Below are 144,179 nucleotides of genomic sequence, written 5' to 3' on the forward strand. Positions count from 1 at the left end.
AATTTTCTGTCATGCAGCTTGTGCCCATTGCCTTTGTGGCCCTTCTCTGGACTCTCTCGAGTATGCCCATGTCTCTCTTGTACCCAGGAGCCCAGGACTGGACACAGGACTCCAGGTGTGGCCTCATCAGTGCTGAGTAGAGGTGAAAGGGTCACCTCCCTTGACCTGCTTGCAACACTCATGCTAATACACCCCAGTAGGGAGTTGACCTTCCTTGTCACAAGGGTACACTGCTGCCTCATGGGCAACTTGTTGTCCATTAAGACCCCCAGATCCTTTTCATAATGTTCCTCTCTGCCCATTTCTCCTGAATGTTGAAGTCTCTCTGAATGGCAGCACACTCGTCTGGCGTATCAGCCACTCTTCCCAGTTTTGTAGCATCTACAAACTTGCTGAGGGTACACTCTGTCCTGTCATCTGGGTCATTAATGAAGATGTTAAACAGTATTGGAGCCAGTATCAACCTCTTCACCACACCGCTGTTAACCGGCCTCCAGATAGACTTTGTGATGCTGATCACAACCCTTTGAGCCTGTCCCTTCAGTTTCCAGTCCACCCAAATGTCCACTTGTCTAGTCAGTACTTCATCAGTTTGTCTATGAGGATGTTATGGGAGACGGTATCGAAAATCTTACTGAAGTCAAGATAAACAACAGTCACTGCTCTCCCCTCATCCACCCAAGCCAGTCACCTCATTGTAGAAGGCCATCACATTGGTCAGACGTGAGTTCCCCTTCATAAATGCACGCTGGCTACTCCCGATCACCTTCTTGTCCTTCATGGGCCTGGAAATGGTCTCCAGGATTAGTTGCTCCATCACCTTCCCAGAGATCAAGATGAGGCTGAACAGGCCTGTGGTTCCCTGGATCCTCGTTCTCGCTCTACTTGAAGATAGGAGTGACATTTGCTTTCCTCCAGTCCTCAGGAACCTCTCCCGATTGCCATGACCTTTCAAAGATAATCGAGAGTGGCCTTGCAATGACATCAGCCAGATCCCTTGGCACTCATGGGTGCATCCCATCAGGGCCCATGGACTTGTGTTTGTCCAGTTTGTTTAAATATTCCTTAACCTGATCCTCCTCCACCGATGGCAAGCCGGCCTTGCCCTGAACTTTCCCACTCGTTTCAGGGACATGGGATTCCTGAAGGCAAATCTTACCAGTAAAGACCAAGGCAAAGAAGGCATTGAGTACTTCAACCTTCTCAACGTCCTTTGTGACCAGGTCCCCATTCCCATTCAGCAGAGGGCCCACATTTTCCCTAGTCTTTCTTTTGCTGCTGACGTACCTCTAGAAACCTTTCTTGTTGCTTTTCATGTCCCTCACCAGATTCATCTCCTAATCCCATCTCTGCACACTTGGATAGTGTCTCTATATTCCTCCCAGGTCACTTTTCCCTGCTTCCACCACCTGTATGCTTCCTTTCTATGTTTGAGTTTAGTCAGGAGCTCTTTGTTCATCCATGCAGTCCTCCTGCTGCCTTTGCTTGAATTCCTGCTCTTTGGGATGGACTGTTCTTAAGCTTGGAGGAAGCGAACCTTGAAAATCAGCCAGTTCTCTTGGACCTCTCTTCTCCCCAGGACCATCTCCCATTGGATGCTTCCATGCATATTCCTGAACAGGCCAAAGTCTGCTCTTCTGAATTCCAGGGTTGTGATATTGCTTAATTCCTTGTTTCCCTTCTCTTGGGATCCTGAACTCTGCCATCTCATGGTCACTGCAGCCAAGGCTGCCCCCTGACCAGTTCTTCCTTGTTTGTAAGTATGAGGTCCAGCAGAGCACCTCTATGTCAGCTCCTCAATCACCGGTGTCAGGAAATTGTCGTCAATGCACACCAGAAACCTCCTTGATTGCTTGTGGCCTGCTTGTGTTGTCTCTCCAACAGATATTGGAGTGGTTCCATTCCCCTATGAGGACCAGAGCCTGTGAACATGAGGTTTCTTCCGTTTGTCTCTAGAAGGTCTCACCTACTTCTCCCTGATCAGGCAGTCTATAGCAGACACCCACCACAGTGTTGTCCACATTGGTCTGCCCCTTAATCATGACCCATAAGCTCTCAGCTGGCTCATCACCCATCCCTACTCTGGGCTCCATGCATTCCTGCTACTCTCTCACATAAAGGGCAACTCCCCCTCCTCCCCTTCCTGGCCTGTCCTTCCTAAAGAGCCTGTATCCATCCACTGCAGCACTCCAGTCATGTGAGCAATCCCACCATGTTTCCGTGATCCCAATGAGTTCATAACCCTGTAACTGCACACAGAACTCTAATTCCTCCTGTTTGTTCCCCATGCTGTGTGCATTAGTGTGCAGACACTTCAGGGAGGCATCCAGCTGTGCTGATTTCCCAGTTCTGCCTGGTGGGGGGGGAGAGGAGGTTACTAGCTTTACAAAAGGGATAGCCAGCCGAGCTGCATTCCTAGCTAATGGCCCATTCAAAGGCTGGAGTTTGAGATTGGGGGGAGCTGGCCGCCCGGACAAAGGACAGGACACGGACCGCAGAGTTCTTGCTCTAGGAGGGAGATGGGGGTCTGCGTGCGTGCATTTGGAGAGGGGGCCTGGAGGTCCGCCTTTCTGGCTTCTTGTCCTGGTCAGCTCAGACTACTGGCCTCAACTTGCCTGCGAGCTGTCTCGTCTCCAGCCCGGATCTGCTGTGTTTTTCATCGGAGAGTTGCGTGCCCACGGGGAGAGAAGGGAGGAGCTTTGAGACACCGTCATCTGAGACAACAGTGAGTCCCGTGGGAGTGAACTGCTTCGCTTCCCCTTTTCTTCCACTGAGGGAAGGGTCCCCCATTTTCTTCTCCGAGACCACCCTGCAGACCCCCTTCCCGTGTGGTGACCGCCAGAGCCCAACAGTGCCCCCTGCAGGCCATCACAGAGAACTGCAGGCCCTACACCTCCAGCGATCCAACAGCACCCCCTGCAGGCCACGATTAGGACTGCGCTAAAGGACAGAGAAGTATTCATTCAGACTTTTTTTTTGTTGGTTTTTTTCTAGGACTACGGTCTAGGGGTTTTTTTGTGTTCTGTTACTGTTTTTGCCAACATACATATATCTTTTAATAGAGGGTTGTTATTTCTTCTGTTTTTCCACACTTCCTCAATTAAAACCCCTTAATTTTGAATTTACTATTGCTGAGAGAGAGAAGTTTGGTCTATCTCATAATTCGTCCTCTTTAGCAAACATTCCAGTCTCCTCAGACTGTGACATTAATGTAAGAATATGACATCTTTCAGAGGGATGTTGTATCTTTATTTGCAGTCTCAAATGACTTCTCTTGCTTATCTTATCTCCCATTGATGGCATCTTATATAACCTCGTGTGTGGTTTTGTTTATTTTTGAAATGAAGCTTTTTTTCTGTCCTTTTTGTGAAAGCCTGGAAAGAGTAATCAGAAAGACCTTGTATGAGCTTGATGGCAATGTTATTGAGAGAAGAAAATTTTATTTTTCACTTGATTTACAGCTATAAAGGCAGAGATCTTATTAAAGACCAAATGTTTGCAAAGTAGTTAAATGAATCTATGAGATTTAAAAGCTTATTTTTCACTGAGGATCACTTAAACCCCATAACTTAAATGTTATGCAGTTCCATAGTTTCATAAGTAAACCTTCGTACACCCTTAGGATTTAATATTTTAAAGAAATGGGAAACATTTTTTTCTCTGCAAAATTAAAAAGTGAAATTAAATTGGAATTATTAGGGAAGGGACAACCAGAAAGGGATGTTTTTTGAAAAATGTAACTTTTCTAAGTGTAGATTATGTGGGATTTTGGGTTTTTTTGTGGGGGTTTGTCAGGTTTGGAAGCTCTTAATTCACTTGTCTACCATTGGTTTCTGTGTTGCCATAGTTATTATACTGTCTCCTTGCATTGGCTAGCCAAATGACCAATCGCTTCTTTGGCCCAGCAACCTTTATAAGCTGCGGGAAATTTTAATAAAGTCCTCTTCGCTGCTGGATTCCCTGCGTGCTGCGTGGTCTCTTGTCTCCTGGCTTGGGTACCTCTGCCGCCTGTCCCTGCCACGAGGGACGGGCGGCGGGGGAGGTGATTCCAGCCCTGAAAACCTACACAGAGCGGCCGGCAGTGACCCCCCAGAAACCCCACGAACTGCGACACATGGCGCCCAACGGCATGACCTTCGCCCACAAAATCGATACGGAATTTCAAACTACGCTTTAAACTGTAAAGCGTGGAAACGCTAGGGGCTCGCTCCCCCTCCACCATTGACTGGTCCTGTCTCTGTGTTGCTGGGGGAGTGAAACGTTTTGAACGGTGGTGCCGGCTCTGTGGAGCGCTGGTGATTGAACTGTGCCGTGTGACTCGGGGGGGGCCGAGGGCCGGGGGAGCTGCAGGCAGCCAGTGTGCCATCGACGCGGCAGCGGTGGCTGCGGGGCGCCGCCGGGGTGCTGAGACTGCAGCCTGGTGCGGCCTTGGGACGGTGGCGGAGACTGCACGCAAAGCACGTGTGTTCCAGCACGGAGGATCGGCATTTCCAAAGTGCCCGCCACGTCTCCGGAGTGGGCGGGCTCTGGCACTGCCCCGGGGGCCGCGCGCCGCCGCCGCCGGACGGGGAGAGCCTAGCGCAGAGAAGGAGGAACCAGCCGCCACGAATCCCTGTCCCTCTGCCTGCCTTCACCGAGCCTAGCCCCACTGCCGCCGCGGCTCCCCGCCCCACTGAGGCTCCGGCGCCGCAACTCGCCAGTAGAGAGCACGCCGATCTCGCCAGCCCCCCCTCTGCCCCGAGGCCACAACTTCTCTACCCCGCGCCGCCGCCCAGATCACGCGCCTGTGCTCCAAACACCAAGAGAGTGCCGAGAGATCAGCCTGACTCCAGCCACGCAGCCGACCTTCCCCCTGCCCCGGCCAGCCCAGCCCCCTGCCGCCCGTCCGCCCCCCGACCCCTCTTCCCTCAACTTTTTTTTTCTTTCCAGTTTGTCTTCTCCTTTGCTGTTCATATGTTAATTACCAGATTGCTTCACTTTTACATATCTCTAACAGGCACACTGTGACCAGCAAAACAAAGAAAACCCAACAACACCCCCATCCCAGCCCAACTCCGCTTCAAAAAAAGAAAAAAAGGGGGGGGTAGAAACAAGCAGCTAACCGCAGCGAAGCACAGATAACCTTGCAATTTTTAACAACTACTTCAAGTCTTTCTTTAAGTGTAAACCAATTTGAGAGTACTTGTAACAGTTTTTATAATTTGCAATTAGTCAAATTTTAATTATAAACATTAGGATTTACTTCTTTGTTGTTTAATAACAAATTTACATTTTTGTTCTTTATTATTAATTTAGAAATCTCCACACACAGAAGGCACTCAGAAGGCGAATATTCCTTGAGGAGGGTATTCGGGGCTGAACCCCCACACAGGTTCCCAAAGTTATCACAGCTGGAATAGATCACTTTGGGCCCCTACACAGGCTCCCAGAGTTATCACAACTGGAATAGATAACTTTAGGTCCCCAAGATGAAAGACTCTTGGGTCATCCACTCAATTCATATACCCCATAGCCTTAAGCTATATAAGGGGTATACGTGGTGGAACGGTCTCCTGAGACAACCAAGGACTAGCCTAGTTGATCAGGAGGCGTCAGTAGCCGGGGGTGAGGCCTCTCTAACAGGCTCGGGGTGAGCACCCACACATGCTCAGGGTGGAAGCCTCCTTAACAGGCTCGGGTAGAGTCACCCAAACAGACTCAAATAAAATCTAATTTGGAGATTTCTCTTTTTATAATAGGAACATAAATTTTAAAATTACCTGATTCCCAAATTCAATAAAAATCGTCTTACTCACTTTCTCATTTTGATATCAACTTTTACCCCTGGTTCAACTAAAAAAATCTTCATTCTTAAATCCCATTAAAATTATAAATGTTGTCTTTGTTATAATAGGAAAGGGTGAGATGTCAGGTTTGGAAGCTCTTAATTCACTTGTCTACCATTGGTTTCTGTGTTGCCATAGTTATTATACTGTCTCCTTGCATTGGCTAGCCAAATGGCCAATCGCTTCTTTGGCCCAGCAGCCTTTATAAGCTGTGGGAAATTTTAATAAAGTCCTCTTCGCTGCTGGATTCCCTGCGTGCTGCGTGGTCTCTTGTCTCCTGGCTTGGGTACCTCTGCCGCCTGTCCCTGCCACGAGGGACGGGTGGCGGGGGAGGTGATTCCAGCCCTGAAAACTTACACAGAGCGGCCGGCAGTGACTCCCCAGAAACCTCACGAACTGCGACAGGGTTTTTTTTTAACATGTTTAGGATTTAACAAGTGAAACTGTTTTACTTTGGAAACTTCCATTTTGAAAAAAGGAAAATGTTCAGGCCTTCATGTGGTCTATAACAATATTTTAAATAGTTTTTGTCTTTTTAATTTTTCTGAACTGTAGTGGTTGGTAATGGTGTCTGTCTCTTGTCTGCTTGAAATTGATCTTGTGTTATATGACTTCAAAATTTGGTCGTGTTTTTTGGGTGTTGTCTTAGCTTTGACTGTAGTAAATATTGTGGCATTTGATAGTGTGGTGGTTTGAAAAAGGCTTCTTCTCAGGAGGTATTGTTTCTCATATGGGACCTTATCAACAGCTTCGTACCCTCGAGCGGAAGTTACATACTCACAGCAATGGAAGAGAAGGAAGTTAAAAAAGTTGTGGCCATGTTGTGAAGCCATGAGGAGGGAGAGCAGCAGGCCCTCCCCTCCAACCCCTGGCTGGGGGGCCTGGAGCAACACAGTAGCTGAGTGAAACCCCCCTTGAGGCTGGTGATAGAGGGGGATTCTGAATGGATCAAAGAGACCCCTGGATCACACCTTCTTCCCCTCCTCTGGGGGGGGGAAGAAGACTGGCTTGTTTGCAGAGCTGAACAGAGACAGAGATGGCTGAAAACCAGAAAGATAGCCAGCAGCAGCGAGATGGCGTGGAGCCAGGTTCAAAGACACAGAGAGATGTTCCTGCAAGGAGGGACAGCTGGCAACAGAAAAGGGAAAACTCAATGAAGACGGTTTTGAGGGTAAGACTGAATTAAATCTCCCCAAAACCCCTTTTAGAGACCCTCCTGGAGAGGAGGGGTGGACTTCCAAACCCTTAGGGAGTCCTGAAATGCAGCAGCAACTAGGAAGAAGGAGAGAGGAGCTGAGAACTCTGAGACGTCCTGAGAGCTGGACCAGGATGGAATGCAGAGGAGGTGACCTTGCTCTCCCCCCTGCTGCTACCACACTGACAATTGAGACAGGGCAAAGGAGCTCTAGTAAGACGCTTGGGGCAAAGACTGAACTTAGACTTGCCCTAAATGTTCTAACACAGGATGAATGAAAATCTCCAAAGAAGTCCCCCGAAGGCTCGGGCTCGAGGGATATTGGAATTTTCACAAAGTAAGAACAGAAAATCCTGACTTCAATACTTAAATCTGCTGCCTTAAAAATGAAAGACACTAATATCACAGAAACTGAAATGAAGGAACTGTGACCTGAAAAGTGGCAAAAGGACTTTTCTTTTTTTCTTCTTGGACTCTTGTTGAAGAAAAAAGAGAAATTTAATCTAATGTAAATATATTATTTCATCATAGAAGTGATAGCTAAGTTGTTACCTATATATATATGTGATATGGTTTGAAGCTGGCTCCCTGCCAAGTCTCCAAACCCTACCACCAGAAGTCCGTCCCCCCCCCCCCCCAACCTCAGGGAGAAGAGGGAGAAAAAAACTAAGAAAACCCGAAACGAGAGAGAGACAACCAAAGTGATATATAAATATATTTATACTTATATATATAATTAAAATATACAATTTCAAAAGGGAAAGGGAAGGGGAAGGAAAAGGGAACAAAACTAAAATTATATATATATATATATATATGTATCCCGATTAGTGACACGATATCTAACAACTAAAAGAGTTAGCAAAGAAATATCTCACTACTCTCCTGGGACAACCGAGAGTCGCTCCGGAACGATCGCCAGCAACCTCTGTCTCCCAAGGCCGACAAGGCCTAACCAGGCCTCGCTCCCCAACACGGCAGACTCAACAGCAGGGAACCTGCACCTCCAAGCCGCCGGAAGGAAAGAGCACGAAGGCCTCTCCTCCTTTCTTCTTATAATCTGGTTTACGTAAAAATAGTAGGGAATACTGGGTAATCTGGACCCTTCCTTGGTTACAAACCGGTCACCAAGGAAGGCCTAGCCCAAACCACCACATTCTCCACCCCTTATTCCATACTATTTTTACGTAAGGCCCATGTCTCACGTTCGCCTACATCCCGCGCATCTATATACACATATACATATATATAGTTCTTGTTGGTCTCTCGGCGCAGTTGTCTCGTCGTTGGAAAATCAATACCGATGTCAGTTCAGTTCAGATCTTTGGTCTCCTCAGTCACAATTACAGTTCTGATTTATGACTGTTTCATCACTGGACTGTCTCATCACTGGATACCAGCATCAGCTTAGTTCAGGTCTCTCTCTCTCTTTCATCTGGTGACTGGCTTCCTGTAAAAACACAACTCAGGACATACAATTAGTTTTTCCCTAAGGCTAAATTTCCTTGAGGCACACATTGGATGACTCCATCCTTCCTCATTATCCACCACGTATATCCTGGCCCTTGAGCAAAGACAATCCCACGAATGGGTTTGTCTTGGCCTGAGGCAGGGGTAACCCAAACAGCTTTCCCTAGCATTCCCCTCAAATGGATTGCTGGAACTTTATCTCCATCAACAATATGAAGGGATTCTGCCTGTGCAGGGCCAGCTCGATTGACAGAACCCCTGGTGTTAACTAGTCAGGTAGCCTTGGCTAAGTTCTTGTCCCAGTTTTTATAAGTCCCCTCACCTAGTGACTTTAGAGTTGTCTTCAACAGTCCGTTATATCTCTCAACCTTCCCAGCAGCTGGTGCATGATAAGGAATGTGGTACACCCATTCGATACCATGTTCCCTCGCCCAAGTGGTGACTAATTCATTTTTGAAATGAGTCCCGTTGTCCGACTCAATACGTTCTGGGGTCCCATGTCGCCACAGGACTTGCTTTTCAAGGCCCAGAATGGTATTCCGGGCCGTTGCGTGGGGCACTGAAAAAGTCTCCAGCCATCCGGTGGTTGCTTCCACCATGGTAAGTACATAGCACTTACCTTGGCGAGTCTGTGGCAGTTTGATATAATCAACCTGCCATGCCTCTCCATACTTATACTTATCCCATCGTCCACCATACCACAGGGGCTTCAGTCTTTTCGCCTGCTTAATAGCGGCACAAGTCTCATAATCATGGATAACTTCAGAAATTACATCCATGCTTAAATCCACCCCTCGGTCTCATGCCCATCTGTGGGTGGCATCTCGACCCTGATGACCGGAAGCATCATGGGCCCATCGAGCTAGAAACAATTCTCCTTTCTGCTGCCAGTCTAGGTCTACTTGTGACACTCCTATCTGTGCAGCTCGGTCTGCTTCTCTGTTGTTATTGTGTTCTTCATTAGCTCGCTTCTTGGGCATGTGGGCATCTACATGGTGGACTCTCACATTCAGATTCTTCGCTCTGGCAGCGATGTCCTGCCACAAGTCAGCAGCCCAGATGGGTTTTCCTCCACGCCTCCAGTTCATCTTCTTCCATCGGTCTAACCATCCCCATAGGGCATTGGCTATCATCCACGAGTCTGTGTAGAGGTAGAGCCTTGGCCATCCTTCTCGTTCAGCGATGTCCAGGGCCAATTGGACGGCTTTGAGCTCTGCAAATTGACTCGACTCGCCTTGACCCTCAGCAGCTTCTGCCACTCGTCGGGTGGGACTCCAAACGGCTGCTTTCCACTTCCGGTTCCTTCCTACATACGGCAAGAACCATCAGTGAAAAGGGCATAACGCCGTTCTTCATCTGGCAGCTGATCAAATGGCGGAGCTTCTTCAGCTCGGCTCACTGGCTCTTCTTCTTCTTCTGCCAGGCTGAAGTTCCCACCTTCAGGCCAATTTGTGATAACCTCCAGAATTCCAGGGCGATTTGAGCTTCCCAATCGTACATGCTGCGTAATCAAGGCTATCCACTTACTCCACGTAGCATCGGTGGCATGATGCGTAGGGGGTACCTTCCCTTTGAACATCCAATTCAGGACTGGTAGTCGGGGTGCTAGGAGGAGCTGTGTTTCAGTGCCAACCACTTCTGAGGCTGCTTGTATGCCTTCGTAGGCTGCCAGAATTTCCTTTTCCACAGGGGTGTAGTTGGCTTCAGAACCCCTGTAGCTTCGGCTCCAGAAGCCAAGTGGTCGCCCTCGCATCTCACCAAGCACCTTTTGCCAGAGGCTCCAGGAGGGACCTTTATCTCCAGCTGTAGTGTAGAGCACGTTCTTTACATCTGGTCCCGTTCGAACTGGTCCAAGAGCCACGGCATGTGCAATCTCTTGTTTGATCTGTTTGAATGCCTGTTGCTGTTCAGGACCCCATTGAAAGGTATTCTTCTTACGGGTCACAAAGTGAAGAGGGCTCACAATCTGGCTATACCCAGGGATGTGCATTCTCCAGAAGCCTATGGCCCCCAGGAAAGCTTGCGTCTCCTTCTTGTTGGTGGGTGGAGCCATGGCTACAATCTTATTGATGACATCTGTTGGTATCTGGCGTCGTCCATCTTGCCATTTCTCCCCTAGGAACTGGATCTCTCTGGCAGGTCCCTTGACCTTATTTTTCTTAATGACGAAACCGGCATCAAGGAGAATCTGGATGATTTCCTCTCCTTTCTCGAAAACTTCTTCCGCTGTGTCCCCCCATACAATGATGTCATCTATGTACTGGATATGTTCTGGGGCCTTGCCCTTCTCCAGTGTGGCCTGTATCAGTCCATGGCATATTGTTGGACTGTGCTTCCACCCCTGGGGCAGTCGGTTCCACGTGTACTGCACACCTCTCCACATGAAAGCAAACTGCGTCCTGCACTCCGCTGCTAAGGGAATGGAGAAAAATGCATTGACGATGTCAATGGTAGCATACCACTTTGCTGTCTTGGACTCCAGCTCGTATTGGAGTTCTAACATGTCTGGTACAGCAGCACTCAATGGTGGCGTGACTTCATTCAAGCCACGATAGTCCACCGTCAGTCTCCATTCGCCATCAGACTTGCGTACAGGCCAAATGGGGCTATTGAAGGGTGAGTGTGTTCTACTAACCACCCCTTGGCTTTCCAGCTTACGGATCATCTTATGGATGGGAATCACAGCATCTCGATTCGTCCGGTACTGTCGCCTACTGTCTTAGTGGCTGTTGGCACTCGCTGGTCCTCGACTCGCAGTAATCCTACAACAGAAGGATCTTCTGAGAGGCCAGGCAGGGCAGATAATCGTTTGGATTCCTCTTCAGTCACCGCGGCTATACCAAAAGCCCAGCGGTACCCCTTCGGGTCTTTGAAGTATCCTCTCCTGAGGTAATCCATGCCAAGAATGCAAGGGGCTTCTGGCCCTGTCACAATGGAATGTTTCTCCCATTGGTCTCCTGTCAGGCTTATTTCAGCCTCTACCACTGACAGCTCTTGAGACCCTCCTGTCACCCCAGAAATTGAAACAGTCTCTGTGCTTACGTGTCCTGAGGGCATTAACGTACACTGTGCGCCGGTATCTATTAACACTTGGTATCTCTGAGGATCCGATGTGCCAGGCCATTGAACCCACACAGTCCAGTAAACCCTGTTATCTTTTTCGTCCCTCTCCTTCTCCTGGCAGAAGGCAGGGCCCCTCTATTGGCTCTGGTCGGAGCATTCATCGTCGGATCTTTGCTTTGGCTTGTCAGAGGCTTTCCTGTCGTCCTGGAAACGGACTCCAGACCCTCTGCGTTTGGCAGATCTCAATTCTTTTTCAAAAAAATCTGCATCTACTACGTAGACAACTTTCTTATCGGCTTCCTTGCGTTTTAGTTCTTTCACTCTGGCCTCAAGTCTGGAAGTAGGTTCACCATCCCACTTCGCATGTTTTCTCCATGGGCACGCAGATAGGAACACAGTTCATTGCGCTTAGATCTACGCTTAGGGTTCTCGCTCTTTCTGCGTGTGACGGAAGGAGATCGTGAGCGGGACCGGGACCAAGATCGAGATCGTGGTCGAGACCGGTCTGCTGATCTATCTCTGTAGCATCTGTCCCTGTGGTCTCCGTAGTCATCTTCATAATCAGAGCACCCATAAGGCTCATCTCTCTCAGGTCTTTGTCTGTAACTAGAATCAGAATAGTCTCTAGAAAACTCATTCCTAGATTCTATTGTTTCTTTTATATGTCGCAGAACCGTACACAACATGCTCACAGGCGTTTCTGGCATGTTTGGAAGCATCATTCCTGTCAAGGTATGGACTTATGATGCAGGAGCACCCTGGATTATCTTCTTCCACATGGGCATTGTGCAAATGGCAACCTCTGGGTCATCAGTGACGGGATCGTAATGAGGGTCCTCATACATAAGTTCCAGCAATGCCAATTCTCTTAGGTACTGGATGGCGTCTTCTATCTTGGTCCACTTCCTCACGGGGCACGGTAAATAGTCTTTAAATGGAAACCTTTGTCTCACACTTAAGACAAGTCGCGCCCAAAGACTGAGGTCGGGTTTCTCCTCTGCAATTAAGTGATCAAGTTCACGATCTCCGGAGATGGAAGCTAGTTGTTCTGCTTCAGCAGTTGACAGTATGTGACCTCTAGCCCCACGGTCTCGGCATCGGAGCAACCACGATAGAATTCGCTCACCAGGCCGACGAGTGTAATCTTTTTGTAAGTCCCGGAGTTCTGATGGGGTCATTGACCGCAACTCTGTAGTTTCCATTTTTCGGGGTGGTGCTGCTCATGGAGGTGGAGTTCTGGCACTGGCATCAGTATCAGTTCCCTCTCCGTCATCTCCTGACTTGTTTTGCTCTCCATCTGGTCGTAGGCTTAAAGTGTCGGGCGCTGATACCCACGACTTCCTTTTCACTACAGGGGCGAGTGGTATCTCAGGTGGTGTAGTCTGGGTTCTACTTTCAGTGCAGGTAGTAGAGATGGCATTGGTCTCAGGTGGCAGCGTTTGAGTTTCTGCCTCAGCCTTAGCCTTCCGAGCATAGTCCACAGCAGCTCGATAGGCACTCACCAGGCCCCAGTACAAAGCAAAAAACTGCATATTTGGGTCCTCGTAAGAAAAACACCCTTCTGCCAGACAACGTGCCACCTCATCAGGATCAAACACCTGCTCTGGTTTGAAATCCCAACTAATGGGAGGTGTCACGCGCCCTACCAATTTACCAAAGTTGACCCAGATTCCTTGCCATCCAGGGACTGGTTTTTTCAAGGCCCTTCCCAAAGTTCCAGCAAATCCCTTTGAGTTTTGACGTTTCCTGCAACAAGAAAAGCAGTACCACACCACCTTTCCAATGTTAAACACCACTTCCATGGCTTTTAGGAATAGTAGAACCGTTGCCAAACAATTTAGGTAAGGATTGGGGACAATTTTGATCCCAGGGACCTCAGTCATTAGGCCTTTGATGTCATAATTAAGGAAAGGCAGGTATTGGTAGATGCTTGTTGGGTTAGTTCTCACTGGATACCCAGCAGCATATATAAAAACGGCCAAAATAACCAAGAAAATGAATAAAAAGGCCATGTTTATATATTTTCCTCTCTTTGTTCCCAAACAAAGCTATATTTATATAAACAATAGGTTCTTGGCAACTCTCCCGGTAGTGTTCCCAAACAATGGGCAGTGTTTGCACCAACTTGGCTCCCTTCCCAGACTTGTTCCCAAACAACCGTGGCAAAACCAAAACAAACCGGAGATAACCAGAGATAACCGGGCGGAAACACCAAAATAAGGTGATATGGTTTGAAGCTGGCTCCCTGCCAAGTCTCCAAACCCTACCACCAGAAGTCCGTCCCCCCCCCCCCCCCCCCCCCAACCCTCAGGGAGAAGAGGGAGAAAAAAACTAAGAAAACCCGAAACGAGAGAGAGACAACCAAAGTGATATATAAATATATTTATACTTATATATATAATTAAAATATACAATTTCAAAAGGGAAAGGGAAGGGGAAGGAAAAGGGAACAAAACTAAAATTATATATATATATATATATGTATCCCGATTAGTGACACGATATCTAACAACTAAAAGAGTTAGCAAAGAAATATCTCACTACTCTCCTGGGACAACCGAGAGTCGCTCCGGAACGATCGCCAGCAACCTCTGTCTCCCAAGGCCGACAAGGCCTAACCAGGCCTCACTCCCCAACACGGCAGACTCAACAGCAGGGAACCTGCACCTCCAAGCCGCCGGAAGGAAAGAGCACGAAGGCCTCTCCTCCTTTCTTCTTATAATCTGGCTTACGTAAAAATAGTAGGGAATACTGGGTAATCTGGACCCTTCCTTGGTTACAAACCGGTCACCAAGGAAGGCCTAGCCCAAACCACCACAATATGTATGTAAATAAACCTTGTATTTTCCCCTTCCCCCAATGCTGAGTAGTTGTGTTTTGTCTGAAAACCCTCTCACACTAGGGCAAATTGTGGGAGGGGAGCTTGAACTTGGAAGTTGGATTTCTGAGGGTTTCAAACCACCACAGATAGTTTATTTGAATTGAGGCATAGTCTTCATGCAGTTGAATTTTTACTTCTTCTGATGCCAAAAAGACAAATAATAACTGCTCAGAGGCAGTTTTGAGTCTTCAAGCAGCAAAGGTATTTATTTCAAGCAATGTTGAGGGGCTAGCCAGCTCACACTGGACAAACTAACTCCAAAGTTCTCAGTGAAAAGTCAGGCAATTTATACAATTTTCATGAGTGATTACAACATCTCTACATACATATTCATTTAATTTCACAATCTAATTATCATATTCATAATAGACAGGGGTTAGGCAGAGCTGGAGGTGGAGTTGTTCTTTTGGGGAGTTCTCTGGAGGTCGTTCGGGTTCTTCAGCCTCATGGGGGGTCACTTTTCTTTTCTTCTTCGTCATGAACTTTTCAACTTTCCCTTGACTCAGCTCCTTTATCTTCCCCAGATGTCCATCCTATCTAATTTATGACTACTAAGCTGACCTTTCTGTTATCTTTTATTAGACCAGAACATACCAGACATAGGCAGAGCTCTCAGAGCAAGGTACCACTTTCTCTGTCTCTGCTACCCCTTAACATTAATGTTGCATTCCTCAGAGTGAGGGTCTGTAGCATCTTCCTCAGAGCAAGCATTTAAAATCCTTGCTCTGTTTCACTTCCCTGTATTGGGTTTACATGGCAAGGTGTATGTGTATGTGTGGGGAGGTGCTCTGAAGGAGAAATTCAAATTGTAACTGTTCAGCATTGGTAGTTTGTGACTGAGGAATGATCCAGCATGGAGAGCAAGAAGGTGTTAAACAGGTTGGAAGCAGGAATGCCAGAGACAATGACTCCTTGCTAGGGAGTGAAGTTTCCCTTTCTGATGAGATAAGAAACAGCCTCAGTATTGTCTTGTAACCATCCTGGAATGAGTGCTCAGGGACCACCTTTGGGCAACAGAACTGGGCTGGGGGATGGACCCAAGGCCATGCTGAGATGCCCCATGCAACCAATCAGGGGATTGGAGCTGGTGCAAGTGTATATATGGAATCAGCTCCTGATACATTTTTGCAGACTCCTTATAGAATTGGTTTTGGTGGTAGGATTCTGTCCAGTGTATTGCTCAGTAATATTTTTTAATCATGGCTTGGCTTCGCGAAGGAAGATTTAGGAAGGCTCTATCCACATTTGTTACAAGCACGCTGGTGGCTAATGAGGCCAATACGAGATAGACAAATCCGATTGCAAAAGGCACAGCAGAAGGACTCCTTAAGTGGTATATTCTGCATGACACGATTCTTTCTGCATTGTCTTTTCTCCTCGAGAGTGATCCTGCGTGTGTTCTCAAAAGTATCATCAGGTTTAAGATAGTGTGTCTCCAGGCCTCCCGATTTGAGGCCAGAGTAGACCAGTTATGTTGATCAATATGGCCAAGGTTGAGATGTTGTTTCAGGAAGTCCTTGTATCTTTTCTTTGGGGCTCCTCTCATGCAGCAGCCAGTGGCAAATTCACCATAAAGCAAGATCTTAGGGAGGCAGTAGTCCTTCATCCTTGAGATGTGCCCTGCCCAGCGCAGCTGTGTTCTCAGCAACATGGCCTCAATACTTGTGACTGCTGCTTGTTCTAGAACAGATGTATTAGTCACATAATCTGACCAGTGGATGTTTAGGATTGTACGAAGGCAGCGTTGATGGAAGTATTCTTGGAGTTGCAGGTGGTGGTGGTAGACGACCCATGATTCGGAACTATATAAGAGAGTAGACAGCACTATGGCTTTGTAAACACTGATCTTGGTACTTTTCTTCAAGTGTTTATTACGCCATACTCTTTTATGGAGTTTTCCAAAAGCACTATATGCCTTTGCTAACCTGTTGCCTATCTCTGCATCAATCTTACCATCCGAGGAGATGAGGCTACCTAGGTAATTAAACTGTTGGACTGATTTGAACTCTGATTGGCCAATGGTGATATGGGGATGATGGAAGACTTCCTGAGGTGCTGGTTGATGAACTTCTGTCTTCTTTAAGCTGACTTCCAGCCCAAAGAGCTCAACAGCGTCTGCAAAGCAGGATGTTAAACGCTGCAGAGCTGCTTCTGTGTGGGCAACAAGGGTCACATGTTTTTTAATATGTATTTAATTACAAACATGTTTAATTCACTTTAAGGGGTACAATAAAAATTCCCTAATACCTCTGTGAGAAGAGGCCAGAGGCTGCTGTGACAACCACAGCTGGTTTCCGCTGGTTTGACAATGGATCCACCATAGGCCAAAGCTGAGCCAATCAATGAAGCTGATGATACCTTTCTAAAAAGATATTTATAATAGGGCAAAATGTTGCACAGCAGAGTTAGGAAAAAAGTGTGAGAAACATCAAGGTCAGAGAAGAAGGAGGGGGAAGAGGTGCTTCAGGAGCTGGTTCCCCTGAATCCTGTGGAAGTTTTAGAAGTAGTGAAACAGGTATTTCCCTGCAGCCTGTAAAGGAGACCACTCCAGAGCAGATATCAACACTGCAGCCCATGGAAGACTCCACACTGGAGCAGATAGATATTTCCTGAAGGAACTGTAGCCCATGGAGAGGCCATGTTAGCGCAGGGGGAAAGCATGAGCAGGAAGGAACAGAGAGGAACTGTTATGGACTGACATAAATCCCCTGCTCCACGTTCCCTCTGTGTTGGGTGTGGGGAAATAGAGAAGTCAGGAACTGAGGAGTGAAGTTGAGGTTGGGAAAAAGGGGTGGGGAAAATGTGTTTTTTAAATTTGTTTCTCACCATCCAAATCTATTTTAGTTATCAATAAATTAAATAAATTTTCCTCAAGTCTGTTTTGCCCATGACAGTAATTGGTAAGTGATATTCCTGTCTTTATCTTGATGGCTTTTCCATTTTATTTTCTCCCCTTGTCCTCCTGAGGAAGGGAATTGAGAGAGTGGCTGAACCAGGGTCTGGCAGCCAACCAATGTAAACCCACCACAGTCCATAACTTGAGTTCAGTTAAAGATATGTGGCAGGATAGAAATAATAAAGATTTCAGAAAATTTGTAATTGTGTGGCTGTGTGTAACTTCATTTCTCTCTACTACTACCCTTTCTCTGTGAATGAGTCACTGGCTCTTACCTAGATGTCATTGGTGCTTTGAGTGCAACTAATTGATAGAAGGCAGGATTTTTAAATAACATTCTGTTTGGGCCTAATTCTTTGTAAATCAATGGGAATTTTACAACAAACTTCAATGCAAATAATGAATCCTTCTTGAAATGGATTTTTCTAAAAATATGCATTATTCTTTACACTTTTCTTTTTCTTTAATCCATCCTTAAGATTTGTAATTCTTCAATGGTGTTGTTCTTTATAGTGTTTCCTTAACTAATTTCCTTAAATAATATAGTTCTAGTCATCTGTTTTGTGTGCAGTTCTCATTATTTATATTGTAAGAAATCTTTAATTTCTCCTCAGTTCTTAGAAATCTTGGATGAAAAAGACATTACCCTGTAACTAGAGAGTTCTTTTTCACATACTTTCACTTTTTCAGTTAAAAGCCCCTCCCCCCAATTTTCTAATACTTCTTTTGATGCAAGTCTAAATCCATGAGCTACTCCTGTTTGCTTTTTGTTTATATGAAGTCCCAGAAAGCTCAGTCAGTTTTGCGTATGGTATTTTTATCTGTTCAATAATGTTTTTATGTGATTTCTTAATTAGTATTCTTTATCTATGTGTTGTGATTTAAGTCCTAGGTTTGTTTTGGTTTCATTTCTTTGTTTTTGAGGAAGATGGGAAAGGCATGTATTAGAGGCTAAGCATAGCATGTTAGATTTGTGCAAATTATGTATGTGTTTTTTCTGGAAGTGAAAAAAGTCTGTCTGGAGACCGAGCCAAGATTTCCTTTTCCTTTCTTTTAAATACTTTGTTTTAAAGACTGAAACAATAGGTATGGCACACACAAGGTGAAACACTGAAATGGGAGCTACACCTACTGGGGATTCCTATAGAACTGTAGCACAAATAACTCCTAGTTGCCCTCCTGTCCTAGTTAGGACAGCTGAGACCAGTTCATCATGGTATGGGTGTAACCCAAAACTGTGTATTCTATAACCTTCAATGCCATTTCCCAGAAATTGTTAGCAGTAGAGGTCTGCGAGATAGGAAGATGTTCCTGTCCTCATACCCTTTTATGGAATTCCCTGCTCTGAGGGAAGGACTGAGCATTCCTGCCTGAACAGGAGAATATATAAACTTGGAGTTTTGGAACCTTTTCACCACTCGTGGGATCCAGAGGAAGACTGCAGCTCACCGCTCTCAACCAGACTGAGACCACCACCCTCAACTGGACTGCAATCACCACTTTTGACCAGACTGCAATCACCACTCTTGACCAGACTGCAACAGCACTCTCACCAACAGGTTTTCCCCTCACTTTTTCCTTTGGACTCAGGGGGCCCAAAGAACACCACTCTGTTCATGCCCCAAGGTACTGGGTTATATATTTGGGTTTTGTGGGTTAAAACCAATTGTTTGTCTGTATAATTGTACTATTGTATTATTTTATTAAATTGTTATTCTGATTTATAATCTCTCTTTTGAGTTGAGTTCATTTCCCCTGCTGGTTTACCTTTAAACCAGCACACCTCCCCTGCCTGTCAGGAACTCTGATGGACAGCAGCTGAAATCACTATTGCTTTTTCTCTGCAGGAGTAAAAAAATCAACCAACCAACCAACAAAATTAGAAACTCAACCATTGTTTCTGTGGCTGCAGAGCTTGTTTACCCCAGCAGTATAATTTAGGACTCTCTGAGTTCACTAAATTTGGTCCAAGTTCTATTTTATTTTTTGAATTATTTTTATTTATTGGTACTGGTCATATAGCATCTTTTTATAGGATCATTTTATATATAAAAATATAAGTCTTCTGACAGGCATTTTTCTCCCCTTATATTTGACACTACATTTTAAAACACTGAACAAGGTTCGGAACAGCTGCAATTGGCAGGTAAAAACTATGCCCTCTGAGCTAGGTAAACTTGGTTGCTCTGGAAAACATCTAGAGGATAATCTGTATTCCTATAGGTTTTTCTTATTTCCATGTTCTATGTAATTATCATTCTTGGCAGACCTCTGCTGTAATTATGTCATCATTTGAGATTTTTTTACTCTGAGCAGAATGCATTTGGTAAAACTGAAATTTCTCACTAGTCTAAAAATGGCAATGGTCACAGTTATGAACATTTGTAATTTTTATTCCCTGTTTTAGGAAAGGCATTTTGGTCAAGTAATTTTGCATAATTTTATATGTATTTCATGAAGATGTCTATACTGGAGCTAGCTATCTTATGCTTCACTAGGGAAGAGAAATAGGCACTTTACATTGCACCCTAAAAGTTTCTTTTTCTCTCCGTTGAAGTTATATTGTCAATGTCTAGTCTGCAAAGGTATTATATATCTGACCAATTGCAGACTACTGCAATGGGATAAAATCTCTTTGTCATTTTACACTGCCACATCCTACCATAATATCTCTACCACAATTGAACCCCTGGTGAAAGTTAGTTTCTTTGATGTGCATCTTGTCTGCATTGTCTAGATGTGTGGCCAAGCCACAGGAACACCTCTTGGACTGGTCTGAGATAGTGGCTTCCTTGCCAGAGAATTTGACCATAAAACTGTAAACTGCAATTCTCAAAGGAATTGTGGTCCCATCTCTGAATGAACGGTGCTGATAGAAATCAATTTGCATTGGAAGGTCATGCTGTTGTGCTGGTTGTCCTCTGACTTCAGAGCTGATGAAGCCAAAACTTTGTCTGTTAGAGAAGCAAGGGTGCCTTTTGCTACTCTGGGGTTGTTTGTTGACTCCAAATTGGGGGGTTTTTTCTTTGACTGTTTGTTTTGTTTGTGGTTGTGGTCTTGGGGTTTTTTTTATTAATATCACTCTCTTAATTTCTTTCTAGTCCTGATAGACAAAATGTCTATAGAATAAGTGGCCTACACACCAGAACTTTCCATGAACTATTTGGTCGTACCATCTGAGGTGGAGGTGAATGAAGAACCAGCAAATGAAGATATGAATGAATCAGTGGAAGCTGACTTGAAGCACTCACAGGTAGAAGAGGAACGACAGTCTGTGATCTGCTATTCAAGGCACAGAGACGGCAACCAAGGGGTACAATCTAGACAGGAAGAGGCTCGATCAGCCAGCACTGAGAGTGATTTCCACAGTCACATGGACATGATGGAAGGGGATGTTATAGCCACAGCAGAGAATGGCTACAATGTTGATATAGTACAGGTGAATGAGGATGAGAGTACATATGAAGTGCAATACAGGCCTGAGTCTGAAGAGTACACAGAACATGCTGAAGCAGAGCATGCTGAGGCTGTTCATAATCAAATGCTGCCTGATCATGCCTGTTTCCACTTCACTGAACATGAGGAAACCACGAATGCAGTATACTCAGGTTATGTCTACGCTCACCAGCCCCTCCGCCAAGGAGAGGATGAGCAGTATGATGAGCCCTATGCTGACTACAGGAAGCAGGAGCATGTGTATGAGGAGATAGGGGATGTGCTGGACCTTGATGTTAGGGAGGGGCTTCAGATCTATGAGTGGGAAAGGGAGGAAACTGACAACTATCACAAGGAAGCTCTTGGTGCCCGCCTTCACTATTATGATGAACGATCTGATGGAGAGTCAGACAGCCCTGAGAAAGAGGCAGAGTTTGCTCCATATCCAAGAATGGACAGTTATGAACAAGAGGAAGATATTGATCAGATTGTGGCAGAGATGAAACAGAGTATGAGCTCTCAGAGCTTGGGCAAGGCTGCTGAAGACATGCTAGAGGCAGAGCAGACCTTGGAGCAGGCTCATGCTCTCTCTGGCAGAGGGCACCAAAGCAATGGTCAACTGTCAGCTGGCTCTAGGGCCTCAACCAACTCAGGAGTGTCAGTACAGCAGAGCAGAAAGGAAAAAAGGGATGCAATATCACTGGCCATCAAAGATATTAAAGAAGCTATTGAAGAAGTGAAGACACGGACTGTTCGTTCTCCTTATACCCCCGATGAACCAAAAGAACCTATCTGGGTGATGAGGCAGGACATTAGTCCAACCAGGAACTGTGATGATCAGAGGCCACTAGATGGATATGTAAGTATACAGATCTATAGACTCACATGTTACAATTAAAGGAACAGGGACAGTGTAATACACTTTACAGTGAAATGGAGAGGGTTATACTCTTCTGTGACTCATTTCTCAGGAAAGTATGCAATGCTGTATCTATTTAAAATTTTTACTCAAAAAGATGCATAAGGAGTATATATATGCTGTCAGTGCCCCAAATTTTCTTTTGTGAAACACTTCTGACTTTGAGTTGTACTAGAGATGAATTTGACACAGAAAGCTCCACTGACATTTTTTCTGAAACAAGTGCTACCACATTTCTTTTTTCCTAACATCCACTGGATAATTAGAATAACTACCAAATAATTTAACTTACGGTATAGAACCTTGTCTGTTCCTGTTAATTCTGGACTTGTCAGTTTTGTTTTCTGTCAGATAATAATGTTAACCATTTCTATGAAAAACTTGTTAATATTATTTACTATTTCTATAAAGGTAATATCAGAGATGAATATCTGAAAATATTCAAGCTCCTTATCTGCTTGCAGTCTCTAGAGATTGGCTATGAATCCTCATATATTCTCTTCCATTCCATTCTATTATTGGAAAATACCTATAATGATCATCTACTCCAACTCCACATGCTGGAACAGGGGAAGAGTGTGAGGACTCCTCCCTCTGAGGAGGAGGGAGTGGCAGAAACACTATGTGATGAACGCACTGTAATCCCATTCTCTGTCCAGGGGAGTAGGTAGAGAAATTTGAATATAGTCACCAAAGATGAAGAAAAGGCTGAGGTACTTAACACCTTCTTTGTCTCTAGTTATCCTCAGGGCAACCAGTCTCCTGAGCTTGTAGACAAGGATCAAGAGCAGAACAGACCCCCTGCAATCCAGGAGGAAGCCACTGTTGAGCCACTTAGACACTCACAAGTCTATGGGACCAGATGGGATCCATCCTAGGGTGGTGAGGGAGCTGGCGGAAGAGTTTACTAAGCAGCTCTCCATCATTTATCATCAGTCCTGGCCAACCGAGGAGGTCCCAGATGGCTGGAAGTTGGTCAATGTGATACCCATTGACAAGAAGGGCTGGAAGGAGGATCCAGGGAACTGCAGGCCTGTCAACCTGACCTCGGTGCCCAGCAAGGTTATGGAACAGATCATCTTGAGCGTGATCACAAGGCACCTACAGGATGGCCGGGGGATCAGGCCCAGCCAGCATGAGTTTAGGAAAGGCAGGTCCTGCCTGACCAACCTGATCTACTTTTATGACCAGGCGACCTGTCTAGTGGATGAGGGAAAGGCTGTGGATGTGTCTACCTGGACATCAGTAAATCTTTTGATGTCATCTTCCATAGCATACTCCTGGAAAAGCTGGCAGCCCATGGCTTGGACAGATACATCCTTTGCTGGGTTAAAAACTGGTTGGATGGCCAGGCCCAGAGAGTGGTGGAAATGGTGCTGCATCCAGTTGGCAGCTGGTCACTAGTGGGATTCTCCAGGGATCAGTTTTGGGGCCCAATCCTATTCAATATATTTATTGATGATCTGGATGAGGGGATAGAGTCTACCCTTAGTAAATTCACAGATGACACCAATTTGAGTTGGAGTGTTGATCTCCGTGAGGTAGGAAGGCTCTGCAGGGTGATCTGGACAGGCTGGATTGATGGGCAGAGGCCAACGGTATGCAGTTCAATTAGGCCAAGTGCCAGGTCCTGCACTTGGGTCACAACAACCCTTTGCAGCATTACAGGCTGGGGGCAGAGTGGCTGGAAAGTGGCCCAGAGGAAAAGGACCTGGGGGCACTGGTCGACAGCCAGCTGAACATGAGCCAGCAAGAAAGCCAATGGCATCCTGGCTTGTATCAGAAATAGTGTGGCCAGCAGGACTAGGGAAGTGATTGTCCCTCTGTACTTGGCACTGTTGAGATCACACCTCGAGTACTGTATTCAGTTCTGAGAGCCTCAATTCAGAAAAGATGTTGAGGTGGTGGGTGTTTAGCCTGGAGAAAAGGAGGCTCAGGGGAGACCTTATCTGTGTCTGCAACTACCTGAAAGGAGGTTGTCGTAAGGTGGGGGTCAGCCTCTTCTCCCAGGAGACTAGCAACAGGACAGGAGGAAATGGCCTCAAGTTGTGCCAGAGGAGGTTCAGGTTGGACATTAGGAAGAATTTCTTCACAGAAAGAGTGATTAGACATTGGAGTGGACTGCCCACAGAGATGGTGGTTTCCTAGTCACTGGAGGTGTTTAAGAAAAGACTGGATGTGGCACTTAGTGCCATGGTCTAGTTGACATGGTGGTGTTCTGTCAAAGGTTGGACTTGATGATCTCAGAGGTCTTTTCCAATCTAACTGATTCTATGATTCTGTGAAATCAGGAGTAAAGTTAAGCCCAGGAAGAAGTGAAGGGTGTGGGGAAGGTGTTTTAAGATTTGGTTTTATTTCTCATTATCCTACTCTGATTTGAGTGCTAATAAATTCAATTAATTTTTCCCCAAGTTGAGTCTGTTTTGCCCATGATGGTAATTAGTGATTGATCTATCCCTGTCCTTATCTTGACCCATGAACCTTTTGTTATATTTTCTCTCCTCTGTTCAGCTGAGGGAGGAAGAGAGAGAGTGGCTTTAGTGGGCACCTGGCATCCAGCCAGGGGCAACCCACCACAATTGGAAATGCTACTTGTGCACTATTAACACAGAACTGTAACATTTTTTGTCACATGGTATGTTAGGAAGTATATAACTGTCTCAGAGTACTTGTGAGAGTGCCAGGGATCTTATGGGTGATAGATGATTTATCATTGTCATAGTGCCGGTATATTCTCATATTCTAGGTGCCATTTCACAAAATCACCCTTTCTGTATATCTTTTTTTGCTCCACAGTTGTGAATAAAACAAAATAAAAAATAAAAGCTATGGCTACTGTTTACCTAGGATGTATCTGTATAAATAATAGCCTTCTAATTCTTTGGTCACCTCTATTAGTTGAATGTGATTCTGGAATTTCTTTTTAGTAAACATACAAGATAGACTTTTTCAAGAAGTGAGGAAAAAGAGGAGTGGGGTAGATTTTTTTGTTGTGTGTTTGTGAAGTAAAAGCAGTAGAAATTGGAATTCATAGCCTAATATTTGATATAGTACAAGATTTAAGCTGTGGTGGGAATGCAACCAAGAATTTACTTCTGGATTATTGATGCTGACATTTCAAAGTAGAAATATAGTCATATTACAGTGTTATAACACCAGCTGGCTTAGAGAAGGGGTGTAATAGTTGCTTGTGAAACTAGAAGGATAATATTTTACTGTTTTGCTATTAGTGACAAACTCTACTGATCTGGCAAAGCCAAGACCAAGATTCCTATGCTGAAGGAGACTTTGTAGAATTTCAGGACTGCTTCGCTAAAAAAACCCAACAGTGTGCATAGTTGAATACTAAGGCTTCCTCCTAGGGTTCACCTTGTGACATCTGCACTGCCACATCTCCTAAAGATCTGGTTTTGAAATACTTGTGGTGTCATAGTTTTACACTCTTTTACATGCTGTATTTTTGTATCATATTCGCACTAAAGTATTTACTACTCTTGACTTTAGATACCTAGTTATAGCTCCTAGTTATAACTTTAATATTAGCAGCATTCCATAGGAGTCTCCTATTAGTATGATAGCATTTCTTATAGCAGTTTACCAAGGTATTTCCTGGTGGATCACATAAAGATAGAAAATTCATGATACTGGTTTTCTGTGCTGTTCGCTTTATTTTTCTAATATGACTTTTGCAAGTATACAATATCTAATGGGGGTTTTATAGTTAGAACAGAGAAGAACATTCTTTATGATAGTGAATGATTGGGGGAAATAGTCTGAAAGATGGTTTCTCCGCCGAGTTAGTTAAGGTTTTGATAGTGGGGTGGTCTCTGTGGGAAGACATATAGGACTGTCCTGTGCCAAACACAGTCAATTCCAGCCAGCTTGTTGATGGACTCACAGCAGACTGAAGCTGGGCCAGTCATTGAAGTTGGTGGCATCTCTGTGAAAACATTTAAGAAAGGACAAAAATGCAGGATATAGAGAAGAGTAGTGAAGGAAAGAAAGAGAAGACATGAGAAACAGTAGCATGAACACCAAGGTCAGAGAAGATGGAGCAGGAGCAAGTTCTCCAGGCTCCAGAGCAGATATTCCCCTGCAGACTGTGGGAGAGACCATACCAGAGCAGATATCCACACTGGGGCCTGTGGAGGACCCCACACTGGAGCAGGTGGATATTTCCGGAAGGAATTAAGGCCTGTGGAAAACCCATGATAGAGCAGATTTCTCCTGACAGGAACTGCAGTTTGTGGAGATGACCTACGTTGGAGCAGGGGAAAAGTGTGAGGAGGAAGGAGCAGCAGAGAGGAACTGTTAAGGACTGACTGACCTATATCCCCCATTTCCTATCCCTTCTTTGTTGCTTGGGGTTTGGGGAAATAGAGGAGTAAAGTTGAGTTGAATCAAGGAGTGAATTTCAACCTGGGAAAAAGAGATTGTTTTAATTTGTCTTTGTTTCTCACTATCCAAATCTATTTTAATTGGCAAAAAGTAAAGGAATTTTCCTTAAGCCAAGTCTGTTTTGCCTGTGACAGTAATTGGTAAGTGGTATTCCTGTCTTTATCCATGAGCTTTTCTATCTTCTCCCCCTGTTGAGGAGGGGGAGTGAGAGATCATTTGGGTAAGTGTGTGGCAGCTGGCAAGGTCAAAACACCACAATTGTCTACCACTGAGGGTAGCTATGTGCTTAATTGAATAGATTATTGATGAAGAAAAAGTTTTCTGTGAAAATTTAGCTGCTTAGATAAGTCTCAACATCCCAATAGACTGTGTGTGATCATTGCAATGAAAACTAAGGGCTATAGCACTTCAGAAAGTGTTTGTCATGTTTTGGTGTTTTCCTCATTTCTTATTTCCACTGCCAAACCAGAGATATTTCTACATTGGTCACTCAAATTATGTAATTTTATTTTCTTACCATGTCTAGTCTCTATCTCCTGATTGCTCTTCACCCTGGGGTGCTGAACCAAGTAGGCAACATCATCAGGATGTCTGGAGTACAGCAGAGACCTCCACTAATAAAGAGGTAGTGCAATTTTTTTTAAAAGACACCATCTTGTCTGTATTGCTTATGCCTTTCTATTTAATTTATGTCTTTGTACATGTGTAATCTCCTCTCTTGTACCAAAACAGCAACAACAAAAAAAATCTGGTTTGACATTTTTCCTTTGTGCTTGCCTCCCTGTCTGACTGAATGCATAACATTTGTGATTGCATTCCTTACTGTGTTTGGCCACAACACTTATTTAACAGGCTAGATGGTATTGATTTACTGAGGAATAGCTGCCAATGTCACCTCTGTATTCAGGGCAAGAATTCCTTGTCACTGCAGAATGTCTTGATGTAAAATAATAACCTTTCTCAGTCAAGTGAATAGACCCTTCCAATGTAGTAATTTAATGCTGTCTACTATCTTATTGATGGACAAATAGACCCACAGAAACAAGTAAGTGATTTTTCAATAGTCTGCCAGTGATTCATAGGCAGAACTGTAACTAGAATCTAGTAGTCCTGACTCTGGGCTCCTTGAAAGCAAGCTATACACTAATTTTTTTTGTCAAGGCCTGTAGCTGGCAGGTTTCTACACTGCAGTAGTTCCACTGAGATGAGATGCAAAATGCTTCTTATCTCACTGATATGAGATGAGAATTTTTTTTTCAAACTTCAATGTTAGATTTGTTAACAGAGATATGTAAGCAAGTAGACGCAGTTGTTGACAGATAACTTGTGCTATCAGCTAACAGCATGATATATTCTACAAATGAATAAACCAATGTACTGTAACCAGAAATATTGGTTGAAATTTAAACAAGACTTAGTTCAGGGTTTTTTTTATCTTCTAGGGGGAAAAATAGCTTATAACCTGTGTATATATATTAATTTAAAACTATGCTTGCATTTAGAAGGTGATGGAAGCTTTCAGAAGACTTAGTTTTGCCCTTAATTTATCCTGCGCCAAAACCTTCAGCAATATTGGATTGTGTCATGATTTCATCTACAATATTCTTTAGCTCGCTAAAGCCTCTGACTTTATTCAGTTTACAGATGAAGTTGCTTGGTGATAACTCTAAAGGTTGAGAGTTGTTAGATATTAATATTATTCAAAGGAAAAAATTAGCAAGATGTTACCCATTTTAGTTTTCAATATGTGATCATATACACTGTTAAAAGTAATAAACTTTCAGAGTAATTTCAGTCAGATGTGTTGTGGGGTGCTGGGGTTTTTTCCATGTGTATAAGCAACATAAGGATGAAGCAGTCTTCAGCATCCTCATGAGGGGAAGCAGAGGGGCAGGCAGTGATCTCTTCACTCTCATGACCAGTGATAGGACTTGAGGAAACAGCACGAAGGTGAGTCAGGGGAGGTTTAAGTTGGATATCAGAAAAAGGTTTTTCACCCAGAGGGTGGTTGAGCACTGGAACAGGCTCCCCAGGGCAGTGGTCACAGCACCAAGCCTGACAGAGTTCATGAAGCATTTGAACAATACTCTCAGGCACATGGTGGGATTCTTGGGGTCTCCTGCGTAGGGCCAGGAGTTGGACTTGATGATCCTGATGGGTCCCTTCCAACTCAGCATATTCTATGATTCTGGGAACAATACATGGTTTAATACCTCCCTTACAAAAGAAATAATGACAAAGCTTCGTCATTTTTGGGAAACACTTTTATTTCTTAATAAAGCCTTTATTAAAATGTAAATTTTACAGTGTTTAGTGGGTGGGCAAAACTAGTAATTCAACATTAATTACCTATTTTTTTATTACTCATGGATATACAATCAAAAATTGATTCCGCTTTTTCAATATCGTAATCAGATACCTTGTTATTATTTTAGTTTTATCACTGTTTCTTCACATAGATAATGAATGAAAAAACATTGATTTGATGTTAGTTTTCACAGCTTCATCCTGAAATGAAGTTTTATTGGCTAGTCAGATTGCTGAATCTCAGTCAAAACTGCAATTATACACATAAAAATCAGTTGGGCCTTGGGTATTTTTAAAGGAATTATATAGAATCATCTACTCAGCGCAGATGGTCAAAAGCTTCTGACAGTCAAAACCTCCATTCTGAATCGTTGGTCTGAGCACTTTCACTATTTTCAGTACTAGCCATGTAGTTCAAGACTCAGCAATTCAGTCCATCACACAACAACCGGTGAAGAATGAATTGGATATTGCCCCCACTTTGGGAGAAACTCTTAAGGCCATACAGCAGGTGAAAATCTGCAAGGCAACTGGGGTTGATGGAATTCCACCGGAAGTCTGGAAACATGGGGGCCAAGCACTCCATGCTAAATTTCACGAGTTTGTGGTGCGCTGTTGGGAACTAGGCGAACTACCATCAGACCTTTGTGATGCAGTCATCATCACCTTATACAAGAAGAAAGGAGTTAAATCAGACTGTTCAAATTACCGTGGTATTACTCTGCTCTCCATTGCTGGCAAAATCCTGACAAGAATACTTTTGAACAGACTAATACCCGCTATAGCAGAAGGAATTCTACCTGAAAGCCAATGTGGTTTCAGAGCCAACAGGAGTACCACAGACATGGTATTTGTTCTCAGACAACTGCAAGAGAAGTGTAGGGAACAGAACAAAGGACTCTATGTAACCTTTGTTGATCTCACCAAGGCTTTCGGTACTGTGAGCAGAAAAGGTCTATGGCAGATTTTGGAACGTTTAGGATGTCCCCCCAAGTTCCTTAAAATGATCACCTCACTCCATGAGGATCATCACGGCCAAGTCAGGTATGGCGATGCACTTTCTGAGCCCTTTCTAATAACCAATGGTGTGAAACAAGGCTGCGTTCTTGCACCAACCCTATTCACAATCTTTTTCAGCATGATACTCCAAAGGGCCATGGTAGACCTCGATGATCAGGATGGTATCTACATCCGATACCGTACTGATGGAAGTCTATTCAACCTAAGGCGACTGGAGGCCCACACTAAGACCTTAAACCATCTTGTCCGGGAGCTGCTTTATGCTGATGATGCCGTCCTTGTTGCCCACACAGAAGCAGCTCTGCAGCGTTTAACATCCTGCTCTGCAGACGCTGCTGAGCTCTTTGGGCTGGAAGTCAGCTTAAAGAAGACAGAAGTTCTCCATCCACCTGCACCTCAGGAAGTCTTCCTTCATCCTCATATCACCATTGGCAAATCAGAGCTCAAATCAGTCCAGCAGTTTAATTACCTAGGTAACCTCATCTCCTCGGATGGTAAGATTGATGCAGAGATAGACAACAGGTTAACGAAGGCATATAGTGCCTTCGGAAAACTCCATAAAAGAGTTTGGTGAAATAAACGCTTGAAGAAAAGTACAAAGATCAGTGTTTACAGAGCCATTGTGCTGTCTACTCTCTTATATGGATCCGAATCATGGGTCATCTACCACCACCACTTGCGACTCCTAGAACGCTTCCATCAACACTGTCTCCGTACAGTCCTAAACATCCACTGGTCAGACTATGTGACTAATACATCTGTTCTAGAACAAGCAGCAGATACAAGTATTGAGGCCATGTTGCTGAGAACACAGCTGCGCTGGGCAGGACACGTCTCAAGGATGAAGGACCACCGCCTCCCTAAGATCATGCTTTATGGTGAACTTACCACCGGCTGCCACAAGAGAGGAGCCCCGAAGAGAAGATACAAGGACTCCCTGAAGCAACATCTCCGTCTTGGCCATATTGATCAACGTAACTGGTCTACTCTGGCCTCCAGTCGGGAGATCTAGAGACACACTATCTATAACGCTGCTGTTTCCTTTGAGAACATATGCAGGATCACTCTTGAGGAGAAAAGACAACACAGAAAGAATCGTGTCTTGCAGAATATACCACCTAAGGAGTCCTTCTGCTGTGCCTTTTGCAACTGGACTTGTCTATCTCGTATTGGCTTTTTTAGCCACCAGTGCATTTGTAGCAAATGTGGGTAGAACCCTTCCCAAATCTTCGTTCGCGAAGCCTAGCCATGATATAGAATCATAAAGCTTTGGAAAGACCTCCAAGATTATCCAGTCCAACCTTTGACGGAACACCACCATGTCAACTAGACCATGGCACTAAGTGCCACATCCAGTCTTTTCTTAAACACCTCCAGGGATTGGGAATCCACTATCTCTGTGGGCAGTCCACTCCAATGTCTAATCACTCTTTCTGTGAAGAAATTCTTCCTAATGTCCAACCTGAACGTCCTCTGGCACAGCTTGAGGCTGTTGCTAGTCTCCTGGGAGAAGAGGCCGACTCCCACCTTACGACAACCTCCTTTCAGGTAGTTGTAGACAGAGATAAGGTTTCCATTGAACCTCCTTTTCTCTGGGCTAAACACCCACAGCTCCCTCAGCCACTTTTCATATGACTTACTCTCTAGACTATTCACCTGCTTCGTTGCCCTTTCTGGACTCAGTCCATCACTTCGATGTTTTTCCTAAAGTGAGGGGCCCAAAACTGGACACAGTACTTGAGGTGCAGCCTCATGAGTGCCAAGTAGGGAGGGACAATCACTTCCCCGGTCCTTATTGTACTACATACCATTGGTCTCAGCCCATCGATCCAGCCTGTCCAGATCCCTCTGTAGAGCCTTCCTACCCTCCAGCAGATCAACACTCCCACCCAAATTGGTGTAGTCTGAAAACTTACTGGATCCCCTCATCCAGATCATCAGTAAAGATATTAAACAGGACTGACCCCAAAACTGATCCCTGGAGAATCCCACTAGTGACCAGCTGCCAACTGGATGCAGCACCATTCCCCACCACTCTCTGGGCCCGGTCATCCAGCCAGTTTTTAATCCAGCAAAGAGTGTACCTGTCCAAGCCATGGGCTACCAGCTTTTCCAGGAATATGCTATGGAAGACAGTGTCAAAGGATTTACTGACATCAAGGTAGACACATCCACAGCCTTTCCCTCATCCACTAGGCGGGTCATCTGGTCATAAAAGGAGATCAGGTTGGTCAGGCAGGACTTGCCTTTCCTAAACCCGTGCTGGCTGGGCCTGATCCCCTGGCCATCCTGTATGTGCCATGTGATGGCTCTCAGGATAATCTGTTCCCTAACCCTCACAGGCTCCAAGGTCAGGCTGACAGGTCTGTAGTTCCCTGGATCCTCTTTCTGGCCCTTCTTTATGGACATCACATTGACCAACCTCCAGTCATCTGGGACCTCCTTGGTTAGCCAGGACTGGTGACAAAGGATGGAGAGTGGCTTGGCGAGCTCTTCCGCCAGCTCCCTCATCACCCTAGGATGGATCCCTGTCTCAGTTTAATGAGACTGAAATGTTTTGCTAAGGAGGATGAGTTATGAGGAAGACCAAGCTCCTCCCTCTAAGCAATTGTAAATCCAAAATTAAGAGGCTCCAATTGAGGAAGTATAGAGAAAGAAAAAAAGTAACAGCCCTTTATTCAAGGATATATGTGTATTGGCAGAACAACAAAAGAACACAAAAACAACTAAACAATAATCCTGTACCCAAAAGTCCCCTTCAAAAAGGAAACAGTTCAGTACTTTCCACCTTTTGGAGCAATTCTAACCACCATCAGCAGGGGGTGCTGTTGGATCACTGGAGGAGCAGAGCCTGCAGTTGCTCTGTGTTGGCCAGCAGGGGACGCTGTTGGGCTCTGGCAGTGCCCTGGTGCGCTGGAGAAGCCGAAAATGGAGATCTCCCCCCCCACCGAGAAGGGGAAGGGGAAAAGGGGAAAAAGGGGTTCTTCCTGCGAACTCAGGCTGTCAGCGGATGGCTCCAGCCGGGACTCCCCCAGAGGTTCCTTTGCAGAAGGGCCAAGCCTCTTCCATGAAATCTGAACAAGTCTGGGCTAAGGGCAGAACAGGGTGCAGGAGAACGGAGGTGAACCGGCTGAAAACAAAGCAAATTCGAAGCCTTTCCACACACACACCCTCCCTGAATCAGGGCAAAAGCAAAGTGCCTGCCCTTTTTCTGAGGAGAGGAAGAAAAAAACTCATCACCTTCCCCCCCAGTCTTCTGAGAGCCATCAACCTGGAATGTGGATCTGCTAGCTAGTTCCTTTGTGTGTGTCAATCACCCTAGGCAAACACCCTCCCCCTCCCTCATTTAACATCTTTCTTTTACAGCAGAGGAAAGAAAAAAAATTCCCTCTTGTTTTTTTTTTTTTAGAACAAGTAAACCTATGACAATTCCATATGGCCCCATAGACTCGTGAGTGTCTAAGTGGTTCAGTAGGTCACTAACTGCTTCCTCCTGCATTGCAGGGGGTCTGTTCTGCTCCCCATTCCTGTCTACCAGCTAAGTGGGCTGGTTGCCCTGAGGATAACCAGTCTTTCTGTTAAAGGCTGAGGCAAAGAAGGCATTAAGTACCTCAGTCTTTTCCTCATCCTTGGTGACAATGTTTTCCCCTGCATCCGATAAAGGACAAAGATTTTCCTTGACCCTCATTTTGTTGTTGATGTATTTATAAAGACACTTTTTATTATCTTTCACAGCAGTTGGTAGATTAAGTTCTAGCTGAGCTTTCGCCTTTCAAATTTTCTTTCTGCGTGACCTAACGACATCCTTGTACCCTTCCTGAGTTGCCTGCCTCTTCTTCCAAAGGTCATAAATGCTCTTTTTTTCCCTGAGTTCCAGTGAAAGCTCCCTGTTCATCCAGGCAGGTCTTTCAGTACATAGGGATGGGCTGCTCCAGCATCTTTAAGATTTCCTTCCTAAAGTATGTCCAGCCTTCCTGGACCGCTTTGTTTTTAAGGACTCCTTCCCAGGAGACTGTCTGAACCCATGTCCTAAACAGGCCAAAATCCACCCTCCACAAGTCCAAGGTAGCAGTTTTGCTGACCTCTTTCCTTACTTCACCGAGAATTGAAAACTCTATCATTTCCTGTTTGCTGAGCCCAAGATGCCTCTGCCCACCATATCTCCCACCAGCCCTTCTCTGTTCATAAACAGCAGGTCTAGCAGGGCATCATCCCTGGTAAGCTCAGTCACCAGCTGTGTCAGGAAGTTCTCTTCCACACACTTCAGGAACCTCCTAGACTGTCTCCTCTCCGCTGTATTGAATTTCCAGCAATCTGACAGGTTAAAGTCTCCCACAAGAACAAGGGTTGGCAATCGTGAAATGTCTACCAGCCACTTATAGAATAATTCATCTGCCTCTTCATCCTGGTTGAGTGGTCTATAACAGACTCCCACCTGGATATCTGCCTTGTTGGCCTTCCCCCTGATTCTCACCCATAGGCACTCAACCTTATCATCACTATCCTTGAGTTCTATACAGTCAAAACACTCCCTAACATACAGAGCCACCCCACCGCCTCTCCCTCCTAACCTGTCTCTTCTGAAGAGCATGTAGCCATCCATTGCAGCACTCCAATCATGTGAGTCATCCCACCATGCTTCCGTGATGGCAACTATGTCGTAGCTTTCCTGCTGCACAATGGCCTTCAGTTCATTCTGTTTGTTGCCCATACTTGCGTGCATTGGTGTAGATGCACTTCCGTTGGGCTATCAATTTCACTCCCACCACTGGCCTGCCACCCCCAGGCTCATCTCTAGTGAGCCTGGTCTTATCCCCTTCCCCCTTCAAACCTAGTTTAAATCCCTCTCAGTCAGCCCTACCAACTCACAGTCTAGAATCCTTTTCCCCCTTTTAGACAGGTGAATCCCATCTGTCTCCATCAGGCCTGGTGCCATATCGACTGCCCCATGATCAAAAAAGTCAAAATTCCACTGATGGCACCAATCTTTAAGCCACTTGTTGATCAGGTGGGTTCTCTTGTTCCTTTCAGCATTTATCCCTGCTACCGAAGGGATTGAAGAAAACACCACCTGTGCTCCTGTCCCTTCCACCAGTTGTCCCAGTGCCCTGATGTCGTTTTTTCCTGCCCTAGGATTTCTCTCATCAACCTCATCACTGCTGACCTGGACAACCAGAAGTGGGTAATAATCAGAGGGCCGACTCAGTTCAGGGAGTCTTCTTGTAATATCTCTTACCTGAGCCCCAGGGAGGCAGCAGACTTCCCTGTGAGATGGGTCCAGTTGGCATATGGGGCCCTCAGTTCCCCTCAGAAGGGAGTGCCCTGCAACAGTTACCCTTCGTTCTTTCTTAACACCTGTAGTTGTAATGCGTGGGGTTGACTGACTTGCTCTGGGCAAGCCCATCTCCACTATCATTTCCCTGACTCTCAAGTTCCAGAGCCTCATACATATTCCGTAAGGGCACCTGGGAAGGTGTGGGAGGTGGTAGGGGATTCTCCTACCTTCCCGGACATGGACCTGTTTCCATTCCTGCCCATCTTTTAGGTCTTCTCCTTCTGCCTGATGGCAAGAGAGTCAGGGCTCCTCTGACTCTTGCTGAGCTTCCATCTGCTGCATTTCTCTCAGGGATGGAAGGGTGTGACTCCACCAGTCTATTTCTCTCTCATACTCCCTGATAGTCCTCAGCCTCTCCACTTCCTCTTAAAGCTCTGTCACCAGGCTGAGCGATCATCCATTTGGTCACACCACATGCAGGTATTGTCTCTGCTGCCCTCTGGTACTAATGCCAGGCTCAGACACTCCCTGCAGCCGGACACCTGGACAGCTGCGTGCTTCTGAGGGAGCTCCGTCTGGGTTGCCATGCTCCTTCTAGTGAGGACTTTGAACCGTGTGGAAACCATCGTTGAGTCTTTTCTACTTGGGCAGGTGAAAACCACCAGGTGAACTCACCTCAGGAGCCAGGAGGGTGGCTGTGCCCTCCTACACACCATGCCTATCCGAACTCCTGCACAAACTGCCACACCACATCCTTCTGATCTTTCTGATGCACCACATCCTCTTTGCCCTCCTATGTATGCTTTGGAAAGGGTACTTATATGGATAAGCTGCCTTTGATTTTTTGAAGTGTACAGTTTTTTTGTTCTCTAGGCCTGTCAGAATCCAGCTAATTCTAGCATCATGGTAGCAGCAATTGCATGCAATTATTGAAGTGGATATAAGTGGTACAGTAAAAATAAACTCATCACAACAGATTGCATAGCCAAAGAACAGCCAATCCTGATTTGAAAACAAATGCTTGTGTCCTCTCAGCACTCGATTTCCCTTAAGCATTTTGACAGCAGGTGGTCATTACTTAGTCACAAATTTCTCTCTGCTGATATTTTCTCTGAGAAAAATCATAGAATCATAGAATCATTTAGGTTGGAAAAAACCTTTAAGATCATTGAGTCCAATCATAAACTTAACACTGCAACAGGAGCTTTCCTGGTTTTTCTGGACAATTCAGCAACTCTCATGAGGAAAGACCAAGTATTTTAAGGTTCTCTAGGCTCTGTTTTCTGTTTCATGCACCTTTTGCTTTTCTGCCACCAATTATTTTACAGTGAGGACAGTGTAGTAGGATGAAAAATATTACTTATTCCTTGTGTCTTTGTAACAATAAATGGAAAAGACTCACTGGCTTATTCATTTACCGATCACATAAGTGTGCACTTCTGAAGTGATTGATTTGTCACAAGAGTACAGAACCCATTAAACTGCCTATCATAAAGGAAAACAACTTGGTATATATGTGAATATATAAATGCAACTGAATCTCTTCTGAGACATGGATCTTGTTTATATATATATATATAAGTTGCTCCAAATTTAATACATTGTAGAATGAGGTTCAGGTTTGTCAAGATCTTGCAATGCTTGGCTTATCCAAAACTTTTATTTCAAAAAGGTCTAATAGAAGCATATGCTTTAGTATACATATTACCATTTTTTAATACAAAATTGTATTTAGTAAGTTCTTTCATATCTATATATTGTTGAATATAACAAAATGGTGAGTCGTCCTCCCTGAAGTTATCATTTCTATATGGTTATATTGTTACCACGGAGTCTTTCATAGAAAATTACAATTGGAGATGAGGTATCATTTTAGTCTGTGTGTTTACAAATGTAGGAGGGATGTTTTGACTTTTTTTTCTATTAGTCCACTTTTCATGAAAGTGAGATTTTACTTGATTAAACAAACAAGGAATAAATGCCTTGCTTGCAGTTTTCGTTGTCTAAATCATGCATGTTTATATGTGCTTTTGTGCTTGTTAAAGCATAAACATAATCAGTGTAGGACTGTTATTAAATATATTCACTCCAGCGGATATAGGTGGCTATATAGCCTGTCAAGAACAATCCTAATAAGTAATTAAATTTGGTTCATAATTAACAGATCAGGTCAATGCTTTTTGTCACGATTAATAATAGTATTGGCACATTTAAAATATCTCCATATGTATTTATTTGGAAAATGCCTGTGAGAGATTATGTATTTTCCTGTATTTCTGTTTGTTAAAGAGAGCACAGCACTAATCAGTAGTCAGGAAGCATGTCGCAAACACCAAGAACTAATTTAAAATAATGTAGTGCATTACCTACTTGATGAACATGCTAACGGAACATACCATATTGAGGGATAATAACCCTCTAATAATTGGTCAGACTTTTAATTTGAAAGTAAATATTTTCCCAATAAACTCTCATGGTCTTTTGCTAATAACTATTACTGTGATTTCATTTTTATGGAGGAATTTTTAATGTATAATTAAGCATACTTTGTTATGTTTGAAATCCTATTTGTCTTGATTACAGTCCAGAAAAAGATTGGCTTCGTTCCCAACATATGTTGAAGGTAAGATATATTTAATAACTTAATGTTTTTTCATTATATGAAGAACTCAAATGTTTTTATGTATATTTTTATGTGCGAAACAGAAAACTTGCTAGGGTTGGACGAACTGCTTTAGATTAAACTGCGTCCAACCTGGAACTTGAATAAAACCCTAATAGGTTGTTTTGGAAGTTGAGTAAAATCTCTCTCTTATTTTGTAACATTTTATTGATGGCTCCTGACACCTTTCTACTGGTTCTATCGATATCATTTAAATCACTGATTAAAAAAACCACCATGGAATTAATAATGTATGTGAATGTGTGTGTAGAGAGTAATTTGCTGTCTGATAAGGAATAGAGGTTTGACAAAACAATAAAAACCTCCACAAAACTGAGACTTAATTGGCAGGCAAGTAGGAGGAAACTTGCACTGATTTTCAGGTACTTATCCTCTGATCAAATAACCCTTATGCTTTATAGAATGACAAAAAAAATAAAAGCTGAAGTCATATATAATTTGGAATTCCTTAATTGCTTTACAGTGTACTGTCTTTAAACTGTAAATTTTAGCATTGGTTTTAGTCTTTAAAAGTATATGTTGTATGTTTTAGAACCTGTGACCAGATGAACTGGGGTAAATTATATAGGTTGCTTTGAAACTAGCTGAGGGACCATCTTAGTGTGTCCCTGCCCCCCAGCAAATAAAAAATCTCAGCATTCTCTGAGATATCGGTCCAGTGGGCAGTTGCTTAAAACATTGAACATACTATTTTTATGCAGGTAATTGATAATCTGAGAAAATCTTTCACCTGTGCTACATTTCTATTCAAAACATAATTTCATACTCTAACACAGAGGGAGACTTGTGAAGAGCAATACTGTTGTTCTGCAAGTGTGTTCACATCTCATAAAAAAACCCAAGTTCCTCTTTCCTTTTGAATATGCTTCCTCTCTTTTCTGTACCTCTTTCATGCTATGTTAAGATTTTGTGTTTTGATCAAGAACTATGTTATAGTTTGGTAATGGAAGGGGTGACAAGGTCTTTATGCATACTGTATAGTTTCAAGGTTTGAGCAATAATATGCCAATATATAGCACTTCTAGATGCTATGTGGTTGATTGGATGTGGTTGGTAAGATGCTGATGCTGTCAGGCCTGGAACAAGCACCAACATAGTGATATCAGGATGCTTGTTCTGTCCCATCTGGGTGCTCCCCTCATAGTCAGGGAAAGCACCCCAACCCCCCCGGTTGTCCTGATCAAAGCAGATTTGACATGTGTGATATGGTCAGAACAAAGGGTTTTGTTCTTTGTCTGGATTTAGACTGCAGTGACTGATCAAGCACAGGATTGCACAATGGGGGCCCACAAACACTACAGAACACATGATTTACATACTAATAATAGAATAGTTTGGACTGGAAAGGACCTTTAAAGGTCATCTAGTCCAACCTCCTTGCAATGAGCAGGGGCATTTTCAACTAGATCGGGTTTTTCAGAGCCTTATCCAACCTGACCTTGAATGCTTCCAGGGATGGGACATCCACCACCTCTCTGGGCAACCTCTTCCAATGTTTCACCACCCTCATTGCACAAAAATTCTTCATTGTATCTAATATAAATCTACCCTCTTTTAGTTTAAAACCATTATCCCTTGTCCTATCACAACACGCCTGATAAAAAGTTTGTCCCCGTCTTTTTTATAGGCCCCCTTTAATTATTGAAAGACTGAAATAAGGTCTTCCTGGAGCTTTCTCTTCTTCAGGTTGAACAACCCCAGTTCTCTCAGCCTTTCCTCAAAGGAAAGGTGTTTTATGCCTCTAATCATCTTTGTGGCCCTCCTCTGGACCCAGTCCAACAGCTCTATGTTTATTCTATTATCCTTTTTCCTGCTGCTTGGCCCTCCTTTTTGTCATCCTTATATCTCCCTTTCTAATATCCATGCCTGGACTTGGGGCCTCTCACTGACACCTTGAGTGTTTCCAGATGTGGGTGTCCTACTTGCTAGCTGGTCCAGCTTGATGTTTGCTAGAAAATTACACACACACAACCAGAGTATTAAAAGTCAATAGGGAAATATAAAAACACCTGATTCCTCCAGTTGCTGGCACCTAGACCTATGGGCCCCGTGACTTGTGGCCTCTTCTCCAGTTGCTGGCACTTAGACCTTGTAGTGCTCACATAGGCTAGAGGGTGAGAAAACATAGAAAAATTAATTAAGAAAAAGGATTTCATAAGAAGACAGGACAGACTGCAGTGATCAGGTACAAGGCTCAGTCAAACAAGTATACTGACTGGCAGCCTGCTTACATGCAATCAGCCTCTTCTATCCCCCTTTTCTCCATTTTTCCATGCTTTTACTTTCCCCTCCCCCCCACCCCCTCATCTACCTTGATCCTCCCATTCTCTACCCTGGTCTCCTCACAAATAAACAACCCACCTCTAATTGCTTCTTCCCCCCTGTTCCATTTTTCTACATCTTGTGGTGGTTTGAGACCCTCAGAAAATCCAATTTCCAAGCCCCCCCCCCCCAATTTGCTTCAGTGTGAGAGAGTTTTCCAGACATAACACAACTCAGTATGGGGGGAAGGGAATTATATTACAATTTATTACTTACACAAATAAATACTATAATACATTATATACATGATTTTAACTATCTCTCCTATGGTAAAGCAATATATTTACATTAGATCAAATCCCTCCTTTCCCTCCAATAAAAGTTCAGAAGGAAAGAAGAGAATCACTTTCAAGGCAGCACAGTCTTTTCTCTTCCCAGCAGCAGGTTCACTCCATCGTAGTTGGAAAATATCTCTCTCTCTCTCTTTATTACCACAGGGGTTTCCTCTCACCCCTTGGCCCTTCGGCTCCAGCCGAAGGTCTCTCTCCCGTGGACTGCGATAGCAGGGACAGGCCCGCCTCACCACGTCATATCATGAAATGCGGGGCATCTTCGTGAAAGTCCCTTCCTCAGGGGATTCAAGTTCCTCCCGAGTCAAAACATTTAGGGCTTTCAATTCAGTTTTTGCCCCAAGCATTCTAACAGAGTTCCTTTGCTCCATCTCAGCTGCCAACGTGGCAGCAGGGGGGGTCAAGGCCACTTGCCCCACATTCCATCCTGGTCCAGCTCTCAGGACGACTCTGAATTCTCAGCTCTTCTCTTTCTCTCTAGCTGCTGCTACATTCAGAACTCCCTTCAAGTGGAAGTCCACCCCCTCCTTCCAAGAGAGGTCTCAAAGGTTTGGGGACATAAAGCCAAGTCTCACCCCAAACAGCCTCTGCTGAGCTTGGTCCTCTCTCTCTCTGTCGGACACCTCTGCGTCTCTCAGCTTGGTTCCGTGCCATCTCTGCTGCTTGTTATCTTTTTTGGTTTTCAACCACAACTGCTCTGCCGAACACTGTTCCGAGTTCCTGCAGCCCCCAGCCGGGGCTGGGAGGTCTTGTCCCCCAGCAGGGCTCCTGGCCCCTCTCCTCGTGACTTCACAACATGGCTACTTCTCTTCCAACTACGTCATCTCCCTTCTTTTCCGGCCTGTTGCAATATGTTGATTTTCACAGGAGCAAAAACGCAGCTCTGATCGGCTCCACACCAAGAACACCACCCCCCCTAGAGTTGACCACTTTCCAACTCCAGGGGAAAATTCTTTTTACCCACGACAACTCTGTACCCAAATTTGGCATTTCTGATACCAGTCCCTAGACACTCTCAGCCTTTTATGCCACAGTTACCCAGGCACAGCTTGCCTTGCAAGGTTCCACTCCTCCAAAGGCCTACAATGCTCCTTGTCAGGTGTCTGTGAAGCCTCACGTAGCTCCCCCTTAACCACCAGTGCAATCCAGCCATCCCTCATATTGCTGCCTGCAACTTTTGGCAGCTTCTCACTCTGTTACCTGTAACATCTGGCAATTTCTCGTGTCATGGCCAGTAGCATTCCACATCCTGTTCAATTAGCTGAACCTTAGGCCACAGACTAATCAGTGGCCCAATCATTTGCCTGCAGCCTTAACAATATAAATTCTATTCCTTTGTGTTTCATTCTTGAAAGTGACTAGTGACTTTCATTTTTTGGGTGTCCATTTATGTAGTATCTGAACAGACTGAGCATACTCATGGTACCTCTAAATCAGTAGTCATGAACTTTCATCTATAAAGAAGCCATAAATTGGGGAAGTTTTGTGTATGTACTCATATCTGTGTGTATATTATGAGGGTTAATAAGATTTACATGTAGCTACTAATTTTTTTTATTAACTTAATGATGATACATTCTTTTCAGGGTTAAAGTTCTTGTTAATGTCATCTTTGGTGAATTAGAAGGAAATTAGCATTTTTTGTGTTATGTTCAACTTCAGGATTTAGCACCTATTAAATCTCAGGCTAACTTGACTAGAAACTCTGTTCTAAAAGGATTGGGTTTTGTTCCCAGCAAAATAGAGAGCAAAACCAGTTTATACCTCTGGATAAAATATAGACAATTTTACCAATTCTCTCTAAATATGATTATCTGTACATTTTCACTGGCCTTAAACATAGATTTTTTTTCTTACTTGTAACAAAACAAAATGCTTCTTGGATAAACCTTCCTTTTTCTCAGATCATGAGAATTTTAACATATATAGAGAAAAGCCCTGTCTTCTGCAGATATAATCTCCAAACACCTGAAACCCTGTACATTATATATATTTCTCTGTACTGACTTGTGAGGTGATTTTTACTTTGGCTTTTAACTTTACACAGAAGCTGATGAGAGCTGAAGTCATTAAGCACCTTGCAAGACTAATAAGATAGTAACTTTTTCCAAAGGCAAGAGCCCTTGCTCTGTATATTTGCCATAAAAATATTTTTGTTTAACACCTTCCCCTTCCCCATACAATACCCTTGTTATCAATTGAGTGTGATTTTGATAACACTGATCTCCTATATTATGGAGGTGTGTGTGTGAGGTGTGTATCATAATCGTAAAGCACTCTTGCAGAGATTCCACTAGCTGTTCAAAGTGCTGAGAGAACAATTGAAGTATTCTTGTTTCTATGCAAGAACAAAACTAAAGATCTTAATTTGCTCTAGAGTGAATCCTGCCATATAGGAGAATGATCTATTGTGAGAAATTGAATTAGAAATTAATTTCTGATGGAGAAATGTTGAGAAGACATGCTCAGGGGTTTGTATGCCTTGATTAAAAATACTGAATGTCATGCCATCATGCTAAAATGCATTTACAGCTCTCAGGTACAGCTGTAAGTAATCAGAATATTTTTTTTACCATGATTTAATGTGATTTGCCCCCCCGTATTTGTAGTTCCTGGATCTTGTGATCCTGAAGACTTGATTGATGGAATAATTTTTGCTGCCAATTACCTCGGCTACACTCAAGTCCTTTCTGACAAAACTCCCTCCAAGAATGTGAGGATGATGCAGGCACAGGAGGCTGTCAGCAGAATCAAGGTGAGGATGACTCTTCCTGTTTCTCAAGTTGGTGTTTTAAAGCTGCAGATGTGAACATCTTCTACACTTAAGTCTTATCACGTTGAGTTATCTGTGGTTTCAGAAACATTAAGTAAACTAATCTTTCTTTTTGCAAGATAAACTGCTTATTTAATGCTGCTTTTGGAACAAGAGTGAAAGGAAAAAGTTCCAGATAATTCTAATTTGTGCAGTACAATTTCTGCTCTATTCTGTTAGCCAAAAATCTATAATTCTCAGGTGTCGTGGTTTGAGAGCCCCAAAATCCAATTCCCTAGTCCAAGCCTCCCCTACCACATCTCAACCCAGTGTGAGATGGGTTTTCCAGACACAGCACAAGACTCAATATGGGGGGGGAGGGAATTATATTACAAACACTGTACACATAAAGATTATAATACATTACACACATAATCTCAACTATCTCTACCATGATAAAACAGTATTTACAATGGATCAATCTCTTCCCCCTTCAATAAAAGTCCAGAAGGGAAAAGGAAAGATCCTTTCCACTTTCAGAGCAGCAGTCTCTCTAGGGCAGTAGTCTTTCTTCCTCCGTGCAGCAGCTGTAGCTGGACTGTTGTAGCTGGATCTCTTTTCATTACACACGAGGGGGGTCTCCAAGCCCTTTTCAGCCCTTCGACTCCAAGTGAGGGTCTTTCTCTTCCGTGGGCTGCATTCACCAAGACAAAGGTCGCTTCACCATGTCATATTCACGAAGTGCAGGAGTCTTTGTGACGGTCCCTATCCTCAGGGGATTCAAGCTCCCTTGCAGAGCTCCTGTGCTCTGTCATCAGGCTGCTAGCTTAGCAGCAGCAGCAGGGGGGCGAAGCCCTCCTCCGCATTCCTTCTGGCCGTCCCGGTCCAGCTTTCCAGGATGCCTGAGCTTCTTAGCTCTTCTCTGTCTCTCTGGTGCTGCATTTTAGGCCTCCTCTCAAGTGGGAGTCCACCACCCCTCCTCTCTAGGAGAGGTCTCCAAGGAGTTTGTGGAGTTTGTTTCAGTTCTTACCCAAACTCTCTCTCTCTGTAGAACTTAGTCTTGCTCTGTCTCCATCAGACATTTCTTTGTGTCTCTCTTCCTTGGCTGCAATGCCGGCTTTGCTGCTTCTTCAGTTCTTATCTCTTTTGGCTCTCAACCATAGCCTCCGTTCACTGCTGTTTCTGTCGCTGCTTCTGCTGTTGCTTACAGTGGGGAAACATCCCCCAGCTCTTAGCTACAGATACTTAGCCCAGTCTAACACTGTTCCAAGTCCCTGTAGCCCCCCAGATGGGGGCTGGGGGGGGCCCAGCCCCCAGTGGGGCTCCAGACCCCTTCTCCTCGTGGCCTCAGAACATGGCCACCTCTCCAACAACAACTACAACATCACCTTCTTTTCCAGTCTGCTTGTGATATGTTTATATTTTGCAGGAGCACTGATTGGGTCAACCTCAAGAGAGACACCACCCCCCTCGGGGATTACCACTTTTTATAACTCCAGGGGGAAAATGTTTTTCCCCCACCACAGTCAGGGCAGGCCCAAAACAAGAGACGAAGACATATGATTCAAAGACTCTAAACAAGTAATAGCTCAAAGAGGCTGAGCTCTGCCTGATAGTCAGTTTTATTAGCTCTCCTGATAACAAATCAAGGGCAGATGTAGACATACTATTTACAAAACATCCTCTCATTTGAACAGATACAAGTACAAACCTGACCCCCCCACCCCCATCCTCCCCCTCACCAAGGGCATGCCCCCACACCCTCCAGTGGACCTGACTTAGCAGGATAATGGACACAAAAAGCCTGAACCTTAGCTAGGGTATGCACCTCTGATGCAGGCTCCTGGGAATGGTTCTCCAGGCCATAACCTGCCCAATCAATCAAATACTGCAGGGTACCCCAGGATATCCTGGAATCCAAGATATCCCAGATGTGATATTCTCTCTGACCCTGGACCATAAATGGAGACAGAGGTCATGGTTACTGCTAGAAGGGATCTGGGTGAATGGATTTTAACAGGGAAATGTGAACAACAGGTTGAATCTTGAAAGCACATGGAAGCTGCAGACAAAATGCAGCCCAACTAACCTGGGCCACAATTTTATATAGGCCAAGATAACGGTAGTCTAAATTTAAAAAAAGCGCCCCAAATAAACATGTTCTCCAGACAACCTAACATAATCCCCAACCACAAAGTCTGGTGGGATGTAAAAGTCAGTTCTTCACTGGCCAAGGAGGGAGACATAGATGCTTAGCATAAAATTACCAAGGGAATTTATTCTCTTACTTTACCTATGTGCACAGGGGTGCCCCAGCTTAATGCATGGAGGATCCTGATACAGAGGACAGCGGGGTTTATATATGTTACAATACAGTTGTGTAGACCAATCAAATTACCCATGTTAAGGGGTGGGCTAATCAGTTACTAATGCTCATGTAATCAGTATGTACTTGTCCCATTTGTCCCATACAGGATCAGTACATACTCGTCTTGTGCAGATGGTGAGGATGTATGTATCAGTGATGTGTTAATTTTCATTGTTCTAAATCAATGTCCCATGCAGGTGTGTGTGTAGGGGGTTATACTGGATTCTGGTCAACTGCAGTTCTGGCCATGGTTATATGCCTGGGGTTTTTTTTGAAAGGTAAAACTTCTATTGCTTTATCGTGGGTATGGGGTGTTCTCAGCCAGTGAGAACCAATTTAAGTTGGGTCTTCAGGTCACATCAACCCTGAAGTATAAGCTCATAGTCTCAGGTAGTGTTCGTACTTCTAAGGAAGTTGTATTGAAGTAAGCATCTTGCAAACAAAGGAATTAATGTTCATTGGTTCTAAATTACATAATTGTCTTCACCAGACGGGATCCATCCTAGGGTAATGAGGGAGCTGGCAGAAGAGCTTGCCAAGCCGCTCTCCATCATCTTCCAACAATCCTGGCTCACTGGGGAGGTCCCAGATGACTGGAAGTTGGCAAATATCACCCCAATCCATAAAAAAGGCTGCAAGGCTGACCCTGGTAACTACAGGCCTGTCAGCCTGACCTTGGTGCCTGGCAGGGTTATGGAGCAGATTATCCTGTGTGAAATCACACAGCACCTACAGGATGGACAAGGGATCAGACCCAGCCAACATGGGTTTAGGAGGGGCAGATCCTGTTTGACCAACCTGATCTCCTTTTACAATCAGGTGACCCACCTGGTGGATGAGGGAAAGGCTGTCGATGTGGTCTATCTGGACTTCAGCAAAGCCTTTGACACTGTCTCCCATAGCATACTCCTGGAAAAGCTGGCTGCCCACGGCTTGGACAGGGGCACTCTCTGCTGGGTCAGGAACTGGCTCGAGGGCCGGGCCCAGAGAGTGCTGGTGAATGGAGCTGCATCCAGTTGGTGGTCGGTCACCAGTGGTGTTCCCCAGGGGTCAGTGCTGGGCCCAACCCTTTTTAACATCTTTATCGATGATTTAGATGAGGGGATTGAGCCCATCATCAGCAAATTTGCAGATGACACCAAGTTGGGAGGGAGTGTCGACCTGCCGGAAGGCAGGAGGGCTCTGCAGAGGGATCTGGATAGACTGGAGAGATGGGCTGACTCCAATGGAATGAAGTTCAACAAGGCCAAGTGCCGGGTCCTGCACTTTGGCCACAACCCCCTGCAACGCTACAGGCTGGGCACAGAGTGGCTAGAGCAGCCAGGCGGAAAGGGACCTGGGGGTGCTGATCGACAGGAGGCTGAATATGAGCCAGCAGTGTGCCCAGGTGGTCAAGAAGGCCAATGGCATCCTGGCCTGCATCAGGAACGGTGTGGCCAGCAGGAGCAGGGAAGTGATCCTTCCCCTGTACTCTGCGTTGGTGAGACCACACCTTGAGTATTGTGTTCAGCTCTGGGCCCCTCAGTTCAGGAAGGATATTGAGGTGCTGGAGCGGGTCCAGAGAAGAGCAACGAAGCTGGTGAAGGGACTTGAGCACAGGTCCTATGAGGAGAGGCTGAGGGAGCTGGGGTTGTTTAGTCTGGAGAAGAGAAGGCTTAGAGGTGACCTCATCACTCTTCAACTACCTGAAGGGAGGTTATAGCCAGGTGGGGGTTGGTCTCTTCTCCCAGGCAACCAACAATAGGACAAGGGGACATGGGCTCAAGCTCTGCCAGGGGAGGTTTAGGTTAGATGTTAGGAAGAAATTCTTTACAGAGAGGGTAATCAGGCATTGGAACGGCCTACCCAGAGAGGTGGTGGATTCACCATCCCTGGAGGTTTAAAAAGAGATTGGATGTGGCCCTTAGTTCCATGATATAGGAATTGGAGTTGGATCAGGGGTTGGACTTGGTGATCTTGAAGGTCTTTTCCAACCCAATCTATTCTATGATTCTATGATTCTATTCTATCTTCTATTGGTTATTGATTTCTCACTTCTTATGCTAATTACTCCACATTTTTCAGTCTTTTTATTATCTTTTTCCCAGACAGGGAGTCTCCAGCACATGTTGTATCGTCTTTGTTAGTCTCTTCTTTATCTTCTGGTTACTTTAACATGTCCTTGGAGGGCTATAAATTCTGGATTCCAGGTGTCCAGCCTTTAACTCCCTCAGGCTTTGTTCATTGAAGCTTATCAGGGTTAGTTTAGCAAAAAAGTTTTGGTGATCTAATAATCAAACTCTAACAATAATAGTTGTGAAAAAAACCTTAGCTACATGCTGGCTAAAGTGGAAAATTACACTGCTTAAGACAAATGCACTGCTTATGATTAATACACTGCTTATGATTAATTAAAAAGTTAATTAAAACCATTAATTAGAAAAAATTAATTAGGAAAGTTATATAATTTCCAATACACCCAGAACTGAGCCCCTTGATCCATTACCATGCTACCTAGCAGGTCATGGCAGCAAAACAAATGATGCAAAACCAAACACACAGTCTGAGGGGCTGTGGGCAGTTTCTTTAGTAGAACAAAAATAGCAGCCTTTTTAAACAAGTCCACCACCACAAGCACCTCTGTCTGCCCTGAGACACAGGCAAATTCACATTTAAATCCTGTGGTGGGTTGATCTTGGCTGGATGCCAGGTGCCCACCAAGCTGCTCTATCACTCCCCTTTTTCAGCTGGACAGGGGAAAGAAAATAAGATGGAAAACAACTCATAGGTTAAGACAAGGCTGTTTACTAAAGCCAAAGCGAAAGTTTGCATGTGCACAAGCAAAGAAAAAAAATTCTTTACTTCCCATTAGCAAGTGATGTCTGGTCACTTCTGGGAAGCAGGGCTTCAGCACACATAGCAGTTGCTCCATAAGGCAAACATTGTAAATAACAAATGCCCCCCTGTTCCTCCTCCTTCCCTTAGCTTTTATATCTGAGCTGAATAACCCTTTGGTCAATTTGGTCAGCTGGCCTACTTGTGTCCCCTCCCAACTTCTTGCCCACCCCCATCCTACTGATGGGAGGAATGTTGAGACAGCGCTGATGCTATGCCAGCGCTGCTCAGCAGTAGCCAAAATGTTGTTGAGTTCTCAACACCTTTCTAGCTACCAATGCAGAGCACAGCACTGTGAGACCTGATATGGGGAAATGAACTCCATCTCAGCCAGACCCAATACAAATCCATTAAAATATTTTGCCATGGCCACTCAGGACTTGGTAAGGGATTTAGTAGACACTGCAGCCTCTGTGTCAGTTTCTTGGCCTGGACATTGACACTGTAAGCAAGAATATAGCTCATGACATCTGCATGCACAATAGGCCACCAGTACATCTACATGACTCAATGCAGAGTCTTCTGACGACCACCATGCCCTGCTGTCAGCATGTGATGGAAATGCTGAAGGAACTGTGCATGCAGTGGGCCAGCAGGGATATATGGCCTCTCATCATGATACAGGTAATCATCCTTCTGCAGATTCTGTGAAGTATCCCCTGATGGAAGCTGCATAACCAATGAATCCCCATCATTGCTCGATGCACAGAACTTAAAAAGGCATGGGTCAACATGGATGCAACAAAATTTTAGAGACAAAAAATTACAGGGGGGTAGATCTGCCTCAGCAGCTCCTGCTGGGGATTCCTGACATGACAGGGTGTGGCAGTTTGAGCCACATTAGAAATCTAAAATCCAATTTTAGGCTTCCCCCCATCCCTTCCCACAATTTATCCTAACACCGGAGAGAAACTTTCAGGCCAGAGGCTTCTGTAGGGGAAGGGGGAAGTATATACATTTATTTACACAAATAAATACTATACAAACTAAAGGCAACTACATATATATATTACATTACTATCAGTCAGTCCTTTCAAGCCCCTCCTTTAACTTTAGTCCAGGAGCAGCCTTTAAGGCTGATATGTAACACAGTCTTTTGCTGTGGGAGTGTTCTGGGCTCCTGAATGTTCCCCCCTCACCAAGTTCAAGTTGTTTGTTGCAGTTTCTCTCCTCACGAAGTCCAAGAAGATAGTTTTGAGTCCTTGCTCTTCTGCTGCTGGTGATTTCTCCCTCTCGGTGTCTCACCTCGGTTCGTAAGTTGCTGCAGTGTAGCTTATCAAGCGTCTGTGTCCTAGAATCTTCATTCCTCCACATCAGTTCTCAGCTGCCCCCGGTCAGCTTCGGCAGGCAATTCCCGAGCTCTTGGCTCCCCTCCAATTTCGCCTGGGATTCTTCTCCCGAGCACCGAGCTGATTTATCAGCCCGTCCACTTGGCTCTGCTCAAGTGCTGAGCCTTAAAATCCACCCCCCACCAACCTAAATGCAGTGGGGGGAAAAAGCCCCCTAGCCTTGGCCACAGGCAGCTCGGTTCAGTTATGCACTGTCCCAAGCGTCCCGCAGCTGCGGGGGGGGGGGGGAAAGAAGGTCTAGTCTCCTCCCTCTTACCTCAGGTACTGTGAAATTCTTCTTTCACAGCACACACTCCAAATGCTGACTCTAACTCTAGCCAAAGACTGAGTTGGGGGGTCACAGGGCCCCCCTCTCCCCCCTGGAGGGAGCCCAGCCACCCCCTGGCCTTCTCCACCTACATGCAGCAGACACCAACAGCAAACCAACTTGCCAACATCTTCCGGTGCTGTGATATATGATTTTGAGCAGAAGCGAACAACATGAGTGGTGATTGGCTCTCCAGGGAACACTGCCCTGGCACCCAATTACCTCTGATCCCCCCCAGCCTCTCAGGGGGGCCAATCTCAACCTATGACACAGGGTATCCACCTGTCATGGTTTATCCCCAGCCAGCCACCATGCCCCACACAGTCACTTGCTCACTCCCCCACCAGCAGAATCTGGGAGAGAATCGGAAGGGTAAAAGCTAGAAAACTTGTGGGTTGAGATAAAGACAGTTTAATAGGGAAAGCAAAAGCCGTGCACACAAGCAAAGAAAAACAAGGAATTCATTCACTTCTTCCCATGGGCGGGCAGGTGTTCAGCCATCTCCAGGAGAGCAGGGCTCCATCATGTGTAATGGTTACTTGGGAAGACAAATGCCATCACTCCAAACATCCCCCCCTTCCTCCTTCTTCCCCCTACTTTATATACTGAACATTATGTCATATGGTCTAGAATATCCCTTTGGTCAGTTTGGATCAGCTGTTCCGGCTGTATCTCCTGCCAACCTCCCATGCACCTCCAACTTCCTTGTCAGCAGAAAAGGCTTTGGCTCTGTGCAAGCCCTGCTCACTAATAGCAAAAGCATTGCTATATTATCAACCCTGTGTTCAGCACAAATCCAAAACACAGACCCACACTAGCCACTGGGAAGAAAATTACTCCACCCCAGCCAAAACCAGCACGCCACCCTACCATTCCGTTTGTCCAGTCTGTAAGTGATATTAAATGGAAACTAAGAGAAAAGTTGCCCAACAAGTCAACTGGGGATAGAGGCACTTCAGATTCCTAAAACATTCCAGATTTCAGGAGTCAGTCAGTACTAAAGCGGGCTCAGCAGGACCCACGAGAAGGTGCCTACACTCAGCAAACACCTCATGGATGGCCAACAACTCTCCCAGATATCATAATTCCTCTCTGCATCAGTCAGCCATCAGAAGAAATAGGCACAAGGATGAAACTGTCCATCTGATGCACCACGCTGAGACAGTATCACTCCAATGGCATGGGCAGAAGCATCTGCCTCCAATACAAAAGAACAACTGGTATCTATCTGGGTGGACCAGAACTTGGGTTGTTGTAAATGCCTGCTTCAAGTCATCAAAGCCCCCCTGAATCTCAGGCATCCACTAAAAAGGGACATGCTTAAGAGTCAGTGCTGTGAACAGAGCAACCTTTTGAGAAAAATTCTGATAAAAATTGGCAAAGCTCAAAAAGAGCTGCACATCATACGCCATTGAGGGAGCGTGCCAATGAAGAACAGTGTCAATCTTCATGTCCATGCTCACACCTCAGGGCCCATTGAATACCCCAAGACATCCATACACTTGGAAGAAGACATGCTTCTCCAACTTGGCATAAAGGCGATGGCGGTAAAGGTGGAAGAGAACCTCCCAAACATGAACAACATGTTCGTCTGTTGCCTAAAAATCTGGGAAAACAAACCCCAGACAATGTTAGGTATAGATAAGATAGAGAGCAGGTCTTTAATGAAGGCCTACTGGCATAAGGAGTACAAAAGACATGTCCAGGGGTTCCACAATTTATGGTCCGATCTGAGAACTACCTGCCCCCAGATCTGTCCCCCAGGCACGCCTCCCCGGAAATTGAGTCGGAGGTCCTAAGACCCCTTTCTTCCTCATCTTCCTCTTCTTCACAGCACGTATTATCTTTGGAGCTTCTCCAAGGTTCCAGGTTTGAAGGTTGCTTTGACTATGATGGTATCTTTTTGTTCAGGCCTGGGGTGCATATGTTCTCAAACAGAATGTGTTTACTATAGTCCTGCCTTGAAAGGAGCCTAAACAAGCCTAAAGAATTTAGAAAATTTGATATGAAATGGGGCAATAGAGTTTGGTAAGTGTTAACTACTATTCTAAAGTGTGACAGACTATACAATTATACTAAAAATCTATATTTACTATACAGTTACTTTAATATATACAAAAAGCTAAAAATCCTAAAAATCCTGAGTCATCAGTCCCATTTAGTCAAGTAAACTAAAATGTCATCCAGATATGCAATAACTGTCCAACAAATCACAGAAGGCATCATTCACAAAGAGCTGAGAGGTGGCAGGAGCACTACACAGGTCAACAGGCATCATATGGTACTTCAAAATGGCTATACTTGCAAACAAAGGCAGTTTTCCACTCATGGCCCCACTGAACACAAATAAGATTATAAGCCCCTCTCAGATCCAGTTTAGTAAACCAGCACGCCCACTTCAGTTGCAAAACAGCGCAGGAACGAGAAGCAAGGGCTGCAAGTTCTTGATAGTAATATTATTCAGTCCTCAGGTGTCTACACATGGCCTCAAGTCACACAGCTATGGCATCATACAATTCAAATCATGGGTTATTTTCCCCAAGATTAAATTGCCTTGAGGTAGACATTGGATTTCCCCATCTTTCCACATTACCTACAAGTGCACTTGAGTTCCTGAGCAAAGAGAGTAACCCATGCTGTCTTTCCCAATCAGTTCCTTATGTGCAGCATGGGGACCATATGTCCTTCCACAGTAGGTAGAGGTTTCATTTGCACAGGGACAGGTCAGTTAGCATATCCTCTAGTGTTAACCAGCCACATGGCTTCTGCTATATTTGCATCCCAATGCTTCAATGTCACAGCACCCATGGCTCTCAGTATAGATTTTAATAGTCTATTGTATCGTTCAATCTTCCCAGAGGTTGGTGCATGATAGGGGATGTCATATACCCACTCAGTACCATGTTCCTTAGCCCAGGTATTTATGAGGTTGTTTAGGAAATGAATCCCGTTATCAGACTCAATTCTTTCTGGGGTGCTGTGCTGCCACAGACCATGCTTTTCAAGGCTCAAGATAGTATTTCAGGTGGTGATATGGATTACAATGATTCAAAAGTATATCTAAAAATCCCTAAATTCTGGTGGCAGGTGACTCTAGGGAGTTGACGCTGCCAGCACAGGATACCCAGCAAGCACTAGTGCCTTCCTGGAACCCTAGCCAACTACTGCTGCCAGAGCCCACTGTACCCTGCTGGCTGCGGTTAGAGGGGGGACAGCAGCAGCAGCCCCTGTCTCAGTGGCAGGAAGGTAAATTCATCTCTGTGCTCAGTGAACCATCGGATCGTGCTGGACTAACCAAGGCATGCTCAGGATGATTGGATAAAAGGGCGTAGAGAGGACAGAAAAAGAAATAAACTCCCAGCATCCTGGAATGACAGAGCTGCAAAAGTGAGGTCTGCCACTCAGTGGGACACCACACCCCTCCCTCCTTCATGGCAAGTTTCCTCTCAGTTTCCTGACTCCACAATGGCAGATGTTGAAAGGGGCAATTCATAAAAGAGCTGAAAATTCCAACTGTCCCTGAAGGTAGCCAAGCTAACTTTCTCCTCTGCTGAATTCTCAGCAGGGAGAGAAGGGGACTGGGCAGCAAACCCTGCCCCAGTTTTCATCTGTTCCCCCACTGCTGTGCTGTCAGCAGCAGGGCCGGGGCCTGTAGGGTGAACTTGGAAAGTGGTCAAGTGAGCCCCAGCCCCCACACCACAAGCATGGTGCCTGCTTCACCCCCCGACAAGCAAAGAGGGTTGCCAGGAGGATTAGGGGCCTGAAGCCAGAGCAGAAACAGACAAGCACAAGAACTACACCTTAAGATCCACATTTAATGGCACACTGCAAATCTTCCAGCGACAGCCCCTGAGCTACCTCCATACCCACATTGCCAGCCAGACCATGCATACAGAGGAGTAACAAAGGGTCACATCCTCCCGTTCAGCTCTGATAACATATGTATTGACACAGAATCATAGAATCACTGAGGCTGGAAAAGACCTTTAAGATTATCAAGTTCACCCATAAATCTAACACAGCCAAGTCTACCAGTAAAACATATCCCTAAGTGCCACCTTCAGGGATGGTGACTCTACTACTTCCCAGGGCTGCCTGCTTCAATGCTTGACAACCCTTTCCGTGAAGAAATTTTTCCTAATATCCAATCTAAACCTCTACTGGCACAACTTGAGTCTGTTTTCTCTCACCCTGTCACTTTTTACTTGGGAGAAGAGGCCGACCCCCACCTCTCTACAAACTCCTTGCAGATAGAGAGCAATAAATTCTCCCCTGACCCTCCTTTTCTCCAGACTAAACAACCCCAGTTCCTTCAGCCACTCCTCATAAAACTTGTGCTCTAGACCCTTCACACAGTTCATTGCCCTTTGGACATGTTCCAGCATCTCAATGTCCTTTTGGTTGTGAGGGGCCCAAAAGTGAACATAGGATTCGAAGTGCAGCATTACCAGTGCCAGGCACAGAGGATAATCACTTCCTTGGTCCTGCTGGCCACACTATTTCTGATACAAGACAGGATACCATTGGCCTTCTTTCCCACCTGGGCACACCCTGGCTCATGTTCAACCAGCTGTCCACCAGCACCCCCAGGTCCTTTCCTTCTGGGTGTTGAGGAATATATCTGGTACAGGTAGCTCCTTTGAAAGCTGCAGATTAAGATGCAGATTGAAATGCAGATGGAGCTCTGGGTGAGACCCCAAGACAAGAGACCATGAACTGACTAACCCTTTGTATAATAAAGGGCACAAAGACCAGCAAGGTGAATGGACACTGAGAAACATATCAGGATCCCTGAATTGCCATGAAAAGGGGTGACTCCAGCAAGGTGGGTGGACAGGGAGAGGGGGCAGGAGCACACAGAGAGGGGGACAGGAACCGAAGACTTGGGAGGAAGACTGAGATTTGTGTGCAGGTAGACTGTGAGGGTATGAAATCCCAGGGGTTCTTTTGTTGGGGGCTCTCCTTGGAGGCACCAGCTAGAGCTCTTTGTTACTGAGACGTAAATAAATGGCTTTATGGAATGAGACATCTGAGACTCTGCTATGGGAAACCCGGAGTCGAACGGGTAAGGAAACTTGGTCTGACTGTATGAGCGGGGCATATAGGCAGTAAAGTGGGGACCCATCAGATCAGTGGAACCACCCACTGTGAAGGGGCTTCAAACCCAGCAACTAAAATCTCTGGCCTTGGGAATGTGATGTCCAGAGAGCCAGAATAGTCAAACTGAGTAGTTTCCTTATCATGGGCAGCATTCCAGTTACTCTGCTCCAAGCCAATAGCACTGCAGGGGTTTGTTGTGACCCAAGTGCAGGACCCAGCATTTGGCCTTGTTGAAACTCATATAATTGGCCTCAGCCCACTGATCCAGCCAAGGCCGCCCCCAACCTTCACATCCCTGACCAGTTCTTCCTTGTTTGTAAGTATGAGGTCCAGCAGAGCACCTCTACGTCAGCTCCTCAATCACCGGTGTCAGGAAATTGTCGTCAATGCACACCAGAAACCTCCTTGATTGCTTGTGGCCTGCTTGTGTTGTCTCTCCAACAGATATTGGAGTGGTTCCATTCCCCTATGAGGACCAGAGCCTGTGAACGTGAGGTTTCTTCCGGTTGTTTCTAGAAGGTCTCACCTACTTCTCCCTGATCAGGCAGTCTATAGCAGACACCCACCACAGTGTTGTCCACATTGGTCTGCCCCTTAATCATGACCCATAAGCTCTGAGCTGGTTCATCACCCATCCCTACTCTGGGCTCCATGCATTCCTGCTACTCTCTCACATAAAGGGGAACTCCCCCTCCTCCTCTTCCTGGCCTGTCCTTCCTAAAGAACCTGTATCCATCCACTGCAGCACTCCAGTCATGTGAGCAATCCCACCATGTCTCATAGCCCTGTAACTGCACACAGAACTCTAATTCCTCCTGTTTGTTTCCCACGCTGTGTGCATTAGTGTGCAGACACTTCAGGGAGGCATCCAGCTGTGCTGATTTCCCAGTTCTGCCTGGTAGGCACTTTCTTTTTTATGTGGTTACCCTTGGCATGGGCTCCCTTCAGCCCCGTTTTGTTGATTACGAGGTCCCTTCTGTTCCCATTACCCCACACACTTTGCTTGCCAACCTGATCCACCCCTTCCTTGGGTGACTGTTGGTCACTCCCTCCCTTTCCCGTCCTTCCTAGCTTACCCCAGACTGGCCAGCCTATTGGCAAAAAAGCTTTTGTCCCATTACTCAGGTAGATCCCATCTCTTCCAAGGAATCTTCGATCCTCAAAGAGGGTCCCATGGTCATAAAAACTAAAGCCCTGTTGCTGACACCAGCTTTGCAACCTATTGTTGGACTGCAGGATCTGTCCAGTCCTCCTCAAGCCCTTACCCCTCACCAGCAGGATAGAGGAGAACACCACCTGGGCCTCCATGCCTTTGACCATTGCTCCCAGAGCCATGTAGTTGATACTTTCCAGGTCACCCCTGGCAGTGTCGTTGGTGCCCATATGGAAGAGCAGCAGGGGGCAATAGAGCCTCTCAAACCTCGACTCTCTTGCGACAGCATCCTGGATCCAAGCCCCCAGCAAGCAGAAAACCTTGTTAGATGACAGGTCAGGTTGGCAGATGAGGATCTCCATCCCCTGCAGCAGGGAGTCTCCCACTACTACTGCTCGCCACTTCCTCCTGTTTTTCCTGCATGTCTCGTGTCCAGCTGGCTTGAGGGCTTTGTTGGACAAAGCTCACAGACCCTTGTCAGCTATGAGGGCACTGACTCTATCCTGTGATTGCAAATTCTGAGGTGGAGCAGGAACCTTCTCCCCGGTGCCAGAAGTCACAAGCTTCCAGCCTTTGACATCACAAAAGTCTCAGAGATCTGGTTGACCTCTTTCTTACCATCTCCAATGCTGTGCAGTCTTTTGACCTCCTCCTGCAGCTTCTTAACTTGGCGACACAGATCCTCAATGAGCACACAACTTCTGTTGACCAGAAGACTGTCTCCCCAATGCCCTGGCCTCGGCAAGAGGTCCCAGGCACCCCCTGCAGAGTTGCATTCTCCTTCTGGTGCCCTGTCTGGGTTGAAACCTCTGACGTTACAGGGTCAATTGTTCCAATGGTTGCTGGGGACCATGCCCTATGGTGTATCATAGAATCATAGAATTATTAAGGTTGGAAAAGACCTCTAAGATCATTGAGTCCAACCATTAACTGAGCACTGTCAAGTCCACCACTAAACCATGTCTCTAAGCACCACATCTACACCTACATCTTTTTTGAACACTTCCAGGGACAGTGATTCCACCACTTCCCTGGGCAGCCTGTTCCAATGCTCAGTCACTCTTTCAGTGAAGAAATTTTTCCTAATATCCAATCTAAACCTCCCCTGGTGCAACTTGAGGTCATTTCTTCTTGTCCTATTGCTTGTTACATGGGAGAAGAGATTGACCCCTCCCCATCCACAACCTCCTTTCAGGTAATTGTAGAGAGCAATAAGGTCTCCCCTGACCCTCCTTTTCTCCAGACTAAACAACCCCAGTTCCCTCGGCCACTCCTCATAAGACTTGTGCTCCAGACCCTTCACCAGCTTCGTTGACCTTCTTTGGACACACTCCAGCAACTCAATGTCTGTCTTGTAGCGGGGGGTCCAGAAACTGGGCACAGCATTCGAGGTCCAGCCTAACCAGTATCACCACCATTGCTAAGGAGGTATATTCTGTTCTGAGCAGAGTTGCTGGTCCCGTTCTTTGCATCCTTCTGTGCAAACTGCTGTATCTGTAGGCTGTTTCTGCTGGCAGTGTTCTGCAGTAGATTTAATTGAGGTTGGAAAGGACCTCTGGAAGTGTCTGGTCCAACTGCCTGCTCAAAACAGGGCCAACTTAGAACAGGTTTCTCATGGCCTTTTCCAGTAATGTTTTGGATATGTCCAAGGACAGAGATCCCACAACCTCTCTGGGCCCTTGTTCCAGTGTCTGACCACCGTTGTGATGAAAAACTATTTCTTCATATCTAATTGCAATTTCCGTTGTTCCAACTTGTTCCAGTTGCTTCTCACCCTAACCCTGTGTGCCTCTGAGAAGCCTGGCTCTGTCTTCTTTACACCCTGCCATTAGCTAGCTGTAGACAGTAATAAGATCTCCCCCAAGCCTTCCTCTTCTTAAGGCTGAACAAAACCAGCTCTCTCAACCTTTCCTCATATGTCATGTGTGCCAGGGCCCTAATCATGTTGGTGACCTTTGCTGGACTTGCTCCTGTTTGTCCATGTCTTTCTTGTACTGGGGGGGGGGCCCAAACTGGACATGATACTCCCTTATGCAGTCCCACAAGTGCCAAAAAGAGGGGGAAGAATAATTTCCTTCGTCCTGCTGGTGCCCCTCTTGCTAATGCAGCCTAGTATGGGGCAGGCCTTCTTTGACACAAGGGCTCACTGCTGCCTCATCATCCACTTGTCCACCAAGACTTCCAGGCCCTTTTCTACAAAGTTGCTTTCTAGCCAGTAGGCTCCAACCTGTCCTGTTGAATGCGGTTATTCCTCCCCAGGTGCAAGATTTGCTTTTGCCTTTGTTGAACTTCATGAAATCTGTCAGTTCATTTCTCCAGCACCAGTATTCCTGTTGCCCAGCTGCTTTGTGGAATGCTTCCTAAAGTTTACAACTCTTAAAAGTATTCAAACAGCAGTTGTGCTTTCAGCTATATCTTTTAGATATATACCTGCCAAAATACAGAAGGAGGGCACTTGGAAAAGAAACAGGGTTATAGGGTTGCATATTAGAGATCATGGTTTAGGTCAAGTAGACCATTCACTCTGAATTCCTTAAGTCCCTTTAGAATGTTTTTTGTCCTTCAGTCTCCCAAGGATAATGTGTTTCCCATAACACTGGTGAATGCTTTTTAGAGGCTACTTCTACACTGACATGAAAAATCCTATGGCATATTTTTGCATTTACTTAAAACTGCCATGCCCTACAGCTGAGCATAACAAACGCTACTGATGCTTCTATACCTTTGGAAAGTGCCTCTGTGCAAAATTTTACATTGCTGCCATTTTGGGATCTCATCAGCCTTTGAACCAACATAATACTTTTCAAGCCTTTAGTTTAGAAATATTGCGATGTCATAACACTAGCTTTATCTGTTATGAAACCTCCTTCATGCACTACAGTTTGGAAATACTGCTCTAAAATACTGCTTTTTAAGAAGTCATGACAGACTCTGAAGCCACATTGTCTGGACTATGTTTATTCAGACTTTATTAATGAAATTTCACTTAACGGGTGGGATAAATTTTACCTAAGGGACGAGATAGTACAATGGAGCTTTGGTTTTAAAGAGTCTGTAATGCAATCAGAAATAATCAAAAAACATTTTTCATGGGCTGTATACAATAAAGGTAAGAGACTGCAGGTTGCAGTTTGGAAGTACCTGCTCTAGATGAAGTAGCTTCTGGGTTAACTCAGGTTTGCACATAACTTAAAACTAGGCCAGAACCTTTAGAACATTTGTATTCTACCCTCTTATGGTTATCTTGTTCTTGTAAGGTATTTCAGATCGTTGCTGTGACAGTTGTACAAACCTCCCTATTTAGCATGGTAAGAGACTGGGGTTGTACTTGTTTTCCAAAACCAAGATACTAATTTGAATATTTCACCAATAATAAGCACCTTAGTTAATCTAAAATCTGATGTATATCGATACTCTCAGGCACATAGTGTGACTCTTGGGGATGGTCCTGTGCAGGGCCAGGAGTTGGACTTGATGATCCTTGTGGATCCCTTCCAACTCAGCATATTCTGTGATTCTGTGATTTGTTTTGGATGAAAATCACTCTTGGGTAACTTTCATCTCCTGCAAATATGGTCCAAAGTATTTGGTGGAGGATTAGCAGATTTGTTTTCAGTCTCTATATTTAGGTTGTTAGCTTATCAAACTGTCATATGTTGTACAGCACTTTCTGAAAATGCAAACGTCAGATTGGATTAGTTTAAAATTAGGTCAGTTGTCAGTATCATTTCCCACTGTCCTAGTGCTTACTCCATTCTCTTCCGTGAGCTTTCATAACAGGGTGTTTGTTCCATTTGTTCGTATTTTAATAGAAAACATGAAAGAAATAAAAAGAACAGTTCTTTTGTCTTGTGGCTGCAAACATTGAACATTCAACAACAATGTAAACTTAGTTATTCATAATGGATTAACTGTGGCTGGAGAGTATGCGCTTGAGTTGTACATTAGAACTCAAGCGTGTCTCCCAGGTAAGACACACGATATAGAGGTGTAACCTTCCTTCAAAATTTATCTATTTCTGCCTTTTGTAAGATATTTTTCCATTTGAGTGCACGAAGTGCCAGTCACTGATTGTAAATCACTATAGGCTGAGTTCTAGTTTATCATAGATTTCAGTTGAGTTTAGTACATTACAGGCTCTTTCCTAAAGGAGTAGGCTTGTCTTACTTTCCAGCTTAAAAGTTAGATTTGAAAGATTACATGCAGCAGGTGTATGTGCTTCATCATTTAATTAAAAAGGCAGGTTTGACACTACAAAGCTGTTCTGTGTAGTCAGTTGTCGTGGTTTAACGCCAACCAAAAACTAAGCACCACACCGCTGCTCAGTCACTCCCCTGCCCCCCAGTGGGATGGAGGAGAGAACTGGAACGGTAAAAGTGAGAAAACTCATGGGTTGAGATAAAGACAGTTTAATAGGGAAAGTAAAAGCCGTGTGCACAAGCAAAGGAAAACAAGGAATTCATTCATCCCTTCCCATGGGCAGGCAGGTGTTCAGCCATCTCCAGGAGAGCAGGGCTCTATCACATGTAATGGTTACTTGGGAAGACAAACGCCATCACTCTGCACATCTCCCCCTTCCTTCTTCCCCCAGCTTTATAATCTCACTCACTTCCCTTTGTTAGATGGTTACAAATGTCAACTTCTTTCATGACATTCCTTTGAAGCATGAATTGTTTCTTAAACATGAGTTGGTGTTCTATACCATTACATTAGCTTTGTGAAATATTAGAAAAACATTCACTAAGAATTTTTCATTGAATTTGAGAGCAGAGTTTTGAATGAAGTGCATAATAGGGTATTTTGAGACACCTTTGACATAGTGTCTGCACTATGGAGTTCTAGCTCAAGATTTTTTTCTGTTCTATGTCTGACGTGCTTTTCTTTTTTCATGTCTGAGATTCATCATTGTGTATAATTTCAAATTTTGTCTGGAAAAGAATCCAATTTTGGGAAAACAGTTACAATTGCTTATCTGAGGAGTTAAAAAAAATAAAAATAAATCCTCTCTGCGTGTGCAGAATCTGTTGTTCAGGATATGGCATCATCATCATCATCATGGCTAGGTTTCGCGAACGAAGATTTGGGAAAGGCTCTATCCACATTTGTTACAAGCACACTGGTGTCTAATAAGGCCAGTACCCGATAGACATGTCCAATTACAAAAGGCACAGTAGAAAGACTCCTTAGGTGGTATATTATGCATTGTCTTTTCTCCTGGAGAGTGATCCTGCTTCCGTTCTCAAAGGAAGCAGCAGTGTTATAGATGGTGTGTCTCCAGGTCTCCCGGTTTGAGGCCAAAGTAGACCAGTTATGTTGATCAATATGGCCAAGGTTGAGATGTTGCTTCAGGGAGTCCTTGTATCTTTTCTTTGGGGCTCCTCTCTTGCGGCAGCCAGTGGCAAGTTCACCACAAAGCATGATCTTAGGGAGGCGGTGGTCTTTCATCGTTGAGACATGTCCTGCCCAACGCAGCTGTGTTCTCAGCAACATGGCCTCAATACTTGTGACTGCTGCTTGTTCTAGAACAGATGTATTAGTCACATAGTCTGACCAGTGGATGTTTAGGATTGTACGGAGACAGTGTTGATGGAAGCGTTCTAGGAGTCGCAGGTGGTAGCGGTAGATGACCCATGATTTGGATCCATATAAAAGAGTAGACAGCACAATGGCTCTGTAAACACTGATCTTTGTACTTTCCTTCAAGTGTTTATTACGTCATACTCATTTATGGAGTTTTCCGAAAGCACTATATGCCTTCGTTAACCTGTTGTCTATCTCTGCATCAATCTTACCATCCGAGGAGATGAGGCTACCTAGGTAATTAAACTGCTGGACTGATTTGAGCTCTGATCCACCAATGGTGATATGAGGATGAAGGAAGACTTCCTGAGGTGCAGGTTGATAGAGAACTTCTGTCTGCTTTAAGTTGACTTCCAGCCCAAAGAGCTCAGCAGCGTCTGCAGAGCAGGATGTTAAACGCTGCAGAGCTGCTTCTGTGTGGGCGACAAGGGCGGCGTCATCAGCATAAAGCAACTCCTGGACAAGATGGTTTAAGGTCTTAGTGTGGGCCTTCAGTCGCCTTAGGTTGAATAGGCTTCCATCAGTACGGTATCGAATGTAGATACCATCCTGATCATTGAGGTCTGCCATGACCCTTTGGAGCATCATGCTGAAAAAGACTGTGAATAGGGTTGGTGCAAGAACGCAGTCTTGTTTCACACCACTGGTAATTAGAAAGGGCTCAGAAAGTGCATTGTCATACCTGACTTGGCCGTGATGATCCTCATGGAGTGAGATGATAATTTGAAGGAACTTGGGGGGACATCTTAAATGTTCCAAAATCTGCCATAGACCTTTTCTGCTCACAGTATCGAAAAGCCTTGGTGAGATCAACAAAGGTTACATAGAGTCCTTTGTTCTGTTCCCTACACTTCTCTTGCAGTTGTCTGAGAACAAATACCATGTCTGTGGTACTCCTGTTGGCTCTGAAACCACATTGGCTTTCAGGTAGAATTCCTTCTACTATAGCGGGTATTAGTCTGTTCAAAAGTATTCTTGCCAGGATTTTGCCAGCAATGGAGAGCAGAGTAATACCACGGTAATTTGAGCAGTCTGATTCAGTACCTTTCTTCTTGTATAAGGTGATGATGACTGCATCACGAAGGTCTGATGGTAGTTCACCTAGTTCCCAATAGCGCACCACAAACATGTGAAATTTAGCATGGAGTGCTTGGCCCCCATGTTTCCAGACTTCCGGTGGAATTCCATCAACCCCAGTTGCCTTGCAGATTTTCACCTGCTGTATGGCCTTAAGAGTTTCTCCCAAAGTGGGGGCAATATCCAATTCATTCTTCACCGGTTGTTGTGTGATGGACTGAATTGCTGTCTTGAACTACACGGTTAGTACTGAAAGGAGTCTGAAAGTGTTCAGACCAACGATTCAGAATGGAGGTTTTGACTGTCAGAAGCGTTTGACCATCTGCGTTGAGTAGAGGGCTTTGGACCTGGTATGTATGCTATTTTCAAGGCCTCACAGAAACCTCTGTGATCACCCGTATCTGCTCATAATTGAGTTTTTTCAGCTAGATTGATCCACCACTTGTTCTGGATGTCACAGAGTTTCTGTTGGAGCTTGCTGCATGCAAGACGAAAGGTTGCTTTTCTTACGTGACTGGAAGACGTGACATCAAGGTGTGCTTGATGAGCGGTTCTCTTCTTTCTCAGCAATTCCTGGATCTCTTGATTGTTTTCATTAAACCAGTCCTTGTTCTTTTTGATGGAGAACCCTAAGGATTCTTCTAAGGACTGCTGGATGCTGTTTTTAATATGGTTCCAAAGTTTTTCAGGTGAGGGATCTATAGAACCTATGGAATGATTTTCGAGCCTAGTTTGAGGATTTGCCTGGAATCTGTCTCTCACTCCAGCTGATTGGAGATTATTAACTTGGAGTCTTCTCCTTGGGATACTGCCCCTTTTAGGTTTGAACTTAAGATTGAAGTTGTTTGCAGCGCACAAGTCCATGGTCTGTTTGGCATTCTGCATTAGGCATCACGCGGCTATGATGGACATCGCGAACATCTCTCCGTCGCACCAAGACATAATTGATGAGATGCCAATGCTTAGATCGAGGATGCATCCAGGTTGTCTTCAGACTATTTTTCTGCTGAAAGATAGTATTTGTGATGGTGAGATGTTGCTCTGCACAGAATTCTAGCAGAAGGCGACCATTATCAGTGCAGTTTCCAACACCATGCTTGCCTAATGCTCCTTTCCAGTCCTCAAAGTTCTTTCCTACTCTGGCATTGAAATCACCAAGGATAATGATCTTATCATCTGCAGGAACCTTTTGGGTAAGGCGGCGCAGGTCGGTATAAAATTTATCTTTTTCAGCAGGGTCAGCTTGGAGAGTTGGGGCATATATACTAAAGAGGACAACGTGTTGCTTGTTGTGTAGTGGAAGGCGTAGGGAGATAATGAGATCAGAATGACCTGTCGGCATATTTTCAAGTTTAGGAACAATAGAGTTTTTGGTCATGAAACCAACTCCTGAGAGATGCCTTTCAGTTCTGGGTTTACCTGACCAAAAGAGTGTGTAACCGGCACCGTGTTCTCTAAGGCTGCTTTCCTTGTGGAGACAGACTTCACTGAGAGCAGCTATTTTGATGTTGAGACATGATAGTTCGTGGGCGATTAGGGCATCCACTGTTCGCCGAATCAAGCATGGTTCTGATGTTCCAGCATGCTAGAGTCGGTTTGGTTACACCTTTGGAGGCAGGTGTATGCCTTTGTCTTTTGATCTTTGTGTGACCACCTTAGTAGAAGATGCCCGTTGGCCGCAGTTAACCAACCGGGTGAAATGTGGAGATGAGCTTTGTTTAGGTCACCTTTTCTAGGCCCCTCTCCAAGTGGAGCAAGCAGTGCTGTCCTTGAAAAGGCTGCTTGGTCATTCAGGGTGCTGCCCCAAGAGACTGTTATCTCCGGTCAGTCTCAAATGACCAATATCCTGAACCGCCTGCATGCAGGGTTGGGTCTGTAGCTTCCAGTGCACATTTCACCTGCCGTTTCAACCCTCGTCCGTCGCTACAGGGCTTTGTGAATGCGGGTAAAGCCTTTGAGCCTGCACAATGGATTTTTTAGGTGAGACGCAGTGTCATAGGGTATTTGTCAGTAGGTCTTGGTTAGTGGGGGAAGAACGACACATGACTCACACTAGGGCGATGAGACAGAGAGATGTCTGCCTGCTCAGCGTAGCAGGCAGCTTTATTGAGTTCTCTAACTTCTATTTTCTCACACATATGATGTAAACATATTCTTACAAAAACACCCAGAAATGCAGCACCTGCATACTGCCAAACGGCTTTGACCTTGTACTGCTTGACACTCAGGGCTGTATCTATGGGAACATGCAATTATCCTCACTTTTCTCAAGGGAAAGGTCTCACACCCTGTAACACTTCAAACTCTTCTACTTCCAGGGGTCTCGGGGGTTCTATGGGCCTGCCATCTCCAGAGAAGGTCAGAAAGTTTAAGACATACACGGCTTTGTCTAGCCTAGACTGAGGAGGTTGTCCCTTCATTCCCCCTTTCTGTTTTTGAAGCAATTGCTTCAGGGTACCATGCATTCTCTCTACAATAGCCTGTCCTGTAGGAGAATGTGGAATACCTGTCACACGGGTGACCCCCCACAAAGCAAAGAAATTTTTGACAGATTTACAGACATAAGACAGACCATTATCTGTCTTTATTTGAGCGGGCACTCCAAATGTAGCAAAAGCACAACGGAAGTGTTTAATGACTTCATTGCTTTTTTGTCCAGTATGTGCAGTAGCAACCACCACATGAGAGAATGTGTCAATGGACACATGGACATGTTTTAAATTGCCAAATTCATTGACATGAGTGACATCTGATTGCCAAATCTGTAAGGCTTTAAGGCCTCGAGGGCTAGTACCAAAATAGACAGGAGTATAGGCATTATGACAGTCTGGACAGGAAGCAATAATTGAGCAAACAACAGAGTGAGTCAAGCCAAATTGACGTCTCAAGGCTTCTACACCTTGATGAAAGAACTGATGAGACAAGACAACTTGCTGGTGAATGTTAGGAACAGGTCCCAAAGCAACAGCAGAAACAAGAGCATCTGCTCAGGCATTACCCTCTGTGAAGAAACCTGGCAAAGAGGTATGACTACGAACATGTAGCACAAAATAGAGTTCTCCAGAGCTCGAACAAAACTTGAAAACTAAGACCTGGAGATGGACAATACAATACTGCCTGATCGAGTCGTTGTAGCAAATTAACAATATATGCAGAATCATTAATAACATTTAAAGGACGATTAAGAAATAACTGAAAAGGAAGAGTTACAGCTCGAAGTTCCACAATTTGAGGAGAACCCTCTTGATGAACAATTTGATGTTGCCATCCACATTCTGTTTTCCAAACTACCGCAGCTTTACCCGTTTTCCCCGAGCCGTCCGTAAAGACCGTAAGACCATCGAGGGGTTCTGTGCTGTGTAGTATTTTTTGTCCAAACGGAATTTCCCTAAAAAAACTTAAGAAGGGGATGCGAAGGTAAATGATAAGAAATTTGGTCGTGGAACCCAGCTAAAGCAGCTTGCAATTCATTTTTGTTTTCCAGACACCACTCAAAGTAATGAGATTGTACAGGTACAACAATGCGAGCTGGATCTCTGCCAGTACACTCTACGCACCTTTTTCTAGCCCTAATGATGATTTGAGCTATGAGCTCAAACAATCCAGGAGCAGTTTTTTGAGCCCGATAAGGCAAAAATAGCCACTCTAGGATGTGCAGTGGATCAGACCAGTGGTCAGACCACTGTACCAATGCTCCAAAAGGAACACTGTGATCTGCAAGAATGAAAAATTGGACAATTTGACAATGATCAATTTGCAAAACAAATTTACAATGTAAAGCCTGCTCTACTTGCTGGATGGTTTGAACTGCTCTTTTAATCAGTTCCCTTGGTTCCTGAGGATTGTCAGAATGTTTGAGTAGGTCAAATAGAGGTGCCAGCTGGGTGTTTGTCAATCCCAAGTAAGACCTAATCCAGTTCAAAGACCCTAACAGCTTTTGTACGTCAGTAAGAGTTTTGACATTAATATCCAATTGGACTGGCTGAGGAATGACTGCTTTTCGTGTAATTTTGAACCCTAAATACTTCCAGGGTTCCTTTCACTGCACCTTCTCAGGAGCAACTACTAGGCCAAAGGATTGTAGACTCTTTCTGGTTTCAGTTTCCAACACACCCAACTGATCCTCAGTGGCTGCAGCCAGTAAGATGTCATCTATATAATGATAGCAAAGACAGTCAGGAAATTGCATTTGTACAGGCGACAATGCTAAAGCTACGAACCACTGACAAATTGTAGGAGAGGTTTTCATTCCCTGGGGGAGGGTCTTCCATTGAAAACGCTTGTAAGGTTCTGCACAATTAATAGATGGAACTGAAAATGCAAATTTTTCTCTATATCTGGGGTCCAACTGGATCGTAAAAAAACAATCTTTCAAATCAATAATAACAATGGGTCATCCTGCAGGAAGCATAGAAGGAGTTGGTAAACCAGGCTGTAATGCTCCCATGACTGCATTAATTCGTCTGAGATCATGCAGCAGTCTCCATTTTCCAGATTTTTTCTTTATGCCAAAGACAGGGGTATTCCAAGGACTCTGAGATGGCTCAATGTGATCAGCATCAAGCTGCTCCTTAACAAGCTGTTGCAGGGCCAACAACTTTTCTGTAGGTAGGGGCCACTGCTGAACCCACACAGGAGTAGTCGTAAGCCAAGTTAAAGCAATGGTGGGTTGTGTCACACCTTGCAATACAGTGACCCCAGTTAAAAATACGTAGTAATCTTTACCCCCCACTGAGATAGAGTATCTCGTCCCCACAGGGTTAAAGGTGCCACAGTGACATATGGCCTGACAGTAGCAGTTTGACCCTTGGGACTAGTAATGAGCACAGTATGTTTTGAAACAAAACTGTGAGCAGTACCTCCCAGCCCCACAACCCCGGCCCCTGCCGCGACCAAAAGCCAGGAGGCTGGCCAGGATGTCCATGCAATGATAGTTATGTCCAGAAGTCCAGTCGTCTGGACAACTGACGGCAAGCTTCGAGCATTGTAGAGAGTACAGGTCATTTGTGGACGCTGCGCAGAGATCGGCATAGACCAAAAGACTTGTGGTGCGCCAGTAGAACCAAATCCGCCATCCCGATGGTCACGAGGCTCTGCTTGAGGAACACAACTCACAAAAGGTACAAGTTGAGCTATTCATGTCCCTTTAGGAATTGTCACGGGTGGATAAGGTGTGGAAACCATAGCAGAGATCTGTCCTGTATAATCAGCATCAATGACTCCGACATGAATAAAAAGCCCTGCAATTGTGCTACTAGAATGTCCGATTAATAAGGCACTTAACCCACGTCCAACAGGTCCCCAGGCATCTAAAGGAACCTTGGTCACATGTCTTGACAGAATGGTTACTGTGTCAGAGGTGGAGACGTCCATTCCTGCTGACCCTTTGGTTCTTCCTGTGAGACGTTCACACAAGGGAATGACATCGGTGTTCCCAGTGGATCCTGATATGATCTGAACCCCTGGGCTACTGCTGGGGGCACTTGTGTCCTCACGCGCCCCTTCGCGCTCCTCCTCTTGTTTCCCGACAATTGATGTCCCTTAACACGATACTGATAAGAACACTGCTTCGCAACATGTCCCTGTCTACCACAACAACTGCAGGCCCCCTTAAAAGGTGCGACATATCCCCTGAGAAACTTCCTTTTCACCCAAGGACGCTTTGCCTTAAAGTGCCCTTCCTGGCCACAGTTGTGACATTTATTAGGTGGACGCAAGATAGATGCTAAGGCAGACATCTTATGCTCAACAGATCCCACCTTAGAACAAGCCTCTATCATGTCAGTTAAGTGGGCTGACTGGGCAAAGAATTGATAATTTTGCTACAATCAGTATTAGCCTGGTCACATGCCAGCTGCAAACAAAGTGTCTGCCGCAATGAGTCATCTTCTACCTGTTTTTCCAGTGACTGAGCCAATTTTTCGACAAATTGTAAGAATGGTTCCCTATTAGCTTGTTTGATAGCCGTATATCTCGGCTTTGGGGATGAAACTTCCATAGTTTGTGATAAGGCTGTCATGTCTATTTTCTGAGCCTCTCGGAGCACAACAGGGTCCCAGGTAGCCTGAAGATCTGGACTAGTAAATGGACCAATTCCCATCAAAGCCTGTGCACCTACACCTTTTAATGGGTCCCCATTGGGCTTAAGGAGATTTTCTCACTCTGACCGATTAGCCAAATGAGTCCACTTCTGCATGAACAATTGCAACTGTACCGGTTCAAATATTATCTGTGCCAGATGTGTAAGATCATAAGGAGTGAGTAAATCAGCATTTATAACTCTCATCAGTCTCATAACTTGAGGGGAATTTACGCCATATTTGCCAACATTAAATTGCAAATCTTGTACAACTCTCCATTGATAAGACACGTGCTGATCAGTTCCCCCTGAATTAGGTACAGCCTTTACAACTGTAAAGGTCAGGATATTATCCTGGGAGTTTTCAATCTTTCTGGTGGAAAAAGGATATCCTATCTTATCACAAAAATCCCAGTTTCCATTCAGGGCAGCCTGTTGCCTTAAACCTTCCCAAAAAGAGCCAGGGTCTCTAGGTAACACAACCACTTCAGCTGGGGGCAGGACCACACTCTTTGTAGTCCCGTCTTTCCCTTTCCCGCCTTTAGCCCCCCCCCCCCGCGTTTCCGGTTTCTTTTGAGAACTCGGTCCCCCTCGAAGCAAAAGTGCTGCCTCATTAAGAGAGCTGTCACCATCAGAGTCAGAGGAGGAGGGGGAGGGAGGGGGGGAGCGATAGGGTTCATTAGGAGAAAAATCAATAAGAGGAGGCAAATTGTCATTGCCCTCCTTATGTTGTGACTTTGCTAAATGATCTGCTGGGGAAGGATAATGTATGGGGGAGGGAGGAATAGCTGCAGATGAATATGTTCCAGGAGGGGGGGGGTTAACAGGGGAGAAGATAGACTGCCCCTCCACTGTGCCACCTGGAACCGCGGCTGCTAGCCTGGCACCGCCCGGAGCCAACGCTGCTGTAGACGCGCTGCAAGGGAGAGGAGGGTTGCCAGGGGAAACACTCGCCATAAAGGTCGAATTACCGAAGAAAGGGGAGGGATACCTGCCCGCCGCCACCGCCGGGGTCACACCACCCGGGGCTGGCTCCACCGACAGAGGGGCCGCGGACGTACCATAAGGAGCCGCGGCCGCCGCTGCCAATGGTTGCTCAAAGCAGGCGCCGCACACAGCATGACCGCCGGCAGACCGCTGGCCGGGGCCGGGGTCGGTGCCGGAGTCGCCGGCACACACGGACTCGACGCATGCACGGCCGCACCGCTCGGAGTTGGGGCCTCGCACGGAGCCGCAACCGCGCACGGCGCCACTGCCGCAGGCGGAGCACTGCGGAGATCCGCGGGCACTGCGGCCCCAGACAGCGCGCCGCCCGGCGCCAAGCACAGCATTGTGGCCGCACCAGGCGCCGCGGCTGCATACAGAGCCATTACCACTGGCACGCCGCAAGGGTCCGCGGGCACCGCTGCAGGCACCGCGGACGGACCCGCCACGACCGCACCGGCACCCGGCGCCATGGCGTAGGGACCCAGCGCTGGGGATGCAGCCGCAGGCGTGTCGTGCAGCCTCGCGGCACTGCTCGGATAAGAAGCAGAAGGCTCCTTAAGGTGGAAATTAGCCAAAGCGTCCGCCAGATCGTCCCCCGCAGCCGTCCCGGGACTGTTTTGGCGCTGTAATTCTGCCTGCCAGTCCTTGAGGGTAGAAAGTACTAATTTCCACATAGAAGCCAGTCCCTCTACTTCACGATTCCCCTCTGCGATAGCATCTAATAGCATTTTGCCAATGTCCTCCCATGCAGAGATGCTGAACGCAGTGGGCAACACAACCTCTCTCTCAGCCCGAAGACACCAAAGTAATAAGCGACGTAACTAAGCTTCGTCATGTTTAACACCACGACGCCGTAACAAAGCTTTCCAGGAGACAAACACACGCCTTTCGTTCGCACTTGTGGTCTGCTCCATGGTGACTAGGAAAAATACTCAGGAGCTCACCTGTGCGCTACCAGATGCACCCGGTCTCTCCAGGCAACTTGTACCTTCCAAGCGCGGCAGAAACACTTGCCTTCAGGTGTGGAAAACAATCGGATCTGGATCCTGCAGCGCCTTGCTGCTAAAACAGCTCCTGAGTACCAAGACCTCGCTGTGCCTCGCCCCGCAGCTTAATTGCCTCTGGTCGTGATACCCCAGATGACACGGGCAATACTCGACAGTCTTTTTCTGGTCCTCACAAGGGGCACCATATGTCGTAGGGTATCTGTCAGTAGGCCTTGGTTAGTGGGGGAAGAAAGACACATGACACACACTAGGGTGATGAGACAGAGAGATGTCTGCCTGCTCAGCGTAGCAGGCAGCTTTATTGAGTTCTCTAACTTCTATTTTCTCACACATATGATGTAAACATATTCTTACAAAAACACCCAGAAATGCAGCACCTGCATACTGCCAAACGGCTTTGACCTTGTATGGCTTAACTCTCAGGGCTGTATCTATGGGAACATGCAATTATCCTCACTTTTCTCAAGGGAAAGGTCTCACACCCTGTAACACTTCAAACTCTTCTACTTCCAGGGGTCTCGGGGGTTCTATGGGCCTGCCATCTCCCCCCACAACGCAGTATGCATGGAACTGGGCCCACCCTTTAATCCTAAGGTTCATCTGCCAGGGCAAAGCAAGCTTGGATGGTGGCAGCGAGGTCCTCAGGATGTAGGTGTGATTAGAGTGTCCTTCTCTTAGAGGAATGGATGGCCTTACAGGGCTAAGTGAGCTCCATCTGCCCTGGTTTGGGATTAGAGTTGTCCTACATTAGATGTACCATCGCCAGCATAGCTCCCAACCACATAGGGTTACACAGACTACATTCCTATTAAAACGATTAGGGCAAGTCTAACTTTTTCAGGATATGTATATTATTTCTTAATATCAGTGTCAATTAATTTAATGAAGAGCCTTCAGTATGTCAGTTACAATTGCTTTTGCAATAGCCTGGTGATAGCAAAATATAGCATATTTCTCTATCTGAAAAAGATTATTAGAAATGTGAAAATGTTTGGGTTTATTTGTAAATAAGAAACAGAATCTAATGTTTTACTGGCTGCTTTCACACTGATTTAATGTAAATCTGGCAGTCTTAAGTTGTTAGCATGAACATAAAATGTTGAGTGCATCCATGATTCAGGCTTTCTGTTTGAATTTCCTAATACTAATTAGTCATAAATCTTTATCTATAAAGTGTTACCCTTTAGTCCCATAAATACCGTATTTCTGTTGGTAGTTTTGCGTTGAATTTGCAAGGCCTCAGGACTGAAGTTTGTCAGGCCTGCTCTGTCTGAACTTTTCTTGATCTCTCCATAGCTTTGTTTTAAATTGGTTTAGCTGTAACAGTAATTTTTATAATTGATAAGGTGTCTATGGGTAATATAATTTTGTATGGTGCCACCATGGCTTTATGTTTCTAACATAATAATGTAGTATAGAGAAATACAGGCCTGGTATGATAGCAGGGGTCTTGAGAATTGGAGACACGGGATGTGGTGTAGAGGAGTACAGGTATGGGATGATGAGAGATGGGACTATAAACTATTGAAATAGTATCTAGCATCTGTAAAAAAACACCATATACAGTAAATTCAGATGTAACCTGGAGCTGCAGACCAATGAAGAAAGAGCAAGAATTGTAAAAGCATGTTAGCAAACATATACAAATTACACCAAGTGGATCCTGGAGTGAAGAAGCAGCCACCAACATGAACATCATATTCTTTCTGGTGAAGGACTCCAGATGCTGGCAACTTGCTGTAGCACTGCCCACCCACCCCACTCCCTCCCACCCCTGAATGAAACCACCAACTTTAGGTCCAAGAAGAGCAGTGGAAGGGAGAACACTACACCAGGAACAGGGGTAGAAACTAAAGAGTGGGTGTATAACAATTTCAAGTTTACTATTATTCTTTCTTTTTTCTGTAATAATTAGATCTGGAATAATAATAATGGTTAGACTTCAATTATACTATGGTTAGTGACCTGCTACACCACTGACTCACACAGGTCTATGGGACCAGATGGGATACACTCAGGGGTACTGAGGGAACTTGCAGAAGTGCTCACCAAGCCACTTTCAAACATTTCTCAGTGGTCCTGGCTGACCAGGGAGGTCCCAGTAGGCTGGAAGTTAGCAAATGTGCCACCCATATACAAGAAGGACTAGAAGGATGACCCGGGGAACTACAGGCCTGTCAGTCCGACCTTTATGCCAGGGAAGGTTATGGAGCGGATCATCTTGAGCGCTGTCACACTGCACGCAAAGCACAAACAGATGATCAGGCCCAGTCAGCATGGGTTTATGACAAGGTGACCTGCTTAGTGGATGAGAGAATGGCTGTGGAAGTTGTCTACCTAGACTTTAGTAAAGCCTTTGACACCATTTCCCACAGCATTCTCCTGGAGAAACTGACTGCTCATGGCTTGGACGGGTGTACTGTTTTCTGGGTAAAAAAACTGTGTGGATGACTGAGCCCAAACAGTTGTGGTGAATGGAGTTAAATTCAGCTGTTGATTCCCAGGACTCAGTATTGAGTCCAGTTCTGTTTAACATCTTTATCAATGATCTGGATGAGGGGATTGAGTGCACCCTCAGTCAGTTTGCAGATGACACCATGTTGGGTGGGAGTGTTGATCTGCTCAAGGGTAGGATGACTCTGCAGAGGGTTCTGGACAGGCTGGATCAATGGACTGAATCCGAAAAATCGGGTATAATGAACTGCCCAGAGACTTTGATCTTTTGAGCAGCAACGGTATTTATTAGCAGCACTGGGAGCAAGCCAACTATTGCTGGAAAAACTTACTCGAAGGTTTCCCAGAGAATCAACACTTTTATACAATTTTCAGATGTGATTAAATGCATATTCAAGTGATTACAACATCTATCTATGCATATTAATAATAGGCAGAGTATAGGTAGAGCTCAGGAGGGGCTTGGGGCGGTGCTTCTCTTGACCCTCAATCTTGGGGGTACTTCCGCTCTTCCTCCATGGGTCTGGGGGCTTAAACTCATCTTCCTCAGCCTGACCTTTCTTCTCTTCCATTGTTCTTGACCCGCTTACTGAAGCTTGGAAAAAGCCCTGGCTCCCGGCCTATTTCTTCTATTCAAATGTCTACCTTATCCTACTGCATTTCTAATTTATTACCTCTAGGCCTATTACATGTTCTTGTACTATTCTCTTAAGCTTTGGTCCAGTAAGTAGAACAGAACGAGCACAGATCGTTTTGGATGTCAGTAGCTTGTTAGCAGGCCCAAATTTCTTAGTTAACTCTTTTGGGCCTGGCCTCCTGTTTCAGGACTGAGGCCAATTGTATGAGATTCAACAAGGCCAAGTGCCAGGTGTTGCACTTTGGTCATAAGTCCCTGCAGTGCTACAGACTGGGGGAAGATTGGCTGGAAAGCTGCTCAGAAGAAAAGGACCTGGGGGTATTGAACAACATCCAGCTGAACACGAACCAGCAGTGTGCCCGGGTGGCGAAGAAGGCCAATGGCATTCTGGCTTGTATCAGAAATAGTGTTGTCAGCAGGACTACGGAAGTGATCATCCCCCTGTACTCGGCACTGGCGAGGGCTGTGCCTCGAATAGCGTGTTCAGTTTTGGGCCCCTCACTCCAAGAAAGACATTGAGATGCTGGAGTGTGTCCAAAGAAGGGCAACGAAGCTGGTGAAGGCTCTGGAGCACAAGTCTTACGAGGAGCGGCTGAGGGAACCGGGATTGTTTAGTCTGGAGAAAAGGAAGCTCAGGGAGACCTTATCACTCTCTACAACTGCCTGAAAGAAGGTTGTAATGAGGTGGGTGTCAGTCTCTTCTCCCAAGTAACAAGTAGTAGGACGAGACAAAATGGTCTCAAGTTGTTCCACAGGAGCAGGTTTAGATTGGATATTAGGAAAAAATTTCTTCACCAAAGAGGTGGTCAAGCATTGGAACAGGTTGCCCAGGGAAGTGGTGGTCACCATCCCTGGAGGTATTTAAAAGACGCATAGATGTGGCACTTTGGGACATAGTTTAGTGGTGGACTAGGTAGTGTTAGTTTAATGGTTGGACTCGATTTGAGAGGTCTTTCCCAACCTAAATGATTCTATGATTCCATAACCACAGTCATGCTTTGACAGACACCCGTAGAAAAACAGTGTGGCAAAACAGCTGTTCCACTGGGGCAGAGGGTGTAGGGGTGTATGTGTGTGTAACTGGAGTTATTCCCTTCCTTGAACAAGCATGTATACATTCCCTTCCCGTTCTCCTGTTGATACTACTTCTCTTTCAATTTATTAGCAGTAAATCAATGCTTGAAACTCCAAGGTCAATTTTTCCTCTAGAACATCTATGGTGTATATATTTAGTTTTGCAGATTTAAAGTACACCTTATTGTTGTGTTATATGACCAAAAGCCCATCTGCACACACACAAATGACCAGAGATGCAATGGCAGGTGGGGGAACTCAAATAATACCCTACCCCAGCTACTCCCAGGCCCATCACAGGAGCTATCAGCCCATCAAAGGCACATCTCCACAAGACCAGAGGAGCACAGAGGCACTAAGGCAGGCAGGAGAACCCAAATTACAGACTCAAGAAGTGATGTCCTGTCCAGGTCTTTCCTAGGGCTCTCCCCAGGACAACCTCCACCCCAGTCTCCAGATCTGAAACTCATCACCATGAGTCATCAGGAGCAGCTCTTCAGATAACTTTTCAGACTAAGGGTGGTTGCTGTCTAGGGGGTGGGACACATTATGGGATGCAGGGGAAAAGCATCTTGGGGTCACACAGGACTTATTCTGGGAATTTTAGAAGAACTACCAAAGGCAGGGAAACGGAAGGATCAATTATGTTTAGGGAGGAACAAGTGTGGTAAAATAAAGGGATAAGGGGATAAAAAGGACTAATTGAGTGTAAATAGTTGGCTGGTCAGTATGCTTGTCTGGACATGCCTTGCACCTGATCGGCACAGTCTGTCCTATCTTCTTATTAAATTCCTTTTAACTCTTTTCCTGGGTGCTGCCCTACCTCTATATGACCCCTTCTCGAGCCACATCCTGTTCTTTCACACAGCGTGTTAGTACCAACAGTCCTTGGTTGGCTCCACAGCCATCTGGCTATCAGTGTTTGAGACATACACATTAGCCCCTTATCTTCTGTGCTTCTACACCACCTCGTGGCTTAAACATTGATATGGACTAAAAATAAATTCTTGAATATATCTATTTAAATAAGGTGTTCTTCCTATTTGACTGTAAACAGGTTTTGAGCATAATAGGCCTTGGCATCATAGGCCCTTGCCCTCTCACAGAAAACCTGTGTCTTGGTTTTATTGACAGTGTGTTCCAAGGGGCGGGACCTCCAATGGAATAGAAACCCCTACCCCTGAATTATGAAACTTATGGGGTGTTCAAGTGGAGTATGAAAATGAATAGTAATTTACTGAAAACAGAGAACATCATGGCTGGACTTCGCGAACGAAGATTTGGGAAAGGTCTCTACCCGCGTTTGTCACAAGTGTGCTGGTGAAAACAGAGAACAAAACAACAACCAAACAGTAACGGAGAAAATGTCACCTCAGACTACTCCTTCAGTATAGATGGAATGAATATTATGGACTCCTGACTTGATGGACAGAAATCAGTTTATTCCCCATGACTCAGGGTTTTTATATCATTTACTTTTAGCTGGGAGTGATTAAGCAAATCAAGACAGAACACAGCTGCAAGTCACACATCCATCACTCTCTCAGACCAGCCTGTTCGCACACACAGCACATACACAGACCTTGGAGTTTCAAGGAACTCCTTTTCACATCCACATATGGTAAGAATGCAAACAGAATAGCTGAGCTCATTTCTGGGCAGTAAATCACAGCCTAGAGAAAACAACACAAGGTCATCTTTAGACATTTCTCAGGCCTTTTTCTTCTTGTTCTTACACTTGGCTTGCTACACTTCAGTTCTGTGTCGTAGAGATGGCGGCGTGATCCCGGTGCAGTCACGTGGTCACGATGTAGCCTGGGCATGGCTGCGGCTGCGTGTGCGGGCGTCACGTGGAGAAGTTGACAAGGGGGATCTCCTGAGTCCCCACAGCGCGGCTGCAGTGGTGGCAGTGGCGTGGCAGCAGTCAAAAGGCAGCCGTGGCGGCGGGGCAGATATGGTGTGGGTCTAGCTGGTGCCGTGAGGCGGGGGGGGTGCAGTGACCAGAGACCCTCTCTCAGCTGCAGTCCCAAGAACCAAAGAGGGCATTCCGTCCTGCCAGACATTTTTTATCCCCCCAAAACTCTCACAGCATCTCCTGCGGGAACCTCCATCTTCCCCCTCTGCTCCTCCCCCCGGCCCTTCGTTAGAGGAAAAGAGGTGAAGTGTCCCCCCGTGATCTCCAGACCCACGTTATTACATGGAAAAATTCAACAAGAAAAACTAAACCGCAACATTATCCACCCCGAATTTTTTCATACCATCGTGCTATATCAGATTTAGACTTTTCAACTATACACATACATGCATTATTCCAAGTATATATACATTTACAAATATGTACATACAGGCACAGTGTTATGGATAGTTTACTGTGGGAACAAGTTAAGCCGGCAGCACCTGGATTGAGTTAATTAGGATCAAAAAGGAGTGTTTTGGCCTTGACTGGTGCTTTTTATAAAGAGAGTGCTGTGTTCTCAAAGCGAAAACCACTTTGAATGGTCTGCTTGATAGCCTATGTTTTTCTCTTATGGCTGAACACAGTCACCACATGATGTGAGGTGAATGCTTGGGATTGAGACACTGGTTTAGGATGATCCTGGGAATTCCGGTTAACTAAAAGACAAGCATCATGTGCTGTTTACCAAGGAACCCTAATAAAAGGGGAACGCCAGAAAGATCAGTAGACAAATCCTGAAATCGAACTCTCTGTGGTGGCAGCCTTAATTCTTTCAGTGCTCATATTTTCCATAGTTTACCCAAAAATTAGGTCCCCTTGAGGTATACATCTTGTTTCTCCATCTTTCTGTATCACCCACCAAGTGCAACCCGGTCCTTGAGCAAAAACAATCCCATGGATGGTTTTGCCTTTACTTGAGGCAGGACTAATCCAAAACATTTTTCCTAACATATCTCTAAGGGGCGCTACAGGGACTTTATCTCCATCTACTGTGTGAAGGAACTCTGGGCAGGGCCGGCTGGGTTGACAGAACCTCTAGTGTTGACTAACCAAGTAGCCTTTGCTAAATGATGATCCCAACTCTTGAAAGTCCTCCCTCCCAATGCCTTCAAAGTACTTTTGAACAGTCCATTAGACCGTTCAACTTTCCCAGTGGCTGGAACATGATTGAAGATATGATACATCCACTCCAAGCCATGCTCTTTAGCCCAAGTGGTAACTAGGCTATTCTTGAAATGAGTCCCATTGTCTGACTCAATTCATTCTCGGGTGCCATGTCACCACAGGACTTCCTTTTCAAGGCCCAGGATGGTGTTGCAGGCAGTGGTGTGAGGCACAGTGTATGTTTCCAACCATCCGGTGGTTGTTTCCACCATGGTGAGAACACAGTGCTTACCTTGGTCAGTTTGCAGCAGTGCAATGTAATCAATCTGCCAGGTTTCTCCATATCTATATTTAGTCTATCACCCACCATACCAGAGGTGCTTTACTCTCTTAGCCTGCTTGATTGCAGCACGTCTCACACTTGTGGATAACCTGGGAGATAGTGTCCATGGTTAAATCCACCCCTCAGTCTCACGCCCACCTATAGGTGGCATCTCTTCCCTGATGACCTGATGGGTCCATTGAGCTAGGAACAACTCTCCCTTCTCCTGTCAATCAAGGTCTAACTGTGACACTTGGACTTGGGCAGCTCGATCTGCCTGTTTGTTGTTGCAATGTTGTTAATTTGCTTGGGTTTTGGGCACTTGTGTGTCTACATGGCTGTAGTGGGTACACCGTGGCTGGACACCAGGTACTCACTACAGCCACTCCCTCACTCCCCTCTGCAGCTGGACAGAGGAGACAAAAAAACAGAGAAGGATTCATGAGTTGAGATAACAGCTGGGAGAGGTCACTTAGCACCATCGTGGGCAAAACAGACTCGAAGTGGGGATATTAACTGAATTTATTCCTCATAGGGTCAGAGCAAAAGAGTGAGAAGTAAATCTTAAAAATACCTTCCCCCCACCCCTCCTTCCTTCCACGTTTTCCCTCCTCCCCAGCGGTGCAGGGAGATGGGGAATGGGGATTACAGTCAGTTGTTTCTGCTGCTGCTCAGGGAGAGGAGTCCTTCCCCTGCTCCCATGGGATCCCTCCCACAGGAGACAGTCCTTGATGGACCTCTCCAGTATGAGTCCATCCCACAGGCAACAGTTCTTCACGAAACTGCTGTCTCATGGGTCACTCCTCCATGTGGTGCAGTCCTTCACAAATGAGCTGTACCGGCGTGGGTCCCCCACAGGGGCTACAAGTCCTACCCGGGAAAAGCCTGCTCCAGCATGGGTTCCTTTCTCCACAGGCTGCAGGTCCCCGGCAGGACCCTGCTCCATCTTGGGCCTCCCATGGGGTCACAGCCTCCTTCATGCACCCACCTGCTCCAGCATGGGCTCCTCCATGGGCTGCAGGTAGGTCTCTGCACCCCGATGGTCCTCCATGGGCTGCAGGGGGACAGCCTGCTCCACCATGGTCTTCACCATGGGGTGCAGAGGCCTCAGCTCTGGCACCTGGAGCACCTTCTCCCCCTCCTTCTGCATTGACCTTGGTGTCTACATTATTGTTCCCATGTTCTCACTCTGCTCTTCCCTGGCTGGAATTTTCATCTGCGCAACAACCTTTGGTTCTTAAATATGTTATCACAGAGGCATTACCATTACTCCTAATTGGCTCAGCCTTGGGAAGCATCAGGAAGCCCATCCTGGAGCTGGCTGGCATTGGCTCCACCAGACAGGGGAATCTTCTAGCAGTTTCTAACAGAAGCCACCCCTGTAGCCCCCCCCCCCCGCTACCAAAACCTAGCCACAGAAACCCACTACAATGGTAGAGTCCCACAATCAGCTTCTCTACCCAGGTCATGATGTCTTGCCACATTTCAGAAGCCCAAATGGGTTTCCCTTGACATTGCTAATTGGCCTTCTTCCATCTATCCAACCACCCCCACAGAGCGTTGACCACCATCCACAAATCAGTGTAGAGGTAAAGTCTTGACTCCTTCTCTCATTTGACAATATACAAAGCCATCTGGATGGCTTTGAGCTCTGCAACTTGACTTGATCCACCTTGTCCTTCCATGGTGGGAAGTAAGATAACACACAGGTACCCACGAAATGCCAGGCAGTGGAAGGATTGTAGGAAAATTTATTTCCAAAGTCGAGAACACTAGACTTAAAAGAACATTAATCCTAATGGCGCTTCAAACATTGGACCTGAGAAAGACACATCCCTTGCTCTTCTCAGGGCTTTTATAATTTCTGCTCCCCCCCCCCACAGAGGCCTTCGGCAAGTCTGCAGGACTTATCTTTTTCTCATACAAGGGAACATTTCTCTGGAATGCAGGAGGAGAAAACATCTAAAACTGTCTCTCGGGAAGGATGACTCTTTTACACAGGAAAGCTTTCTTAAATGAAACAAGCTCTGATCTCCTCGCCATAATTCTTCCGCAAGGTCTTCTATCCTTACACATGGCTTCTGCAACTCATCGTATGGGGCTCCATATGGCTGCTTTCCATTTCCAGTTCGTCCCTACAATGCAACAGGAACCACCAGTGAAAAGAGCATAATGTTTTTCGTCCTCTGGTAGCTGGTTGTATGGTGGAGCTTCCTCAGCATGTCACCTGTTCTTCTTCATCTGTCAGACCAAAATTTTCACCTTCAGGTCAATTTGTAATTATCTCCAAGATCCCAGAGCGATTAGGGTTCCTGATTCTGGTGCACTGCATGATTGATGCAATCCACTTACTCCATGTAGCATCGGTGGCATGATGTGTGGAAGGAACCTTACCTTTCAACATCCACCCCAACACTGGTAGTTGGGGTGCCGTTCACTTCTGAGATGGCGTGAACTCCTTCATAGGCTGCTAGAATCTCCTTCTGTATGCTCAAAAAAATATGCACACAGATAACCAGAGAGCTAAGTCATGGACTTTTGAGCATTAAAGGCAGTTTATTTCAGGAGTACTACACAGCTGCAAGAACTCACAGTTGGGTGGGAAAAGCAACACACACCACATGCTTCTTGGCCATACGTATCAAAGGGAGCCAGGCATGCACAATGCTGCCCTCTGAGCTGTTCCCTTTCCCTTCTTGTCTTCCCTTCCCCCCATCTGTGGGAAAGGAAGGCTTCTCTGTACCTACTCAGAAAAGGGTTGCCTGTTTTGTCTATCTTAGCAAGGAAACAACTCTGAAGGAAAGACAAAAGGTGGTTATTCTCACACATTCTCTCAAACGTATATTTCTTTAGCCACAACGGGTTTCTTGAGCAAAAAGAAATTTCCAAACCAATTCACTTCCTCGCCCATTTCTTGCACAGGCTCCCCCTTAACCCCCATACCTTCTCTGTTGAGCCTCAGACCCTCTGTAGTTTCGACTCCAGAATCCAAGTGGTCAACCTCGAGTCTCACCAGGTACCTTCTGCTAGAGGTTCCAGGAAGGACCATTTTCCCTGGCTGCAGAGTGGAGCACATTCTTCACCTCTGGTCCTGCCCTGACTGGCCCAAGGGCTACAGTGTGAGCAATCTCCTGTTTGATCTGTTCAAAGGCTTGTTGTTGTTTGGGGCCCCACTGGAAATTGTTCTTCATTATGAAGTAGAGAGGACTTACAATCTGGCTGTATTCTGGGATGTGCATCCTCCAGAGACCTATGGCACCTAGCAAAGCTTGTGTTTCCTTCTTGATGACTTATGTTGAGATCTGACGACGTCCATCCTGCCATTTCACTCCCAGGCACTGGATCTCTAGGGCAGGTCCCTTGACCACTCCATTTGATGGGAAACCCAGCTTTCAGGAGAATCTGGATGATCTCTCCTTTCTTAAAGACTTCTTCTGCCATGTTCCCTCATACAATGATGTCATCAATGTACTGCAGGTGTTCTGGAGCCTCACCCTTCTCTAGTGCAGCCTGTATCAGTCCATGACAGATGGTGGGAATGTGTTTCCACCCCTGAGGCAGTTGGTTCCAAGTGTACTGCACACTCCTCCATGTGAAAGCAAACTGTGCCTGGCACTCTACTGCTAAAGGAATGGAGAAAAATGCATTAGCAATGTCAGTGGGGGCATACTACTTTCACTGCCTTAGACTCCAGTTCATACTGAAACTCCAGCATGTTTGGCACAGCAGCACTCAGTGATGGGGTAACTTCATTCAAGCCACAATAGTCCACAGTCAGTCTCCATTGGGCTTACGCATGGGCCAAACGGGACCACTGAAGGGTGAATGAGTCTTGCTGACCACTCCCTGGCTCTCCAGCTTGCCAATCATCTTATGGATGGGGATCATGGAGTCTTGGTTCATGCAGTATTGCTGATGATGCACTGTTGCAATGGCTATTGGTACCTGCTCTTCCTAAATCTTTAGTCATCCAACAACAGAAAGGTTTTCTGAGAGGCAAGGCAACGCATTCAACTGTTTAATCCCTTATCTCTCTACAGCAGCTATTCCAAAGGCCCACCAACGTCCCTTTGGATCTTTGAAATATCCATTGTTTAGGTAATTGATACCCAGGATCCACAGGGCATCTGGACCAGTCACAATGGAGTGTCTCTGCCACTCTTTCCATGTCAAGTTCACTTCAGCTTCCACCACTGTCAGCTCTTGAGAACCCCCTGTCACCCCAGCAATTGAAATAGACTGTTTACTCATCACAGTACCCACTGTTATTTGGTTTTCCTTCCAGTGCATTGTCACCAGGAAATTAGCATATACGGGTGGTCCTGTGTGTCCAAGGTTCCACCACATCTGTGATGTACACTTGACCTTGTCGGGGTCACTATTGGATTGTCTGACCCTTGTGAAAAGTATCTCTAACAGTGCCATTTCTCTCAGGCATTGGATCGCTTCTTCCATGGTCTTCCAGGTGCAAAAAGGATGTCCCTGCAGGTCATCTCTGTAAGCAAACCTCTCTCTTACACTTTTTGAAGGCTGCGTCCAGAGATGAAGGGGTTCTGACTCCCTTACGAACCCCTGGTTAATACCCACATCCTGGGACAGTGACGGGACTTAAAGAATGCAATGAATTGTCTCAAAACACTGTCAAAGAAGGAAATTCCCATAAGGTAAGCCACCATGACAGAAACTTGTGATAAGCACAGACTGGCAACAACAGGAACCAGGCCTGGTAAGGCAAATCTAAACAAGGTTCCCACTGTGGGAAACTGTGAGAAAGGAAAGCGTTAATTACAAACTTAAACAGAGGTGAAGGTTTGGAATTCACACACTGGAAACAAAATTGCACTATGGAAGCTGTGGGAAAGAAAACAACTGCTTACACCCATGCCAACCCAAGTTGTGGGAACGGCATCTACCCCTGTGAATATCCAGGACTTGAACTGTATAAAAGTGGTACCCCAGAAGCACGACTGCAGGACCCTCACCACTGAGAAGACCAGAAGAAGGAATCCACGTGGTGGTGATATATATATTTACTTAATCTCTGTCTCTCTCTCTCCCTTTCTTTCTCCCCTCCCCTTTCCTCTCTCTCTCTATCTCTCTCTCTTTCTCTGTCTCTCTCTCTTTCTCTGTCTCTCTCTCTCTCTAATATTTACTGTTAAATAAAACCATACTATTGACTTTGGCATATAGTCTCATTTGCACTTTAGTTTGGGAAGAGGCATCTTTTAATAATTGGATCCTAACATTAACTGGTGTCAGAAGCAGGATGATGATCTCTGACCCTGAAGTGCCTTTGACAATAAGTATGTTATAGTATGTTTGTTTCCCTCTGTGAGTTAAATAATTCCACAACTCCAAGTGGGAGGCTGTGTGTTAAGTTGCATATTAAGTTGTGAAGTTGCTCTCTGTGGGTTGTGAGGCTCCTTCTACAGGGTTTTTTTTCCACACCTCCAAGTCAGACATAGTGTGTTAAGTTGTGTATTAAGTTGCCAAGTTCTCTCTGTGGATTGTGTGGTTTTTTCTGTGGGAATTCTTGGAAAAGATGACTGTCCTGAGTGGCCAATGTAAAGAAAATATTTTGTTGTCCTTTCTTGAAAATTTTGATAGTTGCCCTGCTCCCTCAGGGGTGAAATGGGCACCGGAAAATTGGGATAATGAGCAGGCAGTAGCAAACCGCATAACTAGTTTACGAGCTGCAAGAAGATTGCAACCAGGAAAAGGCAAATCTGTCCTTTGTGCTGTACTGGGAGCAGCCTTGACTGCTGCTATAATAGAAAAATCACAATGGAACAGCAAAAATGCAAAGACTATACACTCTCTGCAAGACTAGTGCTACGAGATCAACTAGAAGAGGAGTGGAGTTACTCTGAAAGGCTCAGAACAGCTCTCATTGAGCATTTGGAAAGGATGGATTCTAGAGGAATCCATAATGAGCCTTTATATCCTCAACAAGATTTAACTTTTAGACCAATTAGATATGAAAAAATTACAGCTGTTGATTAAAACAGAATATCAATATGAGGAAACAAATGAGGCTTTCCCTTGCATAATTACCAAAGAAATACCTTATACACCTACTGAATTGACTAAATTACAAAAGGAATATAGTTGCACTCAGAAAGAGTCTGAGCAGAATATTTGTGGAGAGTCTCCCTTACAGGAGAAGACCGAATTATGCTAACTGATACAGAGTCAAAGGGATATTGGGGCCCTGGACTCAACCATAGGTAATAAAAGAGCTCCCTGGTCCCTCACTCAAAGACCTGCCTATTGGGCAGGGGGGCTGAGTCCCCTGGAGAGAGGTCATCCAATTGCCATAGTAACTTCTATGGATCAATTGACTGAAGGTGTCCAAAAGGCTACTTGCCTTCAATTAATTCATCAGCGCATTCTGGAATCTGCTCAAGGTTCCCTGATGTCTATGCCAGTGGATCCAGATCACTTGACCCCACTAATATGAGGTGTGGTAGTTTGATCTAGGCCTTCCTTGGTGACCAGTTTGTAACCAAGGAAGGACCCAGATTTACCCAGTATTCCCTACGATTTTTACATAAGCCAGGCTATAAGAAGAAAGGAGGAAAGGCCTTCGCTCTCTTTCCTTCCGGCGGCTTGGAGGTGCAGGTTCCCTGCTGTTGAGTCTGTCGTGTTGGGGAGCGAGGCCTGGTAAGGCCTTGTCGACCTTGGGAGATGGAGGTTGCCGGCGATCATTCCAGTGTGACTCTCCGTTGTCCCAAGGAGAGTAGTAAGTCTTTTGCTAATTCTTTTAGTTGCTAGATCTTGGGCTACTGATCGGGATATATATATATTTTATTTTGGTTTTGTTCCTTTTCTTCCCTTTCCCCTTCCCTTTCCCTTGTAAAATTGTATATATATTTCAATTGTATATAACTGTAATATAAGTGTAAATATATTTATATATATTGCTTTAGCTGTCTCTCTCTCGTTTCGGTTTTCTTGGTTGTTTTTTTTCTTTCCCTCTTCTCCCTGAGGTTGGGGGGGTGGGGGACACTTCTTGTGGTAAGGTTTGGAGACTTGGCAGGGAGCCAACTTCAAACCATATCATGAGGTCTTCCAGAATCATTAAAGAATCTGGGAATTCACTTGCAGGATCAGATCTGCTCTGCTCTAGCTGATGACAGTAAACACTCCACCCTCGATCAGATATCCTCAGGCAGATTGAGGGAAAAAATGTGAACGTAGGGGGAGGTTGCCCAGGAATTGATTAATTATGGCAGGCGTTTTGGGCCCCCTAACCCATTACCTCTAAAATTGAGTCTAAGACTTCCATCCACTGGGCTGAGTGGCAAAGTACTGCTGCGGCTCACCGGGAGAAGGAAGTGAGAAAACCCCTCCCCAGGGGAGCACAACATCAAAAGGAATAAACGCTAGCAAAAAGGGAAAGACATACCCTCTGGATTAAAGGCATACAGAAGGACATTCCCCAAAGCCTTATGGACAACCAGTCTAATGCAAATTTGAAGGTATTAGTTGAAAATTGGGCGAATTCTCCATCCAAGACAAACCCTCCCCTGTCCACAGGCTCCCCTGAGGCTGCTCTGCCTATTGGGACACTAATTGATTTAAGTGGGCAGGAGTCAAGAAACTCCTCAGGCCATCCCCAGTAAGTGAGCTGGGGGATGGGCAATGGAGATGCCTTAGAGGGCTCACAGAAAACTTATCTGGGGACATGATGATAACCTTTCCTATAGGTTCCCACAGGACCCCTGTGACCTTTTAACTTGACACAGGGCCACAGATATCTGCTTTGCACACCGATGATACTGTACGATGTGGCATTGTGCCTGATAAAAAAGGACTCATAATGGCAGATGCATTTGGTAACCTGCAGCCACAACCAACCACTAAAGTAAAATGTTGGCTACCAGGGGAAGTCAACATCACTGAAATATTAATGGTCATTGGTCCATTCCCTGTTAATTTGCTAGGCTTAGACATCTTAAAAGGCAAGTCTTGGACTGATGACAAGGGCAAGCAGTGGACTTTTGGTTTGAATTTTTCATCACTTCGTCTCCTGCAAGCTGCCCCCCCCACCTCCTTCAAAGATAATTAATGTAAAACCATATCCTTTTCCTTTGGGGGCCAGAGAAGGGGTTTCCCCTGTGATATCAGACTTAGGGGAAGATGGGATAATTGTTCCCACTCATTCTCCTTACATATGGCCCATAAAAAAGCCAAAGGGGAAATGGAGGCTGACTGCAGATTACAGGAAATTAAATGCCAATACAGTACCTTTGACAGCAGCAGTGTCTAACATTGCTGAATCGATTGCCACAATATAGGAATAAGCTCATCCAATTTTAACCACCACTGATGTTAAAGATATGTTCTTTATGGTCCCACTTCAGGAAAATGACTGAGAATGTTTTGCTTTCATTTGTGAGGGAATACAATACACATTTACTCGATTACCACAAGGTTATCGCCACTCTCCCACACTGGCACATTATGCCCTGGACCAGGAACTGTCTATAATCCCAATAGACGAGGGAGTAAGGATCTATCAATACATTGATGATGTACTAATCAGAGGTCCAGATGTAGACAGAGTAGGAAATACTCAGTTGCATTATTAAACACCTCGAGAGTGTGGGCTTACAAATACCAGAGGACAAAATTCAACGCCCCTCTCCTGAAGTTAAATTCAGATATTTGGTGGAAGGGGGGTGTTGTTTGTATCCCTGCTGAAATATTAACCTAGCTGGAGCAAGTAAAGATACCAGAGAACAAAAAGGAATTGCAACAAGTGTTGGGAATATTGGTCTTCTAGAGAAAACGTTCCTGATTTTTCAGTTATTGCATGGGCCTTGTACAATCTGATATGTAAAAGAGCAAAATAGGAGTGGACTCCGTTACAGAGTGAGGCCTTGAAATTATTAACTTTTGAAGCTGGCATGCATCTAACAGATCCTCTCCTTGTAGAATGGGGTTTTGCTTTCCATGGCTTATCAGTCCATATGTGGCAAAAGGAGCCTGAGGGTCCCCCTCGCTCCATTGGATTCTACTTTAGGAGTTTCAAAGATGATGAAAAGAGATATTCTGATTGGGAAAAGGGGTTGTTTGTAGTCACTATTGCATTACAGGAAGCAGAAAAAATCCTGTGTCAGCAATCTATCCTGCTCAGGGGACCATTTAGAGTACTAAAGATTGTGCTTAGCAGCAGCACCCTCCCCCCCACCACCTATAGGGGTTGCTCAGTGAGAAACTGGCAGGAAATAGTGTGCCCAAATAGCCACAGCTGCCTTGGTTTTAGAACCCATTTTGAGATAAACACCTATGAATGGGAAATACATATGCAGGAATACATGCCAAGTAAACAGGAATAAGTCGAACAACAAGATGTCTGAGGGGTTCTATATCCAGTACAGAAATGCATTACTGAAAACATTAATTTTCTACTTTTCCTGTCAATGCCCCACATTGGGATATGCTAAAATATTATCTTGGTTTTATTGACAATGTGTCCCAAGGGGCAGGACCCCTGATGAAATAGAAACCCAATTTTTTGAAATTATGAGGTGTTCAAGTGGAGTATGAAAATTAATAACAATTTACTGAAAACAGAGAACAAAACCAGAGCAAAACAACAACCAAACAATAACATAGAAAATGTCACCTAAGAGTACTCCTTTGGTTCTGTGTCATTGAGATGGCAGCACAGTCCCAGCACGGTCATGTGGTCATGATGTAGCCAGGGCAAAGCCACGATGGTACGTGCAGGCAACATGTGGAGAAGTTGACAAGGGGGAGCTCCTGAGTCCCCACAGTGCAGCTGCAGTGGCAGCAGTGGAGGTGGGGCAGAGATAGCATGGGTCCAGATGGTGCTGGGCATCAGTGAGGCAGTGGCGGTCAAAAGGCACTGGCATTGGGGCAGAGACAGTGTGGGTCCAGCTGGTGCCGTGCAGTGGTGAGGTGGTGGCAGTCGAAAGGGGGAGGCTGTGGCGGGGGGGCGCAGAGACCAGAGACCCTCTCTCGGCTGCAGTCCCAGGAACCAAAGAGGGCATTGCATCCCACCATCCATTTTTTATCCCCCCATGACTCCTGCGGCATCTCCCACAGGAACCTCCATCTTTCCCCCCCCTGCTCCCTAGCCCTTCATGAGGGAAAAAGAGGGGAGGTGTCCCCTGCGATGACATGGAAAAAATCAACAAGAAAATCTAATCCACAACAACCTGTTAACTTAATTATCTGAGAAGAGATGTTCATCTTGGAAGTAGAAAGAATATCTCCCAGTAGGGTGAATCTTGCATTTCTTCAATAAGCGGATCCATAAGATCAGGTCTTTAGAGTCCTTGGCCTTATATTTTAATCAACTGCAAAGCAATGGAATGGCAATGGTGCTTATTTTCAATCACTGTCATTGTCACAATAATAGTACATAAGAGATTTTCATGGGATTATGATTAAATATCTTTGGGTATAAAGCAGTTAGAGGTACAGTAGTACTGTTTCATTATAAGAGACAATTTCTGGTGTTTATGAAGTATATTATCTTCCTCATTGTTGGAACAATGTGATGATAATAGAAAAATCCTTAGGAAGGAGAAACCTGGTCTCCAAATGCATGGGTATATTTGCATAGGAGGAGATGTAGTTAGGGGCAAAAGGGTTCAGTCAGATATAACTTCTATTTTTTTTTCCTGGAAAATTTAATATATTTCTGTGCTTTGATTAAAGATTGCATGATTTGAGATTTATGATTCCATGTGTGTGAGCCCATTAAGTAATTTGTATTTAAATTCTTTAAATATGAAAAAGTGGGAATAGCAATGGGTGAGATTCTTTTCTTGCATCTGATGCTGATTTTACTTTGGAAGAGCCTGTTGCCTTAGATTGGGAGCCAAAAAATTACTCACAAGGCAATTATTAGTAGAGATAAGGTAAAGAGCAGTTTTAATAGAAGGCCTTCACCATGGGGGTACAGAGACGTGTGCGAGCCATGTGTCCAGGGGTTACACAATTTAAGGTATAGTCCATCCAATTCCAGATCTATCCGCCTCCCAGTTCTGCCCCTGGCACACCCCTCTGGAAATTGAGTCAGGGGTTCTAGGACTCCTTCTTCCTCATCTTCCTCTTCATCACAGCACCTCCAGTCCTTGGAGCTCCTCCAAAGTTCTGGGTTTTGAAGGTTGCTTTGTCTGTGGGGTATCTTGTTGTTCAAGCCAGGGTGCAAATGTTCTTAGAATGAAGGCCTACCTTGAGGGAAGTCTAAACAAACTAAAGGAATTTCAAAGGTTCGATATGAAATGGGGAAAAGGGTTTGGGTATGTGTAAACTACTGTGCTAAAGTGTGAGTTAACTACAGCTACTTCTAAAATCGACAAAAAGCTAAAAATAAAAAAAATCCATAGGCATCAGTCCCTCCTTTTAGAAGTATGACAAGAACTCCATCTTGTCTAACCTCTACCACCTATACTTAAGATTATACTAGTAAGATGACGAATATCTACACACTAATCATACAATAAGCTATTATGCAGGTCTAAGAATATACACATACAACTAACATGAATAGATGTTTTATCCAGGTTCAGATTTGGTAACCAATAAGTAAGTTTACAGAAGATATCTCTGTAAACCTAATGAGACATCCTCAGGAATTGCCCAATGTAGAATTCATAGGCATCAAGCCACTCTTAAATTGTACTGCTGTAAATGAGGAAAGACTCTTGGAGAGTGGGGGAGGAAACTGTTTCTTCAGAGTAATGTTTAAATGGGGAAAAAATCCTTTTATATACTCTTCTGATGCAGATCTCTCTCAACTTTTTAAAAACTGATAAACATGAAGCTCTTTTTTTCTTAAACCAAAAAGTAAAAGAGGAAATCAAAGCAGAGACTAATTCAGAGCAACTAATAGATTGAGCCCTGGCATTAGCATATATATTCCTGTTAGACTTGAGTGTTTGCAAGTTCTTGTCTAACTTATTTTCCATCTCTGTTTATTACATGCTAAACAGATGGCCCAGAAATTAGCCAAAGGCAGGAAGAAGGTGCAGTACAACCACCATCAGATTGATGTTATGTCTGTTCTTTTGTTTGCTTTGTTGGGGTTTTTTTGCCTTTTTATTTTGTGCTTTTCTTTTCTGCATTCCGTAAGGGGGTTTTTTAGGTTTATTTCTGAGCTACCATATCAGTTAACATTTCTCAGAAATCAGTTGCCTGGTTGGCCATCATTAGCCATTGCTTATCATTAGCCATTTTGTGTTAGAAATAGCATAAAGATTTGACTTATCAAAGGGATACAGGTAGTACTGAAAACGCATTATCATTAGCCATTTTGTGTTAGAAACAGGGTAAAGATTTGACTTACCAAAGGGATACAGGTAGTGCTGAAAACGCATGCCAAAGAAATAGGATTTATATGTCAAAGGTTTTATTCTGTAAAATGGTAAAGTAAAAAAAAGTGCTTTTTTATTCCTACACAGGTAGTGTTTTTCTTGATTCACAGCTCTGTCAAATAAAGGAAAAAGATATAGACACAATTATATGCTGACTGACTCATATTTTAGTAATATGTTATGATTATTGAGTTCTTAAACAGCTATCAGATTTTTTAAAAGGCATTTAAAATTGCAAGCATTTGCTTCTGGAGGGAGTTAGCATGTTAATAGCCTATTGACTGACTGTGAAGATTCTCTTGGCAAAACTGCGCTATAAGTTATTTAAAATTGCACCTCTGTTACACATTTTCCCATTACTCTGAGCAGTCACTGTTAAGTCCCTGTATGGACAGGGAGGTCAGAGTGGTTTTTAAGTGATTAAAAATTTTACAAATTGCATCTTACCCACTTTCATATCTAACACAAGGTTTCCATATCTTTTTGTTTATCTTTAGCTTCTGCAATCTAATACTTTGTTTTGAATTGCTGTTCTGGTGCCTGTTTTTTGTTTGTGATCTAATATAATTATTAAGGGTGTTACCTAATGTTATTGTCTGTATTCCATTCATTTGAAGGCTCCAGAAGGTGAATCTCAACCTGTGACTGAAGTGGACCTCTTCATTTCTACACAGAGAATAAAAGTATTGAATGCAGACACACAGGTATGGACAAAGAAGCACCTTTGCAGATCAAGCCTTGTCAGCATCATAATAATAGTCCTTTGAAATAGACCTTCATCTACCTGCCAAAATCTGACTTTCGTGGAGTGCTGGCTCTTATAGTTTCCTCCAAGACTTCCTGGTCAGAAACCTATGCTCAAGAACCACATCACACATGGAATTAATCAGAGTTGTCTGACAGATTTGGCAGGTATGCTAATTGCAAAGCAGAAAGCTTTGTTCACATTATACAGCATTCTAGGCAGTCTAGTACCATAATATGACAAGTACCAATTGTCCCCAGACAAGTCTAAAGTATTTCATTGTGATAAATAATCCGAAGTTCTTAATCCTTGCATGTTGCGTATTCAGGCCAAGATACCCAAATCTTTGTGTTCTTTTCCACATTTTCAAAATGTGCTTTTTGTTTGTTTGTTTTTGAAAGTGAGGTTGTTGGTTCCTCTTGACACCTCCTTTCATACAAGACGCTTTTTTTCCTTTTTGTAGTGTAAGGTAAAACATACGCAGGTATTCTTCCCAAGAGCCCCCAGCGTACGCCACAGGTGGGCGCTGCGCGCCCCCCCGGCGTGCGCCAAAAGTGCAGGCACAGCCCCCCCCCAGCGTGTACTGTGGGCGGGCGCGCAGCGCCCCCCCGGCATGCACCGCGGACACGCGGCGCCCGGGCACCCACGGGGCAGCCCCCAGCAGGGAGAAAGGAGAGGGGGAGCTTCTCCAGCAGGGACTGCGCCCTCGTGGGAGAGGAGAGGAGGAACCTCGGAGCACACAGAGGTTTGTGGGAGGGGAGGGATGTCGGGAGGGCCATGGGGGTCCTCGGACTGGCGGGAGGGTGGGCGGGGCAGTCCCATATGGAGTGTATGGTGTGTCGCAGGTGAGCAGTGTGTGGGAAGATCCGTGGTAACACGGTGGGGGGAGGATAAGGTCGGGGTGGATAGTGGGTTCCTCTGGCGGGATGGGTGGTCTCAGCCAAGCTGGGGACTTGGGAAGTACCCAAGCCCTGGGTGTGTGCGGGAGCTGGAGCGGTTTGTTTTTGGCTCACCTGCGGCTACTGCCCAGGTTCGGTATGTTTTGGATATATTTATTGCATCATGAAAGGGATGTTCCTGAGTATTTCCCTGACACTGAGTATAGATGGGTGGCAGAAAAGTAGGGGGTGAAAGTCTTGCCCTAACCGTTTTAGTGGGAAAGAAGTCTGTGTACCCCTATGCGGTTGTGAGCTATGCTGGCGGTGGTACATGCCTTCAGCAGGGTCTCCCATGCCAGACAGGTCAAGACTGAAGGGTCAGATATAATATGTTCATGGGCAGGATGGGCTCACTAGCCTTCTGGCAATCATCCTAGGAGAAGGGCAACTCTAACTCCAAACCCAGGCAGATGGAACTCTCTTAGCCCTGTAAGGCCATCCATCTAAGATAAGGATACTCTAAGCAAACCTACGTCCTAAGGATCTCGCTGTCAGAGTCCAAGCTTGCTAGACCCTGGCAGATGAACCTTAGGATTAAAGGGTGGGCCCAGTTCTGCGCATGCTGCGTCTCAACTAAAAAATCCATTGCGCAGGCTCGAGGGTGATATCCACATTTATAAAGCCCTGTAGCGAGGGTCGAAACGGCAGGTGAAAGGTGCACTGGGAGCCACAGACCCAACCCTGCATGCAGGCAGTTCAGGACATTGGTCGTTAGAGACTGACCACAGATGACAGTCTCTTTGGGCAGCACCCTGAATGACCAAGCAGCCTTTTCAAGGACAGCACTGCTTGCTCCACTCGGAGAGGGGCCTAGAAAAGGTGGCCTAAACAAAGCTCATCTGCCCCTTCACCCGGTTGGTTAATCGCGGCCAACAGGCATCTTCTACTAATGCGGTCACATGAAGATCAAAAGACAAAGGCATACACCTGCCTTCAAAAGTATACCCAAATTAACTCTCGCATGCTGGAACATCAGAACCATGCTTGATACTGAGGATAGTGGACGTCCTGAGAATCACTCTGCCCTAATCGCCCACGAACTATCACATCTCAACATCGACATTGCTGCTCTCAGTGAAGTTTGTCTCCACGAGGAAGGCAGCCTTAGAGAACACAGTGGCGGTTACACACTCTTTTGGTCAGGTAAACCCAGAACTGAAAGGCATCTCTCAGGAGTTGGTTTCATGATTAAAAACTATTGTTCCTAAACTCAAAAATCTGCTGACAGGTCATTCTGATCTCATTATCTCCCTACGCCTTCCACTATACAACAAGCAACACGTTGTCCTCTTTAGTATATATGTCCCAACTCTCCAAGCTGACCCTGCTGAAAAAGATAAATTTTACATCGACCTGCACCGCCTTACCCAAAAGGGTTCTTGCAGATGGTAAGATCATTATCCTCGATGATTTCAACGCCAGAGCAAGAAAGAACTTTGAAGACTGGAAAGGAATATTAGGCAAGCATGGTGTTGGAAACTGCAACGATAATGGTCACCTTCTGCTAGAATTCTGTGCAGAGCAACAGCTCACCATCACAAATACTATCTTTCAGCAGAAAAATAGTCTGAAGACAACCTGGATGCATCCTAGATCTAAGCATTGGCACCTCATCAATTATGTCTTGGTGCGACGGAGAGATGTTCGTGATGTCCATCACAGCCACGTGACGTCTAGTGCAGAATGCCAAACAGACCATCGACTTGTGGACTGTAAACTTAACTTCAATCTTAAGTTCAAACCTAAAAGGGGCAGTATCCCAAGGAGGAGAATCCAAGTTAACAATCTCCAATGAGTTGCAGTGAGAGACAGATTCCAGGCAAATCTTCAAAATAGGCTTGAAAATCATTCCATAGATTCCTCTCCTGAAACACTTTGGAACCATATTAAAAACAGCATCCTGCAGTCCTCTGAAGAATCCTTAGGGTTCCCCTTCAAGAAGAACAAGGACTGGTTTGATGAAAACAATCAAGAGATCCAGGAATTGTTGAGGAAGAAGAGAACCACCCACCAAGCACACCTTGCACTGCCATCCTGTCACACAAGAAAAGCAGCCTTTCGTCTTGCATGCAGCAAGCTCCAACAGAAACTCTGTGACATCCAGAACAAGTGGTGGATCAATCTAGCTAAAAAAACTCAATTATGTGCAGATACTGGTGATCACAGAGGATTCTATGAGGCTCTGAAAACATCATATAGGCCTACATACAAGGTCCAAAGCCCTCTACTCAGCGCAGATGGTCAAACACTTCTGACAGATAAAACCTCCATTTTGAATCGATGGTCTGAACACTTTCAGACTCCTTTCAGTACTAACCGTGTAGTTCAAGACTCAGCAATTCAGTCCATCACACAGCAACTGGTGAAGTATGAATTGGATATTGCCCCCACTCTGGGAGGAACCCTTAATGCCATACAGCAGGTGAAAATTGGCAAGGCAACTGGGGTTGATGGAATTCCACCGGAAGTCTGGAAACATGGGGGCCAAGCACTCCATGCTAAATTTCACGTTTGTGGTGTGCTGTTGGGAACTAGGCAAACTACCATCAGACCCTCGTGATGAAGTCATCATCACCTTATACAAGAAGAAAGGAGTTAAATCAGACTGTTCAAATTACCGTGGTATTACTCTGCTCTCCATTGTTGGCAAAATCCTGGCAAGAATACTTTTGAACAGACTAATACCCGCTATAGCAGAAGGAATTCTACCTGAAAGCCAATGTGGTTTCAGAGCCAACAGAAGTACCGCAGACATGGTATTTGTTCTCAGACAACTGCAAGAGAAGTGTAGGGAACAGAACAAAGGACTCTATGTAACCTTTGTTGATCTCACCAAGGCTTTCGATACTGTGAGCAGAAAAGGTCTATGGCAGATTTTGGAATGTTTAGGATGTCTCCCCAAGTTCCTTAAAATGATCATCTCATTCCATGAGGATCATCACGGCCAAGTCAGGTATGGCGATGCACTTTCTGAGCCCTTTCTAATAACCAATGTTGTGCAACAAGACTGCGTTCTCGCACCAACCCTATTCACAATCTTTTTCAGCATGATGCTCCAAAGGGTCATGGCAGACCTCAATGATCAGGATGGTATCTACATCCGATACCGTACTGATGGAAGCCTATTCAACCTAAGGCGACTGAAGGCCCATACTAAGACCTTAAACCATCTTGTCAAGGAACTGCTTTATGCTGATGATGCCGCCCTTGTCGCCCACACAGAAGCAGCTCTGCAGCATTTAACATCCTGCTCTGCAGACGCTGCTGAGCTCTTTGGGCTGGAAGTCAGCTTAAAGAAGACAGAAGTTCTCTATCAACCTGCACCTCAGGAAGTCTTCCTTCATCCCCATATCACCACTGGCGAATCAGCTCAAATCAGTCCAGCAGTTTAATTACCTAGGTAACCTCATCTCCTCGGATGGTAAATTGATGGAGAGACAGACAACAGGTTAACAAAGGCATATAGTGCCTTCGGAAAGCTCCATAAAAGAGTTTGGCGAAATAAACACTTGAAGAAAAGTACAAAGATCAGTGTTTACAGGGCCATTGTGCTGTCCACTCTTTTATATGGATCCGAATCATGGGTCATCTACCGCCACCACCTGTGACTCCTAGAACACTTCCATCAACGCTGCCTCCATACAATTCTATACATCCACTGGTCAGATTATGTGACTAATACGTCTGTTCTGGAACAAGCAGCAATCACAAGTATTGAGGCCATGTTGCTGCAAACACAACTGCGCTGGGCAGGACACATCTCAAGGATGCAGGACTACCGCCTCCCTAAGATCATGCTTTATGGTGAACTTACCACCGGCTGCCACAAGAGAGGAGCCCCAAAGAGAAGATACAAGGACTCCCTGAAACAACATCTCCGTCTTGGCCATATTGATCAACATAACTGGTCTACTCTGGCCTCCAATCCGGTGGCCTAGAGACACACTATCGTTAACACTGCTGATGCTTTTGAGAAAGCACACAGGATCACTCTTGAGGAGAAAAGATAACGCAGAAAGAATTGTGTCTTGCAGAATATACCACTTAAGGAGTCCTTCTGCTGTGCCTTTTGCAACCGGAGTTGTCTATCTCATATTGGCCTTTTTAGCCGCCAGCGCACTTGTAACAAACGTGGGTAGTGCCCTTCCCAAATCTTCATTCGCGAAGCCTAGTCATGATTATTCTTCCCCAGAATGCCAAGGGAGTGGAAGGATTAAAAAAAGGTTTATTTCAGATGCAAGGACTATTTTTTAACAATGCTGTGCACTGGGCCTCCAGGGGAAAAAAGGAAATGCCCTGCCCTCTCTAAGGCTTTTTGTATCTTCTCTCTCTCCTCCCCCACCCTCTCTGGCCCAAGGATGCCTTGTGCATGTCTGCAAACATGTTATCTCTGTGCATACCAGGGAGACAGCTTGCTCACAACTTCTCCCTGTGACTTTATCCGAAATGCAGAAGGAAGGAAAAACATCTTACCAGTCTGAGAAGGCATTTTGCAGTCTTCCTAAGCGAGACCAGTACTAGCTTTCCATCACAAATTCTTCTGAAATTCTACCTATCATTACAGTAGACATTTACTTAATAAAGGTGCCATACTCCCATTAATCTTTTTATAAAACACTAAAAGTGCAATAAAAATTTGCTTAAAATAGCATCTGATACCATTTTTTTCTATCCTCCAGGAAACTATGATGGATCATCCTCTGAGCACCATTTCTTACATTGCAGATATAGGGAATATAGTTGTCATGATGACTCGCAGACGAATGCCACGATCAAATTCCCAGGACAGTGTGGAAGCATCTCATGCCTCAGAAGATGGAAAAAGGCCATACAAAATGATTTGCCACATCTTTGAGTCTGAGGATGTAAGGATTTTATCTTGTGATTTTTCTAGGAGGTAAAATGTGAGCACATCTGGACAGGCTTGAAACTCCATAGCCAATGACCTCACTTGGCTTGCTTGTTAATTGCATAAAAATATTTAATCAAAGTAGAACTTGCTCTGTCTTTGCATGATGGAACCTGTGTTTTCCTTCAAATTCAATATTTATAGAACTTATTTTTTTTTCAAGTAAATGTAATACTTTCCTAGAGACGATTAGGAGCAGATTCTAAAAGAACACTGTTCCCACAGCTTACATATATCAGCTCAGGATCTGTAAGAAGGAGCATCCATAAAAGAATATTTTCATAGGGTTTTTTAAGCTATTTTTCTTTGTTAGTGTTCACTTCTGATATGATTGTTTCAGAAAGAGTAGCTGAAATTATTCCCACCAACCCCTTAGTGTGATCTCCATAATTTGTCCTGATACTGAGGTTAGTAAGCCCTTGTGTCAAAGAAGGCCTGCCCCATACTAGGCTGCATTAGCAAGAGGGGCACCAGCAGGACGAAGGAAATTATTCTTCCCCCTCTTTTTGGCACTTGTGGGACTGCATAAGGGAGTATCATGTCCAGTTTGGGCCCCCCCCCCAGTACAAGAAAGACATGGACAAACAGGAGCAAGTCCAGCAAAGGTCACCAACATGATTAGGGCCCTGGCACACATGACATATGAGGAAAGGTTGAGAGAGCTGGTTTTGTTCAGCCTTAAGAAGAGGAAGGCTTGGGGGAGATCTTATTACTGTCTACAGCTAGCTAATGGCAGGGTGTAAAGAAGACAGAGCCAGGCTTCTCAGAGGCACACAGGGTTAGGGTGAGAAGCAACTGGAACAAGTTGGAACAACGGAAATTGCAATTAGATATGAAGAAATAGTTTTTCATCACAACGGTGGTCAGACACTGGAACAAGGGCCCAGAGAGGTTGTGGGATCTCTGTCCTTGGACATATCCAAAACATTACTGGAAAAGGCCATGAGAAACCTGTTCTAAGTTGGCCCTGTTTTGAGCAGGCAGTTGGACCAGACACTTCCAGAGGTCCTTTCCAACCTCAATTAAATCTGTGCTGCAGAACACTGCCAGCAGAAACAGCCTACAGATGCAGCAGTTTGCACAGAAGGATGCAAAGAACGGGACTAGCAACTCTGCTCAGAACAGAATATACCTCCTTAGCAATGGTGGTGATACTGGTTAGGCTGGACCTCGAATGCTGTGCCCAGTTTCTGGGCCCCTCGCTACAAGACAGACATTGAGTTGCTGGAGTGTGTCCAAAGAAGGTCAACGAAGCTGGTGAAGGGTCTGGAGCACAAGTCTTATGAGGAGTGGCCGAGGGAACTGGGGTTGTTTAGTCTGGAGAAAAGGAGGGTCAGGGGAGACCTTATTGCTCTCTACAATTACCTGAAAGGAGGTTGTGGATGGGGAGGGGTCAATCTCTTCTCCCATGTAACAAGCAATAGGACAAGAAGAAATGACCTCAAGTTGCACCAGGGGAGGTTTAGATTGGATATTAGGAAAAATTTCTTCACTGAAAGAGTGGCTGAGCATTGGAACAGGCTGCCCAGGGAAGTGGTGGAATCACTGTCCCTGGAAGTGTTCAAAAAAGATGTAGGTGTAGATGTGGTGCTTAGAGACATGGTTTAGTGGTGGACTTGACAGTGCTCAGTTAATGGTTGGACTCAATGATCTTAGAGGTCTTTTCCAACCTTAATAATTCTATGATTCTATGATACACCATAGGGCATGGTCCCCAGCAACCACTGGAACAATTGACCCTGTAACGTCAGAGGTTTCAACCCAGACAGGGCACCAGAAGGAGAATGCAACTCTGCAGGGGGTGCCTGGGGCCTCTTGCCGAGGCCAGGGCATTGGGGAGACAGTCTTCTGGTCAACAGAAGTTGTGTGCTCATTGAGGATCTGTGTCGCCAAGTTAAGAAGCTGCAGGAGGAGGTCAAAAGACTGCACAGCATTGGAGATGGTAAGAAAGAGGTCAACCAGATCTCTGAGACTTTTGTGATGTCAAAGGCTGGAAGCTTGTGACTTCTGGCACCGGGGAGAAGGCTCCTGCTCCACTTCAGAATTTGCAATCACAGGATAGAGTCAGTGCCCTCATAGCTGACAAGGGTCTGTGAGCTTTGTCCAACAAAGCCCTCAAGCCAGCTGGACACGAGACATGCAGGAAAAACAGGAGGAAGTGGCGAGCAGTAGTAGTGGGAGACTCCCTGCTGCAGGGGATGGAGATCCTCATCTGCCAACCTGACCTGTCATCTAACAAGGTTTTCTGCTTGCTGGGGGCTTGGATCCAGGATGCTGTCGCAAGAGAGTCGAGGTTTGAGAGGCTCTATTGCCCCCTGCTGCTCTTCCATATGGGCACCAACGACACTGCCAGGGGTGACCTGGAAAGTATCAACTACATGGCTCTGGGAGCAATGGTCAAAGGCATGGAGGCCCAGGTGGTGTTCTCCTCTATCCTGCTGGTGAGGGGTAAGGGCTTGAGGAGGACTGGACAGATCCTGCAGTCCAACAATAGGTTGCAAAGCTGGTGTCAGCAACAGGGCTTTAGTTTTTATGACCATGGGACCCTCTTTGAGGATCGAAGATTCCTTGGAAGAGATGGGATCTACCTGAGTAATGGGACAAAAGCTTTTTTGCCAATAGGCTGGCCAGTCTGGGGTAAGCTAGGAAGGACGGGAAAGGGAGGGAGTGACCAACAGTCACCCAAGGAAGGGGTGGATCAGGTTGGCAAGCAAAGTGTGTGGGGTAATGGGAACAGAAGGGACCTCGTAATCAACAAAACGGGGCTGAAGGGAGCCCATGCCAAGGGTAACCACATAAAAAAGAAAGTGCCTACCAGGCAGAACTGGGAAATCAGCACAGCTGGATGCCTCCCTGAAGTGTCTGCACACTAATGCACACAGCATGGGAAACAAACAGGAGGAATTAGAGTTCTGTGTGCAGTTACAGGGCTATGAGACATGGTGGGATTGCTCACATGACTGGAGTGCTGCAGTGGATGGATACAGGCTCTTTAGGAAGGTCAGACCAGGAAGGGGAGGAGGGGGAGTTGCCCTTTATGTGAGAGAGTAGCAGGAATGCATGGAGCCCGGAGTAGGGATGGGTGATGAACCAGCTCAGAGCTTATGGGTCATGATTAAGGGGCAGACCAATGTGGACAACACTGTGGTGGGTGTCTGCTATAGACTGCCTGATCAGGGAGAAGTAGGTGAGACCTTCTAGAGACAAACGGAAGAAACCTCATGTTCACAGGCTCTGGTCCTCATAGGGGAATGGAACCACTCCAATATCTGTTGGAGAGACAACACAAGCAGGCCACAAGCAATCAAGGAGGTTTCTGGTGTGCATTGACGACAATTTCCTGACACCGGTGATTGAGGAGCTGACATAGAGGTGCTCTGCTGGACCTCATACTTACAAACAAGGAAGAACTGGTCAGGGGGCAGCCTTGGCTGCAGTGACCATGAGATGGCAGAGTTCAGGATCCCAAGAGAAGGGAAACAAGGAATTAAGCAATATCACAACCCTGGAATTCAGAAGAGCAGACTTTGGCCTGTTCAGGAATATGCATGGAAGCATCCAATGGGAGATGGTCCTGGGGAGAAGAGAGGTCCAAGAGAACTGGCTGATTTTCAAGGTTCGCTTCCTCCAAGCTTAAGAACAGTCCATCCCAAAGAGCAGGAATTCAAGCAAAGGCAGCAGGAGGACTGCATGGATGAACAAAGAGCTCCTGACTAAACTCAAACATAGAAAGGAAGCATACAGGTGGTGGAAGCAGGGAAAAGTGACCTGGGAGGAATATAGAGACACTATCCAAGTGTGCAGAGATGGGATTAGGAGATGAATCTGGTGAGGGACATGAAAAGCAACAAGAAAGGTTTCTAGAGGTACGTCAGCAGCAAAAGAAAGACTAGGGAAAATGTGGGCCCTCTGATGAATGGGAATGGGGACCTGGTCACAAAGGACGTTGAGAAGGTTGAAGTACTCAATGCCTTCTTTGCCTTGGTCTTTACTGGTAAGATTTGCCTTCAGGAATCCCATGTCCCTGAAACGAGTGGGAAAGTTCAGGGCAAGGCCGGCTTGCCATCGGTGGAGGAGGATCAGGTTAAGGAATATTTAAACAAACTGGACAAACACAAGTCCATGGGCCCTGATGGGATGCACCCATGAGTGCCAAGGGAGCTGGCTGATGTCATTGCAAGGCCACTCTCGATTATCTTTGAAAGGTCATGGCAATCGGGAGAGGTTCCTGAGGACTGGAGGAAAGCAAATGTCACTCCTATCTTCAAGTAGAGCGAGAACGAGGATCCAGGGAACCACAGGCCTGTTCAGCCTCATCTTGATCTCTGGGAAGGTGATGGAGCAACTAATCCTGGAGACCATTTCCAGGCCCATGAAGGACAAGAAGGTGATCGGGAGTAGCCAGCGTGCATTTATGAAGGGGAACTCACGTCTGACCAATGTGATGGCCTTCTACAATGAGGTGACTGGCTTGGGTGGATGAGGGGAGAGCAGTGACTGTTGTTTATCTTGACTTCAGTAAGATTTTCGATACCGTCTCCCATAACATCCTCATAGACAAACTGATGAAGTACTGACTAGACAAGTGGACATTTGGGTGGACTGGAAACTGAAGGGACAGGCTCAAAGGGTTGTGATCAGCATCACAAAGTCTATCTGGAGGCCGGTTAACAGCGGTGTGGTGAAGAGGTTGATACTGGCTCCAATACTGTTTAACATCTTCATTAATGACCCAGATGACAGGACAGAGTGTACCCTCAGCAAGTTTGTAGATGCTACAAAACTGGGAAGAGTGGCTGATACGCCAGACGAGTGTGCTGCCATTCAGAGAGACTTCAACATTCAGGAGAAATGGGCAGAGAGGAACATCATGAAAAGGATCTGGGGGTCTTAATGGACAACAAGTTGCCCATGAGGCAGCAGTGTACCCTTGTGACAAGGAAGGCCAACTCCCTACTGGGGTGTATTAGCATGAGTGTTCTTGCCATCAAATTGTTTTGATTTGAAAGTTTGAAAAATAATGGAAGTCCAGACTCTGTACTGTTGAACTTTTCAATGAATGCCAGTAATCATATTTTCATCATCAACAGGTTTAGAGTTAACTTGAGTAGATATGATACAAACAGTTGGGATTGGGAACCTTTTCCTTACTGGGGCCTGAATTGGACTGCATGAGAAAACACAGCTTAACTCTGTTCCCACATCTCCAGCACTGTAGGCTATGGGGTCTTCCCATCCTCTTTCCCTCCCCTTCCCCCTAACCAGAACTACACACCAGAGGGCAGTTTCATTCCGCACTGTGACCAGCATCCCTACAGTCCACAGTGCTTCCTGCACTCAGCACTCTGGTTATGCACAGCACTGTTCCACACTCAGTTTCCTGCACTGCTCCTATCAGCTCTATGCTCATGCCATGTTGCTTTCCACTTGTAAACAATATGTATATCACTCCAAGTTTACCTTGATCACCTCACAACGGATTCCACTAGTCTGCTCTTTTCAGCTGCTTCCTTGCCTGGCACAGAGATCAGAGCTTTCCCTTAACGTACCATTGTTTTTCTACCCATCCCTGCCTCTACCACCAATGGCAGGTGGTAGAAGCTAGAATCATAGAATCATAGATTGGTTTGGGCTGGAAGGGACCTTCTAAAATCATCTAGTCCAACTCCCCTCCCATGGGCAGGGAGGTCTTTCACTAGATGAGCTTGCTCAGAGCCCCTTCCAGCCTGACTTTGAACACTTCCAACGATGGGACATTGACACCCTGCCTACTGACACCCTGCTCCTTGACCATTATCGGCAGCATAGACAGACCACCAACACCCTGCCCCTGAATGATATCAGCAGTGTAGGTAAGATGCCACCCACATTATTCATGTACAGTATAATTCTGTGAAATCACAGTGTGTAGTAAGATACACACAGGTACCCCCAAAAATGCCATGGCAGTGGAAAGAACCCAAAAAGGGTTTATTCTGAAGACAAGAACGCTAAAAACTTATAAAGGAAACCTGCACCAGGCTGCAAAGCAGCGCTGGGGCTGAGAAAGACAGGCCTCCTGTTTCTTCTTCGAGTTTTATTATCTCTGCTCACCCCTCTCTCCGCACTGGATGTGAAGCCCTGTGGCATCTGCTGTCTCCTCACATATCAGAGAGCGAGCTTCTGAAATGCGGGGGGGGGGGGGAGAGAACAGCACTGTTTTGAGAAAGTGGCAGGGAAGCCTTTCCAAAGCAAAATAACTGACTCCTCGGTAGCAAAATCTTCAGGAAAGGGTATTTACTCCTACACACAGTACCATTGGTGGACCCATGGAGCAACCTGACTCTTACCCACATTCAAAAGGCATTTGTACAATTGGCTGTTGCTGCCAGATGACACAAAGTGTCCCTGGCAGTCCACTAGGGCCGTGGCATCGCTTATGATCCTGTGTTTGCTACTGGGGATCGAGTGAGTCACCATATGAACGGGTTGTTGCTCATATTTCCTACTGCCTCAGAAACGCTTTGTTTTATAGCATGTTGTCAGATTCCATTACCATTTGGATCACAGGCATCTTGGATTACAATTTCTCTGGGCAACCTGTTCCAATGTCTCACCACTCTCATAATAAAACAAATTCTTCCTTATATCTAATTTAAACCTACCCTCTCTCAGTTTAAAACTGTTGCCCCCTGCCCCGTCACTACAGGTCTTGGTAAAAAATCTCCCTCTGTCTTTCTTATAAGCCCCCTTTCTATACTGAAAGGCCACAATAAGGTCTCTCCAGTGCCTTCTCTTCTCCAGGGTGAACAATACCAACTCTCTCAGCCTTTCTTCATAGGAGAAGTGTTCCAGCCTTCTGATCATCTTGGTGGCCCTCCTCTGGACCCGCTCTAATGGGTCCACCTCCTTCTTATCTTGGGACCCCCAGAGCTGGATGCAGCACTCCAGGTGGGGTCTCATGAGAGCACAGTAGAGGGACAGAATCCCCTCCCTCAACCTGCTGGCCACACTGTTTTTGATGTAGCCCAGGACATGGTTGGCTTTCTGGACTGCAAGCACACATTGCCGATTTCTCATACAACCAGGATCCCCAAGTCCTTCTCTGCAGGGCTACTCTCAATCCTGCCATGCCCCAGTCTGTATTGATACAGGGGTTGCTCCAATCCAGGTGCAGGACCTGGCACTTGGCCTTGTTGAACTTTGTGAGGCTAGCACAGGTCCACTCCTCAAGCCTGTCAAGGCCTGTGTGGATGGCAGGCATCCCTTCCCTCTAGGTAATCAACTGCACCGCTCAGTTTGGTGTCATCTGCAAACTTGCCGAGGGTGCTCTCAATCCCACTATTTATGCCATTAATGAAGATATTAAACAGTATTGGTCCCAGTATGGACCCTTGAGGGACACCACTCGTTACTGGTTTCCACTTGGACATTGAGCCATTGACTGTGCCTCTTTGGACATGGCTATCCAGACAATTCCTTTTCCATTTAACAGTCCATCCCTCAAACCCATATCTCTCAAATTTAGCTGCAAGAATGTTGTGGGGGACAGCATCAAAGCCTTTCAGAAGTCCAGGTAGATGATATCCGTAACTCTTCCTTTGTCCAGTGATGCAGTCCCTTGATTATAGAAGGCTGCTAGATTATTCAGGCATGATTTACCCTTGGCAAAGCCATGTTGGTTTTCTCTTATATTTCAACATAACTTCCAGGAGGATCTGTTCCATGATCTTACCAGGCACAGAGGTGAGACTGACTGGTTGGTAATTCCTGGGGTCCTCCTCACTACCTTTTTTAAAAATGGGTGCAATATTCCCTTTTGTTCAGTCACTAGATTAACTCAAAGAGTGCAGTGAGTGAAAGCTATGGAGCATTCTGTAGCATTAGGAGCAGAGAAGTCAAGAGCAAGTCATAGGCATAAGAGAGAGCCATACAGACTAGGTGGAGTGGGTTGGAAGCCCACTGAACTTCATTCATGAAATTCTACAAGGACCAATGACAAGTCCTGCACCTAGGGAGGAAGAAACCCTGGCAACAAAACAGGCTGGGACTGCCTAGCTGAGGAGCACCTCTGCTGAAAAGGTCCTGGGAGCCTTGGAAGACAGCAATGCTGAACATGAGCCAGCAGTATGCCCTGCCAGCAAAGAAGGTCAACAGCATCCTGGGTTGGATTAAAAGGAGTGTAAGCAGTAAATTGCAGGAAATTATTCTTCCTCTCGACTTAACACTCATTAGACCACATGTAGAATATTATGCACAGATCCCCCCATCCCCCATCAGTTCAAGAAAGGCATTGACAAACTGGAGTAAGTTCAGCAGAAGGCCATCAAAATGGTTAGGGGACTAGAGCACTTGCCCTATGAGGAGAGGCTGAGGTAACAGGGCTTGTTCAGCCTGGAGAAGAACAGCAGCCTTCCAATATCCAAGCCAGTTGATGTAATCTTTTGGGATTTCAGTAAAGCTTTCCATACTGTCTCTCATAGGATCCTTCCGGACAAAATGTCCAGCCCACAGCTGGATAAACACATCACACGGTGGGTGAGCAATTGGCTCACAGGTCAAGCACAGAGGGTAATAGTGAATGGGATAACATCAGACTGGTGACCTGTCACCAGTGGGATTCCGTGGGGCTCCATCTTAGACCCTGTGCTCTTCAACACCTTTATAAATGACTTGGACGCAGGACTGGAAGGGATACTAAGCAAGTTTGCAGAAGATGCAAAACTCGGAGGAGCTGTTGAGTCCCCTGAAGGCAGGGAGGCCCTGCAGAGAGACCTTGACAAATTAGAGGACTGGGCAATCACAAACCATATGAAGTTCAACAAGGGAAAGTGCCGGATTCTGCATCTGGGATGGGGCAACCTCAGATGTATGGACAGACTGGGGAATGAGATGCTAGAAAGCAGTGCTGCAGAAAGGGACCTGGGGGTCCTGGTCGACAGCAAGCTGGACATGAGTCAGCAGTGCCCTGGCAGCCAGGAGGGCAATATAGGAAAGACATTAAGCTATTAGAGAGCGTCCAAAGGAGGGCAACGAAGATGGTGAAGGGCCTTGAGGGGAAGCCATATGAGGAGCAACTGAGGTCACTCAGTCTGTTCAGCCTGGAGAAGATGAGACTGAGGGGAGACCAGAGAACCCAAAGGAATGGCCTGAAGTTGTGTCGGGGGAGGTTTAGATTAGATATTAGAAAAAGGTTCTTCACCCAGAGGGTGGTTGGGTGCTGGAACAGGCTCCCCAGGGAAGTGGTCACAGCACCAAGCCTGCCAGAGTTCAAGAAGTGTTTGGATGATACTCTCAGGCACATGGTGTGACTCTTGGGAATGGTCCTGTGCAGGTCTAGGAGTTGGACTTGATGATCCTTGTGGGTCCCTTCCAACTCAGCATGTTCAGTGGAATTCTGTGAAGACAGAGCCAGGGTCCTCACAGCGGTGCATGGTGGGAGCCTGAGAGCTATCGGGCATACATTGAAACAAGAAAGGTTCAGACTGGATACAAGGAAAAACTTTCACCATGAGGACTGTCAAGCATTGGAACAGGCTGCGCAGAGAGGTTATATAGTCTGTTCTTGAAGATTTTCAATACCTAAAAACCCTGAGCAATCTGGTCTGACCTCATAGCTGATTTCTTTAAAGAGGTTGGACTAGACACACTCTGAGGTCCCTTCCAACCTGAATGATTCTGTGATCATGGACCGCTTCCAGTCACATTAAGGGCTGGATCTGCTTAACTGGCCATTTGTTTCTACCCTTTCCATATTTTATCTGACAGTAACTTCAAACAAGGTTGTGAGAATTTTAAAGGAAAAAAAGCATGGGCATGAAGGAAATGTAGCAAATACCATAGTATCATAGCATAGCTGAGACAGCACCTCTAGAGATTGTCTAGTTGAATCCCCCTTGCTCAATCAAGGTCCACTAGAACAAGTGTCCAGTTGTGTTTTAAATATCTGTAAGAATACCTCTCTGGGCAATCTGTTTCTATATTCAACCCCACCCTCACAGTAGAAAAGTTTGTTCTTATGTTTAGGTGGAATTTTCTGTATTTCCATTACTTCTTGTCCTGTCGCCAGGCACGACTGCAAAGAGCCTAGTTCCATCTTCTTTACACTCTCTCATCAGCTATTTATACATATTGATGAGATCCCTTACAAATCTTCTCTTCTCTAGGATGAACAGTGCCAGGTCTCAACCTCTCCACATATGTCAGGTGTTCCAGTCCCTGAATCATCTTTGTGGCCCTTCTCTGGACTCTCTCCATTATGTCCATGTCTTTCTTGTATTGGGGAGTCCAGAACTGGACACAGGACTCCAGGTGCGGCCTCACCAGTGCTGAGTAGGAAGGATCACCTCCCTCAACCTGCTCTCAATACTCCTCCTAATGTAGCCCAAGATACTTTTGCCTTCTTTTAAAGGCCTTGTCATTATGTTTTAAAATTCTATTGTGTGTTTTCTAGAAGGTGTTTTAATTTTTTATTGACAGCTTGCCTTTGTGCCAGAAGTGAAAACTAGCACAGGTGAGAGCTCAAGTTCTCCCTCTGGAGTCTCAATTTCAAGTAATGCAATGGGTATACCTTTATGTTAGCAGTAATCATCTGTGAAAGGAAGGCTTTACTCGTATTTCTTATGTGTAGTTACTGCATGGATGAGTATGTCGATGTTCTGTTTTGCTTTTTAAATTATTACTTTAGGTTCATTTTTTTAAAATTTATTACATTTCCTTATCTTGTAGGCATCAACCATTTTGCAGCATGTTTATAACAGAGAACATGTCAATGAATGAAACCATTGGAATGTTTGATGTTCTTCTTTTCTTCTTTGGGAATTACTACAGGCACAGCTGATTGCACAGTCTATAGGTCAAGCATTTAGCGTGGCCTACCAGGAATTTCTGAGGGCAAATGGAATCAATCCAGATGATCTAAGCCAGAAGGAATATAATGACTTGCTCAATACCCAGGACATGTACAATGATGACCTGATTCATTTTTCCAAATCTGAAAACTGTAAAGATGTACGTCTCTGCTTTTTTTTTTCCATAGCACCATTAAGTATATGTATCCTGAGTTCAGGCCTGTACTGTCAACGATTAGAAAGCTATTAGTGCTTCCAATAAATAACCTCACTGAGGTAATTTCTGTCCTTCCCAGTAGGTTTATCCTGTGGTCAATTCTGTTTTAAGAGCAAGCAGTGAGCCCTAAATTTATCAATAGCTGAATGATTTACTGTCTCTGTGCGTTCTTTTTACCAAACAATTTTCCAATTTGAGACATTGCATGTCAGTGAAGTGACTATACAATAGACAGCATAAAATTTTTGGAGGCACTAAGGTTGATAAGAGTGGTTGACCCTGGATTTAAAAAGGCTATATATTTGATACTGGTTTTATTAATAAAGACGAAGTAGTGTTACACTGTAACACACGGGTAATTGTTTCTGAAAACACAGTCACAATTGCTTTAAATCCCTCCCTGACTTAGTTCTGTCCACCAAAGTCCATCATGCCAGGGTTTCTTCTATACCAACTCCCTCCAGCTGTATGAACAGATGAGTTCTATTTGGGGGGGATTTTGAATTAAACAAAATCTCTAGTTTTAATCCTATTTGATGGTTAAAGGTATCTAAACTGTGTTAAACTATATACCCTATTGTGTTTTGCCTTTGAATAAGAAATGCATTTTGCAAATGAAAAGCCCATGTTTGTTTATATGAAAACATATCGGAGTGGGATCATCAGTTCCATAGATGAGAAAAAAGCTTTTCTTTGAAACTCTCTTTCTTATGATTCAGGTTTACATTGAAAAGCAAAAGGGAGAAATTCTAGGTGTAGTGATTGTGGAATCTGGCTGGGGATCCATTTTGCCTACAGTTATCATAGCCAACATGATGCATGGAGGACCAGCAGAGAAGTCTGGGAAACTAAATATAGGGGACCAGATCATGTCAATTAATGGGACCAGTTTGGTTGGCTTACCACTCTCAACATGCCAGAGCATTATAAAGGTACAGAGAATATACCTGGATATTACATGTTTTAAAACCTTTATTGGAGTAGTGGGAGGGCAAAGAATATAGAACTAGTTGTTGTTTGTTAACTCTGATCTTGTGCATTTTATAGCAGTTTCCTTTTGATGACCTTAAAGTAGAGGGAAAATTCTGTTTTACCTATTTTCTGAGCCCTAAGTAGGGAGCTATGCAGGACATCAGGCCCCAAGGAAATATTTGGATCCAAAAGGAAGATGTCTGTTACTCTCTAGAGGCACCTAAACTTCATAGGACAGTGTATAAGACACAGGGGCCTAAAATCTGCATTGGTGCAATTTTAACCATTTAAATGATTCCTGTGATCTAGTTTCTAGAGAACAGTCTTTTTTTTTAAAAAAAGCTTGTTTTTTTAAAATATATTTTACAATTTTTCTAAAATTTGAATTTAAAAGAAAAATTAAGCCTATTTATTTTTTGTAGAAACAACTTGTGTGTATTGGAAAGTATAATGTTTCTTTGAACTTGGCTAAATGGTGAGATTTTTTTATTTGGAAGAACTTTGTTTTAATTAACATGAGAGTATGTAAATGCAAAAAGCAGGCAAGTCAACTGGAAATGAAGAGCCTCTGGGGTAGATGCAGCATATAAGAGAAGGGGTATTTAAACATCAAAGTTTTGGGAGGGGGAAAGATGCAAACTTAGAGAGCGTTGTAAATTCAGCTAAATTATCTTCTGGGTTACCTATTGAAATAGGCAATCATCACAGAACTGCTGTATATTGTAGCATGTAGACATGCAATGTAATGTTATATATGACTAGAAATCCTTCTGTCTCTGCTGAGTAGTGGCATTCTGCAGTAAAAAAATGTTTAGAAATTTACAAAATAACTATCTCTTTGTTGCCCATGGATTCTTTTCTTAATGCTTGAGTTAAAAAATTCGCTATAAAGATCTGATATTCTGGTTTCTGAAAATGTGAGCACCATGCACTGACAAGTAATATAACAAGCAATATAATATTTAAACTTCATGAGGTTTTCACAGGCCTACTTCTGTAATCCATCCAAGATAGTTATAGGTCAAATAGCAAATTCCTCTTGCCATGTTCTAAAGATGAAGCAGCCATTTAAATTCTCAACTCTTCATCCTGCCAACACATCAATATCCAAAATATATTCTTCCATTGGGGCAATTAATGCCATTGTGGTTGTATTGATTTTGCATGGCAGGGTTTTGGTAGTGGCAGGGGGCTACAGGGGGGCTAGAGTGAGAAGCTGCTTGAAGATTTCCCTGTGTCCAATAGAGCCAGTGCCAACCAGCTCTAAGACAGACCCATCACTGGCCAAGGCTGAGACCTTCAGCAATGGTGGTAGTGCCTCTGTGATAACATTTAAGAAGGGAAAAAGTTTCTTTGCAACAGCAACTGCAGCAGTCAGAAGAGTGAGAACATGTGAGAGAAACAACTCTGCAAACACCCAAGTCAGTGAAGGAGGGGGTGGGAGGTGCTCTGGGTGCAGAGATTCCCCTGCAGCCTGTGATGAAGACCATGGTGAGGCAGGCTGTCCTCCTGCAGCCCATGGAGTTTATAATGTGGAACAGCTATTCACCTGCAGCCCACGGAGGACCTGACACCAGAGCACGTGGATGCCTGAAGGCATAAACCATTTAAAAACTGACAGATCTAGGAAGAAACTTTCCATATGTGATAGCTATTCCCTAATTGTATTAAGCTAATTATGTCTTTTTCAGAAGCACCTGGTGCTAACTGCTATCAGAAACAGATTCAGGGACTGTGCAACTGTCATGTCCAGACAGCATTGACTTTTCATCCCAGCAGAATGTCAGTCTCCAGTCAGTACCAAGTCTAGAGTTAGACAACAAAATCAGCAGCAATAAACTTCATGTAGACATCAGTATATTACCTTAGCTGTAATAGGAGTTATTTTTCTAAATGAAATCCTAATCTTGTTAAAGGTCACAGCAGACAACTCACTGTTTTCAATGGGAACCATATTTGACTTTGTGCATATGGAAGAAATTCAGAAGCAGGTGTTGGAATTGATAAACGGTAACATGATTGAAGGTTGAAGTTACTGCACTGTCTACACAGCATCTCTTTCCCATATATGTTCTGCTTATTGAAAGCTAAATGTGTGTAAATGCAACATTTAAGAGTAATGTGTGTTCAGTTCTATATGTTGTACAGAAAAAAAAAGAATTTAACACTGGAGTTGGATTTATCTATGAGAAACAGCTCTGAACGCTTGAATATGTGTAATGGTCAGACTCTACAACTATCTCCACTTTTATGTTTGGGGTTTCCTTTTTCATTTAGTTCTTCTGGTAGCAAAGATTTAATGGTGAATGTGATAAATCCAGTTTAGAAGGGAGGGGTAATGTAAATGTGAGTATTGCTTAATACACAGACTTGATGTTTGCATTACGAAATTAAATATAACTACACCAGGAAAACAATTTATTCGTAGCTATCTATCTTAACTATATATTTTAAATTTCATTTCCCAGACAGAATGTTTGGCGGTTTTCTGGTCAACTGCATAGACCTGCTTTTTATTTCCTTTGCTTCATTTAGAACAATAATTTGTGTTCTCAAATGAAGAAATTGCCAACAGGAAGCTAGATTTAAAACAACCACATGAGCTCCTTTACAAGAAGAGTTTTATACTGCATCATTCAATTCGCTGAGCATCCTGTTGCCTGTGTCTGGTATTCAGGAATCCTGTTTCATAATGATACATTCAAAGAACTGTTTATTCAGGACTATTCCCATGTTAACATTTTAGGTATTGTTTTTCCTAGTGCTCATGTTAAATTGTTGCACTCCATCTTTGTCAGTAGTTTTCATGGTGATTGTTATTTTTTTCAGGGTTTGAAAAACCAAGACCAAGTTAAACTGAATGTAGTTAGATGCCCTCCAGTAACCACAGTCTTGATCAAGAGACCTGACCTCAGATACCAGTTAGGCTTCAGTGTACAGAATGGGATAGTAAGTAGCTTCCAGACTGTCTAGTGATGCTTTTACATATGGTAAAGTTTACATATGTAATGAATTGTATTTTTTCCTTCACTGCAACAGAGTCTAAGATATCAAAGCTGAACTGGTCAAAGTTATTCATCTGACTTTCTTTCCCAGACAAAAGTAGGAAAAGAAACTTTATTTCATAGCTTTAGAATCAATCAGAGGAGTAAAAGCAATGGTTTAGGCTGCTTTCAGTCTGTAGCATTTGTATCTCTGACCAAACCATTGTATATGGTCTCAAAAGAGTCTGTCTCTTAATGCAAGGCTTATGCACTTTGAACTTTTTGTAAACTATGAGTCTTCATATGCTCTTAAATTTTCAAATAATGAAGTAACAAGAACAATACAGATAGCTTTTTGTGGATGGTTTCTTTTGGAAGAGAATGCGTAGTACTCAATTGCTAATAAATGTTACTTTGAATCAGTGATCCACTACATTTTAGACCTTGTTGCAAAAATAAATACTGAATTTAAATCAGTAAATACTGAATTATTACTTGTGGTCAAAAGTCTCTGTTCCACATCAAAACTGTGATAATTTTGTCCTTTCCCTTCCAGATTTGTAGCCTTATGAGAGGAGGTATAGCAGAGCGAGGAGGAGTGCGAGTTGGCCATCGTATCATTGAAATCAATGGGCAGAGCATTGTAGCAACACCTCATGAGAAAATTGTTCACATTCTCTCAAATGCTGTTGGTGAGGTAGGAGCAAGCAGTATGCCTAGATAGTGTTGCATATTTCATCATCATTGCCTCTTTTGGGTTGTTATTGTTCAAACATAAATACTAGAAGTGAGAATAAGAACCACCAAGGTTTTTCTTATTATTGAAGTGCCCACAACTTCAGATAAAATTGAGATGGTTGGTAGATACTCAACACCTTAGACAATCCTTTTTCCCCAGACCTTTATATGGATATGAACATTCTCAGGCTTTTCCTTTTCCTTCTGTCTTATGTTACCTCAACTAGTTTCCTCCCTAGTGCTCCCTAGACTATGGACACTCGCGTTTAGTAGCATGCCTAAAAGGAGTATTGATTAACACATCTTATTACCTTCTAGATTCATATGAAGACCATGCCAGCTGCTATGTACAGACTGTTGACTGCGCAAGAGCAACCAGTTTATATCTAAGACTGTCACCTCACCTTCACAATATGCATGAAGGATTTTTTACCTCATTACTGCTTCTTTTTCTAGCCCTGCATTTGTGTTTGCAGATACATTTCTCTCTCCCCAATATTTGTTGTCTATAGAGGGGGAGGGAAAATATAGCCATGAGACTTTTTAGTTGCATCTCTGTACAAGTAAAGCTTTATGCAACTTCACACACAGAGTAAATAGCAGCAGCAGCATCCATGCTAAGATTCACAAAAAGAAGACTTACATGCCTATGAAGAATAACTGATGCTCTCATAAAACCTATTGTTCAAATGCAGACCCTTTAATTTCTGTTCTTCAGGATAGTAGAACCCCAAAAGGTACTCTGTGAGTCGGTACAAACAATGCAATTTTGACATGTTTCAGCAAATAGTTCAGGAGATGGGATTTTCTGCAGTTGGGTCCCCCAGGTTTCTAATTTTTAAAATGCTTCTTTTTCAAATGCAATGTGTCTTTTATATGCCCATTTCAGATGTTAAAGCTGGAGGGGAGGAGAGTGATCTCTAAATATGCAGCAAGAGTAATATTGAAGGGCTCTGCAGAGAAGCTATACATTTTAAACTCTTAATTACAGATTTGGTGCACACAACCGTGTGCTTGTTTATACTGACATTTTATAATTGTGTTTGATATTTATGAAGCTTGAAAATAATAAGTTTTCACACTGTTTTAAGTAATTTTGTTACACTAAGACAATTTAAAAGTATTTTTTGTTGAAAGACATCTAGTTTTATTGACATTTTTCTTTAGACATAGATAAATGGGAGAAGTAAAGGTAAGGTGGGAAAAATTATTTCTTTATTTTGTTATATAAGTTAATTTGTGATTTGATTTTCCATATGATACTTAGAGGATGTGTGAGCACTATATGGATTTGTATGAAGAAGAAATGTAGAGATGTATGAAATGCAGGATTTACTTGGTCTATAAGTTATATTAGGGGCAAAGGGGAAAAACAGTAAAAGAATAAAGCAGCTGATGGTTCTTTTTACTGCTGTCTACACTGAATTTGAACCATATATTTAGATTAGATTGATGCCTTGAATTTCCTGAAAGCAACAGTTTCTGCCATGTCTTACTGTGATATAAAGGCTCAGTGGGATTAAAAACAAGACCAGAACACACATGGGAAAAAAATCCCATCCTTTTCACTTGAAAATGGTGTTATGCTTATAGCCATTAGTTTCTCCATTACTGTGGAATGGACTGTGCAGTGCATTGTGTTTGGAGACTAGTAATGATACCTGGACTTTATTACAGAGACTTCATGAATATGTGTGTACATATGTACACTTCTGTTGATGAGAGCCATGAAAACTCTGTTTTTATCAGAGCATTTGGTTTCCATCTGTGGTCAGAGGTTTATTGTTGCCTTTCAGAAACCATGGACATACACGGGCTGAAAGGAGAGAGAAAATCAGCTTTATATTTCAATGGGCAGTAAGGGAGATAACAGAACAGAGCATAAGCTATTGAAGTAAGTGAATACACTTTAGTTTCAAAGTAGTGTACAATGACTTGATTTACTGCAATTCTTGTTGTTGCATAATTTAATCTCAGTGTCTGGAATAGCAGATTTTGCAAGCAAATGGTATTAGTATTCCAGGTTAATATTTACATCTGGTCTCAGACTGATGTAAATAGATTGTGAAAGACTTTTGATTAGAATTTTTTAATTGTAGACACCTGGCTTATGAGGATAATTTGAAAATTTTAATAACTTCTTATAATTATAGCAATATATTTAAATATTATATACTATCATCATCATCATGGCTAGGCTTCGTGAACGAAGATTTGGGAAGAGCTCTACCCACGTTTGTTGCAAGCACATTGGTGGCTAAAAAGGCCAATACGAGATAGGCATGACCGGTTGCAAAAGGCACAGCAGAAAGACTCCTTAGGTGGTGTATTCTGCAAGGCACGATTCTTTCTGCATTGTCTTTTCTCCTCAAGGGTGATCCGGCGTGCTTTCTCAAAAGCATCAGCAGCGTTAAAGATAGTGTGTCTCCAGGCCTCCCGATTGGAGGCCAGAGTAGACCAGTTATGATGATCAATATGGCCAAGGCTGAGATGTTGTTTGAGGGAGTCCTTGTATCTTCTCTTTGGGGCTCCTCTCTTACGGCAGCTGGTGGCAAGTTCACCATAAAGCATGATCTTAGGGAGGCAGTGGTCCTTCATCCTTGAGACGTGCCCTGCCCAACACAGTTGTGTTCTCAGTGATGCCAATTTGTGCCCCAAAGAAGGCATGGAGGAACTGCTCAGAGACAGAATTTTCAGTCTATAAGCAGGAGGTATTTATTTACGGTCGGGGAGCGGCCGGGGAGCAGCCAGGTTGCCCTGGACAACCTACTCCACTCGAGTAACTTACAACTCAGCTTTTTATACACTTTTTGGCAAGCAATTACATCACATTTTATGAATATTCATTATATTGCAACATCTACTTTTAATATTCATAACAGGCGGAGTTGAGGCGGAGTTTGAGGCGTGGTCTCTAATTTGGGGAGAACTTCGGTGGTCGATCCTGTTCTTCATCGTCATGAACTCAGTGTCCTTTCACCATCATCTTCATAAACTTTTGAACCTTCCCTAATATGGATAGTTTCCTTGTGCCTTTGGCAGGGATTTCCAGTGTCTGGCAGAAGTTCCTGATTTCTTGGCTCATCTCTTTTCTTATCTCCCTTTGTTTCCCTTCTATATGTCCTTTTTTGTGTGTGCTAGTATTTTTAGTTCTTTCTGTCCATGCTTATGTTCTTTCATGTCAGAGTGTCCTCTATTCTAGTGAATTTATTGCCTCCGCTATTTCTTAATACTAAGTTCTCTATGCCTTTGCTTAAGGCCTGCATTTTGTGTTTAACTCTCTAATTCTTGTAGTGCTCTACTAAATTCGCTTTCCAGGTTTTACCTGGCTTCATCAGTAACATGGTGTCAATCCTTGTGACTGCTACTTGTTCTACAACAGATGTATTAGTCACATAATCTGACCAGTGGATGTTTAGGACTGTGCAGAGACAGCGTTGATGGAAGCGTTCTAGGAGACACAGGTGGTGGCGGTAGATGACCCATGATTTGGATCCATATAAAAGAGTAGACAGCACAATGGCTCTGTAAACACTGATCTTGGTACTTTTCTTCAAGCATTTATTTCACCAAACTCTTTTATGAAGCTTTCCGAAAGCACTATATGCCTTTTGCTAATCTGTTGTCTATCTCCCTGTCAATCTTACCATCTGAGGAGATGAGGCTACCTAGGTAATTAAACTGCTGAACTGATTTGAGCTCTGATTCGACAATGGTGATATGGGGATGAAGGAAGACTTCCTGAGGTGCTGGTTGATGGGGAACTGTCTTCTTTAAGCTGACTTCCAGCCCAAAGAGCTCAGCAGTGTCTGTAAAGCAGGATGTTAAACGCTGCAGAGCTGCTTCTGTGTGGGCAAGGGTGGCATCATCAGCATAAAGCAGCTCCTGGACAAGATGGTTTAAGGTCTTAGTGTGGGCCTTCAGTCGCCTTAGGTTGAATAGGCTTCCATCAGTACGGTATCGGATGTAGCTACCATCCTGATCATCGAGGTCTGCCATGACCCTTTGGAGCATCATGCTGAAAAAGACTGTGAATAGGGTTGGTGCAAGAACGCAGCCTTGTTTCACACCATTGGTTATTAGAAAGGGCTCAGAAAGTGCATCGCCATATCTGACTTGGTCGTGACGATCCTCATGGAATGAGATGATCATTTTAAGGAACTTGGGGAGACAACCTAAACGTTCCAAAATCTGCCATAGACCTTTTCTGCTCACAGTATCGAAAGCCTTGGTGAGATCAACAAAGGTTACATAGAGTCCTTTGTTCTGTTCCCTACACTTCTCTTGCAGTTGTCTGAGAACAAATACCATGTCTGTGGTACTCCTGTTGGCTCTGAAACCACACTGACTTTCAGGTAGAATTCCTTCTGCTATAGCGGGTATTAGTCTGTTCAAAAGTATTCTTGCCAGGATTTTGCCAGCAATGGAGAGCAGAGTAATACCACGGTAATTTGAGCAGTCTGATTCAGTACCTTTCTTCTTATACAAAGTGATGATGACTGCATCACGAAGGTCTGATGGTAGTTCACCTAGTTCCCAACAGCACACCACAAACTCGTGAAATTTAGCATGGAGTGCTTGGCCCCCATGTTTCCAGACTTCCGGTGGAATTCCATCAACCCCAGTTGCCTTGCCAATTTTCACCTGCTGTATGGCCTTGAGGGTTTCTCCTAAAGTGGGGGCAGTATCCAATTCGCATTTCACCAGTTGTTGTGTGATGGACTGAATTGCTGAGTCTTGGACTACACGGTTGGTACTGAAAAGGGTCTGTACTATTTAGTAGGTTATATACAGTGAAACCTTTCCAGTTGTCTGAGGAAACTCAAAAGTCATAAGACAGTTATCACACTTTGATTCCTACTGTGTTTTAAATCCTCAACTTCACTTATTTTTGTGGTTCTGTCCAACTCATGTTGAGGAGTCTTTCCATTGACCTCAGTGGGAGATGAAAACCTAAACACACAAAAACTGGAATCATTAAAACCAAGGCTGTTTTCCTGTAATCAAGCATATACCTATTTATAAGCACCTGTTGACTTCATGGTGAACAGATGCTTCAAGCTAAGCATGTGAATGCTTGTAGGATTGGAGTCTAGTGAAAAATCTTCATTGTTCCAATTAATTGTAATATGTATACATGTACACACTGGCAAGTTTCCAGTGTGCACCTCTGATAAGTCTTGTAAAAAATCCCACCATTTTAGTTTGCGAAAGTAAAGATAGTTGCAAGAAAAATGAGCTCAAAAGGAAGAGTTGGCAATTTTCTACAGTAGTGCAGTAGTTTATTAGATTAGATGTGTGAATTCTCCATGGATTCAAAACAATAAACTACCATTTTACATTCCTTCTTCTATAAAAGGTCTGAAAAGTTTTTTCCCTCTTCACTATTTCATATGTTCTTATTAATGCTCCAGTGTTTACATTAAGGATGAAACATCCTTTTTATTAGTAAGTTTCTCCACTTGTGTTGAATCTTGTTTTGATTTGAGATTTGGTTGGAATTTCCAGATTTGGTTTGAATTTCCAGATTTGGTTTGTGTTTTTTTTCCTTAATTTTCCAAATAAAATCAGTTTCTGAAGATGACAGTGTGCATGAGATCTCTTGTACATATTTTGTGCAGTGCCTGAACTCTCTTGTATCATTGTTCTGTAAAAAAGTTGAATAGGAATTATTATAAAGTATTGGGAAAAGTATAGTATTGTATTTGTAACAATATGGTTCTAAACTCTGAACTTGGTGGTCTCTCTCTATATATAAATAAGCCTAGAATGTGATCCTGCACATCTGAATGTAACTCCTCTGATGTTTTTGTCACAGGTCTTTGATCCTTTCTCTGTAATGGAGCTGCAATGGTTTCATTGGTGGAGGGGGGGGAGTTTGGGTTGAGGGGGACTTGCCATCTATTTTGTTGTGATATATTTACTGTGCTACATTCCTTTATTTAGCAAAGCACTAATGTCTATAAGAATTACAACAATAAAATAAAGAACAAAAATACCTCAGACAAGGCTGAGAGTTTGCTGATAATTTAGGAAGTGGCTTGCCAAAACTGAATTAATGTGTGCTAAGAAGATGTTTCTTCTGCCACTTAGTTTGCAGTAATGTATATGTGCATCTGCAGAATAAAATGCATAATATTAACTATGTATTTAAAACAGTGTTGTTTTATGATAATAAATGACACAACTGAACCTAAATTATATCAATTACTTAGCTAAGGTTGTGTTCCAGCTTTCATTTTTAATTCTTCCCATGTGTGGATCCTTCTACAAATATTTCACTATTTAAATATGAAATGCATATGGCAGAAATGTTATTTCACTAACTATAAATATATTTTTCACTTGGAAAACTGCATGATGGGTTGACTCCAGCCAGCAGTAAAATACCCACTCAGACTCTTCCTCATTCCCCTCTCCTGTGGGATGGGGAGAAAGCAGAAGGAAGTCAAGAAGACTCATGGATTGAGATAATAACAGTTTAACAGAGAAACAAAAGCTGCATGCTCAAGTAAACCAAATAGAGGAATTCATTCAGTACTTCCCTTCAGCAGGCAGATGTCCAGCCACTTCATGGAAAGAAAGGCCTCAGTATATGTAACAATTGCTTGGGAAGACAAACATCATAACCACAAATGTCCCCCCTTCCTCCTCTTTCCCCTGAGCTTTTACTGCTGAGCATGACATCATGTGGTATGGAATAGCCCTTTGGTCAGCTGTCCCAACTGTGTTCCCTCCCAACCTCTTGTCCACCACTAGTCTACTTACTGGGGGTCGGGGGGAAGAAAAAGAGAGACAGCATTGACGCTGTGCAAGCACTGCTCAGTAGTAGCAAAAACACTGCTGTCATCAACACTGTTTTAGCCACAAATGCAAAGCATAGCACCATACAGACTTCTATGAAGAAAAGTAACTCCATCCTATATAGATCCAGTACAAACAGCTTCTTTCCTATATTACTAATTTCTAATCTAGCAGTCTTCTACAATCGAGGGACTGCATCACTGGACAAGGGAAGAACTATGGATATAATCTACCTGGACTTCTGTAAGGCTTTGACGCTGTCCCCCTGTGGTAGGTTCACCTTGACTGAAAGTCAGGTGCCCACCCAGCTGCTCTATCCCTCCCCTTCCCAACCGGACAGGGGAGAGAGTAAGGTGGAAAAAGAAAACAACACAAATCATGGGTTGCGATAAGGCAGTTTATATTTATGCAAAAAAGAAAGCAAAAGCGCACAAAGCAGAAGCTAGCAGTTAATCTCTACTTCCCATAAGCAGCGATGGTCGGCCACTTCTCTGAGAAGCAGCATGCATAACAGTTGTCAGCAGGCAGCCATCAGAGACAATGAATGCCTCTGGTCCCGCTCCTTGCCTCAGATTTTATATCTTGGTTGACGTCATATGGTATGGAATATTCCCTTGGTCAGTGTGGGTCAGCTGGCCTACTTGTGTCCCCTCCCATTGAAGAAGGAATGTAACAGTGCTGTGCTAAGCAGTAGCCAAAACATGGGTGTGTTATCAGCACTCCTCTAGCTACCAATGCAGAGCACAGCACTGTGAGGGCTACTATGGGGAAATAAATTCTGGCTCAGTCAGACCCACCACACCTCCACAACATTCTTGCAGTTAAATTTGAGAGATATGGGTTTGAGGGATGGACTGTTAAATGGAAAAGGAATTGTCTGGATAGCCATGTCCAAAGAGGCACAGTCAATGGCTCAATGTCCAAGTGGAAACCAGTAACAAGTGGTGTCCCTCAGGGGTCCATACTGGGACCAATACTGTTTAATATCTTCATTAATGGCATAAATAGTGGGATTGAGAGCACCCTCGGCAAGTTTGCAGATGACACCAAGCTGAGCGGTGCAGTTGATTACCTAGAGGGAAGGGATGCCTGCCATCCACACAGGCCTTGACAGGCTTGAGGAGTGGACCTGTGCTAGCCTCACAAAGTTCAACAAGGCCAAGTGCCAGGTCCTGCACCTGGATTGGAGCAACCCCTGTATCAATACAGACTGGGGCATGGCAGGATTGAGAGCAGCCCTGCAGAGAAGGACTTGGGGATCCTGGTTGTATGAGAAATTGGACGTGAATCGGCAATGTGTGCTTGCAGTCCAGAAAGCCAACCATGTCCTGGGCTACATCAAAAGCAGTGTGGCCAGCAGGTTGAGGGAGGGGATTCTGTCCCTCTACTGTGCTCTCATGAGACCCCACCTGGAGTGCTGCATCCAGCTCTGGGGGTCCCAAGATAAGAAGGAGGTGGACCCATTAGAGCGGGTCCAGAGGAGGGCCACCAAGATGATCAGAAGGTTGGAACACTTCTCCTATGAAGAAAGGCTGAGAGAGTCGGTATTGTTCACCCTGGAGAAGAGAAGGCACTGGAGAGACCTTATTGTGGCCTTTCAGTATAGAAAGGGGGCTTATAAGAAAGACAGAGGGAGATTTTTTACGAAGACCTGTAGTGACGGGGCAGGGGGCAACAGTTTTAAACTGAGAGAGGGTAGGTTTAAATTAGATATAAGGAAGAATTTGTTTTATTATGAGAGTGGTGAGACATTGGAACAGGTTGCCCAGAGAAATTGTAATCCAAGATGCCTGTGATCCAAATGGTAATGGAATCTGACAACATACCATGAAACAAAGTGTTTCTGAGGCAGTAGGAAATATTAGCAACAACCCGTTCATATGGTGACTCACTCGATCCCCAGTAGCAAACACAGGATCATAAGCGATGCCATGGTCCTGGTGGACTGCCAGGGACACTTTGTGTCATCTGGTAGCAACAGCCAATTGTACAAATGCCTTTTGAATGTGGGTAAGAGTCAGGTTGCTCCATGGGTCCACCAATGGTACTGTGTGTTATCGACGGAGGGGTATAGACAGAATGCTCACAGATCAATATGATTGGCAAAAATGTCCCCTTTATTAGAGGAAAGACAGCTTATATTCTCCTTGTGACACACAGACATGATTCTTTCCCAGGTTACATTGGATACATAAGGAAAACATACTGTGTTGTACAGTACTAATTGGACCACAGCAGGTGTCCATACAACTTGTTTTCCGGTCGAAAGAACTCCTCCTTCACCTTGGCACAAGGCCTGCAGCCATATTAGTGGCGTAATATTTTTACTGTCTGCACCCAGTCATGCCAAGGCAAAGGTCACAGAAATGCAATAGAAATTGTTCACACAATTTCTATCCTCTGACAAATCCCCCATTGAAGTTTGAACAATTTAAATTGCATTTCTGTAACATTCCTTATTGTACCCATAACATTTCAATAAACACAAACATGCAATAATATTATTATCATTAATAAACTTAATAACCTATTGACCCTAAGATATGTGCTCTCAAAGTGCGCTTAAAAGTGCTTCTCTAAATGTAGGGTTTGTTCCTAAAAATTTTATTCAGTTTAAAAGTGTCTTCTGTTTTAATGTAAAGGTATTTGTGTATTTGTTCATCCACATGTGTGTGTGTATTTGTTATCAGAACACAGTAATCATCATGCAGTCACACACATACACGCATACAAACTTTCACAGTGGCCACTGTCAACACACTTTGACACAAACATACTCCTGAGTTCCATGTCATTGTGTTTTAAACTTTCTTTTACTAACGTAGTGAATAATCTAAAATCTTTACCTTCTAGAATTATGTGCTTAAGTATACTAAAAAATTGTACTTTAATAAGACTAAAAATACTGTGCTTTGATAACACTAAGATGTGCTCTTAATGATGCTGACAAAACTGTTATATACACCTTCTAACAGTGCTAATATTACCTACAGCAATGTTAGTCCTGATCTGAAGAATCAGCTTCTTTCCAGGGCTTAATCCATTGAGCCGGTATCCATCGAACACCTGTCTGTTAGGATGCAAGCATAGCCTCTTCCAGTCATCTTCACTTCTGCAGGCCCTTTCCATTCCCCTGTTTGTGGATCCTTATATTGTACTTTAACTACTACCTGCTGACTTACCAGACCCGACTGCAAGGAAGTGTTATGAATAACAATGGGAGGGTCCGTTCTAGTACCCGTCAGCCACAAAAAATTCAGCACATATAACACTTTTGCAAGTTGGTCATGTGGACTGGCTAGCTCTTCTCCCCCTTTCTGCTTTTGCAAAAGTGACTTCAGAACTTCGTGAGCTTGTTCAATAATAGCTTGACCTGTAGGAGAATGAGCAATACCAGTGACATGAGAAATACCCCAATTCATACAGAATCTTTGGAAACGTTGTGAGGTATAACCAGGTCCATTGTCAGTTTTAAGTTCTGCGGGGATCCCTAGGGCTGCTATGCATGCATACATATGTCGAATGACTTATCTGGTACCTTCTCCAGCCTGAGCAGAGGCCCACACGGCATGAGAAAAGGTATCAATGCATACATGCACATATTTTAACCTCCCAAATTCCGCAACATGAGTAACATCCATTTGCCAAAGCTGCAATGCTTGTAGCCCCCGAGGATTGACTCCTAAGCCAATGCCCAGCCCGTTCTTATAACAGGCTGAACAGGCCTGTACAATTCCTCGTGCGTCCGATGAAGTGAACCCAAACTGCCTTACTAATACATCGGCAGACTGATGGAAAAAGTCATGAGACAAGACTGCTTGCTGAAACTTATTTACTGCAGGACCAGTCCATGCAGGTGCCACTAATTTATCTGCTCTGTTATTCCCAATTGCTAAACCACCGTCTAGCACCACTGGCTTCTTATGTGAATGACGAAATAGGGCTGTGTTCGCTGATCTAGCAAATGCAGCAACTGTGTCATAAGTGCTGCTAAGATTTTATTTTTCAGGGTTTTGATCATTGCTCGCTCGATTTGTTGCACTGTACCCACTACATAAAGTGAATCTGAAACCACATTAACAGGTTCTTCCTTCCAGAAGTTTAAGACCCACACCACACCCCTCAATTCAAGGGTTTGTAATGTGTCTCCTGAAACACCCGGAAGTATTTTATGTTTCCATTCTGCTCTCTTCTGCCAAGTAATTGCTGCACGCCAAGATTTTCTACCGGCATCTGAAAAAACAGTAATCCCAGCAACTGGGTCATCTGAACGCAACACAAGCTGCTCAATTGTCTGATGTGGCAGCAAAGGCAGCAATTTGTCTGACGGATAATGATTGGTGACCAGACCTTCAAAGTCTGCCATGGCTATCTGGAATGGTTCTGATTTCTCAAGCAACCACTCCAAATAGTTCTGGGCGACTGGTACAAATATTACAGATGGATCTCTGCCAATTAAATCACAAACTCTCTGTCGCCCTTTTATGACAAGTTGTGCAAACAATTCAGGTTGTGTTATGATTGCCTTTTTGGGTTGATATGGTAAAAATACCCATTCTAAAATTCTCATACTGGTTGCAATTTGACAGATGATGCCCAATGGATGCTTTCTGCTCTCTCCAGAATTAACAATTAGGTACTGCACTGGCTGGTCTTCTATTATTCTACAAACATATCCTGCAGCTATTTTTCCAGAGATATTAACTATAGCTGCTTTTTGGTCTTCTGACAATTCTCTTGGAAGTCCTGCCTGAGCAACTGATCCTAGTAAAGGCATCAGAGGAGCTAAATCATCATTGGTTATTCCACACACAGGTCTGACCCACTGTATGTCACCCATCAGCTTCTGCACATCAGTCAAAGTTTTTATGGCACTATTAATGACTAATTTCTGTGACCTCACTATACCATTCGTGATGGTCCAACCCAGGTATTGCCATGGCTCCTGCTTCTGAATCTTCTCAGGGGCAATTTTGAGACCTCGACGACCCAACTCTTGTTCTAATTGCTGTAACAGTGCAGGCACATCCAAATTTTTTCCTGCTATCAGAATATCATTCATGTAATGATATACTAATAAGTCAGGATGTTGGGTTCAAAATGACTGCAAGGCCCATGCAACATAAATTTGACACATAGTGGGTGAATTTTTCATCCCCTGGGGAAGAGTTATCCAATGAAAATGCTGTGCTGGTTCTGCTTTGTTAATTGAAGGCACTGTGAAAGCAAACCTGACAGCACCGTCTGGATGCAAAAGGATTGTGAAAAAACAGTCCTTTAAATCTATCACCAGTATGACCCAATCATGGGGGATCATCATAGGAGAAGGCAGACCAGGCTGTAAGGGTCCCATATCTTCCATGACCACGTTGACAGCTTGCAGATCATGTAATAATCTCCATTTTCCTGATTTCTTTGGGATGGCAAATATGGGAGTGTTCCATGGACTCGTAGATGGAACAATATGTCCTGCATCCAATTGCTCCTGAACTAATTGTTGAACTATTTGCAGCCTCTCCTTTTTCAGTGGCCACTGATCTATCCATACTGGTTTTTCTGTTTTCCACTGCAGTTTTAAGGTCGGCTGCCTATCAATGGCCGCTCCTGAAAAGGAGAAGTAATCAGGCGTGCTCCCATTTACCCCAACAGATCTCGACCTATCAGGCCTACTGGCAAAGATAACACATAAGGACGCGTTCCCACTATTGCTCCATCAGAAAACTGAAAAGTTATCACATCTTTGCTGATCCATGTCTGCTGTACACCGCCTACTCCCTTAGCTCCTGTAGGTGCCATTTCCACAGGCCATGCCTGAGGTCATTTATGTTTAGGAATAATTGAAATGTCAGCCCTGGTGTCAAGAAGCATAGTCATAGTGCTGGATTGTCCATTAGGATGCCGTATAATTACATCTTCCTCGGGTTTTCCCACTTTATGTCTACTGTTAACATCACCTCAGGGGGGCCTGTTGAGCCAAAACCCCCATCTCCTCATGTCAGTGATTCTGCATTGGGCACTTCTGCTTTAAAAGGTGCTAGTTGAGCTATTTTACTGTTAGCAGGAATAAAAACTGGTGGTGTTAGGGTGTATACCATGCTTTTGATGACACCTGTAGAATCTGCATCTATGATGCCTGGCACCACAAAAATTCCCTGACGAGACAAAGATGAACATCCTACCAAATGAGCACTCAATCCTCTACCTAAAGGTCCTTGTAATGTAGAATCAATCAAGTGCACATCTTGAGTCTCAAGCATAGTATCTACTGCTGTTGCCAGGTCCACGCCGGCTCTGTTTGGGGTTTCCCTGCCGTTTACACTCATTTGTGTTATGGTTATTCATTTGACAGTTATTACACCACCTTGACCCTCCTGCTGTTATTGCAGGGCGAGCAGTCCCTGGCAAAGGAAATGCTCGACACTGGGTGCTGAGATGTCCCTTCTGACCACAGGCAAAACATCTCTTTTCTTTGCGTTTCTTACCATTCCTTCCTCTCCCAGACATAAGAGGCTTTACTACTGCACCTACTGCAGTAGCCTTGCAATGCATTATGGCCACTTGTTCTGGGAGTTGGACTGCTTTTAACAATTGTAGAATTTCCTCTGCATGTTTGACGGTTTTTCCCTGGGCAGTTAGCAGTCCTCTTTCTTTCCAAATTGCTCCATGAGCGTGCACGACGGAGAAGGCATATTTTGAATCTGTCCAAATATTAACCTGTATGCCTTCTGCCAATTCCAGAGCTTGGGTAAGAGCTATCAGTTCTGCCTTCTGGGCTGAAGTCCCTGCAAGTAAAGGATTTGATTTGATTACCTCTTCCGTTGTGGTCACTGCATAGCCTGCCATCCTTACTCCTTGTTTCACAAAGCTGCTGCCATCGGAGAACCAGTTGTCTGCATCTTCAAGCAGTTCTTCTTTGAGATCCGGGCAACTGGAGTAGACTGCTTCGATGGTCTCCAGACAGTCGTACTCGATTGGTTCTGCTGGCATTCTTCCTTCTAGAAATGAGGCTGGATTCACAATGTTAGTGACTTGAATGGTTGCATCATCTGATTCAACTAGTATTGCTTGGTACTTTAGGAATCTAGAAGGTGACAACCAGTGGTCACCTTTCTGCTCGAGTACTGCGGATACAGTATGGGACACCAACACAGTCATTTTCTGGCCCAATGTGAGCTTTCTGACCTCTTCTATGTTTATGATGACTGCCGTCACTGCTCTCAGACAGCTGGGCCATCCTTTGCTTACTTCATCCAACTGTTTGGAGAAATAAGTTACGGCTCTTTTGTGTGGTCCCAACTGTTGTCCTAAGACTCCTAAAACCATTCCTTGCCATTCATGAGAGAACAACCAAAATGGTTTTGTTACATCGGGCAGGCCCAAGGCTGGGGCTTTCATAAGTTCTTGTTTCAGTCTCTTAAAAGCTCCCTCTGCTTCGGGAGTCCAGGCTAAGACACTCTTAGTCTCTTTCAGCAAATCATATAGTGGTTTAGCGAGTATCCTGTATTGATAAATCCATAAACGGCACCAACCTGTCATCCCTAGGAAGGCTCGTAGATCTCTCACCTTTTCGGGTTTAGGCATTTGGCAGATGGTTTCTTTTCTTGCTGTTCCTAGGGATCGTTGTCCTCTGGAGATCTCATATCCCAGGTACACCACTTTTTCCTGCACCAGCTGCGCTTTCTGTTGAGAGACTCGGTATCCACTTAAACCCAGGAAATTCAACAGAGAAATAGTCCATTTAACACACTCTTCTTCTGTCTCAGTTGCTATTAGCAGGTCATCTACGTATTGTAGAAGAGTACCATCTCCCTGTGGCCTTTCCCATTGTTCTAATTCTTTGGCTAATTGGTTCCCAAAAATTGTTGGACTATTTTTATAGCCCTGAGGTAACACTGTCCAGGTTAATTGAGTCTTTCTCCCTTTGTTAACAGATTCCCATTCAAAGGCAAAAACCTTTTGGCTTTCGGGGGCTAAGGGAAGGCAGAAGAATGCATCTTTTAGATCTAACACTGTGAACCAAATTAAATTGTCTTTTAATTTAGTTAGGAGTGTATAAGGGTTGGCTACCACTGGATGTAGTGTCTTTGTTATTGTATTTATGGTTCTTAAATCCTGAACTAGCCTATAAGTTCCGTTTGGTTTCTTAACTGGTAAGATTGGTGTGTTATGGTCTGATTCGCACTCTATTAATAACCCCAATTCTAAAAATTTTTCAGTTATTGGTTCAATTCCTTTTCTATCTTTTAACCTCAGTGGGTATTGTTTCCTCACCACTGACCTTGCTCCAGGTATAAGTTCAATAGTGATAGGTGTTGCCTGTTTTGATTTCCCTGGTACGTCAGTGGCTGATACTAACGGGTATGCTTCACTCATAATTCTCTCGATATTGTGACTATCAGGTTTTGGTTCTATGCAACTGATCATCAAGCTTAAAGCGGCGATCAGTCGTTCTTCATTTACCTGGAATTCAAACTTGTCTTGGTTAAATTTTATTGTTGCTCCCAAATTTTCTAATAAATTTCTACCTAGTAGAGGCTTTGGTGAATTTGGTAAGTACAAAAATTGATGGATTCCCATTTGTTTTCCAATTTTGTATTTGATGGGTTTTAGAAAATAAGCCTTTTGTGGTTGGCCTGTTGCTCCCACAACTTGTACAAACTCATCACTCTTTGGTACTAGCTCCTGATTCAAAACCGAAAATGTAGCTCCCGTGTCAATCAAAAAGTCTAGTTCTTTTTCACCTTCCCCTAGCTCCATTTTAACCAGTGGGTCTGCTAGGGAACGACTCACTGGTCCCCCTCAGTCACTGCTCTGATGTGCAATGGCAGTGTTTGTGAATCTTTCTCTTAGCTGAGGGCAGTCCCGCTTCCAGTGGCCTATCTGCAAGCAATTGGAACATTGATTCAGTCCTATTCTAGCTGGTTGGGGCTGGAATCCTCCCCTCCCTCTTACAGGGTAACCACGAGCCCTACCCCTGGTATTCACTTCCGGGAATTTTGTGTTCTGAGCTACCACTGCTACTGCTACCACCTTAGCAAGTCTTTTATCTTCCTTTTTCTTTTCTTCCTTTTCCCTATTATTGTATACTTTCCAGGCCTCATTCATTAATGTCTCTAAATCTCTGTTTGCTGGGTGCTCGAGTTTCTGTAGCTTCTTTCCAATGTCCGGGGTGCACTGTCCCATTACTAATCGTAGCAGCTGTTGTCTGCCTTGCTCTGATGCTGGGTCTAAAGGGGTATACTGTCTCATGGCTGTTCTGAGCCTATCTAAGAATTCTGAGGGGGTTTCATCTTTTCCCTGCCTGACGTCGTACAGGGTCGCCCAGTTAATGGCCTTAGGTATTGCATTCCGTAGGCCTAATGCTACCAACTTTCTGTATCGCACTAGCCATTTATAGTGAATTGTATTGTTTGGATCCCAATTGGGATTTTTGCTCGGAAATATAGTTTCAAGGTCCCCGATCATTGCAGAAGCATGTAACCTTCCTGTTCTCACTACTAGTTCTCTCTCTCAGTTAATTCTGATAACATCACGTCAATATCTTCCCAATCAATATCCAAATTCTTTACTAATAGTTCAAATCTCTTAGCAACCCCTTCTGGATTTTTCCTAAAATTTTTCGCTTCTTCCCTCCAGCTGTTCAGATCACTTGTTGTGAATGGTACCTTTATCCGTCCTTGTTCTCCTGGAGCAGGCATTATTCGCCAAAGGGGGCTATAGTGTAGCTTTCTTCAGTTTTGTCTTTTGCTTCTTCTTCCTCCTGGGCCCTAGCTCTCCGTGCTACAGACTTAGTGTAGTGTGAATGGCCAACTTCTTCTCTGGGGTCTTCCCCTTGGGCTTCGGTGTCAGCTCTATTCTTTCTCTTTTCCTTTTTCTTTTCTTGTTTCTGCTCCTCTTCTCCCTCTACTCTTGGTGTGTCTCTTTTGTCATCTGAATTACTATATTTAATCTTTGCGGGGTGCTTTCCCTTTCTACTTGAGTTACTGTGTAGCTTTCTTCTTCGTTGCACCTTGACCTGGGGGAACTACCCTCCTTTCCATTGCCCCCTGATCTCGGTGGGCTACCTTCATCCCTATAGCTCCCAACTCCCAGTGGGCTGCTTCCTGCTCCACAACTGCCTAATTCCCAGGTGCTATCTCCTTTTCTTGGTGTACTACTACCCCTATTTCTGCTACTTCTTGATCTGGATGGACTATCTTCTTTGCAATCACTTTCTAATCTCGATAGGCTACTCTCCTCCTGGTGACTTTCTGATTTTCGCATGCTGCTTGACCCCTGCAGGGTACTCTCTCCTTCACCACTTCTTGGCCTCTGAGGACTGTCCCCTGTTCTGTCTCTTCCTGATTCTAGGGAAGTATCTGCTAACAAGCTGCTGTCTCTCTCACTCTCTCTTGTATTTGGCGGCATCACCCCACATCCTGGTGCATAGGGCTGATATTCCCATAAACTTATCTCACTTTCTTTTTCATTATCTCTTTCTTTTAGTTTAAGGCACCGTTGTCCAATACTACAGGAATCACAACAGCGCTCCTTCGGTCTGAGATTTTTCTTATCTTTTTCTAAGGCCAGGACCAAAGGATCTTGAGGTGCGATATTTACCCCACATTCTCTCTGCCATTCAGGCTTATTCCTTAGGGTGAAAAACATATCGCAATATAACACTTCATCCCATTTGCCCAGATGACGGAGGAACAACATAAGTTGTAAAATAGTGTTATAGTTTAACGTGCCTTCAGGTGGCCATTTTTCATCATCATCTAACTTATACAAAGGCCACCACTGAGTGCAATACCTGATGAGCGTCTTTTTACTTATATTTCCCCCTAGGGTCCCTCCTAGGTCTTTCCAATGCTTCAAAATACATCCTGAGGGGGTTTTAATGTTTATATCTTTACTTTGCTGACTTCCCATTATTGCAGAGGTTAAATGTCTAAGTAGGGCTTAGGTTGAGGTTGAGATTGGCTTTCACAGATTTTATTCAAATATTTCCGTCCCCACTCGGTTGTTAACACTTGATAAAGCTCAAGTGTCAGCTGACAAGAGTGGTCTGTAATGTACCAGCCAACCCTGGGATTGTACTCCCAGCTCGGTCTCCACCTGCGAAAGTCCTCTATCACTGCAGGGTAATACCCTAATTCCTCCCTTCTTTGTTCTACTTGTCCTATGAACCTTCTTATGTGATGATCTATTATATTAAGCAACTCTTCTCTCTGGACCACTTCTTCTGATTCTAATCCTTCCCACTGACCAAAGTCTGGTATGTCCCCAAACTTTACCTCAATCCGAAACACTTTTCTTATCCTATTCCACCGCTTCAGAGCATTCCTTATCCTATTCCACAGTCTTATGCACACAATATCCATACACTTCGTCTGTCTCTGGTCATTCTCCTTGCGGAGGGATGGAACCACAGATTGAGACTCTGCAATCGCTTTGCAACGATGTTGTGTCTCAATGACGCACACTTTAAATGAAAACTTTCCTACCTTCCCGTTTTATTTGGGTAGTCTGTGTTACCGAATTGGGTCACAAGATGTCACCTCAGACCGTGTAATACAGGTTTGTTGCTGACCGGGTAGGTCTGTATTACCACAAAGCCACAAGATGTCACTGTGAACTGTAAAACATACTCTTTACAGAACATGCAATCACAAGGTTATGTATATACTTGTCTATGAGTATGCTGACAGTAAAACCTCATCCATCTAGTTTCTGCTAAATCCTGATTTGACCAACAGAGTATACAATAGAAACTGAGGGACCAATCTAGAGCTATTTCTTGCGTCCCTCTTGGACCTAAAATGTATTTCCCACAATTGTTACACAAAGCTCTAACATATAGGGAACAAGGGCAGAAAGGACAAATTTTAATCTTAGAGTTTTGGCAGGCTGATAAAATCTTATTTACCCTTACGGAATCACAATCACTTCCCATGTAATGCTCTAAAACATTTTATAAAACATGCTTTCACAAAATACTCTTTGGTACATAAAACACTCTACGAAACGGTCTATGACACACAGGAGGTAAACAGAACACTACAACAGCAATCAAAATATTGCAAATAATAAAGCTCTTCACTGTACTTTTAAATTTCAAATGGCGTGATATAGTATTGAGATTACCTCCCGTAAACAATCATACAAACTACAATTTTAACACAGACCAGAGCAGCTTGTAAAAGAAACTCAGTACATTATCTCTAACTACTGCATTCCAGGGATTCTTTGGTAGGACTAGAAGTTCCCCTGGGTCCTAAAGCCTCCTGTCTCAAGAAAATCAAAGGGAAAACACTCCAGATCTTGAAACAGTTCAAAAGAAAGAGTTAAGGATCCTTAGTTTCCCAAATTTTGGGTCAAACGCAACTTTAAATACATCACTAGACAATCTTTCATGCAGAACAGAAAGCAAACAAGAGAAGCCAGAACAAGAGCACTTTTAAGGCAATACACAAAAGCATAAAACAGCAATACAGAATAAAAACAATTTTTTCACTGCAGTGTGGACCTCTAACCCGTCTTGAGGACCCCTTTTGGGGTCTTTCTGGCAGGACTCTAACCTGCTACCTTTGCAGGACTCCAACCTGCTGCTTTTAATACCTGGGACTCAAACCCAGTTTTTAGGGTTAATGCCGAGGCGTTCCTCTGGCTCCCTTTTGGGTGACAGCATCCTATCTCCCACTGTCATGGTTTGAGAGCCTCAAAAATCTAATTCTCTAGTCAAAGCCCCCTCCCACATCTCAACCTAGTATAAGATGTGTTTTCCAGACAACCACACGAGACTTAGAATGGGGGAAAGGGAATATATTACAGTGACTGTAAAAATAAATATTATAATACGTTACACACACGATCTCAACTATCTCTACTATGATAGATCAGTATTTACAATGGATCAGATCTCTTCTCCCCTCTAAATAAAAGTCCAGGAGGGAAGAAGGAAAGATCCCTTCTTCAGAGCAGCAATGTCTCTAAGGCAGCAGGTTCTCATCTTCTTATGCAGTATCATAGCTAGAGTTGTAGTTGGACCTCTGCCAGCACACACGAGGGGGGAATCCAAGCCCCCTCGGTTATTCATTTCAAGCGAGGGTCTTCTTCCGTAGACTGTGTTCACCAGGACAAGGGTCACTTCACTACGTCATATCACGAAGCTCCGGGGTCTCCGTGACAGTCCTTATCTTTAGGGGATTCAAGCCCCTTTGCAGAGCTCCTGTGCTCTGCCTCAAGCTGCCAGCTTGGCAGCAACGGCGAGGGGGGAGCCAAGGTCACCCCCTCTGCATTCTTTCTCCGTCCCGGTCCAGCTTTCCAGGACGCTTTGAGCTTCTCAGCTCTTCTCTGCAGTACTGCTGCAGTTTTAGGACTTCCATTCAGTAGGAGTCCATCCTTTCCACTCAGGAAAGGTCACAAAAGGAGTTGGGGGTTTTTTTGATTTCAGTTTCTTACCCAAACTTCCTCTGTAGAGCTCAGTTTTGCTCTCTCTCAGCTGCTGGCTCTCGTCTCTTTTCTCTCTCTCCTTCCAGGATTTCTCTCTTCTGCTACTCGGTCTTATCTGTTGGCTCTCTGTCATCGTTTCTTCGGACAGTGTTGTTCTGCTGCTGCTTCTGCTGCTCACTCACAGTGGAGAAAAACTCCCAACTTTCTAGCTGCAGATACTTAGCCCAGCCTAACGCTGTTCCAAGTCCCCGCAGCCCCCCCAGCCAGGGGCTGGGGGACCCCAGAGGCCCCAAGGGGCTCTGAGCCCCTTTTCTTCTGGCCTTCTACCACCAAACTACAACTAACCTTCTCTTCCGTTTGCTTGTGGTATGTTTATATTTCGCAGAAGCGCTCATTGGTTAAAACTTCAAAACTTCCATGGGTTACCACCCCCTGGGGTTTCACCATTTTATAACTGCGGGGGAAAAAACTGTTTTCCCACCACCACACTCACCAAACAAAATACCTTCTATAAACTGCAGTTTAAATCAAATACCTCTTAATTTGAAGCGGGAGGTTTGTATCCGTCGACGCGTAAATCCAAGGGGTCGGGAGACTTACTGTCGACAGAAATCTCGTCAGAAGGGCCCAGAAGCGTCGCGAGCCCCTGGGACCACAGGTCGAGGAGCGTCCCCGGTCCCATCTGGGGTGCCAATTTGATGCCAATTTTATGCCCCCAAGAAGGCACGAATGGAGAAACTGCTCAGAGACAAAGTTTGTAGTCTTTAAGCAAGAGGTACTCTATTCTCGGTGTGCCAGGAAATGGCCAGGTTGCCCTGGGAAACCACTTCGGTCCAGCAACTTGCAACTGGCCTTTTTATACAATTTTTGGCAAGTAATTGCATAATACAATATGAATATTCATGATATTGCAACATACTTTTTAATATTCATAACAAGTGGAGTTTAGGTGGAGTTAAAGGTGTGGTCTTCAATTTGAGGAGAATCTAGGAGGGTCGTTCCTGTTCTTCATCCTTATGGGCCCCCGGCCCAGCCTCCATCTTCTTCATGAACTTTGTGAACTTTCCTACTTTGGCTACCTTTCTAGCGTATCTGGCAGAAGTTCCTGATATCTTGGCAAGGTGTACCTATGTTTTGACTCACTTTCCTTCTCTATCAGTCCTTGTTTTCCTTCTTTATACTTAATTTAGCCTCCTAGTTCTTTCTGTTTTCCTGAGTACATATGCTTCTGTTCTCCTGTGTCACTGTGTTCTGCATACCTTAATGAATTATTGCCTCCGCTGTTTCTAAGACCAAGTTTTCTGTGCCTTTGCTTAAAATCTATATTCTGAATTTAACTCTCTACTTTTCGTATTGCTATATTACATTTGCTTTCTAGGCCTTGTCTGGCTTCACTCTCACTCTAGTTGCTGGCACCCAGGCTCTCTGACCTCTGATTTGACTCCAGTTGCTGGCACTCAGACCACCATACACACACATAGACACAAAATAGAGAGCCATCGCTCACCCAGTGTAGAAGCCAAGAAGATAAGGGGCGTATGTCTCAAACACTGATAGCCAGATAGCTGTGGAGCCAACCAAAGACTTGGTAAGAACATGTTGTGAGAAATAAGAGGATGTGGCTGGAGAATGGGGCCATATGGAGGTAGGGAAGCACTTTTCTGGGACAAACATCCTTGTTCTGGCTCCTGGAGATAAATGCAATACAGAACACTGCAGGCGCAGGAATGAGGTCAAGAAATGGGCATAGAGTGTCGACCAAAGGCCAATACAGTAGGGGAGGATCAAGACCCCCAAAGCCCTCTGACCTGTCGTGGGGTATCTATCGTATGGTTAGGTTTGGTCTGTAGAAAAAGCAGACACGCACACACAGAGAGTTGAGACAAGAGTTGTCTTCCACGTAAGTGCAGCAGCCTCCTTTATTGAGGCAGCTAACCCACATTTTCCCACACACTTTCTGTAAACATAATTTCTACAAAACACCAGAGCACTAACACCTGCACCATGAAACACAGCCAACATCTCTGCCCTTGCACATTCCATCCTGCTTATCATCGTTCCAGTCAACTCCCAGCTTCTCCAGGCTGCTCTGTTTATGGGAATGGTTAATTAACCTCACTGCTCTCATGGGAATGGCCTTATACCATCCAATATTTTAAGCTCATCAACTTCTAGGGGCTCAGCGGACCCTCTGCCTCCCCCCACACTGACCCATTTCCAGAAAGGTCTAGAAGAATGAACTGTGCATGATAACTAATTTGCAAGAAACTTATCTCCAGGGCAGGGAAAACTTATCCATAAAAAGGTACCCCCACAAAGCCCAGGTGCACACCTCAGGACCCTAGATATCAATGCTGAAACAAGGACTGGTGAACTTCCTTCCTTCCTTCCTTCATCTCTTCCTCTCTCTTTTCCCTTTCACCCTACTCCTTATCCAAAATCCACCACAATGTGTTTATACTAGAAGATAAGGGACTAACTTATACCAATTTCCATGCCAAGTGTATAATTTACTAATAAAACTTTGAAAGTTTTTGCAGACCCTCAGACTTTTATCATTCCTTTTTGACCACAGGCATGTGCGCACCTGCATGTTCCCTTCCCTTTTGGGGTGGGACACAACATTTTTATTGGCATCACAGACAGGATGCCATGGTTGAAGGGATTGATATGGGACACCATCACTCTACCCATGAGTTCTGGGCAGGGAGTGCTGGGAAGTGATCCCTTAGCTATTAACAACGGGGATGGATCCTAGCAGCTGCAAGCCAGGATTGTCTGGGAAATGTCAGTGCTTGACATGCTCCTTCATTTTTGCAAAATTGAGAGAATATAATGCCTGCCCGACTCCACCGGTCATGGAATGAGCAGATGGAAATTGGTATAACCCTGAGGTGGTGGTTAAACAGATAACTGAAGTGTTAAGTGAACAAAAGGTATGAAAGGGAAAAGGAAAAGCAGTTTTATGTGCAATTTTGGGAGCAGCTTTAACCATTGCCCAAAAGGAGAGGTATGTCAACAAACAGGCAGAGGGAGAAATGATTGGATCTCTGCAGGATTTGGTGAAAGGACTGCAGGGTCAGTTGTATGAGGAAAGGGAGAGCAGGTTTCTGGAGGTGTTGCTTGCTGCTGAGCACAATCAGGAAAAGGAAAAGAGGCTGCAGGCAGAGGGGCTGCTTGCTGCCGAACGCAATCATACTAGGAGACTTCAGGCAGAGCTCTGGGATGAGTATGAGAGAGAAAGAATCTTATAGGAGGAATTGCAGGAGTTAGAATCTGGACCATTTGCAGAAACATGGTCTCACAACTCTTTTTGTATCCAATGGAGTTGGAAGACAGTAAATGGGTCTATTATTTTGATAAGGAGTGAGATGTAACATTTGCATTGACATCTGATGAGGAGTAAGTAATCTTACAACCCCTAATTAAAACTGAAACTACAGATGATGGTCAGGGTCAGCAAACTGCTACTAAAATGGTGACAGAGATATCAAAGTTCCAGGAAAACCATAGCAGGCTTATATGGGAGTCCTAAACTGAATATGTGTGGTGAGTGTCCCTGATGGCTGGTGACTGAATTATGCTGTCTGAGCGAGAAGCCCAGGGATACTGGGGGATGGGAGTGTTTTTGATGGTGGATGACCCGAGAAAACCATGGTCTTTAACTCAGAGGGTTGCCTATTGGGCAGGAGGTTTGGATCCTTTAGACAGGGGTGATCCAGTGAGGATCAACACTCCAGCTATAGATCACGTGACAGAAAGTGTGCAGAAGGCAGCATGTTTGCAATTGATGTATGACAGACAGTTGGTTCTGGGACAGCCCTCACCTATGTTGCTGTTTGCTGGTCTGGATAGAATGACTCCTATGGTTCAAGGTTTGTCAGACACAATAAAACACTGCAGTACAATTACAGGACCACTTGAGGTGAGGATTAGCCCTGCAGGGAGGAAAATGTTCGACAAGGGGACAGGGGAAGGCCTTTAATGTGGAAAGAGATAGTTCAGGATCTAATCAGTTACAGCAGAAAGATGGTTTTCACCGGAATGGTTAGTAAACAGGAAACAGCAGTCAGGAGATTGGAACATAGCAGGGAGGCGGATCGCCCAAGAGGAAACAGTGAGGTCTTAGTGCACAATGGAATGTATTGGGGGCAGAAGGACTGGAGAAAGGAATTCCTCTGGAGGTGATGGACAAGTTACCCACTGTTGTTCTTGAGAAGGTAGTGGGATTATGGGGGAAGGGAAAGTCACCACTCCTTCGCTGCAGGCAAGGTAAGCAGGATGATACTGGAAAGAGAGCCTCATTGTTGCCCCCAGAGATCTATTGTGGCACCAGAGGCTAATGTTGCTAATGGTGTTAATCATGAGTCAGGAAACTACTCTAGAAGTCCTCAGTAAGTGGGGGGAGGGGAAGGACAGCAGGTGAAACATTTAAGGAGGCTCACTGTAGCAACCAGTGTGAGAACAAGAAGAGAAGGGCCTGAGGAATGTCTAAAATGACCTTGTGTTGTTTTCTCTAGGCCGTGATTTACTGCACAGAAATTAGCTGGGCTATCCTGTTTGCATTCTTACCATATGTGGGTGTAAAAAGGGGGTTACTTGAAACTCCGAGGTTTGCATGTTGTGGTGTCTGTGTGATAGGCCGGTCTGAGAGAGTGACGGATGTGTAACTTGCAGCTGTGTTCTGTCTTAATTTGCTTAGCCACTCCCAACTAGAAGTGAATGATATAAGAACCCTGAGTCATGGGGAATAAACTGATTTCTGTCCATCAAGTCAGGAGTCAGTAATCTTCATTCCGTTCATAGCTCACCAAAACTAAGACTGGTCATTTGTTGATTACTTTTACCCTAGACCCTCTTCAAATCTACCTTCTTTGTAGATACAAACAGATTTCAGTTACAGATGTTTTTGGTAACTCTAGACCACAACCCATAGCCCGGGTAAAATGGCTGCTGTAGTGGGTTGACCCTGGCTAGATGCCAGGTACACAATAAAGCTGCTCTCTCCCTCCCCTCTGCAACTGGACAGAGGAGAGAAAATACAACAAAGGATTCGTGAGCTAAGAGCTGGGAGAGGTCACTTACTAATCACCATCACAGGCAAAACAGACTCAAAGTGGGGATACTAATTAAATTTATTACTAACAGGATGAGAGTAGAAGAGTGAGAAGTAAAATAATCTTAAAAACACCTTCCCCCCCACACCTCCTTTCTTCCAGATTCTACCTCCTACCCCCCAGCAATGCAGGGGGATGGGGAATGGGGGTTATGGTCAGTTGTTTCTGCCGCTGCTCAGGGAGAGGAATACTTCCCCTGCTTCCTGTGGGGTCCCTCCCACGGGAGACTGTCCTTCACAAACCTCTCTGGCGTGAGTCCATCCCATGGGCAACAGTTCTTCACAAAATGCTGTCCCGTGGGTCACTTCTCCACAGGGTGCAGTCCTTCAGGAACAAGATAGCCCAGTGTAGGTCCCCCACTGGCCACAAGTCCTACCAGGAAAATCTGCTGCAGTGTGGGATCCTCTCCCCATGGGTCAGCAGGTCCCTGCCAGGGCCCAGCTCCAGCATGGGCCTCCCATGGGGTCTCAGGCTCCTTCAGGCATCCACCCGCTCCCCTGTGGCCTTCCATGGGCTGAAGGGGCACTGTCTGCTTCACCACAGGCTGTGGGGGAATCTCAGCTCTGGCACCTGGAGCACCTCCTCCCCCTCCTTCTTCACTGACCTTGGTGTCTACATTGTTGTTCAAATGTTCTCACTCCACTCTTCTCTTGTTGAAACTTTCCTCTGCCCAACAACTCTTTTTCCTTTCTTAAATATGTTTTCACAGAGGCATTACTATCACTCCTGATTGGCTCAGCCTTGGCCAGCAGCGGTGGGTTAGTCCTGAAGCTGGCTGACATCGACTCTACAAGACATGGGGGAAGCTTCTAGCAGCTTCTCACAGAAGCCATCCCTGTAGCCCCTTGCCACTAAAACCTGGCCACAGAAACCCAATACATAGGGATAGTGTCACTAGCCTCGAATGAGCCATATGGGAGGTATGCATGGAAAGCTACCCGATGCTCATGTGAAAGACCACCGAATCCATACTTATTGGATTGTCCTTTCTTTTTAAATATGCGTGGTGGGTTGACCTTGGCTGGACACCAGGTGCCCACTCAGCCGCTCTATCAATCCCCTTCCCAACCAGACAGGGGAGAGAGTAAGGTGGAAAAAACAACTCGTGGGTTGGGATAAGGCAGTTTATTTAAAGCAAAAAGTAAAGCAAAGCTTGCACATGCAAAAGGCTGCACTGTTCATGGGAACGGTTAATTAGCTTCTCTGCTCTCATGGGAATGGTCTTATGCCATCTAATATATTATGTTTGTCTAGGGGTTCAACCTCTAGGGGCTTAGCGGGCCTGCCGCTTCCCCCCGCAATTCCCCCGTCTGTAGTTGTGCGACGGCATGCACGGCTGCGTGGCCCGGCCCCGGGCACTGGGGCTCGGCCCCGGGCACTGGGGCCCAGCCCCAGGCACAGAAAGGAGCAAGAGAATGGGAGCTTCGCCTGTGCAGACAGTGCCATCATGGGAGTTGAGAGGGGAACCCCGGAACACACAGAAGAGAAGGACAACTCTAAACCTGGGCAGATGGAGCTCGTTCAGCCCTGTAAGGCCATCCATCTAAGAGAAGGTCACTCTAAACAAACCTATGTCCTGAGGACCTCGCTGCCACCGTCCAAGCTCGCTCGGCCCCGGCAGATGAACCTTAGGATTAAAGGGTGGGCTCAGTTCAGCGCATACTGTGTCTCACCTAAAAAATCCATTGCGCAGACTCGAAGGCCTTACCTGCATTTGCAAAGCCCTGTATCACCAGTGTGCTTGTAACAAATGTGGGTAGAGACCTTTCCCAAAGCTTCGTTCGCGAAGACTGGCCATGATGATGATGATGTTGAGTTGTGCGACAAAGACTGCCCGCATCGTATCCTGCAGGACCCTTTGCAGAAACGATACTAGACATGGCAGTATCAGTAGCACAACCACAATTACCAACACTACTAAGCATCCTGTTTTAAACAGTGAAACCAACCAACCAGGCATTCCTCATCTGCCAAATAAATCCTCCAAGCCAAAGAATCCAGTACTTTCCTTGAATTTTTGAGTTGCTGTATGCAATTCTGCAATGGTTTTATAAATGGAGTTAGAATGGTCTGAAAGACTCATGCAGCACATTCCTTCAAAATCTTGACACCCATACCCATGGACTAGAAGTAAAAAATCAACAGCTGCTCTATTTTGCAAAGTAGCATGTCAAACAGAATCTACGTCAGTGGCAAGTTGGTATAATACCTGTGAAGTTTTGTTGACTTGCTTCGCTACCCAGCAGGTCATCTTTTTTAAAGTACCTAAGGCCTTAGCTGCGGCTGCCCAAGGAAGAAATGTGGAAGCAGCCACTCTCTGTCCATAATTCCAGAGCAGTATTTTATCATCGCACCATTCATTAAGGTGTACTGCTCTGTGGTTTCGTTGATGGAGCAACGAGTGATTAAGCAGCAGTCTGTGAGCGGGTGTCAACAATCCCAACTTTCCAAATGTACAAGGCCCTCCTATTGGCTGTGCAGGGATTCCTGACCAAGCTCTATCTCCACATATAAGAAACAATCCCGTAGGGAGTCGACGAGGTGCACTCACTGCTGGAGCACTCCAAGTCTGATTCTTACCTAAGTACCGACACCAAAAGAAATTATAGAAGGATGATTCAGGGGACACATCCTGTATCATAGACTTACTACGTGTTCATTCTATGTCATAACCCACACGACAATTAAAATACACACAGCCTTCTGCAAACAGTGACCCTAAAATATCTAACTCTTGGAGTGGAGCACTAACAGGTAACACATCATCCCAGCTATCAATATGTTCAAGACATTTGCGCACACTATTACAGTCCTGTTTCAACAAGTTATGTTGTCGGACGACATCTTGTACCAGGAGAGATGCTTCAGTGTCATTCAGAGGGATACCAACAAGGCAGGTGTGAAATGGCTGTTCTGGAGACGCCAGTTATGCACAAAAGGCCGTCTGGTTCAGTTCCTTCATTAGTGTCACCCAGACGTTTCGACTGTTCCATGGTGTGAACTTTGACAGATCAGGAACTGCACTGATGACTTCCAGGACCAACAGCAGGACGCACACACTGCGCAGGTACCCAGTGAGGGTCCTTATCTCTTGAGATACAAGCATATCCCCTTCCCCAGGTTATCAACTCGTGGACCAGACCACTGACCAGAAACAAGATCCCATATCTGCACAGGAGCTTTGCCAGATAGTGGTTGAGTTGATAAAAGAGAGGAGTAACGGTGGAGGGGGTCAGACAGAAATGCAAACAAATCAATATGATTGGCAAAAATGTCCACTTTATTAGAGGACAGACAGCTTATATGCTGCCTGTGACACACAGACATGTGATTCTTCCCCAGGTTACATTGGATACATAAGGAAAACATACTGTGGTGTACAGTACTAATTGGATAACAACAGGTGTCCATAAAACTTGTTTTCCTGCCAGAACAACTCCTCCTTCACCTTGGCACAAGGCCTGCAGCCATATTAGTGGCGCAGTATTTTTTAACTGTCTGCACCCAGCCATGCCAAGGCAAAGGTCTCAGAAATGCAATAGAAATTGTTCACACAATTTCTGTCCTCCGACAAATCCCCCGTTGAAGTTTGAACAATTTAAATTGCATTTCTGTAACATTCCTTATTGTATCCATAACATTTCAGTAAACACAGACATACAATAACACTACTATCATTAATAAACTTAACAACCTATTGACCCTAAGATGTGCGCTCTCAAAGTGTGCCTAAAAGTGCTTCTTTAAATGTAGGGTTTATTCTTAAAACTTCCACTCTGTCCAGATCATCCTTGGAAATGGAACTCCATTAAACTCTGGGCCATATGTCTTCTGTTATTCTTTTTCACACCTTGGCCCTTAAATAACACAATGACATAATCATATATTAACACTGGATCTTCTGTTTCTATTGCACTCTTTGCATACCATTCTATTGCAGCCCGGAAAATTTGTTCAGGATTTTTTGCCATTTTATGTAAAGGTATCGGTGTATTTGTTTATCCGAAGGTGTTTGTGTATGTGTAAGTGAATATTCACACATATACATGCATACATTTTCATTCATTCACTTTCACACGGTGGCCACCATCATTCAAACACACTTCACACAAACATACTTTTGAATCTCATTTCACTGTGTCTCATGAGTTATGAAACCATACTAATTCTCTAGTACCTTATGGTGTTAAAGCTTCTCCACCAAACAGGTAAACTTTCCTCCACCAGTACCCAGTGAATAATCTAAGATCTTAACCTTCTATAATTATATGCTTAAACATACTAACAAATTGTGCTCCAACAAAACTAAAAATACTGTGCCTTAACAACACTAAAATGTGCTCATAATGCTGACAAATTGTGCTCCTGTAATACTTTAAAGTTCATACAATACACTCTCTTAAATCCTTAATTTCATGTGCTTAAAAAAAATATACTAAAAAGCTGTATATGACTAAGAAAAACTATGCTTATAATACCAAAAGGAATTGTGCTCCAAAAACTGTGTTCTAACAATATTGAGGAAACTGTTAGCCACAACAGCTCCTGCAGAAAACAGCATCAACCTTGTTCTTTCTTTCCAAGGTTTCATTCATCATGCAGGCAGCTACGAATACCTGTGTACAAAAAAAAAACCTTAACATATGAAACAACTTTTGCAAATGAACTGAGGGGGTTGCCACCTGTTCTCTCCCCGTTTCCGTCTTGCAAAAGTGTTGTACAAATTCTTAAATCACTAACCCCTACACCAAATACACAGCATTGTCTGGCAACTTGGTAGTATTTTTCAAACTGGACAAGCAATCCACCCTTTTAAAGTTTTTCTAGTTTGGATATGATATAGAATTTTACCCCAAAAATTGTTATTGCACAATCACATATAATCTTGGGAAGACTCGTAAGCCAGAAGGTTTCTGTCATATGCTGACTCCAAATGAATCTTGCTACCCACTGTAACACTACTGAGATGAAACACAGACAAATACGAGCACCGCAAGATAATCAATATCTGATGTAGAATTCCCAAACCACACCAGTCTGCCCAGTCTTCACAAACATCACTGGTGTGACATGAACAGCACAGAAACAGACCGTTGTATACAGCGACAACCCTTAGGCCTCAGGATGTTAAAAGTTCCATAGTTTTCCATTGTCTTCCTTTCCCCTTAGTGACATGTCTGCCCCATCTCAGGAGGCAAAACCAAGCACAATTGCAGACACTCTGCACATGCCATCACATATGTCCTTCACTTCTTGAAGCCAGGGCTTAGCTCTAGCCTCTACCTTTAAGATTGCTGCAAGAACAACTTGGCAGCACACAGTTCAGGAGAGTTTGTTTCCAAATTTCGGCCAAATTCATAATACAAATGTAATCATATTATAACTTTCTATGTCGGAGAAAAATGCAAGTTTTGATTCCAACTCTGAGTCTTACTTGCTAGCAATATAATACCACATACAAAGAGAATAAGTGGAAACACCTCGTTGGTGACAGAGATTTCCTTAACTCTGGAATAGTAGATTCAGGGATCTATTAGGGCAAGAGGCCTGCTATACAAGAAAGAAAAAACCAATGCATTTCGTTCTTTTAGATGCATGGCCTGCATTGAATGGTTAATGCATGGCTGTAGTTATTGTTCTGATTAATACAAAGATGACAAAAACAATTAGAACAGTTTCTCTAATTTCCTGTATTTTGCATCCTCTTCCCAGTCTTGAGTTAGGCTCACCAGAGCCACAGATGGGCTCCTCTTATTCACGACAATTACTAATGACAGATTGAGAATGAACATTTTTGACTTGTGATATAACCAGATGAATAAGGATTATTTGAAGGCATAGGAGAGGTATTGTCAGTCATACCAATTACAATACCAGGTGCATCCCAGGGCTTTTCAATATAGACCATACACTTGGGATCAAATTAAAGATTTTGTGTCATTTTCTCTCTTTTTCCAAAATTATAATTAACACTAT

General features: G+C 44.5%; 1 protein-coding gene across 1 annotated transcript; it reads left to right on the plus strand.

The window, feature by feature from the left end:
- The first annotated feature begins 20,466 nt into the window (after positions 1 to 20,466).
- Positions 20,467 to 113,238, plus strand: LOC135405118 (amyloid-beta A4 precursor protein-binding family A member 1-like). Its single transcript, XM_064639826.1, has 12 exons — positions 20,467 to 21,624; positions 26,609 to 26,707; positions 37,268 to 37,307; positions 42,589 to 42,734; positions 90,136 to 90,168; positions 91,134 to 91,220; positions 96,879 to 97,064; positions 107,918 to 108,097; positions 108,874 to 109,086; positions 111,956 to 112,075; positions 112,667 to 112,807; positions 113,167 to 113,238. The coding sequence occupies exons 1-12, from the start codon at positions 20,485 to 20,487 to the stop codon at positions 113,236 to 113,238; spliced, it is 2,457 nt and encodes an 818-aa protein (XP_064495896.1). The 5' UTR covers positions 20,467 to 20,484.
- The last annotated feature ends 30,941 nt before the right edge of the window (positions 113,239 to 144,179 follow it).

The sequence above is a fragment of the Pseudopipra pipra genome, chromosome W (genome assembly GCF_036250125.1).
Source record: "Pseudopipra pipra isolate bDixPip1 chromosome W, bDixPip1.hap1, whole genome shotgun sequence".
NCBI lineage: Eukaryota > Metazoa > Chordata > Aves > Passeriformes > Pipridae > Pseudopipra > Pseudopipra pipra.

Coding starts and splice junctions, on each gene's coding strand:
- LOC135405118 (XM_064639826.1), top strand. CDS start 20,485: ATGAACTATTTGGTCGTACCATCTGAGGTGGAGGTGAATGAAGAACCA. Junction 97,065..107,917: donor ACATCTTTGAGTCTGAGGAT/GTAAGGATTTTA, acceptor GAATTACTACAG/GCACAGCTGATTGCACAGTC. Junction 108,098..108,873: donor AATCTGAAAACTGTAAAGAT/GTACGTCTCTGC, acceptor CTTATGATTCAG/GTTTACATTGAAAAGCAAAA.